The 144,179-nt window shown below is 43.1% G+C and overlaps 3 protein-coding genes and 1 long non-coding RNA gene across 11 annotated transcripts; 1 reads left to right on the forward strand and 3 right to left on the reverse strand.

The window, feature by feature from the left end:
* Positions 1-4,551: 4,551 nt before the first annotated feature.
* On the reverse strand, positions 4,552-90,270 carry dazap1 (DAZ associated protein 1). Of its 8 annotated transcripts, none has more exons than XM_055164540.1 (13): positions 90,114-90,270; positions 89,037-89,077; positions 81,015-81,181; positions 78,749-78,814; positions 72,157-72,261; positions 69,485-69,533; positions 56,354-56,436; positions 46,337-46,484; positions 45,032-45,061; positions 41,638-41,784; positions 38,938-39,105; positions 14,651-14,743; positions 12,733-13,014 (listed from the first exon to the last, which is right to left on the reverse strand). In XM_055164540.1, exons 1-13 carry the CDS (start codon positions 90,143-90,145, stop codon positions 12,839-12,841), a joined length of 1,305 nt encoding a protein of 434 aa, XP_055020515.1. In that variant the 5' UTR covers positions 90,146-90,270; the 3' UTR covers positions 12,733-12,838. The 8 variants fall into 8 exon arrangements, with proteins under 8 accessions (XP_055020519.1, XP_055020515.1, XP_055020514.1 ...); XM_055164539.1 differs by having other exon boundaries at positions 12,734-13,014; positions 38,938-39,102; positions 72,157-72,264; XM_055164538.1 differs by having other exon boundaries at positions 12,737-13,014; positions 72,157-72,264.
* Positions 11,830-12,556, reverse strand: LOC129412014 (uncharacterized). The gene is made up of 2 exons (XR_008633537.1): positions 12,504-12,556; positions 11,830-12,440 (listed from the first exon to the last, which is right to left on the reverse strand). It is a non-coding gene; the product is annotated as an uncharacterized LOC129412014 (long non-coding RNA).
* Positions 90,271-100,017: 9,747 nt separating the features above from the next.
* gamt (guanidinoacetate N-methyltransferase) lies at positions 100,018-117,566 on the forward strand. Its single transcript, XM_020933017.2, has 6 exons — positions 100,018-100,318; positions 108,520-108,665; positions 109,671-109,734; positions 112,340-112,407; positions 113,870-113,980; positions 117,334-117,566. Exons 1-6 carry the CDS (start codon positions 100,141-100,143, stop codon positions 117,472-117,474), a joined length of 708 nt encoding a protein of 235 aa, XP_020788676.1. The 5' UTR covers positions 100,018-100,140; the 3' UTR covers positions 117,475-117,566.
* An 11,107-nt stretch (positions 117,567-128,673) lies between these two features.
* ndufs7 (NADH:ubiquinone oxidoreductase core subunit S7) lies at positions 128,674-141,866 on the reverse strand. Its single transcript, XM_020933018.2, has 8 exons — positions 141,818-141,866; positions 141,388-141,424; positions 139,948-140,019; positions 137,387-137,504; positions 136,020-136,199; positions 133,308-133,354; positions 129,033-129,121; positions 128,674-128,898 (listed from the first exon to the last, which is right to left on the reverse strand). The coding sequence occupies exons 1-8, from the start codon at positions 141,831-141,833 to the stop codon at positions 128,801-128,803; spliced, it is 657 nt and encodes a 218-aa protein (XP_020788677.1). The 5' UTR covers positions 141,834-141,866; the 3' UTR covers positions 128,674-128,800.
* Between the last annotated feature and the right edge of the window lie 2,313 nt (positions 141,867-144,179).

Genomic DNA, 144,179 nt, shown 5'->3' on the forward strand with positions numbered 1-144,179 from the left:
CTGTCATGAAGGCGCTTGGACTCGGTCTTGTCTCAGTTTCGAGGTCTGACACTTGATAAGTGATAAAATGGAGATAGATTTATAAAAACATCAATATATTTGTGCCAAAATATCAGTAAAATACAAATAAATGTTGAAAATGACAAAGATGGTCCTGATTGGTCTCGACGGGCCGTGATCTCGGTCTTGTCTCGGTCTCGGCATTTAAAAGTCTTGTTCTCGAACCTCAGACGTCTTTGTCTTGTCTCGGTCTTGACCTTTAAAGTTCTCGGCATTGTCTCAGTCTCCGCCTTTAAAAGTCTTGGTCTTGACCCTCAGAAGTTTGGTCTTGCCTCGGTCTTGACCTTTAAAAGTCTCGATCTTGTCTCGGTCTTGATCCTCAGAGGTTTTGGTCTTGTCTCTGTTTCGATATTTAAAAGTCTCTGTCTTGTCTTGGTCTCGACTCTCAGAGGTCTCGGTCTCGTCTTGGTCTCGGGACCCTGTGGTCTCGGACTGGTCTTGGTCTCAGTTAGTGCAGTCTTGACTACAACACTATTTTGCAGAGTTCCAGAGTTTTGATAATGAAGCAGCAGCTGGAGAAAAAGTTTGGATGGTGTTTGTGTCCGTGGCGTAACGACAAACTGAGATGATAAAAAAGTCGGTAGCAGGTGAAGTGTGTGTTTTCTTCCGGTCGACATGAAGACGATTTAACGTGTTTTCCATGTAAAACTCAATTCTGAATTATTATTTCCACGTAAACTCGTCGGAGAATATTTTAATTCCGAACAATTAATTCAGAATGAAAAATAAATAAAATCATCAGAAACATGAATGAAAAAGTGTGTCTAAACTTTTAACTGGTTGTGTTTACAGTTCAATCAGTTGTGTTTGTGGTGTGTAAATGTGTGAGTGTGTGGTTAGCATCCTAGTTGTTTTTTGCCGTTACTGTAACTGCAAAAATGAAACAAAACAAAAAAAACAGGCACTGTGGCCTCTTCTTCTGGTTATCGTTGGTGTGTGTGTTTTGACAGATCGGTGCAGGTCACGTGAGTGTGTGGAGCACGTGCAGGGTGCAGCTCCTGTCATGTCAGGTGCACGGCCGGTCTGGTCTGGGCTGGTTTGTCCTGGTCCAGCCTCCGATCTCTGCGGCTCTGACCCCGGTGTGAGTTCAGCTCTGAGCCTCCGGACGCGTCACCTTTCACCTACAAACATCACGACGAGCAGAAACACACACAGACACACACACACACACACACACACGGAGCATCATTCACACACCATGAGCCACGTGAGGCGCATCAGCTGACCACACAACCTATTTCCACGACAAAAGGCTCTTGAACACACACGCGCTCACTTTCCTGGAGCTACACGCCGCTGTGGTTTTGTTTTGTTTTTCTAAGTTCGACGCAGACTGAGCAAGACCGACCTGTGCGCGTCAAAGTGAAAGTAAAAAGAAATAAATGTGACTATGTGTGAGTATTTTTGTACAGAATACGAGTAAATGTGTGTAAAAGCTGAATTACCGTAAATTCTGGACTATTGAGCGCACCTGAACATAGTCCGCAGGTGTGTCCACGTCTTCAAGAACGTTTTCAAGCTCAGGCCGTCTGCTTTTATCGCCTCTGAAAGATTTTGTCGTCTTTTGGCGTTGAGTCAGTTCGTCGCGCTGCCGTCGCCAGAATCTCGCCATCGACTCACTGACGCCGAGCTCACGTGCAGCAGCAGCTCTGTTTCCTTCTTCGCTGTCCTGTCTGTATCGTGTCAGTGTCTTGGAGGATTTCAGCAGATTTCAGACTCAGCGCACACTGCCGCCGTCGCCTTATCGCCGCCGTTTTTGATTTATGGATCTACGTCGAGGTTAATGCGGCGCGAAGTAATTCACCGCTGCAAAGCTAGGAGGCTACGATTTAAAAAAGGTGTTCGTGTTTACAAAATGAGGCGGGACAGCGGAGAACCAGGAGTGTATGTAGAGACGACCAATCACAGCCCTTATTGTCTGCGTCGCTTTCTCTTGTTACCCTATGTTCGATTATTCTTCCAAATTGGTTTTCGAAGGAAGTTGCCTAGTGACACCTTTGTGACACTGCCCTTTTCGTGGGTGGCGGTGGTGAAAAAAGTTGCCCGGGCAGGGATTCCGACTCAGAATCCAAGACGCCCACTGTGACGTGTAAATATTAAGTTAAGCCAATGATGTTCATTATGTCGTCTTATATACTTTAACTTCTTAGGTTCTTTTTAAAGACAATGCAGTAAAGTGTGTTTACCTTGTTGACATGTTTCGGCTGCTGCATCTTCAGAACTGTCCCCGGTGTTGGTGGTGACGTGTCGTATATCAGCTGTTGTTACTTCCTGTAGGCGTGGTCAGACCTGATGGACCTGGCAGGTCGCTCAGACTGACCACGCCTCCCGTCGCCCGGTGTCTCTGGAGGAGGGTGTCCCAGGTGTGTGAAAGGAGGAACGCTCCGTCATCACGGTTAACGCTGTCCGTGCCTCGTTTCCTGATTTCACCGTCCTCCTTGATCCAGCGTTTGAACTTGTTGTTTTCCGATCCAATGACCCGAGCCCCGACCTGATCCATAATGTGGTTGTTCCTTTTACAGTGTCTGATGTGGCGGATTTTAGGTTTTCCTGTTCTGCTTTGTCTTTTTGTGTTCTGGTGAGTCTCCCTGACGTTTCCTTTTCGCATTCCTTTTGGTGTTCCTTTTTTCGGATGTGAAATGCCCGTCAGTCTGAGCGACCTGCCAGGTCCATCAGGTCTGACCACGCCTACAGGAAGTAACAACAGCTGACATACGACACGTCACCACCAACACCGGTGACAGTTCTGAAGATGCAGCAGCTGAAACATGTCAACAAGGTAAACACACTTTACTGCATTGTCTTTAAAAAGAACCTAAGAAGTTAAAGTAAATATGAAGTGTTTTCATTGGACAATTGGACAATTTGGTGGTTTAAATGACAGTTTCAGTCTCTTGTATCTCTGTCTGTGGGTTTGAGTCGTGTTGTGCTGAGGCCAATATTGAACAAATACTTGATTTATCGAGCATTAACGTCCCTAAAGTTGTAACGGAAGAGAAATCATAACATAAAATGAAGTGCAAATTTCAAAAATCAAATTAATGAAAGTGGCAGCATTTTCATAAGATGATGAAATAATTATAATCCAAGTCCTGGTTTGATCCTGGTCCTTCTGAACTCGGGTTAGTCCTGGTTCAGATCCAGCGGCTTCCCGAGCGGCTATAAGGTTGGTCAATAAGCCGCTACACACTGGATGGACGGACAAAACCTGGACTTCAGCGACACAGAAACCATCCTGTCGGGATTCAGAAAGACCCGAATAATTCTAACTGGAACTGACGCTGAGTCTGACGACAGCGACAGAGAAGAGGAAGCGGCGCAACGTTTACCTCCGGAGGTCGAGGAGTTGTTCAGAAGTGACACCGAGGATGAAGAACTGAATGGATTTAGTGATTTGGAGTGAGATGGAGAGTTTGTTAAACTTGTTCTGTTCTGTTGTTTATGTTATAGTTTATCTGAAGAACTGTTCATATGTGACGTTAAAGGTTGTATGGAGGATTTTTTTTTTAGGTTCAACTTGTCATTGAAAGTTTAAAATAACATTACAGAGACGCAGCAGCCTTGGAATTATGATGACCAAAAAAAAAAAAAGAATGAAAATCTATCAACTGTGGACGTAGTGAGTCCAGACAAACATCAGCCAATAGATAACGAGGCTCCCTCTTTATCTATTGGCTGTTAGGTTGTCAATCAAACTCCTTACATTTCTAGTGTAACTGACTCTCGGCGCGCGGGGATGACGTGGTTTATGCGGCGGTTCTTAGAGGCTTTTTTTAAACTGTCGCTTCCTCGCAGTTCGCACAAAGTTTGTCGCGACGGCGGACGAGAATCCACGACCAGTTCGCCGCAAAAGAAAGTCGGTTTTTGAGGTCGCTGAAAGAAGAAGAGAAGGAGAAAAGGAGCGAAGACAAACTGAGGTGATTCTTGGAGATTCCTTCCAGCGACGGTGCGACTGAAGCAGACGAAGGGTCTAAAAACTGACGCGTCGGTTGTTAAATTATTTCAACAGTGATTCTGAACGCGCACTGGCTGTAAACAAGTGTGATTTCTAGAGTAAAGAGGCGGGAGGAGGAGATGTTTCTACTGAGGAGCTGTGGAGGAGGAAGGTGGAGTCACACAAGCACAACATTTGACAAAGGACTGTCGCTGTATTTTTCTTCCCTGAAAAAATCCTCTATACAACCTTTAACAGTCTGTTCTTCTCTCTTCTATTTTTATTACTACAACTTGACTTTACACATGAAGTTCCTGGCCTCTGATTTTATAAAATGAATTTCCCACAAAACATGCGACTTATATGTTATTTTCTTCTTCATTATGCATTTTTTGACTGGTGCAACTTATATTCCAAAGCCTCTTATATTCCCAAAAAATGTAAATATTTTAGTTTAGTTTACATCTAGGCTCATTTTAAATAATTTGTAGATGTAAATCTTTCAAAAACACATCTTATTAAAGTGCGCTGATATTTACCTGCATATTACACAGACGGTGGGGTCATTCGAGGCCTCGTTCAGGAGTTCAGTCGAGGACACAGGATGTCAAACAATAGTCCAGCTCCGAGAACAAACAGCTCCAAAGGTCCTGGCACCGAACCTGATTCACCACAAACGCCAAACCTGATGAGATGTGCAGTATTTGTTAGAAAGAGTGAAGTGTTTAGAGCAAAACGACGACAGACTCAGTCATTTTTGGTGAATATAACACTTTCAGTTGCTCTAAATATGTCCTGGTTTGATCCTGGTTCAGATCCAGTTGGTGCTAGTCTAGTCCTGGTTTAATTCTGGTTTAGTTCTGGGTGGAGTTGAATAGTTCTGGTTTGGGGATTTAAAAACAGCGAGAGGTACAGACTCCATCACTCTGCTGCGTCTCGGTCCGACAGATTTCACAGAGTCTGGAGGAAAAAGTCTTTGTCCTGTGGAAAAGTGGATGATGCTCGAACCAAACACAAACCTGAGGAGATGTTGTGAAGCTGCAGGAGGCTCGGGGTCCTGCTGCTTCTGTGGGGCTTTGATTTTGGATAAACCTCGACAGTGTCTCCAGCAAAACACCTCCTTCATCTCCTCCTTCATCTTCTCCTCTCCTCCTCTTCCTCCTCCAAACTGTAGTTTTCCAGAATCTCAGGTGTGAGTTTGTCGTATTTCACTGTGACTCGACACTTGTCTTATTAATGTTTGTGTGTAAAATGTCCAGTTTCTGATAAAGTAGGATGACCAAACGTCCGTTTTTCCCTGGACATGTCCGTATTTTGCGTCCTGTCCTGGGAGTTCAGGTTTTTGTTTTGTTTTTTAAGTGATGCAAATGTCCGGGTTTTCATTACCGTTCACTGGGGGCATTAAACTGAGCGTCTCTTGTAGTTCTCTGTGACTCAGAAGGAGCGAGACACAAACACGCCGAAGCACAAATGTGCATTTAACAATGACTTGTACAAGAAATTCTCCGTTCCCCATCCCGGTCGGGACAAGTGTGAGTCCATGTGCACAGGTTGAGGTGAGAGGACAGTGTCCCTCGTTTATCGCGGGGGTTACGTCCTAAAAATAACCCACGATAGGTGAAATCCACGAAGTATCAACTTTATATTTTACAATTATTCTATCTGTTTTAAGGCTGTAAAACCTCAACACAAACTTTATACACTTTTCTGACACAGGACACTTAAAGCCTTTTTACATCCTTCTTAAAACTTATTGCTGCTGTCGTCTTTATGTTATTTTCCTCCTTCTTTATGTGACAAACTGAATTAATTTATTCCGTACTGGAGTCTACAGCGCAGAGTCCTGCACGGCTCCATTTCTGGAGACCTGCAGTACAACACCGCACCCGCGCAGGACAGGACCGCACCTGCCCGTTAACCTGAAATTATAGCACATTTTTGCACTGCCTACACCAGACTGAACCAGGACCAGGAACCGAAAGGAGGACTAAACCACGACTGAACCAGAAGTGAAACAGGACTCACTGTCGGGACGGGCTCGGAGGTGACGCAGGAGAAAAGACCGGCTCAGCTCCTCACCTCGTGAAGGTAAACGTGGCAATTGCCTGATCGTATTTGCGGACAAACTGCTCGGCGTTCTCTCTCTTAAAGGTTGTATGGAGGATTTTTTTTTGTTTCAAATTGTCAGTGAAAGTTTTAAATACCATTACAGAGACGCAGCAGTTTTGTAATTATGATGACCAAAAAAAAAAGAAAAATAAAAACGAGGCTCCCTCATTTTCTATTGGCTGTTGAGTTGTCAATCAAACTCCCTAGTATAACTGACTCGTCGGAGCGCGAGGATTACGTGGTTTACGCAGCGGTTCTTAGAGGCTTTTTCGAACTGTCGCTTCCTCGCATTTCACACAAAGTTTGTCGCGACGGCGGACGAGAATCCACGACCGGTTCACCGCAAAAGAAAGTCCGTTTTTGAGGTCGCTGAAAGAAGAAGAGAAGAGGAAAAGGAGCAAAGCCAAACTGAGGTGATTCTTGGAGATCTCGTCCAGCGATGGCGCGACCGAAGCAGACGAAGGGTCTAAAAACTGACGCGTCGGTCGCTGAATTACTTCTAGACAGGAAACTTCAACAGTAATTCTGAATGCGCACAAGGACTGTCGCTGTATTTCTCTTCCCTTAAAAAAATCCTCTATACAACCTTTAAGTCCAAGATTAGTCCTGGTTTAGACCTGGTTTAGTCCTGACAGACCCGTGTGTAAAAAAAAAAATAAATAAATCTAAAAAATCTGTGAAACGGCGAGACCACAAAAGGTGAACCACGATATAGCGAGAGACGACTGTAGCTCAGTGTCGAGGCCCCACCTCCCAGCTCCTGTAAGGTGTTCAGGTTTTCACAAATGGATAAAGACACATTCAGGCCCGAGTTCAGATCCAACATTTCTTCCACGGCTGAAAAAAAACGAGTGAGATCATCCTGTGAGGAAGTACGAGAATTCACACAAACACAGATCCATAGACTGTATCATCACGTTACTGTAGACGGATAGTTAGAACTTTACTGCCCCCTGGTGGAAAGATGTTGTCACACACTGTTAATCAAATAATAACAGAAAAAATCAGAGAGACAGAGCGATACACGACTGATCATAAATAAACTGTGTGATCCTTAAATCGGTTGTTGGAGGACTTGGGTCTGGAGGGAAAAGCCCAAAGTCTCCAAAGACGAGCTCTTCTTCTGCAGATCACAACATTATCCATTCAACCGTTTACCTTCTGTGAGCTACTTTTTGTAAAACGAAAATGCCAGAGAGCTACTCATTTAATTTTTGGGGTCACCAGAAATTGTGTAAATATAAGCACCATGTTGAGCTGCAGATGAAGTACAGGTAGACGTCCAGTTATCGTCCTGTTATCAGTGTACAAAATTAGGCGTAAAAATTATACATTTAATTCATTTCATTTCATTTCTTTTATTTGTTTGAGCCAGGTACAACAAAATTCAAAAACAATAACAAAAATTGTGATATGGACAAAAGGAGGAGGATGAAATTTTAAAAACTTAAGAGTCCTACCCCAACTGTTTTACATAATCACGTGGTTCACTTTTTTCTTTTTTTTCTTTTTTACATCACCTTTGGACGGCTTACCTGTCATTCTGCAGAAATATACAGATCATAAATATCCAATACTCAATATAAATGTTTATAGACACATAAACATAACACACATAAACACACACATGCAGAAACATATTTTCGTTTATGGTCACAAACAAAAAGTTTATCGTTTATGATCGTACAAAATAAACGGTAGTGAGATTGAAAAATGTAAAGATTTTTGTTTTCGTTTATGGTCATACAAACTGATAACAAAGAAGGCACAAAAGCTTATCGTTTATGATTGTACCAAAATAAACAATAATGAGAATTAAAAAATATAATAAAATTTAAAAATGTAAGGATTTTCACTGTTTCTAGTCGGACAACCTGATATTAATGATAAAGAGGGCACGGAATTTACAAAGGAAATAGGAATTTAATCAATCAAATTTGAGTTATTCAGCCCAATATGTATAATTCAGAAATCCCTTGGCGAGCGACTTGGAAGGAGGTGGAGAAATACTGGCAACTCCCGATCTACAGGCTGGAGACTCCTGAGCCACAATGACAGAAGTTGGAGTTCTGCGCCCCCTGGTGGAGGGAGCTGTTGCGTGAACACTGAAGACACTGTTTTTTAAGGCCCGATTTACACGTACACAGTATTTTTAAAAACAGAGACATTTCCCTTCATTTGTTCACATCTTTCACACGAAAATGATGCATTCGCCTCTTGAATCTTTCTATAAAACTCCAGTTAGATTGGAGATTCTGGAAAACTTCGGTTTGGCTTTTTTGTGTAAAGTGAAATACACATGTAACCGCGCTGAACTTGGCCGTGCAAATAACCCGTCTGTTCGTCTTTCGTTCGTCGTATATTTAGTTTGTGTTGTGAATAAATGGCCAGGACACAGTGCTGTCTTTTGCGGTTTTAAAGGTTGTATAGAGGATTGTTGTTGACAGTTATTTTTCAAATGTTGTGCATGCGTGACACCACCTTCCTCCTCCACAGCTCCTCAGTAGAAACACCTCCTCCTCCCGCCTCTTTACTCTAGAAATCACGCTTGTTTACATCCAGTGTCTGTTCAGAATCACTGTTGAAGTTTCCTGTCTAGAAATAATTCAGCGACCGACGCGTCAGTTTTTAGACCCTTCGTCTGCTTCGTTCGCACCATCGCTGGAAGAAATCTCCAAGAATCACCTCAGTTTGTCTTTGCTCTTTTTCTCCTTCTCTTCGTCTTTCAGCGACCTCAAAAACCGACTTTCTTTTGCGGCGAACTGGTCGTGGATTCTCGTCCGCCGTCGCAACAAACTTTGTGTGAACTGCGAGGAAGCGACAGTTTAAAAAAGCCTCTAAGAACCGCCGCATAAACCACGTCATCCCCGCGCGATGACGAGTCAGTTACACTAGAAACGTAGGGAGTTTGATTGACAACCGAACAGCCAGTAGAAAATGAGGCAGCCTCGTTTTCTATTGGCTGATGTTTATCTGGCCTCAACACGTCCACAGTTGATAGATTTTCATTCTTTTTTTTTTGGTCATAATTACAAAGCTGCTGCATCTATGTAATGGTATTTTAAACTTTGACAATTTGAAACTAAAAAAAAAAAAAAATCCTCCATACAACCTTTAATCTGCACGAAACAAAATGTGTACTGGTCAGGAAACCTCGGCTCAACACGGCGAGCAGCTCAAGGAGAGCAAGTCACACTAGCTTCTAAAAGTTATCTTCCGTCACGACATGTGCAAGACTCCTTTACATTGCACAAAATATCAGCTCATAAAAGTTCTGGATGACATAAATTAGTTGTACAATTAGGCTGTGACCATATCATGAGTAATTAAAGAGAAATACACGATTTTTACTGACAAGAGCTAAAATCAGTGACCCACCTCGTGCTCTGGCAACGTGCTCGTCGACGCCAAGGGCACTTATCACCATCGGTCACCACAAGAGGGCGCCACACAACCAAAATCAGTCCAATAAATGTAAGGACAAGTGGAATAAAAATCATGTAATCACCGATAAGCGCGGAGTTTTAGGAGCTGACGTGTCAAAAGTGCGACCAGCGTTTCCCTTTTGCTCAATGATGACGACGATTCTTCTGGTACAAACACTTTTCTTGTGAGAAATGAGACAAATGAGGCTTTAACGGATCTGTGGAGAGGCGAGCCGCTCACGAATGCACGTTTTTCAAGGTACTTTTGAGTTATTCTTACAACTGTAATGAATTAAAGGTTGTATAGAGGATTTTTTTCAGGGAAGAAAAATACAGCGACAGTCCTTTGTCAAATGTTGTGCTTGTGTGACTCCACCTTCCTCCTCCACAGCTCCTCAGTAGAAACATCTCCTCCTCCCGCCTCTTTACTCTAGAAATCACACTTGTTTACAGCCAGTGTCGTTCAGAATCACTGTTGAAATAATTTAACAACAGACGCGTCAGTTTTTAGACCCTTCGTCTGCTTCAGTCGCACCGTCGCTGGAAGGAATCTCCAAGAATCACCTCAGTTTGTCTTCGCTCCTTTTCTCCTTCTCTTCTTCTTTCAGCGACCTCAAAAACCGACTTTCTTTTGCGGCGAACTGGTCGCGGATTCTCGTCCGCCGTCGCGACAAACTTTGTGCGAACTGCGAGGAAGCGACAGTTTAAAAAAAGCCTCTAAGAACCGCCGCATAAACCACGTCATCCCCGCGCGATGACGAGTCAGTTACACTAGAAATGTAAGGAGTTTGATTGACAACCTAACAGCCAATAGATAAAGAGGGAGCCTCGTTATCTATTGGCTGATGTTTGTCTGGACTCACTACGTCCACAGTTGATAGATTTTCATTCTTTTTTTTTTGGTCATCATAATTCCAAGGCTGCTGCGTCTCTGTAATGTTATTTTAAACTTTCAATGACAAGTTGAACCTAAAAAAAAAATCCTCCATACGACCTTTAAATGCTAAAGGTTTGAGTCTTGGTGTAGTTCTGACGGCGCTTGATGGAGGATTTACGGAGGTCGATGTAAACGAAAACATTTTTGAAAACGATGCTGTGTGCACAATTTTATTTAGGAAAACGGAAATACTATGGAAATAATAGTTTCTCAACAAACCCGACTCTGTATAAATGTAACCTAAGAGTAGAGCAGATGAGCTGAGTCCAGACACGTGACTTTCAGCATCAACACGTGTTAAACCAAACCACTCACGCTCTTGAATCTGAGGAGGAAGAGCCGCAGAAAGTCAAAGGAGGATCTGGTAAAAACAGATTTATTGTAGGTCATTGTGCACTTCAGGGTGAAAAATAATACATTATAATTAAATAAAACAATAAAGGGATAATTATAAACCAAATATGAACAGTATACAGTGTTTTTAGACCAAGCTTTGTGAGTTGTAGCGTTTCTAAAATGAATGTTGTGAACTGTTGAGGAAATCAGTGCCCCCTGCTGGACAACACGGGTACTGCACTTCTCACTGTAAACTAAAAACTGAAATGTGTTTGAAGGGAAAATGTAACTGCGGCTTTTTAAAGAGTCATTTATTGTGAAATGTGGTGAATTAAAGGAGACATGTTATACTTAATCAACATGTGTACTACATACTGTGGTGTAGTGATACTGTGCTCCTCTCCTCCTCAGAAGTACTTGGAGTAACTCTGTTTAAAACACTCACTTTGATCTGTGTAAACAAATGGCACTTTTCTGTGTAAAAGGAGTTATTAAAAGAGCTAAAGAGTGTAAGACTGAGATTTGTCTGTGTCCCTGGATAACACAGCATTTACTGAGAAGTATTATAATGCTGATTTTCTGATCCGGCACTTCACTTTCTTACTGGGCGACGTGGGTGAAGTGTCTTCATTTGTCTGTTATTATGTTAATACGTCCATATTTTATTTTATATTCATGGACAAAGGAGTGAAATAAAAAACCCAGGATCATGTTGAGCAGGTCAATATGAACAGTTTTTCCAATAGAAAATGAATTGAAGCCAGAGTTGATGGAGCCGGTAAACACCATGCTCACTTTGTCTGGAACGTGGCAGGTTTGCTCTGTGCATTTATCTAAACATTATGTAAATGTCACATCTGACACATAAACATGATCACAGCTGCACCGCAGAGTTCTGCCTCAAACTGTGAATGTTGTGAACATTCTGTTCATTATGAACATAAATCAGGTCGTGTTAATCGAACATAAATCAGGTCGTGTTAGTCGTGTACGTCACAAACAAACACAAAGACAAACATGAGACAAGGAACTTTGTTAAAACATTTATTTTGTAATAATTTGTCCTTTTTTTCTTTTTGCATAAGTGCAAAATGCACCCGAACAGCCACCTGAGGGAAGTCTACATCTTTAAATAAAAAACAAGCAAAGTGTACATTTATAGTACAAAATTCTCTTTTTAAAAAATTGCACAGTTTGTGTATAATATATATTCATAATCTCCATTTTAAACAAACTTTAAAGGCTCAGAAAGTAAACAAAATTCATCAAATGAAAAATAAAAACATTTTCCCAAGAATTTAAAGCTGAGAAAACTTGAGACCCTGTTTGACTTTTTGTCCACCATAAATATACATACATTTGATCAAGTCTCTTCACATAGATTCTCTGTGCTAGTGTTGAACACACAATCAAAATTATTGCAAAGTAGTTCTACTATAAAACACGGAGGAGGGGAGGGGGAAAAGCTTCTTCTGCTGACTCTTCAGAGCCACTGGAAAGTCCTGGGTCCCTGCGCCACCGCACCTGCGCCACCGCACCTGCATGACTGCACCTGCCCAAACTGTGTGACCACACCTGTGTGACAGGTGTGGTCACACCTGTATATACATCGGTCACACCTGTACGACAGCCGCCACACCTGTGCGGACACACCTGTGCGGACACACCCGTGCGACCATGCCGACACACCTGTGTGACACACCTGTGCGGACACACCTGTGCGGACACACCTGTGCGGACACACCCGTGCGACCACACCGTGCGACGCACACACCATGCGACCGTGTGACCACACCTGTGCGGACACACCTGTGCGACCACACCCGTGCGACAGCAGCCACACCCATGCGACCGTGTGACCACACCTGTGAGGACACACTTGTGCGACAGCAGCTGCTGACACGTGTATGACAGGTGTGTGACAGGTGTATGACAGGTGTGTGACAGGTGTGTGACAGGTGTGTGACACCTGTCGGTCGTGTCTAACACGTGTCCCGCCTCCTGCAGTTGTCCCTGTGGTGCGGGGGGAGCGTGGGGTCAGCGCCTGTACGGGTGGAAGCCCTGTACGTTGTGGTTCTGTCCCCGTCCGAAGGCGCTGGGGGCGGGCTGAGGGGCGGGAGCGGGGGCCTGTGCTGTGGGGGTCCCGTAGGAGGCGGGGGGCTGTGTGGGGTCTGCGAAACTGTGGGTGAACGCTGTCAGCTCCTGGCCATAACCTGCACGGGACGAGACACAAGACAACAGAGGAGCTCTGGATTATCAGGGACACACAGGTGCACAGGGACACGACGTAAAGACGAGGAAAAATCCACCACGTTTCATCAAACTTTGAGTTTTGTGTTGTTGTGAAGTGTCGTTTGAACAGCCTGGTCCGACCGCACAACTTTCTCGTTGTTTTGTCTGTCAATACAAAGTCTGTCATGTCTCCTCATTCAGGTTGTTCTGGAGGAGAAGTGGAGCGTCACAGCTGGGGAGGGTTTACGCTCACAGATGGATCAGGCTTAACAGATAAAACACAACATTTAATGCACACTGTTCTAAAACACAGAACAGGTCTGATTCTTACTCTTCATGGTGGATTTTTCTTACTTTTTCCTAAAAGATAAATGTTTTTTATTCAAACTTTAAATGAATCTATGGAGGAAAGGTAAAGACATTAAATATCACTCTCTATGAACAGTAGATGGCAGTATTTCCCTGAGAGACACAGGAAGGAGCAGTAAGATGGACTGAGGAGCTAACTGAGGTTTTCACTGGAGTGGTATGGCATGGGTCGGGTCGGGTCAGACCAGGGTTTGATGTTGTTGACACGATAAAAGCTGCACAGGGGAGACAAATACGGGAATAAATCATTTTTTTGCAACAAGAAAATGACTTATTTTATGAGCAGAGACACGGCGGCTCTTGCACCACACACTAGTTTTTGTCAAATCTAACGCTTGTATTGTTCTTTAAAGGCCCTGACTCATTAAATAAACATCATATTTCTGTCTATTTATTGTCCAAACACTGTTACATCTCTTTTTTGGAAGCAGAATGATGAGAACTTGAGCCAACATTTTGGATAGAAGCGTCTTTGTTGGGGTAAAATTTTCGCTGTCGGTGTCATAGTTTAATTTTATCTTCAGGAAGTTTTAATGTCATTTCTAAACTCCCAGACGCCGGGCTCGTATCCGTCTGACCCCCTTCCATTCCCATATTACTCCGTGGAAACAGCGGAGAGAAGGCGAAGGCTGCCAAAGAGAGAATGCGCTATGGAGTTTCACAGCAGAACAGAACCGGGAAGGAGAGAAAGAGAAGAGAAGAAACGGTGAAATGGACGTCTTTCTTAATCGTAAGTCCTTCCTTCTTTTTTTTTTTTTTTTTTTTCTTTTTTATTTGGCCAGCCCTCGAGCTCAAATGTGGAGACAGCACGGAGGGGGGGGAGAAGAAGAAGAAGAAGAAGAAGAAGAAGAAGAGAACACAACGGGTGAATGGACGCCTGATGATGCGCTGACAACTCAACCATGAACAAGTGTCTGACAATTAGATCATCCTTTTTTTTTAGTCTGTAAATCAGCAAAAAGCAACGCAAACGTGGAGGAGGAGGAGGAGGACATGTCCGAGTGCAGCCGAGCGCAGGGGCCTTTTTTTTTTTTTTCGAGAGGGCACTTCAGGGCTCCTCGCTCTTTGCTCTTTCACGCCGCGGCCACGGCCCACTGCACCGGGACAATGTCGTCGTCGTCGTCGGGGGGTGGAGGGAAACCGCATGCAGGACATGGACACATGCACGACCACACCAAGCACCCAAGAGTCTAATGCAGCAAGAGTCTAACGCAGAGTGAGAGAGCAGAGTCTAGAGTGGTCACCTACCTGCGCTATAGCCTCCCTGCTCTTCCTGACCATAAGTGTGAGTGGGGCGTGTGGGTCCGTAGGCCGAGGGGTCCTGCGGGTAGTTACCGAGGCCTAGCGGGACAGACGAGCACACCAAGGATGACTGGACCCGACCAAACTACCGTCGCCGACCACAACTGCGCGCGGCTAACTCAGGACTAACCTCGGCTTAACACTTTATGGGTTAAACAGGGTTCCCGCTCGGAGACTATCGGGATTATCGTGTAAATTCTTAACAAATTTAGGTCAATAATGTGTGAAAAAAACAAAAAAAAAAGATGTTACTGGTTTAGTTTTCCAGTTTTTGGTTAAATCTACTTCTACAAAACTTCCACTGAGTCAAATTTATTTATATTTGCCGCCATTTCTACGACCAGAGTTGGGGAGTAACAGATTACATGTATCGGAGTGATGTAATCAGAGTACAAATTATGAGTATTCAGTATTCAGTTACAGTTACTGTTTCAGTGAGTGGTAATTGGATTACAGTTACTTTGTTGAAATAAATGGATTACACGGCAGTGTTTTCCTGTTTTCACATTTTGGGCTGTACTCCCCTTGTTTGTTTGTTTTTGCCGGAAACTAAACCAGGACTAAACCAGGACTAAAACCAGGACTAAACCAGATCTAAACCAGGACTAAACCAGGACTAAACCAGACTAAACCAGGACTAAAACATGCCGCATGGACGTGTTTCCTCTTTTTCTATCAATAATATTTTTAATTTGGTTCAGTAAAGTCTGGACTTTTTATTTTCTTTTATCAGACAAAACATCTTATGTTACAATTTCCTCGTCTTTGTTTCTCTACAGCAAATCAAGTAATCCAAAGTATTCAGATTACATTACTCACTTTAAGTAATTTAATGGATTATGTTACAAACTACATTTTGGTGTATGTAATCTGTAATCTGTAGGGGATTACATTTTAAAAGTCACCTTCCCAACACTGTCTACAACCAAGAGATCTTTTTCACAACGGCCAAAGGTGCCGCGATGTACGGTTAACGTAACGACCGGTTAAAGCAGGAGGGTCAAACTCATTTTGGTCCGGGGGCCGTGTCCAACCGACTTTGATCCCAAAGTGTCCGGATCAGAAAACTCATGTCATATAAACCCCAAAAATAACAATAAGTTCAAATATTTGTGCAGAGAAACACAAATCTATTATAGAAATCTTTTTTAATTGATGAACTCTTTCTTTTACAAAATATTATAATATTATGAACAACCTGAAACTTTAAGAAAAATACAATTTCAACACAAAGTTTTAACAGGAACTTGTATGTAAACAGGAATAAGTCAATTTTTGTTGTAAAATCCTGCACTCGGCTCCACTTTTCTCATGTTGGACATTTTTCTGATGAGGGTGTCACGGTCAACAGTCAAAACGATCGTCCTTTAAGAGCGTTTGGAAAGAGACAAGTCTTCATTTGTGCTGCTCTGGTGGGAGGGGCCACGTACAGAGACGCTGGAGACGCTGCTGTGCTGAGCGGCGCAGAAAATTACAAATATTATAATAGAAAATATAAATAAAATATTTTAGTAGAAAATCAGACGAGGGCCAGATTAAAGGTCTTGGAGAGACCATGAGTTTTCTGATCCGGCCCCTTTGGGATCAAAGTCGGTTGGATACGGCCCCCGGACCAAAATGACTTTGACACGTCTGAATTAACCGGTAGTTTTTGTTTTTGTTCCACGTCTTTCTCAGTTTTGTTTGATGCTGTTCCTTTGGTCCTTTGATTCCAGTTTTCTCATCTGTGCTCCTCGACTTTTTGGTTGCAGTTTTGACACAAATGTGACAGGTGGGCGGGATTTCCATCGGTTCATTCCCACTGGCTGATTCATGTTTGACGGAACAGCTGAGTTTGGAGCTACAGAAGCTGTCGTGGACGTTTCTTGATGAAGTTTTGGTGACTGCAGCACAGACAACAGGTTTGTCCAGGATTTACACTGGAGAATCACGTTGTTCCAGAAGAAACGTCCACCAGAAAACACTGAATATTAGAAAAGCTCTGAGCACCAAAACTTCAACAGGAAACATCCACAACAGCTTCAGGAGCTCCGAGCTTCATTGTCCATCCAACAGAAATTAACCAATGAGAAATCCCACCCACCTGCCACATTTGTGCAAAAACTACAACCAAAAAGTCTGGGAGAATCTGTGTATCGTTCGTTCATTCGTTTTTCAATATAAAACCAAAAATAAGAAACGAAAAAACAACAGTTTTCTTCGTTATTTGTCTCCAAAACCAAAATGAGAAAACGGATAACGATTCGTCCGTATGCGGTGAGACCGGGACCAGACCGGGACCAGAGCGGGACTCAGACCGAAACGACCGAAAACTGAAAAAACAATCGACCAGGACACAAATCTTTTTTATTTTTGGTTTTATATTGAAAAACGAATGAACGAATGACACACGGATTTGGGAGCATAAACGAGGAGACTGGAATCAGAACCAAAGAAAAAAAAACAAAAAAAACACATCAAACAAAACTGGGAAAGACGCAGAACAAAAATACAAGAGGCGATTACACGAATAATTTAATTGCAGTCTTATATTTTTCTTTCTATATTTCTTATTTATTTAATTTTTTTGTTAGTTTTTTTTTTTTTTTTTTGGTATTTTGATTTATAATTTTTTGCTCGATGTTTTAAAAGCGTTCCTTCACTCAAATTGATTCCATAAATAAACGTTTGTCCAGTTGATAAATTGAATTTCTCCTTTTCCTTGGATTCTACCTGGACTGAAGCGATTCTACACACAGGATAGAAACTAAAAAAAAAGTAAAATTTGCATAATATCTCCTCTTTAAGCTTGTTGCTCTAGGCTCTACACTTGTCCGACATCAGGAAGTCGACATGATGCAGTGTGAGGAGAGACAGAGCGGCCGGGGAGGACAGAGGGACTCGTGCGTGACACTGGAGACTCAATCTACCGTGCGTCTTTAAACAAATGTCGGCAAAAGAATGGAACACACGATGACACGATGACACGATGACACGATGACACGATGACACGATGACCAGCACACACAAGCAAAGTGACCGAATGAGACAGAACAGCGCCCCCTAACGGAGACTCGTGAGGACGCACCAGCAGAGCCTTTTCACGGGACGTCACAAAAAAACTCTAAGGCTACGTTCAGACTGCAGGGCTTAACGCTCAATTACGATTTTTTGGTGAAATCCGATGTTTTTGCGAGGTCGTTCACATTTCCAATTAAAGGTTGTATGGAGGATTTTTTTTTGTTTTTTTTTGTTTCAAATTGTCAGTGATAGATTATAGATGCAGTAGCCTTGTAATTATGATGACCAAAATAAAGAGAATAAAAATTCATCAACTCTGGACGTGGTGGGGCTAAACATTTGCCAATAGATAACGACACTGCCTCGTTATCTGTGAGCTGACAGGCTGTCAATCAAACTCCCTACGTTTCTAGTGTAACTGACTTGCCTGCGCCGCCGGTACGTGGTTTACGTACGTCTGTCACGCAGTCCACAGACGCAAGACGCACAGACGCTGTTTACTCCACCAACGCAACAGTTCTTAGTGGCTTTTTTTGACCTATATCTTCCTCGCAGTTCGCACAAAGTTTGTTGCGATGGCGACAAGAATCCAGGAGCAGTTTCGCCGCAAAAGAAAGTCCGTTTTTTGAGGTCGCTGAAAGAAGAGGACAAGGGGAAAAGCAGCGAAGCCAAACTAAGGTGATTCTTGTAGATTCATTCCAGCGATGGCGCGACTGAAGCAGACGCAGGGTCTAAAGACTGACGCACTGGTCCACAAATTACTCCTGGACAGGAAACTTCTGCTTATTATGAAAACGTACTTTATTTCCAAGAGCTACACAAACGTTTTTCAGGACACGAAAGTGATATCCTATGTCTGAAAACGTCATTTTCAAGGCAAAGAAAGAGTCCGCTTGCTGCTGCGTGTTGTAGTAGTAGCTAGTTCATTCGCACGGAATCTCCGCTCCCCCCGCTCCTCACTTCTCCGTCTTGCCTAACCAACACTGTAGTTAGTTGTTTACAAGTCATGTGCAGTTCACCGGTTTCTGGCGTAAGGATGAGGCGGAAGGAGGCGTTTCTACGTAGGAGCTGTAGGGGAGGGGAGGTGGTTTCACGCATGCGCAACATTTTGAAAAAGGACAAACAGTCGCTGGATTTCTCGTTCCTTGGAAAATCCTCTGTACAACCTTTAAATGCGACTTGTTTGTGACTCCAGTGTGAACGGTAAACGGCCCGAAAGTGTCGCGCATGTGACACTGGAGACACGACGACGTCAACCCCACGCGTCAACCGCAGCGATCGTGCTCTGTGTTTACGGAAGTTGTCCAAATACGGTCGCGAGCATTGAGCACCTGGAGATTTTACAGTTCCGGTTTCCGCCTGCTTCAGCGCAGAATAGTGACGTTTGTGTCTTGTTGATGACGTGTAGGTGGATGAATGAACTTTGTCCGTTCAGACTGAAGTCACATGTCAAAAGATCAGATATGTATCAGTTTCAGGAGCACATATCCAAGTGTCCTGGGTCATGTTTGAAAAATTCGGATCTGTGTGGTTCAGACTGACATTAAAAGATCAGATACAGGAACATAGAAGCCAAAAAATCGGATTTGGGTCACTTCAGGCTGCAGTCTGAACGCAGCCTAAAAGACTCTAATCTACACTTTAAACTTGAGCTGGACGTGGTGGAGTTTTCTGTTTGTGTAACGGTTTAACTGCAGATTTGTTGAGCTGTTCTGTGTCTGACATCACAACAATCTACAGACCAATATTATTTAATAACTCGAGTCTAGACACTAATAGAAATGATCAGATTACAAAAACAAATATAAGAAAATGAAAAAAATATTTTCTTCATTATTTGTCTCCAAAACCAAAATTAAAAAAACAGATAATGATTTGTTTTTTTCAGTTTTCGATTTTTTGTTTAAATGAAAAATGGAAAAAACTAAAACTCAACCGTTTACGTGACTTAAAGTACGATGCCGAACTAAAACAAGACTAAAACAGGACTGGTCTGTTTTAGTCTTGTCCCGGTCTCAGTCTCGGTCTCAATCACGGTCTGGTCCCAGCCTCAGTCCTGGCCTCAGTTCTGGTCTGGTCCAGTCTCAGTCCCGGTCTCAATCATGGTTTCAGTCCTGGTTTCAGTCCCGGTCTCAGTCCCGGTCTCAATCAAGGTCTCAATCACGGTCTCAGTCCTGGACTCAGTCCCGATCTCAGTTCTGGTCTGGTCCCGGTCTCAGTCTCAGTCCCAGTCTCAGTCCCAGTCCCAGTCACGGTCTGGTCCTGGTCTAAGACCTGGTTCAGTCCCTTTCTGGTTCTGGTCTGGTCCCGGCCCTGGTTCAGTCCTGGTTCAGTCCGTTATCTGTTTTTTTTTTCCATTTTTCATTTAAACACAAAACCGAAAACTAAAAAAAAGTAAATCATTTTCTGTTTTTTCATTTTGGTTTGGACCAAATTATTTTTTTCTTATTTTTGGTTTTATATTGAAAAACAAATGATAAAGAAATAATATAAAGAACACTTCAAGTCGCTGCACGATAATCCAAAGTCTGTCATTATTTGCCTTTGACACTGGAGCTTGTGTAATGTTCCCGTTTATTTTAAAAATGTGGAGTGACGTCGTCGGCTTCATCTGCACCAGAGAAAAACCTCCTGAGTGATTGACAGAACCAAAACCCCCGTCTACAGTAAACTCTGTGTACGACTGTCGGAGTCCTGGTCTCAGTCCCTCGGTCCCAGTCTGGTCCCAGTCTCGGTCCCGGTCTGGTCCCAGTCTCAGTCCCGTACTCAGTTCTGTTCTCAGACCTGGTCCCAGTCCCGGTCTTGTCCCGTTCTCAGTCCCGGTCCTGTTCTCGGTCTCAGTCCTGCTCTCAATCACGGTCTGGTCCCAGCCTCAGTCCTGGGCCTCAGTTCTGGTCTTAGTCCCGGTCTCACTCCTGGTCTCAGTTCTGGTCCTGTTCCCAGTCGCACTCCTGGTCTCAGTTCTGGTCTGGTCCTAGCCTCAGTCCTGGTCTCATCCTGGTCTCAGTCCCGGTCTCTGTCCCGGTCGCACTCCTGGTCTCAGTTCTGGTCCCAGTCGCACTCCTGGTCTCAATCACGGTCTGGTCCTAGCCTCAGTCCTGGTCTCAGTTCTGGTCTGGTCCGTCTCGGTCCCGGTCTCAATCCTGTCTCAGTCCTGGTCTCAGTCTCAGTCCGGTCTCAGTTCTGGTCTGGTCTGGTCCAGTCTCAGTCCCGGTCTCAGGTCCTGGTTCTCAGTCCTGGTCTCAGTCCCGGTCCTGTTCCCAGTCTCAGTCCTGGTCTCAGTCTGGTCCCGGTCTGGTCCTGGTCTCAATCACGGTCTGCTCCCAGCCTCAGTCCAGGTCTCAATCCTGGTCTCAGTCCAGGTCTCAATCCTGGTCTGATCTCGGTCTGGTCCGGGCCTCAATCACGTTCTGGTCCCAGTCTCAGTCCCGGTCTCAGTTCTGGTCCTGGTCCCGGACCTGTTTTAGTCCTGGCTCAGTCCGTTTTTTTCCCCATTTTTCATTTAAACCCAAAATCAAAAAACTAAAAAAACCAAATCATGATCTGTTTTTTTTTTTTTTTTCATTTTAATTTTAGAGACAAATACTGAAGAAATGATTGACAGCTCTACATTAAACCCCGCGTCGTTCGAGAGTCTTTCCGTTCTTTCTGGAGCTTTTGGAGTCGGCGAGCGGTTTAAATAAAAAAAAAGAAAAAAAAAAAGAAGAAGTGCATTTCCTGGGCTCGTCTCTTTTGGAGCTGATGACGGCAGGAACGAGCTGAATGATGAAAAGGAAGAAGAGGCAGGAAACGGTGAACAAGATGTGCACGTGTGGAGCTGCAGCTGCGACGCCCACGACGTGAATAAAACACGAGCGACGGAGGGAGAAGAAGAGAGGAAGAAGAGGAGGAGGAGAAGAGAGGAAGAGGAGGAGGAGGAAGAGAGAGAGGAAGAGAGGAGAGAGAGGAAGGAGGAGAGAGAGAAGAGAGGAAGAAGAGAAGAGAGAAGAGGAGAGGAGGAAGAGAGGGAGGAGGAGGAGAGAGAGGAAGAGGAGGAGGAGAAGAGAGGAAGAAGAGAGAGAGGAGAAGAGAGGAGAGGAAGAGGAGAGGAGGAGGGAGAGAGAGAGGAGGAGAGAGAGGAAGAGGAGAGGAGAAGAGAGGAGGAGAGGAGGAGGAGAGAGGAGGAGAAGAGAGGAAGAGGAGGAGGAGAAGAGAGGAAGAGGAGGAGGAGGAGAGGAGAGAGAGGAGGAGAGAGAGGAGAAGAGCGAGGAGAAGAGGAGAGAGAAGAGGAGGAGAGAGAGGAGAGAGAAGAGAGGAGAAGAGGAGGAAGAGAGGAGAGGAGAGAGAGGAAGAGGAGAAGAGGAGGAGAAGAGAGCGAAGAGAGAGGAGAGAGAGAGAGAGGAGGAGAGAGAGGAGAGGAGGAGAAGAAGAGGAGAAGAGAGAGAGGAGAAGAGAGGAAAGAGAGGAGAGAGGAGAAGAGAGAGAGAGAGGAGGAGGAAGAGGAGAGAGAGGAGAGGAGAGAGAGGAGAGGAGAGGAGGAGAGGAGAGAGGAGGAGAAGGAGGAAGAGGAGGAGGAAGAGAGGAAGAGAGAGGAGGAGAAGAGAGGAGAAGAGAGAGGAGGGAAGAGAAGAGAGAGAGAGGAGAAGAGAGAGGAGAGAGAGAGAGAGGAGAGGAGAGAGAGAGAAGAGAGAGAGAGAGGAAGAGGAGGAGAGAGAGAGAGAGGAGAGAGAAGAGGAGGAGAGAGAAGAGGAGGAGGAGGAGGAAGAGAGGAAGAGGAAGGAGCGAGAAGAGAGGAGAGAGAGAGAGAGAGAGGAGAGGAGGAGGAGAAGAGAGGAAGAGGAGGAGGAGGAGAGAAGAGGAAGAGGAGAAGAGAGGAAGAGGAGGAGGAGAAGAGGAGGAGAAGAGAGAGGAGAGAGGAGAGGAGGAGAGAGGAGAGAGGAGGAGGAGGAGAAAGAGAGAAGAGGAGGAGGAGGAGAGAGAGGAGAGAGGAGAGAGAGAGGAAGAGAGGAAGAGAAGAGGAGGAGAAGAGGAGAGAGAGGAGGAAAGAGAGGAGAAGAGAGGAGAGAGAGAGAGGAGGAAGAGAGGAGAGGAAGGGAAGAGGAGGAGAGAGAAGAGAGGAAGAGGAGAGAAGAGGAGAAGAGGAGAAGAGATGAGGAGAGAGGGATGAAAAGCGAAAAGAGAGGAGCTGAGGCTAAAAGAGGAAACGAGAGGAAGAAAAGGAGGAGGGAAGACAGGGCTGAGAGACGAGAAGAAAGACGAGAGGGGGAAAGGAGAAAATAGAGGGAATGAGAGAGAAGAACTGAAAGAGGAAGAGAGAGGAGGAATGAGAGAAAAGAAAAAGAGTGTGATGGAAAGAGGAGAAGAGAGAGGGGCTGAGAGAGGAGGAGAGAAAGCAGAAAAGAGAAGGGATGAGAGAAGAACTGAAAGAGGAAGAGAGAAGTGGAGAGAGGAGGAAAAAGGAGAGACAGGAGCAGAAGAGAAGAGAGAACGAGAGAAAAGAAGAAGAGTGGGACTGAAGGAGGAGAGAGAGACACTGAGAGATGAGGAGAGAGGGATGAAAACCAAAAGAGAGGAGCTGAGAGTGAGAGAGGAGAAGAGAGCAAGAAAGAGAGGAGGAAAAAGAGGGGGATGAGAGATGAGAAAGACGAGCAGAGAGGAAGGAGAGAAAGGAGAAAAGAGAGGGGAATGAGAGAGAGAGAGAGAAGAACTGAAAGAAGAAGAAAGAGGAGAAGAGAGAGGAGGAAAAAGAGGAGCGAAAAGAAGAAGAGTGGGACTGAAAGAGGACAAGAGAAGAACTGAGAGGGGTTGAGAGGAGACGAGAGGAAGAAAGAGAGGAGCAGGAGAGGGGTGAGAGACGAAAAAGACGAGAGAGGAGGAGACAGAGGAGCAAGAAAGAGGCGCAAAAAGACGAGGAGTGTGAGCGAGGAGGAGAGGAGGAAACTGGGCTGAGAGGAAGAAAAAAAGAGGAGCAGAGAGAGGAACGAGAGAAAGATCTGAAAGGTGAAGAGACGAGGTGAGAGGAGGCGAAGAGAGACGGTAAAAGAGGAGGTAAAGAAGGAGGTAAAGAGGAGGAGGTAAAAGGAGGTAAAAAGGAGGTAAAAGGAGGTAGAAAAGGAGGTAGAAGAAGGAGGTAGAAGAAGGAGGTAAAAGAGGAGGTAAAAGAGGAGGTAGAAGAAGGAGGTAGAAAGAGGAGTAAAAGAGGAGGTAAAAGAGAGGAGAAGAGGAGGTAGAGAGAAGGAGGAAAAGAGGAGGTAAAAAGAGGAGGGTAAAAGAGGAGGTAAAAGAGGAGGAGAAAAGGAGGTAAAAGAGGGAGGTAAAAGAGGAGGTAGAAGAGGAGGTAGAAAAGGAGGTAAAAGAGGAGGTAGAAGAGGAGTAAAAAAGGAGGTAGAAAAGGAGGTAAAGAGGAGGTAGAAGAAGGAGGTAAAAGAGGAGGTAGAAGAGGAGGTAAAAGAGTAAAAGAGAGTAGAAGAGGTAAAGGAGGTAAAGAGAGTAGAAGAGGAGGTAGGAAGAGGAAGGAAGGAGAAAGGAGGTAGAAGAAGGAGGTAAAAGAGGAGGTAAAAGAGGAGGTAGAAGAAGGAGGTAGAAGAGGAGGTAAAGAGGAGGTAAAAGAGGAGGTAAAAGGAGGAGGTAAAAGAGGAAAAGAGGAGGTAGAAGAAGGAGGTAAAAGGAGGTAAAAAGGAGGTAAAGAGAGGTAAGAGGAAGGAGGTAGAAGAGGATAAAAGGAGGTAAAGAGGGGTAAAGAGGAGGTAGAAGAAGAAGGGTAAAAGAGGAGGTAAAAGAGGAGGAAAAGGAGGTGGTAAAAGGTAGAGAGAAAAGAAGAGGAGAGGAGGAAGAAGGAGGGAGGTAGAAGAAGGAGGTAGAAAGAGTAAAAGAAGGAGGTAAAAGAGGAGAGGAGGAAGAGAAGAGGAGGTAAAGGAGTAGAAGAGGGAGGTAAAAGAGAAAGGAGGTAAAAGAGGAGGTAGAAGGAGGTAAAAGGAGGAAAAGGAGGTAGAAGAGAGGTAGAAGAGGAGGTAGAAGAAGGAGGTAAAAGAGGAGGAAGAAAAGAGGTAAAGAGGGTAAAGAGGAGGTAAAGAGGAGGTAGAAGAGGAGGAGAAGAGGAGGAAAAGAGGAGGTAGAAGAGGAGTAAAAGAGGAGGTAGAAAGGAGGGTAAAAGAGGAGGTAGAGAGGAGAAGAGGGTAGAAGAAGGAGGTAAAAGATGGGAGGGAGAAGAAGGAGGGTAAAAGAGGAGGAAAAGGAGGGAAAGAAGAGGGTAGAGAAGAAGAGGTAAAAAGACAGGAGGTAAAAGAGGAGGTTAGAAGAAAAGGAGGTAAAAGAGGTAAAGAGGAGGTAGAAGAAGAGGTAGAAGAGGAAGTAAAAAAGGAGGTAGAAGAGAGGAGGTAAAAGAGGAGGTAAAGAGGAGTAGAAGGAAGGAGTAAAAGGAGTAAAAGAGTAGAAGAAAGGAAAACGAGGAGGAGGTAGAAGAAGGAGGTAAAAGGAGGTAGAAGAGGAGGTAGAAGAGGAGTGAGCGGGGCCTTTGTGGATCCGGCGGCGGCGGCGGGGCGGCGGCGGCGGCGGCGTTGGGCTCTGTGCTCCGTGCTCCATGTGTGCGCACAGCCTGGTCTCAGACTCTTTAATCCTGCCTGAGTACACAGCACGTCTCTGTCAAATCCACTCTGCGCCGCACAAACATCTGAGCGCCTCATCACAGACGCGACGCCACAGCGGCCTCCTCCACTCCTCCTCCACTCCTCCTCCACTCTCCACTCTCCTGCTCTCCTCACTCCTCCCCTCTCCTCCACTCTCTCCACTCTCACTCCTCCACCACTCCTCCTCCACCACTCTCCTCTGCCTCCTCCTGCCTCACTCCCCTCCTCCTCCTCCACCCTCCTCCACTCCTCCTCCACTCCTCCTCCTCTCACTCCTCCTCCTCCTCTGCACTCCTCCTCCTCCTCCCTCACTCCTCCACTCCTCCACCACTCCTCCACTCCTCCTGCCACTCCTCCCTCCTCCACTCCTCCTCCTGCACTCCTCCTCCTCCTCCTCCTCCCACTCCTCCTCCACTCCTCCTGCCTCTCCTCACTCTCCTGCACTCCTCCACCACTCCTCCTCCACTCCTCCTGCACTCCTCCTGCACCTCCTGCACTCCTCACTCCTCCTCCTCCACTCCTCCTCCTCCACTCCTCCACTCCTCCACTCTCCTCCACTCCTCCTCCACTCCTCCTCCATCCTCCTGCACTCCTCCACTCCTCCCACTCCTCCTCCACTCCCCCACTCCTCCTCCTCCACTCCTCCTCCACTCCTCCTGCACTCCTCCTCCACTCCTCCTGCACTCCTCCTCCACTCCTCCCTCCCCTCCTCCTCCTCCACCTCCTCACCACTCCTCCCTCCACTCCTCCTCCACTCTCCTCCCTCCTCCTCCTCCACTCCTCCTCCCCACTCCTCCCTCCACTCCTCCTCCTGCACTCTCCTCCACTCCTCCTCCTGCACTCCTGCACTCCTCCTCCCACTCCTCCTGCACTCCTTCCTCCACTCCTCCTCCACTCCTCCTCCCACTCCTCCCTCCACTCCTCCTCCACTCCTCCTCCACTCCTCCTGCACTCCTCCTCCACTCCTCCTGCACTCCTCCTCCACTCCTCCTGCACTCCTCCACTCCTCCTCCACTCCTCCTGCACTCCTCCTCCACTCCTCCACCACTCCTCCTCCACTCCTCCTGCATCCTCCTCCTCACTCCTCCTCCACTCCTCCTCCTCCTCCACTCCTCCACTCCTCCTCCCACTCCTCCACTCCTCCTCCACCCTCCTCCTCCACTCCTCCTCCACTCCTCCTGCACTCCTCCTCCACTCCTCCTGCACTCCTCCTGCACTCCTCCTCCACTCCTCCTCCCTCCTCCACTCCTCCTCCACTCCTCCACTCCTCCTCCACTCCTCCACTCCTCCTCCACTCCTCCTCCACTCCTCCTCCACTCCTCCTCCACTCCTCCTCCACTCCTCCTCCTCCTCCTCCACTCCTCCACTCCTCCTGCACTCCTCCTGCACTCCTCCTCCACTCCTCCTGCACTCCTCCTCCACCTCCTCCACTCCTCCTCCACTCCTCCTCCACTCCTCCTGCTCACTCCTCCTCTCCTCCTCCACTCCTCTCCTCCACTCACTCCTCCTGCACTCCTCCTCCTCCACTCCTCCTCACTCCTCCACTCCTCCTGCACTCCTCCTGCACTCCTCCTCCACTCCTCCTCACACTCCTCACTCCTCCTCCACCACTCCTCCTCCACTCCTCCACTCACTCCTCCACTCCTCCACTCCTCCTCCACTCCTCCTCCACTCCTCCTCCACTCCTCCACTCCTCCTGCACTCCTCCTCCTCCTGCACTCCTCCTGCACTCCTCCTCTCACTCCTCCTGCACTCTTCCTCCACTCCTCCTCCCACTCCTCCTGCATCCTCCTCCTCCCACTCCTCCTCCACTCCTCCTCCACTCCTCCTCCACTCCTCCTCCTCCTCCTGCACTCCTCCTCCATCCTCCTCCACTCCTGCACTCCTCCTGCACTCCTCCTGCACTCCTCCTGCACTCCTCCACTCCTCCTCCACCTCCTCCACTCCTCCTGCACTCCTCCTCCACTCCTCCACTCCTCCTCCACTCCTCCACTCCTCCTCCTCCTGCACTCCTCCTCCACTCTCCACTCCTCCTCCACTCCTCCTCCACTCCTCCTCCACTCCTCCCACTCCTCCCCACTCCTCCTCCTCCTCCACTCCTCTGCACTCCTCCTCCACTCCTCCTCCTCCTGCACTCCTCCTCCACTCCTCCTGACTCCTCCTCCACTCCTCCACTCCTCCTCCACTCCTCCTGCACTCCTCCTCCACTCCTCACTCCTCCTCACTCCTCCTCCACTCCTGCACTCCTCCTCACTCCTCCACTCCTCCTCCACTCCTCCACTCCTCCTCCTGCACTCCTCCCTGCACTCCTCCTCCACTCCTCCTCCTCCTGCCACTCCTCCTCCTCACTCCTCCTGCACTCTCCTCCTGCACTCCTCCTGCACTCCTCCTGCACTCCTCCTCCACTCCTCCTCCTCTCCTCCTCCTCCACTCCTCCTGCACTCCTCCTCCACTCCTCCTCCTCCACTCCTCCTCCACTCCTCCTCCCACTCTCCTCCACTCCTCCTGCACTCCTCCTGCACTCCTCCTGCACTCCTCCACTCCTGCACTCACTCCTCCTCACTCCTCCTCCACTCCTCTCCACTCCTCCTCCTCCACTCCTGCACTCCTCCTCCACTCTCCTCCTGCACTCCTCCTGCCACTCCTCCTGCACTCCTCCTCCACTCCTCCACTCCCTCCTCCTCCCACTCCTCCTGCACTCCTCCTCCTCCTCCCCTCTCCTCCTCCCTCCACTCCGCTCCTCCTCCTCCTCCTCCTGCACTCCTCCTCCACTCCTCCCCACTCCTCCTCCACTCCTCTGCACTCCTCCTGCACTCCTCCTCCACTCCTCCACCACTCCTCCTCCACTCCTCCTCCACTCCTCCTCCACGACGAGTCACATCCACCACCGCCGACTCTGCTCCGAAAAGAACCGGGGACGACTCACGCTTTCGTTTCGTTGAGTTTGAAACGGATCGTATTGAAATTGAAACGAGTTAATTGATTTGTGGACTGTACGCAGACGTCAGAACATGTCGCGTGCTCAGAGAAGAGGTTTTATTTACGACAACCGACAACGCAGGAAGTGAGCGAAATCTGTGTATTCTTAATCATTTAACAGTGTAAAGGTTCGTTCACACCAGAGCGTCAAAGCGTCCAGTTTCAATGTAAAGTCCTGCGTTTTTGCGGCGCGTCTTCAGCGTCAGCGCGGCGCGTTTTGAGCGTTTTGGCGTCAGCGGTCAAGACGCGCGTCCAAGGCTTCAGCGTCAAGAAGTTGAAAATGCTGAACTTTTCGCGTCAGACGCGCCGCGGCAACCAATCAGGGACGAGTATCCAGAGACGCAGCGACGTTATTATCAGGAAGAAAAACCCGAGAACCAGAACGAGAAACACAAACATGAACGGAGAATAAATATATACACCACAATCACCGACCAGATCCTGAGGACTACACCAGAACCAGACCAGGACTAAACAAGGACTAGACCGGGACTGATCCAGTGTTATTAGTGGAGTATAAATATAAATACGCCCCAGTCGTCGAGTCGATCTCCTCCACTGATGTTTTATGTCATAAAAACACTAAAGTCTCTCAGTCTGGTCTGTTTCTGGAAAAGAGTGGGACCAGGCTCTTGTTTCCAGGGCAACGGACGCGCGTCAAGTATTTTTGTCCCGTTCGTCCACGGCGTCAGAGATGCGCGTCGGGGGCGTCTAAACTCAAATGCAAAGGCGTCCAAATAGAGACGTCAAGGCGTTTTTTGACGCTTTGGTGTGAACGGCCCTTAAAGGTTGTATGGAGGATTTTTTTTTGTTTCAAACTGTCACTGAAAGATTAAAATACCATTACAGAGACGCAGCAGCTTTGTAATTATGATGACCAAAAAAAAAAAAGAACGAAAATCTATCAACTGTGGACGTGTTGAGGCCAGATAAACATCAGCCAATAGAAAACGAGGCTGCCTCATTTTCTATTGGCTGTTCAGGTTGTCAATCAAACTCCCTAGTATAAACTGACTCGTCGGAGCGCAGGGGATTACATGGTTTACGCAGCGGTTCTTAGAGGCTTTTTCGAACTGTCGCTTCCTCGCATTTCGCACAAAGTTTGTCGCGACGGCGGACGAGAATCCACGACCGGTTCGCCCCAAAAGAAAGTCCGTTTTTGAGGTCGCTGAAAGAAGAAGAGAAGAGGAAAAGGAGCAAAGCCAAACTGAGGTGATTCTTGGAGATCTCGTCCAGCGATGGCGCGACCGAAGCAGAGCGAAGGGTCTAAAAACTGACGCGTCGGTCGCTGAATTACTTCTAGACAGGAAACTTCAACAGTCATTCTGAACGCGCACAAGGACTGTCACTGTATTTCTCTTCCCTTAAAAAAATCCTCTATACAACCTTTAAGTAACATTTGGCTTTGGAACAAGTGCCGCTGCATCTGTCCAGCTCGGGTCAGAGTACTGCACCAGGTCGGGTCAGAGTACTGCACCAGGTCGGGTCAGAGTACTGCACCAGGTCATTTACTCGCGGACTTAGAAGAGAGAAATAACCCGTTAGCACACTGGGTTAGCAGGTTGTCCTGGGTTACAGTTAGGTCCGTTAGTCCTGGGGTCCTAGTCCTGGGTTAGTCCTGGGTCCTGGGTTAGTCCTGGGTTAGTCCTGGGTTAGTCCTGGGTTAGTCCTGGGTTAGTCCTGGGTTAGTCCTGGGTTAGTCCTGGGTTAGTCCTGGGTTAGTCCTGGGTTATCACGGGTTAGTCCTGGGTTAGTCCTGGGTTATCCTGGGTTAGTCCTGGGTTATCACGAGCACGGGGGTAACAGGTGGAGTGTTAACGGGTCCGGGCAGGTGCAGGTCTCTAAAAACTGACCTGTTCAGGACTGTGGGTCGGGTCACGTTGGTCACGTGTGTTGATCACTGTGGACCAACATGCACTGCGGTGGGACATGTGGTTTTAAGTTTCGTTTCTGAAGCCAAAATGCTGCAAATTGCGGAAGCACTAGTATCTTTTTTGGGACCAACTCTCTTGTGGTCGGACTTGTGGTCTTCGTCTCTAATGATCGTCACGTGACAACGGAAAAAAACTAATCGAACGTCGTCTCCTCACGCCGTTAAAAGAAACATTATAGACACTATTAATTTTAAATCGTGACAGATTAAACTGAGAATACAACCACACATTCAATTGTGCTGAGCAAACAAATGTAGGGATCAATAAATTATAATCTGTCCTTATGCAGATTTTTACTTTTTGATACCACAAGATACTGTAATACTGTATTACCGCGCAGCACTAATCATCATGACGATATTCAAGAGGAAGGTGCATTGAATTAGCCTGATTCAGCAGCCGGTTTCACTTTGTGGAAACCGTCTGACCTCACAGCATTAGGATTCGTTCCCTCAACATTAGGCAGGTACTTTTTTTATTTAACCAATCACTGCTATTTGGTGGTGGCTTTAAATCCTCGATCTCAGGAAACATTGACAACACAGAATGTCTGTCTCTTCGCTGATTGGCTGGTGCCCGAACTCACACTTCCGGGATTCTTGAAAACCGTCTGGTGTTTTCTGATTCATGACCTAATCACTGGAGAGAAATGAAACTGAGCGAAGGCACTAGGTGGAACCAGCCTGAAACTGAATTAAACCCTCAGCCAAACCTCGTACAGATATTTACACAGATATTTATATAAACACAAAATACAGAATAACTTAATAATGTAAGTGTTAAAATAGTGAGTGTTCAAGAGCTCAGTTTTCTTTAAAATGTACAAAGTTTGTCTGTATCACCTAAAAGTTTTGCAGGACTGAACCAGAATTGAAACCAGGACTGAAGCCAGAGACTAAACCAGGACTAAACCAGGACTGAAACCAGGACTAAACCAGAACTGAACCAGGACTGAACCAGGACTAAACCAGGATTGAACCGGGACTAAACCAGGAGTGAACCAGGACTAAACCAGGATTGAACCGGGACTAAACCAGGACTCAACTAGGACTGAGCCAGGACTAAACCAGGACTAAACCAGGACTAAACTAGAACTAAACTAGGACTAAACCAGGACTAAACCAGAACTAAACCAGCTCTAAACCAGGACAGAACCAGGACTAAAACTAGGACTAAACCAGGACTAAACCAGGACTGAACCAGGACTAAACTAGGACTAAACTAGGACTGAACCAGGACTAAACCAGAACTAAACCAGCTCTAAACCAGGACAAACCAGGACTGAACCAGGACTAAACCAGGACTAAACCAGGACTGAACCAGAACTAAAAACAAGCCTGATCCAGGACTGAACCAGAACTAAACCAGGACTGAACCAGGACTAAAGCAGAACTAAACCAGGACTAAACTAGGACTAAACCAGGACTGAACCAGGACTAAACTACTAAACTAGGACTGAACCAGGACTAAAACAAGCCTGATCCAGGACTGAACCAGGACTAAAATTAGGACTAAATCAGGACTAAACTAGGACTAAACCAGGACTGAACCAGGACTAAACTAGGAATAAACCAGGACTCGGGACTAAACCAGGACTGAACCAGGACTAAACTAGGAATAAACCAGGACTGAACCAGGACTAAACCAGGACTAAAACAAGGACTGAACCAGGACTGAACAGGACTAAACCAGGACTGAACCAGGTCACCTAAAATTTGATCAAAACAACTTGTGCTGGATTAGATTTATTTATGACTCATCTTTTTTTTTTTACTCGAGTAAGAATTAAACAAAGTAAAGACAGTTTAAGTTCATCACAATTATTCTGTATTTTTTCCACCATTTGCGTTCGAACAAATTGAAAACCTGGGAGTAATAAAGATTCCGATTTTGGTTTTCTAAAGACTCTTTTCATGCACATATTTATAGATCTTAAAAGTTATAAATGACAGGACCCAAGAGGCAAAGCTGCACCTGTCTGCTCCTGTCTGTCCCTGTCTGTCCCTCAGCTCTGCTCTCACTCCAAACACGATGAGGATTAAAAATAAATAAATAAATGAAGAAAAATAAATATGTAAAAAATGAAAAGAATCCGTGTGTCGTTTGTTCGTTTTTTAAAAGTGAAACCAAAAATAAGAAAATGAAGAAACTATTATTTTCTTTGTTATTTGTCTCTAAAATTAAAGGGAAAAAATAGATAATGATTTGTTTTTTCTGTTTTTGATTTTGAACCGAGACTAAACCAGGACTAAACCAGGACTAAACTAGGTCTAAACTAGGACTAAACTAGGACTGAACCAGGACTAAACTAGGACTAAACTAGGACTAAACCAGGACTGAACCAAAACTAAACTAGGACGGAACCAGGACTAAACCAGGACTGAACCAAGACTAAAACAGGACTAAAACAGGACTAAAACAGGACTAAATCCAGGACTAAAACAGGACTAAAACAGGACTAAAACAGGACTAAAACCAGGACTAAAACCAGGACTAAAAGAGGACTAAAACCAGGACTAAAACCAGGACTAAAAAGGACTAAAAACAGGACTAAAACCAGGACTAAAACCAGGACTAAAACAGGACTAAAACCAGGACTAAAACCAGGACTAAAAGGACTAAAACCAGGACTAAAACAGGACTAAAACCAGGACTAAAACAGGACTAAAACCAGGACTAAAACTGGACTAAACCAGGACTGAACCAAGACTGAACCAAGACTGAACCAGGACTAAACCAGGACTAAACCAGGACTAAACCAGGACTAAACCAGGATTAAACCAGGACTAAACCAGGACTGAACCAAGACTAAAACAGGACTAAAACAGGACTAAATCCAGGACTAAAACAGGACTAAAACCAGGACTAAAACAGGACTAAAACCAGGACTAAAACCAGGACTAAAACCAGGACTAAAACTGGACTAAACCAGGACTGAACCAAGAGAGAACCAAGACTGAACCAGGACTGAACTAAGACTGAACCAGGACTAAACCAAGACTGAACCAGGACTAAACAAGGACTAAAACTGGACTAAACCAGGACTGAACCAGGACTGAACCAGGACTAAACTAGGACTGAACCAGGACTAAACCAGGACTAAACCAGGACTAAACCAGGAGTGTCGGGTGATCAGGACTGAGACTGGGACCAGACCAGGACAAGATCAGGACTGAGACCAGGACTGAGCCCAGGACTGAGACTGGTTTAGCTCTGGTTCAGTCCTGGTTTAGACCTGATTTAGACCTGATTTAGTCCTAGTTCAGTCCGTATGCGGAGTAAAAGTCCAAAATCGCAATTTAATTCACAAAAACTGAAAACAACGAATCATTTTTCGTTTTTTTTCATTTTGATTTCGGAGACAAACAATGAAGAAAATCGTAGTTTTGTTTATTCCTTATTTCTGCTTTTATTTTGAAAAACGAACGAACGACACACGGACTGAAAACACACACCACATTTTCGGTCAGTGAAATGTTTTTTTGTTTTTTTTTAAAGTTCAACCGCTGCTCGGGCTGAGTGGGAACCCTGTTTTTATTTGGAGTGAACGGAGAAACGGCTGGTCGGAGCTTTAACGGATAAACAGGCAGAGTTGAGGTTTGAGGGAGAGCGCTCGTGCTGGCAGAGACCGGAGTTAGTCCAGGAAAAGCAAATACCACAAAACAGATTCAAAAACACGGCACAGGATGATCTAATTCAACCCAGAGACGTACGGCAGGGTGAGCGGCCGGCCCAAAAAAACCCAAAACTAAACAAAACAAAAAAAACAGAAACCCCAAAGTCCACCGAGCCTGAGCCAGCGGCGGGGTCACGCTCGCTCCGTCCGCACGCACAGAGAAAAAAAACAAACAAAACACGCTCACGAAAAACACCACGGTCTTCGCCCCCAAAACCTGACCGGACGGAAGTGCGGCTCCACCGGCTCTGGGTCTAATTCGCTTTCTGTTGAAAAAGCGTCGCCTCTCTCCTCGTTTTACGGTCTTAAACTGTAATCTGGAGGTTTTTATTTCACTGTTTTCTGCTTAAATCTGACGCTTTTCGCCAGAGAAACTGAAATTATAATTTATTTATTTAATTTCGTTGAGTTTGATTTGTCTAGAATGTTCCATAGTTGACGTTAAAAACATAGATTTAGTGTTTTTTTATTTATTACAGGTTCTAAATCCGTGTGTCGTTCGTTCATTTGTTTTTCAAAGTAAAACCAAAAATAAGAAAATGAAAAAATAACTATTTTCTTCGTTATTTCTGTCCAAAACCAAAATGAAAAAAACAGATAATGATTCGATTTTTCAGTTTTCAGTTTTGTGTTTAAATGAAAAATGGAAAAAAATAACAGATAACGGGCGTTTACGTGACTTAAACTGTGATGCCGGACTGAACCAGGACTAAACCAGGACTGAACCAGGACTAAACCGTTTTCAGTCCTGGGTTGGTCCCAGTCTCAGTCCTGGTCTGGTCCTGGTTTGACCTGGTCTCAGTGCCGGTCTCAGTGCCGGTCTCAGTCACGGTCTCAGTCACGGTCTCAGTCACGGTCTCAGTCACGTCTCAGTCACGGTCTCAGTCACGGTCTCAGTCACGGTCTCAGTCACGGTCTCAGTCACGGTCTCAATTCTGGTCTGGTCCCAGTCTCAGTCATGGTCTGGTCCTGGTCTGGTTCTGATCTATGTCCCGGTCTCAGTCCTAGTCTGGTCCCGATCTGGTTCCTGTCTCAGTCCCAGTCTCAGTCCTGGTCTGGTCCCAGTCTAAGTCCTGGTTCTCTATCCCAGTCTGGTCCCAGTCTGGTCCCAGTCTCAGTAACAGTCTGGTCCCAATCTCAGTCCCGGTCTCAGTCCCGGTCTCAGTCCCGGTCTCAGTCCCGGTCTCAGTCCCGGTCTCAGTCCCGGTCTCAGTCTTGGTCCTGGTCCCATACACAGTCCTGGTCTGATCCCAGTCTAAGTCCTGGTTCTCAGTCCTGGTCTGGTCTGGTCCTGGACCTGGTTTAGTCCTGGTTCAGTCCTGGTTTAGTCCGGAATCGCAGTTTAAGTCACAAAAATGAGAAACAGTCATCCATTTTTTTCCATTTTTCATTTAAACACAAAAAACGAAAACTGAAAAAAACAAATCACTATCTGTTTTTTTATTTTGGTTTTGGAGACAAATAACGAAGAAAATTGTTGTTTTTTTCATTTTCTTATTTTTAGTTTTATATTGAAAAACAAATGAACGAACGAAACACGGATTATTCTCTTCCATTCTGTTGCTCAAAAATACAACGGGCCTCATTCTTGAAACATTCTTATGAACAAATTTGTAATTCTCACAAACATTCACCAAACTTTTTCTTAACTGAAAATGAAAATCCTACGAACAGTCAGGAGCACTCGTGAGAAAAAAGAATCTACTGTTTTAGAATATTATCACTTATATATTTTCTCAAACATATTCTTTTTTTCAAGAAAAGATTCATGAACGAGGCCCGACGTGAATAGGGCCGCCTCTCCACAGATCTTACTGGTAATGTAGCCTGGAGCTGTCCTCCTTGAGACGGATTAAGGTTTTGGAACATTGTAGACAAAGCAAAAAACATTCTCATGAAAACAAAAAAGCAGGTGGCGGATCCTTGACTGGAAAAGTTACGCGGGAAACTTTTAACTAAATTTTGTAAACATTTATAGGCGAGTTTCATTGTTGACAAAAGCGCGCGTTGCATGCTGGGAATTATTTTGGTCGGCGGCAAGAAACACTAATTCAACATGACGGACGGAGCGAGAAAACACGTAAAGGGCATTGATCCCGGTTATTTATCCACTCTAACGGCAGAGGACCCAAGACCATTTGACCAGAAATCGGAGGGTTTCAGTCACGTGATCACGATGCTGCGCGAATTTCAGGCGGAGGGCAGGAAGTGAAGACAAACACGACAAACAAACACGGCTCTGGAGAACACAGATACGGAGAAGAGTTCTTATTGTCAGGATTTAGAGCCAGGAGCGAGGCAAAAGTACGAGCAGTTAGTCGACAAATATATTGGGACCCTGATCTTATTGAAAATGAGAGAATTTTCAACCGAAGTAAAAGATTTGCCGACAATCGAGGCAGAGGAGATCACGAACTATTTAGCTCTTCGGACGTCGTTCTACACCAGACAACAGATGAAGGCAAAGTACAAAAGTTTGGAGGCATAGAACTTTTTTTGTCAGTGGATGAATCCTCAACCTCGGTGCAAAACGACTAAATGATGATTATCGTTTGGTCTTCGCCGGGGTGAGTGTTTCTCTTATTTTATGTGTATAGACAGTGTTGGGGAGTAACAGATTACATGTACCGGAGTTATGTAATCAGAGTACAAATTATGAGTAACTGTATTCAGTTACAGTTACTGTCTCAGTGAGTGGTAATTGGATTACAGTTACTTTGTTGAAATAAATGGATTACACAGAGGGATTTTACTGTTTTCACTTTTTTTTTTCACGTTTCACTTTTTTTCCTTTTTTTTAGTAATTCCACTCATTGCCGGACACTAAACCCAGGTCTAAACCCAGGTCTAAACTAGGTCTAAACTAGGTCTAAAAAGGTCTAAACAGGTCTAAACCAGGTCTTAAACCAGTCTAAACCAGGTCTAAACCAGGTCTAAACCCAGGTCTAAACCAGGTCTAAACCCAGGTCTAAACCCAGGTCTAAAACCAGCTCTAAACCCAGGTCTAAACCACGTCTAAACCAGGTCTAAACCAGGTCTAAACCCAGGTCTAAACTAGGTCTAAACTAGGTCTAAACCAAGATTAAACCAGGACTAAACCAGGTCTAAACCAGGTCTAAACCCAGGTCTAAACTAGGTCTAAACTAGGTCTAAACTAGGTCTAAACCAAGATTAAACCAGGACTAAACCAGGTCTAAACCCAGGTCTAAACCCAGGTCCAAACCAGGTCCAAACCAGGTCTAAACCAGGTCTAAACCACGTCTAAACCAGGTCTAAACCAGGTCTAAACCAGGTCTAAAACCAGGTCTAAACCCAGGTCTAAACCCAGGTCTAAACCCAGGTCTAAACCAGGTCTAAACCAGGACTAAACCAGGTCTAAACTATGTCCCAAACAGGATTTAACAGGACTAAATCCTGCTGTGTGGACGTGTTTCCTCTTCTTCTATCAATAATATTTTTAATTTGGTTCAGTAAAGTCTGGACTTTTTATTTTCTTTTATCAGACAAAACTTCTTATGTTACAATTTCCTCGTCTTTGCTTCTCTACAGCAAATCAAGTAATCCAAAGTATTCAGATTACATTACTCACTTAATTAATTTAATTTAATGGATTACGTTACAAACTACATTTTGAGGATGTAATCTGTAATCTGTAGGGGATTACATTTTAAAAGTCACCTTCCCAACACTGTGTTTAGACTGACCTCTACCTGAACTATTTAATGTCAACAAACGTCATTAGCCGTTAGTCGTTAATGATTCGTTTATGTTTAGGTAAACCACAAAAAACAATTTATCTTTGTAACAAACCTTTGTCAAACTGGTCACTGCAGACACGAGCATTAGCGAATTCTGCTCCTCCCGACCGCAAACAGGTTTGTGATCCACTTTTCACGGCGTTGTTCTGTCGGCTTTTCCCATTTCTGACCTTTGTGGACGACTATATTCGGTCCTCTAAAAAAAAATCGCTTTTCCTTCTCTCGGTTAGAACGATTGGCACAGACGTAAACTACACAGCACATCGGCATTTTCCTCCAGTCGGTTCACTTCCTGCCCTCCATCTGATTTTGCGCGCTGACAAACGTAGCCCTGTGACGTCACGTGAAACCAAGATATTGGTCATAAACATCGATGGAGCCAAATCACCCTTTTCAACCCCGACAAAAGGTGGACCAAACCAAATTTCTGGTCAGAATCGCCAACTACCTGGACAAATATTCACTTGGGCGACATCCACAATGACTTGGTGGAAACTCCTGGGCCGTTCACAGCAGAAAAGATGAAAACCTCCAAGAGTCTCGATGTGTTGTTGAACTTGTTGGAGTCCACGGTTTGTTAGGATCTTCTACGTTTGCTCTGTGAATGTTTGAAAGTCGTTTAATTCACCGTTAGTGGTTCTTTTCACTCTGAATACGAAAAAGACATTTTCCTTCTTCCGTGCTTCTATTTGTGCATCCGATAATGCAGCAGGAATTTACCATTATCGGGGGATAAATACGCGAGGTTACGCACTGTGTTTGACGCTACCGTGTTTCTTGCCTCCGACCAAAATATTTCCCAGCAGCAACGCGGGCTTTTAATAACAATGACGTCAGCTGAAACTCGCCTATTAGTAAGTACAGAAAAAACATGAAAATATTACAAGGCGTTTTGGGCCAACGTTGTATTTTTACGCCAAAGAAAAGACCAAAATGGACAAAAAACGTCGTGGAAACTTTGTCCAGTCGATGAAAATTGTAAATATCTGCGCCAAAATCCAAAATCGTAAAAGTGCATTTCTAATAAACACGTAGAAAGTATCAGTTTGAGCCGCTGGGGACAGGTTCTGGGGCTTTGGACCGTTGGCGTGAGGTTGTTCGGTGCGCTCACGTTTCTCTGCGGGTGCGAACGCAGCGAGCGAACGTCGGAGCTTCACAGCCGCGGCTCGCTGGCCTCTGGATGCGGGTGGAGATGGCTGCTCGGGGGCTGTGTGCATGGAGCTTCGTGGAACCAAAGAAAAAAAAAAGGGGTCTGAGGGCCGGAGCGGGGGGGCTCTCTTACCGTACTGGCTGTAGGGGAAGTCGGGCTGGCCGGTCGGAGCCTTGCTGAGGTCCTGAGTTGGGGTGGTGGCCGGAGCAAAGCCCAGAGGAGCGGTCCCGGGAGTGGTGGGTGGAGGGGGGACCTGTGCGGCGAACTGCTCGGCCTGAGCTGTGGCAAAACTGTAACCTGCTGAAAACACACGACACGTTTATTTATTCACACGGTCGAGTGGAATGCAGCAACACAAGAAGCAGTTTCCTATTGGGAGAAACGTATTTACTGCAATCATTTTAATGTATTTTAAGTTGCATTTTTGGGGGGGAAATTTATTTTATAAAATCAGAAACCAAGAACAGACATTTCATCAAGTTATAGTAATAACAATAGAACAGAGAACAGGCTACAACATAATATATGACTGATACTCAGGTGCGATTTATATATTAAAATATTTCATGTTTGTTATTTTCAGTGAAAAAAAGAGGTTCTAGTCTTGTGTGTGAGTATCTGCTGCTCCTGTTCCTCCTGTACCACTGTCACTCGGCTCTACTGCGCATGTCTCCTGCAGAAAGAGCCTCTGTCCCGTCTGTATCGTGTCAGTCGATCGCATCGTTACTTCTGCACCACTGAACAAATTAACATTTAATAAACAAACTTATAAAGACAAAGACTGAGAAGACTGAACACAAATGCACCCGAAAACAAAATCAGATTCTGCAGATTACAAACTGCAAGTCGTGAAATCTGCGGCTGAAAATGGAAATCGAGCAGCAGAAAGAAAGTTTGACCACTGGGAGGATGCACCATGAAACTTTCCTGAAGTCACTGGATGGATGGACAAAGCCTGGACTTCAGAAAGACTCGAATAATTCTAACTGGAACTGATGCTGAGTCTGACGACAGCGACACAGAAGAGGAAGCGGCGCTCTGTTTACCTCCGGAGGTCGAGGCCGAGTTGTTCAGAAGTGACACCGAGGATGAAGAATTGAATGGATTTAGTGATTTGGAGTGAGATGGAGAGTTTGTTAAACTTGTTCTGTTCTGTTGTTTATGTTATAGTTTATCTGAAGAACTGTTCATATGTGACGTTAACAGTCTGTTGTTCTCTCTTCTATTGTTTTTACTACAACTTCACTTTACACAGGAAATGTCTGCTCCTGGTCTCTGACCTTATAAGATAAATTTCCCCCAAAAAGAGTGACTTATTTATGTTTTTTTACTTCATTACGCAATTTTTGGCAGGTGCGATTTATACTCCGGAGCAACTTATGGTCTGAGAAATATGGTACACCAGAAATTGTCATTGCGTGTTTCCAGACGTTTTCCTGGTTTGTGACATAAGTGTAAAAAGAGCCTTACTGTATGGCATTTTCAATTCCCCATGCCTTTCCTCTTACACCACAGCAGCTACAGTGACACTGCTGCTTCCTTCATTCAACTTTATATCATCTACATCCATCTCAACACTTTGTTCACTGTTGTGCTGTTCCACAAAAGGGACCCAGACAGACGCACGAGTTTGACGTCATGGTTCCACAGCTCTTCTCTGATTGGTCCATGTGCGCATCTACAACTTCTGAGGTTCTAATGTATTTTGATTCCTGACCTGTTCGCTGGAGAGAAATGAAATTGAGCGGAGATGGCTGTATAAATTCAGGCGTTATATAGCTACTAGAGATGGGCATTCGATGAAATTTTCTTAATCGATCGTCGGAAGAATTAACGATCGATTATCGATTAATCATTAACGTTTTTATATTAAAATGATCATCATTATTATTACTATCTGCACTAATCTGCATAAATAAATTCAACTTTACGACATATAAACCATAACGACTCTAGAGCCACATCAGCCCGTTTGACATTATAATGTGTTTAATTCAGTTTTGTTCAAATCTCACAGAAACAAAACTTAAAACCACATCACTAATTTGCATAAACTAAGCAAAGATAAAACTACAGCTCTTGTGTCGCTGATGTGGTTCAACTTGTGTTGGATTAAAAGACATGACTCAGGTGAATACAGGTCAGTGTGACCAGATTTGCGTTGGTCAAAACCAGGACAGCGTACGGGGGGAGGGGGGCGGGGCCTCGTCATCCACATTGAGCGACTCTCACCTGGTAAAACTTTTTCCCACTGGACACAGAAACATATGTGCTGCTTTATACACTGTGCACATGGACTCACACTTGTCCCAACGCAACGGAAAGTGTGGAATTTCTTGTACAAAATCATCGTTAAATCCACATTTGTGCTTCGGTTCGTTACAGACTGACCCACTGTTTGTGTCTCGCTCCTTCTGATGCAGAGACACATGTACACACCTGTTTGGTCACGACACACAGCAACATACATTCAGTTTGTCGATTAAAATGAACGTAATCGATGAAATTCTTAATGATCAATTATCGATTAATCGACTAATCATGCCCATCCCTAATAGCTACATCCTCGTTCTGTAGCTCATGACTATTCTAAAACCACTTTTGACCTCATGTAAACAGAACGATACTGACTGTAATGAAGCCAGCGTTGAGTGAAAGAGCTCTTCACAATAGTGCGTTGGTCCTGTGACAGAGTGAGTTCTGTCCCTCAGAGATAAGACGGTGGACCCTCCCTGACCACACGTACAGCAGAACACGTTCACACAGATACAACAGTGCAGATGTAATCGTGTACTGACCTCTGAAAAGTACACAGAAGAAAGTATTACTGACCGAACTGTGGTGCTGTGCTGTAGCCCTGCTGAGGATAGCCCTGAGGTGCGAAGCTGGCCGCTGGAGTGGTCACCAGGAAGGCATTGAAAGGCGAAGGGGGCTGCGTGGGGGTCCCTCGGGCGGCCGTCAGCGCCGGAGCGTAGCCACCTGCCGGAAAGCACACGCACTTTAAGCCCGCTGGTGTATAACGATAATGATCCTCTCTGTTAAACACCAACTCTACGACAAATCAATTCTTCAACCTTGAATGAGTAACCACAGCCCCGGCCTCTCGCTTCATTAAGTGTTGGTGCGAAACAGACTCTCGTACAGTCGATGCACGATTATTAGTTCGTGTGGTTTGCGGCTCAGTGCCTCCGTGAAGTTGGCCCCTCATCAAACGCAAACCTGCACAAAAACTGTCAATCGTTTGTGCTTCGTTTGAGCTGCAAAAAGCTTTGTTTGCGCTGCTTTAGTTTTTGACAAGTTAACGATTTTTTACAGGTCAAATTGGAGTCAACCAGCTCCCAGGAAGCTTCAAAACGCTCTAAAACGACCCAAAATTCTGTCATTCGTTTGTGCTTCGTTTGAGCTGCAAAAAGTTTCGTTTGTTCGTTTTAGTTTTTAGATATTAACGACTCTTTTATAGGTCAAACTTGGAGTCAACCAGCCCACTAAGAAGCTCTAAAATGCTTTAAAACGTCCCAAAATTGTGTCATTCATTTGTGCTTCGTTTGAGCTGCAAAAAGTTTCATTTGTGCTGCTTTAGTTTTTGACAAATTAATGATTTTTTACAGGTCAAATTGGAGTCAACCAGCCCACTAAGAAGCTCCAAAATGCTCTAAAACGACCCAAAATGGTGTCAATCATTTGTGCTTTGAGCGGCAAAAAGTTTTGTTTGTGCGATTATGGTTCTTAAAATATTAGCAGTTTTATTTTTGGTCCCATGATGTCATCGAATGGTTTCACTTTGTGGAAACCGTCTGACCTCGCAGCATTAGATTTCGTTCGCTCGACAGTAGGAAGGTACTTTTTTATTTAACCAATCGCTGCTGTTTTTGTCATGACATATGTAACAGGGCTACGGTCTGGTCCCAGTCTCAGTCCAAGTCTCAGTCCTGGTCATGGTCCTGGTCTCAGTCCTGACCACCCAACAGTCTACAGTCTACTCCGGGCCTGTCCCGACAATCCTGGTTCAGTTTTGGTTTAGTCCTGGCCCAGTTCTGGTTATAATCCTGGTTTGGACCTGGATCAGTCCTGGGTTAGTCCTGGGTCAGTCCTGGTTTAGTCCTGGTTCAGTCCTGGTTCAGTCCTGGTTCAGTCCTGGTTTAGACCTGTTATAGTCCTTTTTTAGTCCTGGTTTAGACCTGGTTTAGACCTGTTTTAGTCCTGGGTCAGTCCTGGTTTAGTCCTGCTTCAGCCCTGGTTCAGTCCTGGTTCAGTCCTGGTTTAGACCTGTTTTAGTTTTAGTCCTGGTTTAGACCTGTTTTAGACCTGGTTCAGTCCTGGTTTTAGACCTGTTTAGACCTTTCAGTCCTGGTTTAGACCTGTTTTAGACCTGCTTCAGTCCTGTTCAGTCCTGGTTCAGTCCTGGTTTAGACCTGTTATAGTCCTTTTTTAGTCCTGGTTTAGACCTGGTTTAGACCTGTTTTAGTCCTGGTTCAGTCCAGCATCACAGTTTAAGTCACAGAAACTGAAAAAATGAATCATTATCTGTTTTTTTTTTCATTTTGGGTTTGGAGACAAATAATGAAGAAAATTGTTGATTTTTGTTTCTTATTTTTGGTTTTATTTTGAAAAACGACTAATCGTTTTACAGAACATGTCTTTAGTCGACCGAGAATCTGTAGAAACAGTAGATGTGTGGAGTGAGAGTCCGGGGCAGGAGTGAAGTGCGTCGTGGTGTTTGTGGCTGACGCTGCAGTGTCAGTGCGGCTGCTGCGAGTCGACCTGGAGCTGCTGATAGGATAACAGACTGAACCAGGACTAAACCAGGACTGAAACCAGGACTAAACCAGGACTGAACCAGGACTAAACCAGGACTAACCAGGACTAAACAGTCTCAGGCCCTGTCTCAGTTCTAGTCTCAGTCCTAATCTTGCCCCGGTCTGGTCCCAGTCTCAGGCATAACTCTAGGCCCGTTTCGACACTCCTGGTTCAGTCCTGGTTTAGACCCCGTTCAGTCCTGGTTCAGTCCTGATTTAGTCCTGGTTTAGTCCTGGTTTAGACCTGGTTCAGTCCTGGTTTAGACCTGGTTTAGACCTGGTTTAGTCCTGGTTTACCTGGTTCAGTCCTGGTTTCAGTCCTGGTTTAGTCCTGGTTTAGACCTGGTTTAGTCCTGGTTTAGTCCTGGTTAGTCCTGGTTTAGTCCTGGTTTCCACCTGGTTCAGTCCTGGTTTAGACCTGGTTTAGTCCTGGTTTCAGTCCTGGTTCAGACCTGGTTTAGTCCTGGTTTAGACCTGGTTTAGTCCTGGTTCAGTCCTGGTTCAGACCTGGTTCAGTCCTGGTTTAGTCCTGGTTCAGTCCTGGTTTAGACCTGGTTTAGACCTGGTTTCAGTCCTGGTTTAGTCCTGGTTCAGACCTGGTTTAGTTCTGGTTCAGTCCTGGTTCAGACCTGGTTTAGTCCTGGTTTAGACCTGATTTAGTCCTGGTTCAGTCCTGGTTCAGACCTGGTTTAGTCCTGGTTCAGTCCTGGTTCAGACCTGGTTTAGTCCTGGTTTAGTCCTGGTTTAGTCCTGGTTTAGACCTGGTTCAGTCCTGGTTTAGACCTGGTTCAGTCCTGGTTTAGTCCTGGTTCAGTCCTGGTTCAGTCCTGGTTTAGTCCTGGTTCAGTCCTGGTTCAGACCTGGTTTAGTCCTGGTTCAGTCCTGGTTTAGTCCTGGTTCAGTCCTGGTTTAGTCCTGGTTTAGTTCTGGTTCAGTCCAGCATCACAGTTTAAGTCACAGAAACGGGAAAATTAATCATTTTCAGTTTTTTCATTTTGGTTTTGGAGCCAAATAATGAAGAAAATAGTTTTTATTCTGAAAAACGACTCAAATAAAACCGTAGACGTGTGTGGAGTGAGAGTCCGGGGCAGGAGTGAAGTGCGTCGTGGTGTTTGTGGCTGACGCTGCAGTGTCAGTGCGGCTGCTGCGAGTCGACCTGGAGCTGCTGATAGGAAGCGGAGCCTGACCGGTGGCGGGGGGAGGTTCCATCTGTCTCTGAAGCACATTATCAGCAGCAGCCTCAGCGATAACGGCCTAACGGACCGCGGGCCGCGCCGCGTGAGCCGCTCTGACACGGCCCGGCCCCGATAAACACTCGCACGTCGATACGCGCTTCAGCGAAAGTGCACGCGGACACCGAGTCGGGGATCGTTACACGACTCGAGCCGCAGCAGCGTGGGCCGAGGGGAAAAAAAACAAAAAACACTCACCGATGGGCTGGCCGGTCGATACCCACACTCCTTTAAAGAAAAAACACAAAACAAAAGGAGGGTTAGTGTTTGAGGTGGACAAGAGTCTGTGTGTTGTTTGTTCATTTGTTTTTCTAAATAAAAGTAAAAATGAGAAAATAAAATTATTGTTATTTTGTTTTTTCGGTTTTATGTTTAAATGAATAATGGAAAAAACTGATAATAGGACTAAACCTGGACTAAAACAGGACTAAACCAGGGCTAAAACAGGACTAAAACAGGACTAAAACAGGACTAAAAACAGGACTAAACAGGACTAAAACAGGACTAAACCGTTTTCAGTCCTGGTCTGGTCCCGGTTTCAGTCCTGGTCTCAATCACAGTCTGGTCCTGGTCTGGTCCTAGGTTCAGTCCCAGTCTCAGTCCTGGTCCTGTTCCTGGTCTCAGTCCCGGTCTCAGTCCGGTCTCAGTCCCGGTCTCAGTCCCGGTCTCAGTCCCGGTCTCAGTCCCGGTCCTGTTCCCGGTCTCAATCACGGTCTGGTTGCAGTCTGGTCCAGGTCTCAGTCCTGGTCTCTGTCCCAGACTCAGTCCTGGTCCTGTTCCCGGTCTCAATCACGGCCTGGTTGCAGTCTGGTCCAGGTCTCAGTCCTGGTCCTTTTCCCGGTCTCTGTCCCGGTCTCTGTCCCGGTCTCTGTCCCGGTCTCTGTCCCGGTCTCTGTCCCGGTCTCTGTCCCGGTCTCTGTTCCCGGTCTCTGTCCCGGTCTCTGTCCCGGTCTCTGTCCCGGTCTCTGTTCCCGGTCTCTGTTCCCGGTCTCAATCACGGTCTGGTTCCAGTCTGGTCCAGGTCTCAGTCTTGGTCCTGTTCCCAGTCTTAGTCCTGGCCTCAGTCCCAGTCAGGTTCTGGTCTGGTCCCGGACCTGTTTTAATCCTGGTTCGGTCCAGAATCTCAGTTTAAGTCACGTAAACGAGAAACGGTCTGTTTTTTTTCTTTTTCCATTATTCATTTAAACACAAAATTGAAAATAAAGAAAATTGTTGTTTTTCGTTTTCTTATTTAATACGAATGAACGAATGTTGTTATAATAAATCATCGTGTACTGTTACTGCAGCAGGTCGTTTCTTAAAGGTTGTAGAATAAAAATCAGAAAATAAAACTCATGACCCTGGTCCGTGTGAGTGGACCGCTGGAGTAGTGAGTCCTGGCTCTGTGACAGCGTAAATAACGTCCAGCAGTGATCTTGTACACACAGGAGGCGAGCTGCGACGCCGGCGGCCACCTAAAGTAGGCCGGCCGCGGTGTGAGCGCGCGTCCCTCCGCCCACTCACCCTGCGGGCCGTACGCCTGCGTCCAGCCCTGGGCAGGTTGCGCCGTCCACCCGTTGGCCGCGGTCAGGATGCCCCTGGGAGCCCACTGGCCCGGCCCCAGCTGCCCCGGAGCTTTACTGTCACGAGGTTCGGCTTTTTTCACTTCCACCTGGACAAAGGGACACGGAGCACGTTTGGTAACACCAGCACCACGGCCCGGCGGAAAAAAAAAACAACACACACACACCTGAGCTCCCTTATTTATACTCAACGTTTGGGCCAAAATATCACTTTATCTTTAGATCGTTATGTGGGCCAGGGTCAGGAACGTTTACTTTATTTCTGACTAACTAAGAGAGTCTATAAGTGTGTTTCGCAGGTACTACAAAAATATTCATCTCAAACTTTTAATACTACAAAAATAAGAGATATTTAGGAGTGAGCCGTACCTGAGAAACACAGAATGGGTCTTGGAAAACTACAGTATTTATTTATTTAAAGGCGTCTAAAGAAGGTCCAGACTTACCTTTCTCCAGCTCACACTTTTACAAACGCCACTTTTGAGTTTTAGCAGGGGATGGACAAATAGAGAAGTTTGTATCTCAGATCTGACAGAGTATAAGGTAAACATGCAGATAAAAGAAAAAATGTCTCAGAAAACGGAAAAATTCGACATCTTCATACTGTGTCTTGTTCGGGAAAATGGATTCCAGTTGAGTTTTTATCAGGTTTTTGAGCCGAATTTGTCTCGCCCCAGTGTGGATAAAACGTAAAAAGGGTCACAATGATTTTTTAACCTGGGTTGAAGTGGTGGGTTTTTCGTTTTACTACATACAAATTCGCTAAAATCGCCAGAGACGCGCCAGTGTAGAAACAACGCCCGCAGAACTCCGCTCTCCACGGGACGAACCGCAGCCGACGCCCGATCGCGCCGCGCAGACGCACTGTTCCACAGACTCTGGGTTCTGTCAGGGGTGGAACTAGATTCCAAGTTCTAGTCCAAGATTAGTCCTGGCTTAGACCTGGTTTAGTCCTGGTTCAGTTCTGGTTTAAACCTGTTTAACCCTGGTTTAGTCCTGTTTTAGACCTGGTTTAGACCTGTTTTAGTCCTGTTTTAGTCCTGGTTTAGTCCTGGATTAGACCTGGTTTAGACCTGGTTTAGTCCTGTTTTAGACCAGGTTTAGTCCTGGTTCAGTCCTGGTTTAGTCCTGTTTTAGACCTGATTTAGTTCAGGTTTAGTCCCGTTTTACACCTGGTTTGGTCCTGTTTTAGTCCTGATTCAGTCCTGGTTTAGTCCTGGTTCAGACCTGGTTCAGTCCTGGTTCAGTCCTGGTTCAGACCTGGTTCAGTCCTGGTTCAGTCCTGGTTTAGTCATGATTTAGTCCTGATTTAGTCCTGGTTTAGTCCAGGTTTAGTCCTGTTTTAGACCTGGCTTAGTCCTGGTTTACAACTGTTTTAGACCTGGTTTAGTCATTGTTCAGTCCTGGTTAAGTCTTGTTTTAGTCCTGATTCAGTCCTGGTTCAGTCCTGATTTAGACCTGTTTTAGTCCTGTTTTAGTCCCGTTTTAGTCCTGATTCACAAAACACCTTTAATCCAACAGTTTAACCTTGTAAATCCGCTCGTAAAACTCTCGCTTTTAAATAAACGCCTGAATAAAAAAAAAAAAAACCTCGAGTCTGTAAGTAGGCGAAGCTTCCCGCCGCCAACCGGAGCAGAGACCCGGCGCCTGCGACCGAGGGGAGCGCCAACCCCGAAATAGACCGAGGGCTTGAGCTATTGGGGTCACCTTGCGGGAGGAAAAAACGAATCACAAATTCCTGGGCGCTTTAAGGTGCAGGCTCCCGTCCTCCTTCTCTGTCGACCTAATTACATGCACATGTTTCCGGCAGCTACCTGGGCCCCCTCCCCCGGGCCCCGCGCCTCGCCGTGATGGATACCGTGACTTCTGCGCGGTCCCCGACAACCGAACTGGGATTTGTTGCGCGGTTTGATGTGCTCCAATTTCTAATTTTGTAACGCCGATCTCCCCGGCTCCCTCAAGTCCCGGCGCGTTTCGGTAATGTCAAGTCAAGAACAATGGACGAAGTCGAGCGCGGAGAGAAAAGTCCAGGTGTCGTCCGTTTGTCTGTTTGTTTTTTCACAAATAAAATCAAAAATAAGATGAAAAACGGATAATGATGTATTTTTTCAGTTTTGGGGCTAAACCAGGACTAAATCAGGTCTAAACCAGGACTGAATCAGGTCTAAACCAGGACTAAAACGAGACTAAACCAGGACTAAATTTGGTCTAAACCAGGACTAAATCAGGTCTAAACCAGAACTGAACCAGGACTAAATCAGGTCTAAACCAGGACTAAATCAGGTCTAAACCAGGACTAAAACGAGACTAAACCAGGACTAAATCAGGTCTAAACCAGGACTGAATCAGGTCTAAACCAGGACTGAATCCAGGTCTAAACCAGGACTAAATCAGGTCTAAACCAGGACTGAATCAGGTCTAAACCAGGACTGAACCAGGTCTAAACCAGGACTAAATCAGGTCTAAACCAGGACTAAATCAGGTCTAAACCAGGACTAAATCAGGTCTAAACCAGGACTAAAACGAGACTAAACCAGGACTAAATTTGGTCTAAACCAGGTCTAAACCCGGACTAAAACGAGATTAAACCAGGACTAAATTTGGTCTAAACCAGGTCTAAACCAGGACTGAACCAGGTCTAAACCAGGACTGAATCAGGTCTAAACCAGGACTAAATCAGGTCTAAACCAGGACTAAAATGAGACTAAACCAGGACTAAATTTGGTCTAAACCAGGTCTAAACCAGGACTAAAACGAGACTAAACCAGGACTAAATTTGGTCTAAACCAGGTCTAAACCAGGACTGAACCAGGTCTAAACCAGGACTAAACCAGGTCTAAACCAGGACTGAACCAGGTTTAAACCAGGACTAAACCAGGTCTAAATCAGGTCTAAATCAGAAATGAAGCAGGACTAAACCAGGACTGAACCTGGTCTAAAACAGGACTAAAAAAGAACTGAATCAGGTCTAAACCAGAACTGAACTAGGACTAAATCAAGTCTAAACCAGGACTAAAACGAGACTAAACCAGGTCTAAATCAGGTCAAAACCAGAACTGAACCAGGATTGAACCAGGACTAAACCAGGACTGAACCAGGTCTAAATCACGACTAAACCAGGTCTAAACCAGGACTGAACCAGGTATAAACCAGGTCTAAAACAGGACTAAATCAGGACTAAAACCAGGACTAAAACAGGACTAAAACAGGACAAAAAAATAACTGAACTGAGACTGGTACCAGACCAGGATTGAAACCAGGACAAGACCGGGACTGAAACGGGACTGAGACCGGAACCAGACCGGGACTGAGACTGGTTTAGTCCTTGTTCAGTCCTAGTTCAGTCCTGTTTTAGTCTTGTTTTAGTCCTGATTTAGTCCTGATTTAGTCCTGGTTCAGTCCTGGTTCCAACTAAGCAACAAAACTGTAGCTGTAACAAAATAATTTAGTAAAATAAGCCAAAAAATATTCTTGGTGACATATCGATACAGCAGCCCACGATATCGATACTGCATCACCACATTAAACAATACGATATTTTGATATTTTTGCACACCTCTAGTCTCCATGAAGGTAGAAAGGTTTAATGCCAGACTGTGAAACATTCCAGACAAAGCAATAACATCTCCATGGTGAAACGCGTTTAACAGATCCTTCACCAGAAAAGTGACACAATGATGCTTTAAGATAATAATAAATAATCAGTGAGTTTGTGTTTTTAAAGGTACAGTCTGTGACTCTCTGGAGGAGGCACGTCACCTGCACGATCCCATGGAAACAGAACGTGAAAACCATTCTTCAAATCATTCTCCATGGAGATTTTATGCAATAATGCAAAAGAAGGAACGACATTTCCATATTTGGAGCTGGATCAGTTTTCTGCCACAGCGAGCGATATTACAGCCAAAGACAGAACATTTCTATGGAAACAAGCAGAAAGAAGCCCAAATCTGAGTCAGGTTTGTGGAGACTAGACGTGTGCAAAAATATTGAAATATCGATATATCGTATTGTTTATCGTGATGATACAGTATCGATATTGTGGGCTGATGTATCGATATATCACCAAGAATATTTTTTGGTATCCATCCATTTTCTTCCGCTTATCTGGGGCTGGGTCGCGGGGGCATCAGTCTAAGCAGGGACTCCCAGACTTCCCTCACCCTAGACACTTCCTCCAGCTCCTCCCCGAGGTGTTCCCAGAGACATAGTCCCTCCCTCCAGTGTGTCCTGCATCTTCCCTGGGGCCTCCTCCCGGTGGGACACGTCCAGGAGGCATCAGAACAGATGCCCGAGCCTCAGCTGCTGCTCTTGACTTGGAGGAGCAGCGGCTCTACTCCGAGCTCCTCACCCTGTCTCTAGAGGAGTGTTCACACCAAAACGTCAAAGTGGCCAGTTTCTATGTAAAGTCGATGTGGACGCGCGACTAGAGCGTCCTGCGTTTTTGCGGCGCGTCTTCGGGCGTTAGCGCGGTGCGAATCTGGTGTGACGCGAGCATTTTCACGTCGACGCTCAAGACGCGCGTCCAAGGTGTCAGCGTCAGAAGTTGAAAATGCTGAACTTTTCGCCTCAGACGCGCCGTGTCAACCAATCAGGGGCGAGTATCCAGAGACGTAGCGACGTTATTATCAGGAAGAAAAACCCGAGAACCAGAACGAGAACCATAAACAGGGCAACGGACGCGCGTCAAGTATTTTTGTCCCGTTCGTCCACGGCGTCAAAGACGCGCATCAGGGGCGTCAAAACTCAAATGCAAAGGCGTCCAAATAGAGGCGTCAAGGAGTTTTTTGAGGCTTAGGTGTGAACGGCCCTTAAGGGAGCGCCCAGCGATCCTGTGAAGGAAGCTCACTTCAAGCGCTTGTATCGACGATCTCGTCCTTTCGGTCATTACCCAGAGCTCATGACCATAGATGAGGGGAGGAAACAAAGATTGATGGTAAATCGAGAGCTTTGCCTTCTGGCTCAGCTCTTGCTTCGATACAGCGACCACATCACTGCGCTGCATTTTTTGGTATATTTTACTTAATTATTTTGTAACAGAGCTACAGTTTTGTTGATTGTTCAGAGGAAAGAAACTCATTTATGCGACACATTTGACATTTTGACAGTTTTGTTATTTAAATGTTTGTGTTTCATTTGAAATTTGACTTTTAACATCACAGCCATAATTTAGCCTTTAATTTTATTGAACGTATCGAATTGATTTGAAATATATCGTATCGAATCGTATTGAATCAAAAGTGCACTGTATCGAAAACCGTATCGTATCGGCAACTTCTTAACGATATGACGCAAGGCCATTCAGAAGATGCTTTTCTACCACAACCTGAACAACCTAAACCTAAAACATGCTTTTATTTTAGCCATTTTCATTTATTATTATTATTACTTTTTTTGGCTGAAAAGTTACGTGACTGTGTCTGTAATTCCTCTGTTTTGTTTATGTTGTTTTTATGTTGTTTTTTGTTCTGTAAAGCACTTTGTAATTTTTTTTTTAATCTGTGAAAGATGCTATATAAATAAAGATTTACTTACGTACATACTGTGGCTTTAATGGAGAAGTCTTTACCCTACTCAGTCCTACTGTCAGAAGTAGAGGTGTGCAAAAATATCAAAATATCGATATATCGTATCGCCTAATGTGATGATACAGCATCGATATTGTGGGCTGCTGTATCAATATATCGCTGAGAGTATTTTTTGGTATATTTTACTCAATTATTTTGTTGCAGTGCTACAGTTTTGTTGTTTCTTTAGACCAGAGGTGTCAAACTCATTTTGGTCCGGGGGCCGTATCCAACCGACTTTGATCCCAAAGGGGCCGGATCAGAAAACTCATGTCATATAAACCCCAAAAATAACAATAAGTTCAAATATTTGTGCAGAGAAACACAAATCTATTACAGAAATTTTAATTGATGAACTCTTTCTTTTACAAAATATTATAATATTATGAACAACCTGAAACTTTAAGTAAAATACAATTTCAACACAATGTTTTAACATGAACTTGTTTAACATTAACTATATGTTAAACATATATATAAATAGGAATAAGTCAATTTTTGTTGTAAAATCCTGCACTCGGCTCCACTTTTCTCATGTTGGACATTTTTCTGATGAGGGTGTCACGGTCAACAGTCAAAACGATCGTCCTTTAAGAGCGTTTGGAAAGAGACAAGTCTTCATTTGTGCTGCTCTGGTGGGAGGGGCCACGTACAGAGACGCTGGAGACGCTGCTGTGATAAACACCACAGAAAATTAACAATATTAAAAAAAAAAAAAATAGAATTAAAATATTTTAGCAGAAAATCAGCCGAGGGCCAGATTAAAGGTCTTGGAGGGCCGGATCTGGCCCCCGGGCCGCATGTTTGACACCTGTGGTTTAGAGGAACGAAACTCGTTTATGCGACACATTTGACATTTTCGCTGTTTTGAGGATTAAAATGTGCGTGTTTCATATTAACTTAGTGTAAGAAGTGATTTAACAAAGACTTTTAGTATCACAGACATGATTTAGCGATCATTTTTATTGAACTGTATTGAATCGATTTGAAATATATCGTATTGAATCGTGTCAAATTGAAAATGCACTGTATCGAGGTCTGTATCGTATCGGCAACTTCTTAATGATACCCAGCCCTAGTCAGAAGACATCTAAAGCTTATAACACGGTTTAAAAGGACACAAACTCAGCTTTAATCCAAATGTGAGCTGCTATAACATCGGCTCTGAGCGTCCGTTTCCTTCAGATGGGTTAAATACGGCGCTTATAGGAGTCTGTTCTATATAAAATGCCAGCGGACGAGTCAGATTTCAGAGTGACCTCCACAAAATTCACAGAGTTCTAGAGGGAAGCGACAGTAAAGGACAGAGCGGAAACCAGATCTGTCCTAATATGATCTGTGGACATTTTCTTATACCCACAAATCATTAGAGAGGAGACAGCCCCCGAGAAAAACGGCATTTACGACGGGGGTTTCACGGTTTTCTAAGTCTGACTGGGTTTAGTTTGGGGTATTTCATCGTTCATTCGTTCTTTTGAATTTTAATTTCAACGAAAAACAATAAAACTGGGAAAACAGCGTGTTATTTCATTAGTCCGTTTTAGTGTCAAACAATATTTTATTTGGTGTTATTTGAAATAAACTTTGATCAAAAACCTATTTCAATTTTGACATTTTATTCTCTCCAGTGTGTATTTTTAAGTTTTTGGATGCATCAGTCCGTGTCAGAGGATGTTATAGGCCGTGGTTCCCATCGAGATTCACGCTAAATACATCACAGAGTTGTTAGGAGCCAGAAAGACACATGCAGAAATTTCCGCCACATTGAAGTAAAATGGAACTAAGATGTGCTCAGAAATGAGGATTCGAAAGATTTTGTGGAAAAGCTACAAGTCACAAAAAATGGGACCGATGCAAAGCTGGAAAGAGCTACAATGGGCTCATTTCGTGGACAAACATGTCGTCTTCTTTCACAGCGACACGTTTACTTTCGCGTCTTTTTTAAAAAAATCATTGTTGAACTCCATGACGAGAAACTAGCCTGATTCCTCAGCCGGTTTCACTTACACTGTCTGACCTCGCAGCATTAGGATTCGTTCGCTCAACGGTAGGCGGGTACTTTTTTTTATTTAACCAATCGCTGCTGTTTGGTCGTGAAAACTCAAACCAATCTTTTTTTTATTTTGAAACTCTGTAAAGAAGACAGGGACGATAAGTGGAATTACAGTTTCCCAATCTGGTTTTATGACTGGTAACTACAATGTAAACGTTTTTGCTTATTTTGATACGATCATAAACGATAAACTTCTGTGCCTTTTTTATCAGTATTATTAATTTTTATGACTATAATAGGCTGGCGTCACCAAGTGCCTCCGCTCAATTTAATTTCTGTCCAGCGACTAGGTCAGGAATCAGAAAACACTAGACGGATTACAAGAATCCCGGAAGTGCGAGTTCGGGCACCAGCCAATCAGCTGTGAGCTGTGAAGTCATGACGTCAAACTCATTGCGTCTGTGTCCCTTTTGTGGAACAGCACAACAGTAAACAAAGCGTCAAGATGGATGTAGACGAAGACAGACATTCTGTGTTGGCAACGCTTCCCGCGATCGAGGATTTAAAGCTGGAACAAAGAGAATGTTTGGTGAATTTTATCAAGAGGAAAGACGTTATTGTTCTTCTTCCTACAAGATTTGGGAAAAGTTTAATATACCAGTTAGCCCCATTAGCGGCGCATTACATACGTCACGACCAAATGAAAGCGATTGGTTAAATAAAAAAGTACCCGCCTACCGTCGAGCAAATGAATCCTAATGCTGCGAGGTCAGACAGTAGCCTGATTCATCAGCTGGTTTCACTTTGTGGAAACCGTCTGATCTCGCAGCATTAGGATTCGTTCACTCGACATTTGGCGGGAACATTTTTTATTTAACCAATCACTGCTGTTTGGTCGTGACGTATGTAATGCGCCAAATTCAGTAGGAAGAAGGGCGATAACGTCTTTTCCTTTGATAAAATTTACCAAACATTCTCTTTGTTCCATCTTTATATCTTCAATCTCGGGAATCGTTGCCAACACAGAATGTCTGTCTGGCTCTTCCTTTATTGACTGGTGCCCGGACTCGCACTTCCGGGGTTTTTGCGAACCGTGTAGTGCAGGAGTGTCAAACTCAAATTCACAGAGGCCAAAATTAAAAACTGGGGCTAAGTCGTGGGCCAAACTGTTAAATATTTACTGAAAAATTTCAACGACATGTTTTCTCTTCTTTCGAGATCTGTAATGTTAAACCTTTTCTTACTAAAATAAAAGTTTAATAATAATAGTTTTGCTTAAATATTGAATCAAGTGTAATATAAAATAATAAACTTTTAAATAAATAATGTCTCTATAGTCAGAACCTCCGAGGCAAATAAACCAACGAGAATGAAATATCAAAATTAAAATAGGCACAGTGACTGCTGTAATTTGAAATGTTTGACACAAAAAAATGAACAGTTTTCCCATTTTATTGTTTTTCGTTCTTAATTGAAATTCAAAAGAACGAATGGTTCAGCTCTATCGCATCAGCACAACGCCAAGGTGGATTTTTATGAGTTTATGAAGTCAAAATATCGCCACAGTCAAGTCAAGTCACATGAACTTTACAGAAGAGAATAACCTTTAGACAAACGTATTCTCTCCACCCTTCCCATCCCGCACTGCAAAGCCAAACCTACAGTCAACACAGAAGGAGGGTCATCGAAAAGTGAATCCCGAACGGTTCGCGGCGTGTACTTTGGCGACACTAAACTAAACTTGTTTGCTCGTGTCAGACTCTCACCTGACACTTCCTCAATAGTCTGTGTGCATAAAGCCCGTGCGTCTGGTGCTCGGGCTGTGAGACGACAAACACAGATCTGTCAATATTTTTTCGTGGAGTGGAGGCGCTCGCTTTTTTTTCTCGTCGGCAGCAGCCGCGCCGTAAAGTCACTTTGGATCGTGATCGGGCAGACACAGTATGGAGATTCTCAAAATGAGGTCACTGGTATTTTTTTTTTTTTAAACGTAAAGAAAAAATGTTGACGTGTAAGTGACCTGCCAACTGAACATTAGAAAACACAAAAAAAAGAAAGTGTTTTGACCAGTCCTGTAGGTGATTAAAGTTTGAAAAACATCGCACATTTTCTTGAATTGACTTATTATAGTTACTTCATCGCTCATATTTTTTGGTTTATTTTTATTTTAAAAGCCGAATAACGCCCTAAAGGAGAGGTCAATTCAAACAAAGCCTTGAGCGACTTAAAAAATACACGATATTTCTATACACAAGTGTTACATAAATGCTCTAAAAACACTAAAGCAAGAGCAATACGGCAATTTTATTTTGACAAACAGTGACAGATGGTCGGAAAACTGCTGGTCGCTCAAGCCTTTGTTCATTTCGAAGGGTAAAATAAAACTACAACTACACACTTTTTTGCCCATGATGTCGTGAAAATGCATGTTGACAGCCTGGTCCACTGATTGTTCGGCCTCGAAAGTAATAAATCCAAAACCTAGCCAACGACCAAGAGTGAATCAAGGTAGCAGGGGGTTGTGACAACACAAGATGAGAAACAGTATTGGGCTTCGCAGTGAGGGCAGCCAGGTGACGGTCCACATGACGTCGCACACGTTTTACACACATACACACACGCGTGCACTCGTCACACACAGGAAGTCGAGCTTTAAAGGTAGACGGTTTTATTTTAATTTAGCTTTGAGGAAGTACTGTCAGACACTTTTGTTTATTTATTTGGACGTATTTGCACTTCCAAAACCCAAGCGTGACTGAACACTTAAAGAGCCCATGACAGGTTGGACGACTCATTTTACTCAAATGCATTTACGAGAATAACATGCATCCTGAATTTCGGACTTCCGGTCATCGCACATTGCATACTGGGAAGGATTCTCCGAAAAAGTGAGTTTGATTTCCCAGTGGGATGTGTCTATTGTCAAAGTCGATCTTTTCAAGTCTTTCGAACCACATCACTTTTGTTTCTGGTTCTGATATTGTCATATTTTAGTTTTGGGATTCGGACATCGTAACTGTGTGGTTGTTGAGCTGTTTTCCGCTGTTAGGACATTCGAGAAATGGGCTTTGGAAGTTTACGAACTCCATAAACGCAAAAGTGAATCAGATGTGTGTGACTCAAACTAGAGCCCGACCGATATGGATTTTGTTGTGGCCGATATGAAACTGATATAATGGGAGTTGGAGCTGCCGATAGCCGATATAATCACCGATATATTTAGTGATGTAAAAATTCACTGTAAATCTTGAATTGATTAAAAAAACTTAGGTTTGGCTCTAGTAGATTCTAAATTGGGTTTATTTAGGCAACATTTATTGTTATTTTGACTCTTTACATCATATTTACAGACAGTAAATTGGCCTAATGGCATTTTTGCATCACATTCTAGCTACTAGTGATGGGTATTCCAGTTTTTTTTTTTGTTTTTGTTTTTTTGGAGAACCGGCTCTTTTGGCTCGGCTCACTAAAGCAGCTGGCTCTTTCGGCTCCCAAGCGACTCTTGAGATTGTTTTGTTGCAAGCAGGACTAAACCAGAACTGAACCAGGACTGAGTGTCGGGACTCGGTTTCTATCTCTCTCCTGCACTCGAGCCCAAGATTAGTCCTGATTTATTCATTTTATGCTGAACTGCAGCCAAATATGCACTTTTTTTTATCTTATGCACACGCAGATTTCTGAAAGTTTCGTTTTCAGCCGCTGCTGCTGTCAAACTACGGGTCGACATGCGGCATGAAGAGAAAAAGTGAGAAAAAGAGAAAACACGGCTCCCAATAAGAAACATGCTCCCGCTTGTTCGATCTAAGAGCCGCTTCGATCGCGACCGACCCATAACTCCTAGCTAGTAAACTATCGCTATTAGCCTTTAGCCATAAATGCTGCGCAAAGCGGTAAGTTAATTATATGCATAAATGTGGATCATTCACACGTCTATTCACAGCTCATTTACATATCAATGCTGGTCCAGTAACAAATATACGGCCAATATAGTCACTTTACAATAGACCAATAGAAAACAGCCTGTTTATGTGTGGAGCTACAGCAGCTAACCGCTAACAAAACCTAAACTAGCTTCAAAGTCGATGTATTTCCAACACTCACCGCTCACACAGGCTCCTCCCACATCACAAGTCTGAACTAATAAATGTCCTTTTAATCCAGACTCAAACCGATTGTCCGAAAAAGAAAATAATCTCAGTGTTGCGCACGGCTGCGGGTGTAAACAAAAGCACACGCGAGTGAAGTGACGTGACTCTGTGGTGTGTTCAGGGACAGTACGGACACAGACAAATTACACCGCAGATAAATACTGATGTGGAGCCACATATTAGGACATTTATCTGTCTGTAAATTGGATTAAATGAACATAATGTAGAGAGTCTAAGCTTTATAACGAGGTATAACATGCCCACGTGAAATATCGGCCCATATCAGCAAGCATATCGGCCGATAGCCGATATGTCTCCAGGTGCCCATATTAGCCGATAATATCGGCCAGCCGATATATCGGTCGGGCTCTAACTCAAACCTCCGTTCAAACTGTTTCCCTTCCCTACGGAATTGAAAAATAGTGAAAGGCAAAGGCGATGGGCACGATTGATCCACAGGAAGAACCAAAAAGAAATCATCCCGAGTTTACAGCGAACATTTTGTATGTGGAGCCATCAAAGCAAAATCCCGATCCCTCGCTCAACCTCGGTTACGAATTTAAAAAGTCAACGCCAAAGTGAAAGGCACCAACTGTTCACCAAGAAACACCTTCCACTGCAAAGAGACCAAGACGTGATGTTGCTGTAAAACCACAAGAACAAGAAAGTGCAGCTCAGTCTGTTTGTCTTCTGCACCTCTACATTAACAAACAGGATTTTGCTTTGTTGTCCCTCCACATACAAAATGTTCGCTACAAACTCGGGATGATTTCTTAGGCAGCCAGAAGTTTCCTTTTGGTCCTTCTTGTGGATCAATCCTGCCCATCGCCTTCACCTTTCACTATTTTCAAATTAAATTCCAAAGGGAAACAGTTTGAACGGAGGTTTGAGTCACACACATCTGATTCCCTTTTGCATTTATGGAGTTCGCAAACTTCCGAAGTCCGTTTTCCGCTGTTAGGATCCAACAACCACACAATTACGATGTCCGTATCCCAAAACTAAAACATGACAATATCAGAACCAGAAACAAAAGTGATATGGTTCAAAAGACTTGAAAAGATCGACTTTGATAATAGACGCATCCCACTGGGAAAACAAAACAGGCGGTTTGATACTCACTTTTTCGGAGGATCCTTCTCAGTAAGCATTGCGCGATGACCGGAAGTCCGAAATTCGGGATGCACGTATTAAAGATAAGATTTTACACAACTTTTTTCACAGTTTAGCCATTTCTTTAAGTTTAAATTTGTACTTTGTGATTGGGAATCTTGGCCAAATCTCTATAAATTTACACAGAAATTATGATTTGACAAATAAAAAAAGAAAAAAAAAAAAGAAAACATTGATGGTTTTCAGATTCATACTCTCAGATGTATTGTACTTGGTCATGAAATATCCAAAAAGTTTATTCACAAATCTTTAATATAACATTTTCTACCGGTTACTAAACCCATTAACTCGCTATATTACAACAAAAACCTACATTTTAGCTGTATTTACTTATCGTATCGTTTAATTAGATGACACAGTATCGATATCGTGGGCTGCTGTATCAATTAGGGATGTAACAATAACCAAAATATCGTACCGTGATTTCGTATCGTCAAAGTTCTCACGGTCTGTAAGCGTGAACAGAGTCTATTGCATTTTAACTGGTGTAAAACTATCAATCATTTATATTTACAGCAGTTATTTATTCTGCCACTTCTGCCAGATTAAATAAACACTAGAGAATCCCAAAAACCTGTCATGTGCCCTTTAAATTCCCACTCGCACGCCTCTTTGTTTTGTGTAAATTGGATGAAAACTGACATTTTATGAGACTTGACTTTGACAAATTTGACAATCATTGGAAAAATTTTTGTATTTCTTGCCCCGTTTAAACCTGACCTTATGAAACCAAAGTATTTTTATTTATGAATATGTATTTTTAGTTTTTTTTTATTATTACCAAGCTTTATTTTTTTTCAAGTTGATAATTTTTTTAATTCATGTACAATGACTTTTTTATTTTTGGAAAAGGAGAAAGAGGACTGTAGCTGACGTCTACAATATATTATGCTCCTTTGTTTCCCGTAAACTTTAATGGGGAAAAAATTCAAAACGTGGTGCGACTTCCTGTGCGGATCAGCGTGCAGCGTCGTTTTTAAGCCGTCTCATCTGAGCCGCACCTGGACCTGCCCCTGGGTAAACCGCTGTGGAGCACTCACACTCGACAGCAGCCATCGTTAATGCATCACAACATATGGAAAAACACTAATGTCCCGACTCTTCCTGCGGGCTTTTCCCCCCACACAGTTATGATTAGAGTTACTTTGAGTCAGTCTGGGTAAACAATGGACAATAGAAATATTACTAGTTTAATTATACATACATACGGAACCACAGAGATAAAGGCCACACTTGTCAGACTGTCGGAGTTAGTTTTTGGAGTGTACTTCTGCTCACTGGACAACACTGAGGAAATAATACACATGTTTGTACTTTAAAAAGGCTTATTTAGATCACCCACCATGTTACGTTTGCTTGTTTTGAAAATGCTATATTCCTAAAAACATCGTATTAAGGCGTTTTACAAGTTTCAGTTTCGTTTTTGACACTCCCCCTTCAGAGCACCGTCACAACAACATCCGCGTGAATCCTGCCAACGAAACTAGTGCATCAGGTTTGTCAAGTCGCCGTGCACAGTTTAGTGTCATGTCTTTGTGTATTTATGGAGAATTGTCGCGTGGGAGCGTAGGCGATGTAGGTTTGTGGGCGGAGGCTTGTACCAAGGTTCCCACACTCAAATTTCTAAATTTTTCCATGACATTTTCATGACCTAAAGTGAATTTTCCATGACTTTATGGCACCTACATTTGTAAAATTAATCAGATTTTTAGAGCTAAATATGAGATGTTAACTCTTTCCACTCACCTTATGGTTTGGGATTTATAGTTTTTTAATATTCAAAATCTTGTCAGTGCATTTATTGTCGTCTCTTTTAAACAGAAGGCACCGACGTTTGGAAATAATCATAATTGTCTAATGAGAAAGAAAGAGATACTAAAATTTCATGACTTTTCCAGGCCTGGAACATTGCATTTTTAATTTCCATGATTTTTCCAGGATTTCTACGACCATGGGATAGAGTCCTGCACCGGGTCAGGTACCCGCAAATAGTTGCTGAAACGGGCGGGTTTTAATGTTTATTTTGCGGGCAGGTATGCAGGAGGGTAGTGATTACACGGGTCAGGACTAAACCAGGACTACACCAGGACTAAACCAGGTCTAAACGAGGTCTAAACCAGGACTACACCAGGACTAAACCAGGTCTAAACGAGGTCTAAACGAGGTCTAAACGAGGTCTACACCAGGACTACACCAGGACTACACCAGGACTAGAGAGAGAACCCCAAGCCCACAGAGCAGGGTGTCCGCAAAGCACGATCGAGCAACTGGTTCAGCTCTGGTTTAGTCCTGTTTTAGTCCTTGTTTAGTCCTGTTTTAGTCCTCCTGGTTTAGTCCGGGATCACAACTAGGTTACTCCTGGGTTAGTCCTGGTTTAGTTCCGTTTCAGTCCATGGTGTGCAAAAGTCCGGCATCTCAATCAATGTACCTTCTGCTCAACAAATATGCGCATTCGTAATTCATATTCGTAGTGAAGAAAGCGTAACCGTTTCATTTCGTTTCATGATTATAATTCTTGACGTCGTAACTTTTCAATTCATGTTCTGATGGCTAAAATACACACAATATATTTTATGTACGACTGGACTCATTTGAGCGTTTAGGAATATTTATTTTACGCTCAACTACAGGAAATACGCACGGATTTCTACACTATGTACGCGAATGTTTCTGAAAGCTTTCTTACGCCACACTATTGCCTATTCAAACTGATAGAAAAAAATAAAGTGCTTCAGTTAGAAAGCTTTTATTTTGATTGAATTCGTGCAGAAAACCCTGTTGTACAGATTCTTTCAGCTCACCGTAAGAAGAGCTCAAATTCGTTTCCGGGAGAGGTCACTAAAATACTCAAACCGTGCATAAATGACGTCTAAAAAAAACCTCTTCGGGCGCGTTTTTGATGAGGGAACAAGGTTATAACGTGGTAGAAAGCTAAAAAAAACAGAGAGATTTTGCATAATAGCCCCTCTTGAATCAATCAGAGGACCAAATCAAACGTAGAGTGGCTGAACGTGGCACATGCCTGGGTGCCCTACTCTCCGTGTGATTGGGTGAAGTTTTGCGCTGTGGCAGAACTGGGTTGAGTGCGTCTCTACTCGGGGACCTAACCTGGATCCAATTAAACGTCCTCGGAGATGAGTCCCTTTTCGGAGACCTCTAGTATCGCGCCAGCCTCTCCCGACGCCTTCTGCTCTGACTCTATTAATAACATCTGTCAATGACCCGTCCCATATTCGAATCGAGAACCGAACGGTCGCGCGGGGGGGGGGGGATCTGATACACTCACGCGTCCCCCACAGCAGGGGACCCCAACAACCGGGCCGTGGACCAGGACCAAACCCCCGCCTCACACACGCATCTCTAAACCAGGACTAAACCAGAACTAAACCAGGTCGAAACCAGGACTAAAACCAGGACTAAACCATGTCTAAACCAGGACTAAAACCAGGACTAAATCAGAACTAAACCATGTCTAAAACCAGGACTAAACCATGTCTAAACCATCTTTAAACTAGGACTAAAATCAGGTCTAAACCAGGACTAAACCAGAACTAAACCAGGTCGAAACCAGGACTAAAACCAGGACTAAACCATGTCTAAACCAGGACTAAAACCAGGACTAAATCAGAACTAAACCATGACTAAACCAGGACTAAATCAGAACTAAACCATGTCTAAAACCAGGACTAAACCATGTCTAAACCATCTCTAAACTAGGACTAAAATCAGGTCTAAACCAGGACTAAATCAGAACTAAAACCAGATCTAAACCAGGTCTAAACCAGGACTAAACCAGGTCTAAAACAGGACTAAACAAGGACTAAAACCAAGACTAAAATCAGGTCTAAACCAGGACTAAGACCAGCTCTAAACCAGGTTTAAACCAGGTCTAAACTAGGACTAAAAAGGACTAAACCAGGATTTAACCAGGACTAAACCAGAACTAAAACCAGGTCTAAAACCAGGACTAAACCAGGTCTAAACCAAGACTAAACCAGGACTAAAACCAGGTCTAAACTAGGGCTAAAACCAGGTCTAAACTAGGACTAAACCAGGACTAAAACAGGTCTAAACAGGACTAAAACATGATTTAACCCAGATTAAAACAGGACTAAAACAGGATTTAACCAGGACTAAACCATGTCTAAACCAGGACTAAACCAAGACTAAACCAGAATTTAATCGCGGCGCCGCCACAGCCCCCGGTCCTCGAAATATTGTCAGACATAAAACCGGTTTGTGGAGCTAAAAAGGTTGAGGACCACTGCCTTAAGGCCAATTTATGGTCGTGTCGACGGACGTGCACCTCTGAAATTTTCTAACTACGCATCAAAACGGTTTTCCGCTTTCCCCGTTTCATTTCGTAAACTTGCAGTTTTAAAATCCTAACCTCCTTTTGTTGTGACGGTGAATGACTTTGCGTCGCATAAACCTCGACGCAGATCCATAAATCAAAATCTTTAACGTGCAGGATTTCTGTTAAAAATGAAACTGGGCACGTTTTTAATGAGCACCTAGATCAGAAAATAGCGTTTTATAGGCATTTTAAACTCAGATGACTAAACTTCAGATGACTAAACTTCAAAATACTCAAATTAAATAGATATAGATTTAGGTTTAGATTAAATGTCGCTTCTGAAATTGCGCAGAAGGACCGGTTTGGGTTTGGAGAGCCGATCGTCTCGGCTCTGCACGCTCCCTTTTGTCCAGTGTTCTAGCGAGCGTGACAAATGTGAGGAGCCGTGGCCTGTATCTCCGTGGCCCTGGTCAGTGCAGTGACCTAAAGGAGAAGAGACACATCTTAAAGAGACACGGTTAATCACATCCAAAAGCATTCACGGGGAGGAGGGCAGAGGAGAAAGAAAACAGAAAGGGCTTACTTACACATACTTAACAGTCTACGCGGGAGAACACACACTATACTACATATGCATCGGGTTACAGCTAAAGAAAACTTAGCTACTGGTTTAGTTCGATATATACGATAATGATAATTTTAACGAGTGCAAAGGCCATGTTAAATCCAAATGACAAACTATTCCGATGGATTCTGAGCGCACACGATGGGGGAGTGGACCCGGGCTCAGGTTTTGGAAGTGATTTCTTAAGTTGGAGCGGCTAAACTTTTTGACAGGACAAATGCTTCTTGGTGTGAATCGGGCTCTCGGAGGACTCCCCACCTCCAGATATTCAAAGTGCTCTCAATATGCCAGCGGCTGTACGTGAACTTGTGATGAAGTACGCCGGTTGCTTTACCTACTTTCTCTAACCTGGATACTTCACCGTCGTCATTGACTTTCTGTCAAACTCAAGACTACAACTGCGGAGAATGAATGAAACTTCCTCGGCTCAGACTTAAAGGAAACTGAGTAAATGAGTCCCAAACTTAAGTGTAAGACCCGAAACCAGTCTAATTCTGCCTAGCAACAGCTTCAATGTGCAAAAAAAAACAAACTATGGAGGGTCCTAAAGTGGGTGATTGCATTTTTTTTATATGAGAATTGAGAGCAGATATGTACTCAATATTTTTCGGATTATAAGTCGCACTTTTTTTTCACGGTTTGGGTGTTTCCTTCGACTTATATATTAAAATGTTAAGAGTTGAGAGGTTCTAGTCTTGTGTGTGAGTATCTGCTGCTCCTGTTCCTCCTGTACCACTGTCGCTCGGCTCTACTGCGCATGTCTCCTGCAGAAAGAGCCTCTGTCCTGTCTGCGTCGCGTCGCGTCGATCGCACCGTTACTTCTGCGCCACTGAACATTTTTAATTTAAACAAACGTATAAAGACGACTGCGAAGACTGAACACAAATGCGGCTTGTAATCTGATTTTCTTTTTGGGGGCAAGTTGTCAGCCAGATTCCTCAACCGGTTTCACTTCGTAGAAACCGTCTGACCTCACAGCATTAGGATTCGTTCGCTCGACGGTAGGCGGGAACTTTTTTTTATTTAACCAATCGCTGCTGTTTGGTCGTGACATATGTAATGCGCCACTAACAGTGTTGGGGAGTAACAGATTACATGTACTGGAGTTACGTAATCAGAGTACAAATTATGAGTAACTGTATTCAGTTACAGTTACTGTTTCAATGAGTGGTAATTGGATTACAGTTATTTGGTTGAAATAAATGGATTACACGGCGGTATTTTCCTGTTTTTACATTTCGGGGTATTCCCTTTTTTTTTTTTTTTTTTTTTTTTGGTAATTCCACTCATTGCCGGACACTAAACCAGGTCTAAACCAGTTCTAAACCTGGTCTAAAACCAGGTCTAAACTAGGTCTAAACCAGGACTAAACCAGGACTAAATAAGGACTAAAGCAGGACTAAAACTAGGTCTAAACCAGGTCTAAACCAGGTTTAAACCAAGTCTAAACCAGGTCTAAACTAGGTTTAAACCAGGACTAAACCAGGACTAAACCAAGACTAAACCAGATCTAAAACAGGATTTAACAGGACTAAACCATGCTGCGCGGACTATGTCTCCTCCTCTTCTATTAATAATATTTTTAATACAGTTAAGTAAAGACTGGGCTTTTTTATTGTCTTTTAGCAGACTTATGTGAAGATTTCTTTGTCTTTGTTTCTCTACAGCAAATCAAGTAATCCAAGGTATTCAGATTACATTACTCACTTTAAGTAATTTAATGGATTACGTTACAAACTACATTTTGGGGATATGTAATCTGTAATCTGTAGGGAAATACATTTTAAAAGTCACCTTCCCAACACTGCAACTAACAGGACTAACTGGTATATATAAGTTTTTCCCAAATCTCGTAGGAAGAAGGACAATAACGTCTTTCCCCTTCATAAAATTCACCAAACATTCCCTTTGTTTCGGCTTTAAATCCTTGATCTCGGGAATCGTTGACAACACTGAATATATCACTCTTCGCTGATTGGCTGGTGCCCGAACTCGCATTTCGAGGTTTTGGCGAACCGTCTAGTGTATTCTGACTCCTGACCTAGTCACTGGAGAGAAATTAAACTGAGTGGAGGCACTAAGTGAAATTTGCAGCTGAAATCGAGCAGCAGAAAGAAAGTTTGGAGTGAGCGAGACTGCACCATGCAACTTTCCTGAAGTCACTGGATGGAAGGACAAAACCTGGACTTCAGCGACACCGAAACCATCCTGTCGGGATTCAGAAAGACCTGAATAATTCTAACTGGAGCTGATGCTGAGTCTGACGACAGCGATGCAGAAGAGGAAGCGGCGCTCTGTTTACCTCTGGAGGTCGTGTAGTTGCTCAGAAGTGACACCGAGGATGAAGAATTGAATGGATTTAGTGATTTGGAGTGAGATGGAGAGTTTGTTAAACTTGTTCTGTTGTTTATGTTATAGTTTATCTGAAGAACTGTTCATATGTGACGTTAACAGTCTGTTGTTCTCTCTTCTGTTATTACTTAACAATTAACTTGCCTTTTAAGATGAAATGTCAGTTCCTGGTCTCTAATTTTATTCAATAAATTCCCCCAAAAAGTACGACTTATATATGTTTTTTTCTTCTTCATTACACATTTTTTTGGCTGGTGCGACTTATAATCCGAAAAATACAGTAGTCAGAAGTTCACTTGTTTCATAAACTATAATAAACTTCTATTAAATTGTCACATTGTCCACTAATAAAACAAATAACTTGAATTAATCTGAATAATTGCTGAGCCCAACCTGTCTTCTACTCTTCAGTTACACCTCAGGGCGAATCGTCAGTGGGAAAGTAACGTAACAATCCAGAACGTTGGCAAACTCTTCAATAAAACACACGTGCGGTTGTGTTTCTTTGCCTGTGTAAAAGTGCATCAGACACAGAAGTATGTCCAGAGCGTGGAGAGTGAATAAATAACTATAAAGCACTTTGAGATTTTAGTCCGGCTCGAAAGGCACAATGTGATTAACTATTAAAAAGCACTGTCCTTTCTGAAACAGAGAGGGCCCCGCCGAAAAAGAACCATCTCTCTGCGAATGGCCTGGTTCGTTTCAAAGTACAGATTTAACGCAGAGAGTATTTCACCTGGTCTGCGTAGATGCATCAAGAATTTCGGACTTGGGAAGGATTTTCCGAAAAAGTGAGCATCAACCTCCGTGTTTGTTTTCCAAATGGGACGTGTCTATTGACAAATCCGATCTTTTCTAGTCTTTTGAACCATGTCGCTTTTGTTTCTGGTTCTGATATTGTCATATTTTAGTTTTGGGATTCGGACATTGTAATTGTGTGGTTGTTGGATCCTAACAGCGGAAAGCGGCTCGAGAAATGGGCTTCGGAAGATTGCGAACTCCATAAATGCAAAAGAAAATCAGATGTGTGTGACTGCAAACCTCCGTTCAAACTGTTTTTCTTCCCAACGGAATTGAAAAATAGTGAAAGGTGAAGGCGATGGGCAGGATTGATCCACAGGAAGAACCAAAAAGGAAACCTTTGACTGCCTAAATCATCCCGAGTTTACAGCGAATATTTTGTATGTGGAGCGACATCAGAGCAAAATCCCGATCCCTCGCTCAACCTCGGTTACGAATTTAAAAAGTCAACGCCAAAGTGAAAGGCACCAACTGTTCACCAAGAAACACCTTCCACTGCAAAGAGACCAAGACGTGATGTTGCTGTAAAGCCACAAGAACAAGAAATTGCGAGCTCAGTCTGTTTGTCTTCTGCACCACTCGCTTAAAGGGTCCATCTCATGCAAAATCAACTTTTCAGAGCTTTCTGCCTTCTAAGAGTGACGTGTGGGCCTTGGATTTGTCGCCCAAGTGGTTTTTAGATTGATTCTGTGTTTTTTTTTTTTAACAAATTGCAGCGTATTTCTGACAGACTCCCACGTGACAACGAACTAAAGCTGCTACAACGATGACGCAGCAGATACACCTATGACGCCCCCTTCCCCGCTCCACCGCCTCCACCCCTCCATCGTCTGACAATTCCCACATGAACACCTCAACAAAAGCGACAGCATAAGCTCATTGTTCTACACTGCAGTGAACACGATATAATAAGTTTATCTACTGGTGTTTATTAATACTTTACCAATCAGTAATGTTCAGATGATGTGGACGCGGTGCTTGAGCTTTGTGCACCTGATTTAGACCCGTTTTAAACCTGATTTAGACCTGTTTTAGACCTGAATTAGACCTGTTTTAGACCTGAATTAAACCTGGTTTAGACCTTTAGATCTTTTGACATGTGACTTGAGTCTGAACGGTCAGGTCACATTCATCCCACCTACACGTCAGGCTCGGAGTCTCGTCAACAGTGAGGTTAGTGGTTTAGAGTCGACATGGTGCTTGAGCTTCGTGCTCCTCAAAGTCCTCGTCCGATTCCGGGTCCAACACATGCGGCTGAACGCGCTGTATCTCCATGATGAATAAAAGTTTATTCCTGCCGCTATCAGGGTCACGTCTGTCTCCCCCTCCCTCCCTGAGATGGCGGAGGAAGGGCGGCTCACTCGTCGCCTACGTCACGTTTGGAGGGCGGAGCCTGTGTTTTCTCAGGACGGGCGGGGGGAGGAGCAATAGTCGGACTTTCATAGTTCCTGGTCTGTGACGCCTCCAAGAAATCAGTAAGATTTCAGAACTATTGTGTAATGGATGTTCCAAAACCCAAATTGTGCTTGTTTATGTGCAGAAGATACAATGTGAAAAGAGTTATTTTGCATGAGATGGGCTCTTTAAACAAACGGGATTTTGCTTTGTCGGCGCTCCACATACAAAATGTTCGCCGCAAACTCAGGATGATTTCTTCGGCAGCCAAAAGTTTATCAATCCTGCCCACCGCCTTCACCTTTCACTATTTTTCAATTCCGTTGGGAAGAGAAACAGTTTGAACGGAGGTTTGCAGTCACACGCATCTGATTCCCTTTTGCACTTACGAAGTTCGCAAACAAATTTCTCGAACCGTTTTCCGCTGTCAGAACATCCAACAACCACACAATTACGACGTCCGAATCCAATAACTAAAATATGACAATAGCGGAACCAGAAACAAAAGAGATACGGTTCAAAAGAGTTGAAAAGATCGACGCAACAAACATGGCGCGATGACCGGAAGTCCGAGATTCCTGATGCATGTATTAAGCGGGGGAACCACAGCAGAGGGAATAACCAGGACATTTCGTGTGTGTGTGTGTGTGTGTGTGTGCGTTTGGGCCAGAATAGTTTGTCATGTGATTTAAGATGGAGGGGGGGAGGAAGAGGGGGGAGAGCGGGATCAGCTTTTACCTCGGGGCCTCTGCTTCTCCGCATCATAGATCATTACCACCTCTGTGACCTTGAGACGGGACAAAGGGAACAGTGAGTGTGTGTGCGCAGAGACCGTCCGACATTCCAGATATCCAACATTCGGCATTTAGGAGCGCACACGTCTCGCACAGTCGCACACACACAATCGCACACAGTGTCATCGTGTGTCAAAAAAAAACAAGCCCACACCACTGTTCATTTGACCGAAATACAGAGCGCGTGGATCTGTGTGTCACTCGGTCGTTTGTTTTTCAAAATAAAACTAAAAATAAGAAAAGCGAAAAAGTAGCGGATTTTCTTCATTATTTGTCTCCAAAAACAAAATGAAAAAACAGATAAACAGATTTGAGTGACCGTGATGTCGGACTGAACCAGGACTAAACCAGGACTAATCAGATCCAGGACCAGGTAAGGACCGGGATCAGGACAGAGACCAGACCAGGATTGAGACCGGGATTGAGACTGGGAACAGGAACAGGGCTGAGACCGGGACCAGACCGGGACCAGACCAGGACCAGACCGTGATTGAGACCAGGATTTGAGACCGGGATTGAGACCGGATTGAGACTGGGAACAGGAACAGGGCTGAGACCGGGACCAGACCAGGATCAGACCGTGACTGAGACTGGGACTGAGACCCCGACCAGACTGGGACCAGACCAGGACTGAGGCCAGGATTGAGACTGGAAACAGGAACAGGACCAGGACTGAGACCACGACCAGACCGGGACCAGACCGGGACCAGACCAGGACCAGACCAGGACTGAGACCAGGACGAGACCAGGACTGAGACGGGGACCAGACCGAGACCGCGACCAGGACTGAGGACAGGACAATGCCAGGACCGAGACCGCAACCAGACCAGGACCAGACCAGGACTGAGATCAGGACCAGACCAGGACAAGGCCGGGACTGAGGCCGGGACCAGACCGGGACTGACACCTCCTGACCAGACCAGGACTGATACCAGGACTGAAACCGGGACCAGACCAGGACAAGACCATGATTGAGACCAGGATTGAGACCGGGACTAGACCCTGATTGAGACCGGGACTGAGACCGGGACTAGACCCTGATTGAGACCGGGACTGAGACCGGGACCAGACCAGGATTGAGGCCAGGACCAGACCAGGACCAGGCCGGGACTGAATCCGCGACCAGATTGCGACCAGACCAGGACTGAGACCAGGACCGGGACTAGACCAGGACTGAGACCAGGACTGAGACCAGGACTGAGACCAGGACTGAGACCAGGACTGAAAACAGTTCAGTCCTGGTTCAGTCCTGGTTCAGTCCTGGTTCAGTCCTGGTCTCAGTCCTGGTCTCAGTCCTGGTCTAGTCCCGGGGGGTCTCCAACCTTTTTCCAACCTTTTTCCTACCTTCATGAAACGAAAAAGAAAAAACTGAGACACGACAAATAATTTAAAAAAAACGTTGCTTTTTCATTTTCTTATTTTTGGTTTTATATTGAAAAACAAACGAATGACACACAGATTCACAGGACGGTCTGGTTGGTACTGGAGCGGTGCCCGGGTCAGGATGGCGTTGGCGAGTTTACGTGACCAAACGCCGCGCTGCCGTAGAGCTCCCGTACAAACCAGACCAAAGACAAAGATAAAATAATCAGGACGGTGAATCTGTGTGTCGTCTGTTCATTTTTTTTTTTTTTTTCAAAATAAAACCAAAAATAAGAAAATGAAGAAACAGCTGTTTTCTTCATTATTTGTCTCCAAAACCAAAATGAAAAAACAGATGATGATTCATTTTTCAAGTTTTCAGTTTTGTGTTGAAATGATTAATGGAAAAAACAGATAACGGACTGAACCAGGACTAAAACAGGTCCGGGACCAGACCGGGACAGAGGCTGGGACCAGACCGGGACCAGACCGGGACCAGACCGGGACCAGACCGGGACCAGACCGGGACTGAGGCTGGGACTGAGGCCGGGACTGAGGCCGGGACCAGACCAGAACAGAGACTAGGACTGAGACTGGGACCAGACCAGAACCAGACCGTGATTGAGGCATGGACCAGACAGGGACAGAGGCCGGGACTGAGGCCGGGACTGAGGCCGGGACTGAGGCCGGGACTGAGGCCGGGACTGAGGCCGGGACTGAGGCCGGGACTGAGGCCGGGACTGAGGCCAGGACCAGAACAGAGACCAGGACTGAGACCAAGACCAGACCAGGATAAAACCGGGACTGAGGCCGGGACTGAGGCCGGGACCAGACCAAAACAGAGACCAGGATAGAGACCAGAACCAGGACTGAGACTGGGACTGAGACTGAGACTAGGATCAGGACTGAGACCGGGAGCGAGACTGGGACTGAAACTGGGACCAGACCAGGACTGAAAACGGTTTAGTCCTGGTTTAGTCCCGGTTCAGTCCCGGTTCAGTCCTGGCTCAGTCCGTTATCCGTTTTTTTCCATTCTTCCTTTAAACACAAAATCGAAAACTGAAAAAATGAATCATTATCTGTTTTTTCATTTTGATTTTGGAGACAAATAATGAAGAAAATAGCTGTTTTTTCATTTTCTTATTCTTGTTTTTATATTGAAAATCGAATGAACGGACGACACACAGATTCTGGTGCTTTTGTGCTTTAGTGCTTTTGTGCTTGTGCTTGTGCTTGTGCGTGGCCGATACTCACCACTCCGAATCGATTGAAATAGTCCCTGAGTTCGGGCTCTCCGCAGTTATGGGGGATGCCGCCTACAAATATCTTCTTAGATTTATTGCTATCGGCTTTGCTGCCCTTCTGAAAGAAAACAGGGAGTGGACGGGTTTGGAAGGCGGTTGGTTAAAGGATCACCGAGGGAAGAGGCCAGAGAGCTCACATCTATTCAGACAGAGAAGAGAGCAGAGAGCAGAGCAGAGCAGGGAGCAGGGAGCAGGCTCTTCTCTGGCCCTGGGCTAGAATTCTTAACGTGTCATGTCAATGTCGACGCTGGTCTCCGCACATCACAGGGCGCGCTCCCATTTACTCACTACAGATCCGCCGAGGAGCGCTCCCGAAGCTCACACGCAACATTACACTCCTCTACATCGTTTAGGACACGCTCTCTTATCCCCACCTCGTTCCGTTTGCTTTACTGCGGAACGTTTAGCAGGAAATTGAAATGATTCTTATTCGTGTAGCGCAGGGGTCTCCAACCTTTTTCCTACCTTCATGAAACGAAAAAGAAAAAACTGAGACACGAGAAACTGAGTACCGTATTTTCCGCACTATAGGCGAGTTTCATTGTTGACAAAAGCGCGCGTTGCATGCTGGGAATTATTTTGGTCGGCGGCAAGAAACACTAATTCGACATGACGGACGGAGCGAGAAAGCACGTAAAGGGTATTGATCCTGGTTATTTATCCACTCTAACGGCAGAGGACAGAAGACCATTTGACCAGAAATTGGTCATAAGCATCGACGGACGACAAATCACCCTTTTCAACCCCGACAAAAGGTGGAACAAACCAAATTTCTGGTCAGAATCGCCAACTACCTGGACAAATATTCACTTGGGCGACATCCACAATGACTTGGTGGAAACTCCTGGGCCATTCACAGCAGAAAAGATGAAAACCTCCAAGAGTCTCGATGTGTTGTTGAACTTGTTGGAGTCCACGGTTTGTTAGGATCTTCTACGTTTGCTCTGCGGATGTTTGAAAGTCGTTTAATTCACCGTTAGCGGTTCTTTTCACTCTGAATACGAAAAAGACATTTTCCTTCTTCCGTGCTTCTATTTGTGTGTCTGATAATGCAGCAGGAATTTACCATTATCGGGGATAAATACGCGAGGTTACACACTGTGTTTGACGCTACCGTGTTTCTTGCCTCCGACCAAAATATTTCCCAGCAGCAACGCGGGCTTTTAATAACAATGACGTCAGCTGAAACTCGCCTATTCGTGAAAAAAGTTCGAAAATAGACCATTTAAAGGTTGTATAGAGGATTTTCCAAGGAACGAGAAATCCAGCGACTGTTTGTCCTTTTTTCAAATGTTGTGCATGTGTGAAACCACCTCCCCTCCCCCACAGCTCCTCCCACCTCCTCCTTACACCTTTAAAGGAAACACAACAGTTGGATGGGTCAGTGGGACTTTATTTGGTGCGTTCGCAGTAGGGATGGGCATGATTAGTCGATTAATCGATAATTGATCATTAAGAATTTCATCGATTACGTTCATTTTAATCAACAAACCAAATGTAGGCTGCTGTGCGTAGCATAGGGTGACGAAACGGGAGTCCGGACATGTGTCTCTGCATCAGAAGGAGCGAGACACAAACAGTGGGTCAGTCTGTAACGAACCGAAGCACAAATGTGGATTTAACGATGATTTGTACAAGAAATTCCACACTTTCCGTTGCGTTCGGGACAAGTGTGAGTCCATGTGCACAGTGTATAAAGCAGCACATATGTTTCTGTGTCCAGTGGGAAAAAGTTTTACCAGGTGAGAGTCGCTCAATGTGGATGACGAGGCCCCGCCCCCCTCCCCCCGTACGCTGTCCTGGGTTTGACGCAAATCTGGTCACACTAACCTGTATTCACCTGAGTCATGTCTTTTAACCCGACAGAAGCTGAACCACATCAGTGACACAAGAACGGTTTTGTTTTGTTTTTTTTGCTTAGTTTATGTAAATTAGTGATGTGGTTTTAAGTTTTGTTTCTGTGAGATTTGCACAAATCTGAATTAAACACATTATAATGTCAAACGGGCTGATGTGGCTCTAGAGTCGTTACGGTTTATATGTCGTAAAGTTGAATTTATTTATACAGATTAGTGCAGATAGAAATAATAATGATGATCATTTTAATATAAAAACGTTAATGATTAATCGATAATCAATCGTTAATTCTCCCGACGATCGATTAAGAAAATTTCATCGAATGCCCATCACTAGTTCAAACACTGATAAAACGAGGAGATTTTCTCTAACCTCCTCAAATTTTTGTTGAATACCCCTGATATAATCTGTCTGTGGGCGTCTTTTTTCACATTTGAGAAAATTTCATCGAATGCCCATCCCTAGTTCACGGTGACTCTGGGCTTTGTTCAGTTGTGGCGTGTAGGGAGGGTGTGTCTGGGAGCGCTGGATTGTCGGCGTGTTCGCAGTGACTCAGTTGTTCAGTCGTGTCTAGAAGCGGCACGTCGCACTCGCTTTTTCGGTTCGTTCCTCCGTTCCGTTCCTCGTCGGCGTGGAGTGATGAGTGTGTCTGTGGGTGTTTTTCTCTGTGCGGTCGCTGTCTGCTCCGTGTGTGTTTGTGTGTTCTGCGGGTGTCGTTTTTGATGGGGTTGGAGGCTTATGGTGCGGAAAATACGGTAAATAAAAGAGCTACGGCCTTAATTGTGTACAGTTAGACGGCTATAAAACATAAAACATTTATTAGTGCACAAAGTTAAGAATCAAAATGAAACATGTACAATGGTAAAAAAAAAAATCCGTGTATCATTCGTTCATTCGTTTTTCAAAATAAAAAAAAATAAGAAAACGAAAAAATAAACTATTTTCTTCATTATTTGTCTCCAAAACCAAAATGAAAAAACAGATGATTAGTTTTTTCAGTTTTCGATTTTGTGTTTAAATGAATAATTTCATTACATTTCCCGTTTCCGTAACTTAAACTGTAACATACTGAACAGTAAAACAGCTCTAAACCAGGTTTAAACTGGTCTCAGTCCCAGTCCCGGTCCTGGTCTCAGTCCCAAACCAGGACTAAACCAGGAATAAAACAGAACTGAACCAAGACTAAACCAGGACTAAACCAGGAGTCAGGACTGGCCCGGACATGCACCCGTGTAGACTGTCAGGTGATGAGGAAACTGGGACCAGACTGGGACCAAACCGGGACTGAGACCAGGACTGAGACAGGGACTTAGACCGGAACCAGACTGAGACTCAGACCGGCACTGAGACCTGGTTTAGTTGTGGTTTAGGCCTGTTCAGTCCTGGCTCAGTCCTGATTCAGTCCTGGTTTAGTTCTGTTTTAGGCCTGTTTTAGTCCAGGTTCAGTCCTCGTTCAGTCCTGTTTTAGTCCTGGTTCAGAACTCGTTCAGTCCTGTTTTAGTCCTGGTTCAGACCTCGTTCAGTCCTGGTTCAGTCCTATTTTAGTCCTGGTTCAGACCTCGTTCAGTCCTGGTTCAGTCCTGTTTTAGTCCTTGTTCAGTCCTGTTTCAGTCCTGGTTCAGTCCTGGTTTAGTCCTGGTTTAGTCCTGGTTTAGTCCTGGTTTAGTCCTGGTTTAGTCCTGGTTCAGTCCTGGTTCAGTCCTGGTTCAGTCCTGTTTTAGTCCTGGCTCAGTCCTGGCTCAGTCCTGGCTCAGTCCTGGTTCAGTCCTGGTTCAGTCCTGGTTCAGTCCTGGTTCAGTCCTGGTTCAGTCCTGGTTCAGTCCTGGTTCAGTCCTGGTTTAGTCCTGGTTCAGACCTCGTTTAGTCCTGGTTCAGTCCTGTTTTAGTCCTGGCTCAGTCCTGGTTCAGTCCTGGTTCAGTCCTGGTTCAGTCCTGGTTCAGTCCTGGTTTAGTCCTGGTTCAGACCTCGTTTAGTCCTGGCTCAGTCCTGTTTTAGTCCTGGCTCAGTCCTGGTTCAGTCCTGGTTCAGTCCTGGTTCAGTCCTGGTTCAGTCCTGGTTCAGTCCTGGTTTAGTCCTGGTTTAGTCCTGGTTCAGACCTCGTTTAGTCCTGGCTCAGTCCTGTTTTAGTCCTGGTTCAGACCTGTTTTAGTCCTGGTTCAGACCTCGTTCAGTCCTGGTTCAGTCCTGGTTCAGTCCTGGTTCAGTCCTGTTTCAGTCCTGGTTCAGTCCTGGTCCTCAGTCCTGTTTCAGTCCTGGTTCAGTCCTGGTTCAGTCCTGGTTCAGTCCTGTTTTAGTCCTGGTTCAGACCTCGTGCAGTCCTGGTTCAGTCCTGTTTTAGTCCTTGTTCAGTCCTGTTTCAGTCCTGTTTCAGTCCTGGTTCAGTCCTGTTTTAGTCCTGGCTCAGTCCTGTTTTAGTCCTGGTTTCAGTCCTCGTTCAGTCCTGGTTCAGTCCTGTTTCAGTCCTTGTTTTAGTCCTGGCTCAGTCCAGCATCACAGTTTAAGTCACAGAAACAGGAAACATCAGTTTTTTCCATTTTTCATTTAAACACAAAATCAAAAACTGAAAAAACAAATCGTTATTTTGGTTTTGGAGACAAATAATGAAGAAAACAGTTGTCCTTTCCTTTTCTTAGTTTTGGTTTTATATTGAAAAACAAATGAACGAATGAACGAACGACACACGGATTGTAAAACCCATTTAATTAACCAAAATTGAGTCATTCCGCACAACACGAGTAATTCAAAAATCCCTTGGAAGCGGGTTGGAGAGCAGTTGGAAGCTCCTGAACTACACGTTGGAGACCCCTGACGCTCCTAATGTCGCCCTTACATTTCCAAAATCTACTTAAAAACCTCTCACGGGACCTGGCAGTGGTGTTTTGGCTTCAAATTCACCTAAAAATCTAAAAATTCGTGGTTCAAATCCTGCTGTTGCGTGGACAATTCGTCACTTTTGTCCCACTCCAGCTACTCTAACATGGGCAGGTTTGGACAGGTAGGGCATCTGGCGTAAAAAAATAAATAAATAATTAAAAATCTACCAAAAGACTGTGACATTTTGAGCGGAGATCAGCTGCTCCTCACACACACAGATCTAAACGTGGAGTGTGAGACGGTCGGGGACGGACCACTGCCAGATCTGCACGCTGCTTTGTCTGGTTTGGTTTTCATGACATTTCCACAACAAAAACATTAAATTTTACGTAGGCCTGTCACGATAAAAGGTTATAAAGCCTGATATAACGGTACACGATAATAATAAACTCAGATAATTTAAATAGAGGATCATTACGAGCAGAGGTGGGTGATTTTTTTTTCCGTGAGGCCACATGAGAAACAGAAAATAACTCATTTTTGCGTAATATTATTTGTATTTCTTTATAAAAAAAAAAAGTTGTAAATAATTGTTGTGTTGTGTTGGGCAAGTTACTTTAAAACTGTAATGGTCTAAAACAGGTCTAAACCAGGACTAAACCAGAGACGAACCAAGACTAAATTCAGGACTAAACCAGAGCTGAACCAGGACTAAACCAGGACTAAACCAGGACTAAACCAGGACTAAACCAGGACTAAACCAGGTCTAAACCAGGTCTAAACCAGGACTAAACCAGATCTAAATTCGGTCTAAAACAGGACTAAATCAGGTCTGAACCAGGACTAAACCAGGACTAAAACAGGACTAAACCAGGACTAAAACAGGACTAAACCAAAAATGAACCAGAGCTGAACTGGGACTAAACCGGGACTAAACCAGGACTGAACCAGGACTAAAACAGGACTAAAACAGGACTAAAACAGGACTAAACCAGGACTAAACCACTAAACCAAGACTAAACCAGGTCTAAACCAGGACTAAACCAGGTCTAAACCAGGACTAAAACAGGACATAAACAGGCCCAAACCAGGACTAAACCAGAACTAGACCAGAGCTGAACCAGAACTAAACCAGGTCTAAACCAGCACTAAACCAGGACTAAACTAGGTCTAAACCAGGCCCAAACCAGGACTAAACCAGGTCTAAACCAGGACTAAACCAGGACTAAACCAAGTCTAAACCAGAACTGAACCAGATCTAAAACCAGGACTAAACCAGGACTAAACTAGGTCTAAACCAGGCCCAAACCAGGACTAAACCAGGACTAAACCAGGACTAAAACAAGTCTAAACCAGGTCTAAACCAAAACTGAAACACATCTAAACCAGGACTAAAACTTGGAATCTAGGACTTATTTATCTTAGTTCTTTGGATTAAACCTTGTCAAGGCATTTTAAGACGAAAAAGCAGAATTTTTTATTTATTTTTTTTCACAGCCTCCACAAAATATCGTAATAAATATCGAACTGTGAGATGTTTATCGTGAAAATATCGCACCGAGAGATTTCGATATCGTTACATCCCTAGTATTTCGTCACTTATTGAACCTTTTACGGCTCAAAAATCGAATTATGTTACGACAAACTGTAAGTACACACGAATACTGAGCCCCAAAATACTACAATCGCCAGTATTTAAAAGGTCGAACTGTGTAATTATCGTGACAGGCCTAGTTTTATACTTGCACTACGACAGCTAACTAACACAAAACCTCTCTGAATCCATGTAAAAGTGTGTGTAAACGTGCAGGGGAGTGTGAGAGGAGCAGAGGAGGAGTGACAGAGAGAGAGAGGAGCAGGCTTGTCTTACCCAGCCCTCCTTAGTGCGAGACTTTTCCGGCTGCATTCCTCTGGGAGTGCATGGCTTCGGGTCAATCTGCCGGCAAAGACACAAACGCCCGACATTAGACCGAATCAAAGGCACCTTCAGCGCCGCTCCAGTAAAAAAAAAACAAAAAAAAAAACGGGAGTACGGAGGCGCTAAATGGGACAATTAGGATATGCACATAGATTTGAATCAAGAGGAATCATGTCACACACACACGCAGAAGAGGAACGTCGTGTATTTGTGTAAAGATATCACAGTACACGGATGAGACAGGAGGAGAAATATTGGGGTTTTAAAATAATATCACACAGCGTAAGACCTAAAAATGTTTTGTTTTATCAGCAGCTATGCCCCGTTACAGCAAGGCAAAGTTTTTTATTTCGAAAAGCAAAAAAAAGCAGAAATGAACCCACCTCTGTTCATGACAGTTTCAAAAATTCAAAAATGATGTGGTTGCTTCAGTAAATTAATGACGAAACTTTACAAATATTTAAATACAGCAAAGTAAATTACATACTGTGCAAACTAAATATAGTGTTTCTGCTCAATTTAATTTCTCTCCAGCGACTAGGTCAGGAATCGGAATACACTAGACGTTTTGCAAGAATCCTGGAAGTTGTAGACTGTGCACCGGCCAATCAGAGAAGAGCTGTGAGGTCATGACGTCAAACTCGAGCGTCTGTCTGTGTCCCTTTTGTGGAACAGCACAACAGTAAACAAAGCATCGAGTCAGAATCAGTGTTGTGCATGAACGAGTTCATTGAACACGTTCATTTTTCAGTGAACTTTGAACTGAACACGACACATTTGTAAATCAAGAACTTGAACTTGAATTTGTTCAAATTATGTGACGTACGTCACTGTTGGGTTCAATTAAACGTCGGAATTTGTTTCCACCTGACGAGTGACAAGGTCTGCATTCACTTAACCTCATGAAACCACAGCCGCACGTCAACGCGAAGGCGGCTCCACCGGCAGCTCTAGCGAAACATACTGACTCTGTGTTTGTCAATGGGAAAGACGATCAAGCTTGACTGAGACATTTAGTCGCTTGTATTTACCTTCTGAACAGACTCACCACAGCAAACTCAAGGATTTCAAAAGTACATTTCAAAGCACTAAAACAGTCTTTCTGGACCCGGGCTCTTTCACATGATACAGAACTGCCCCAGGTGCACGATGTGCTAATGTTAAATGCACAAATACAACAAAAGATCCATGCTCTCTGTGTATTTTGACGGGGATACGTGCCTATGTTCGTGTAGAGCATGTTAGGCGTGTTCTATCAGAGAAATAACAACTGGCGTAAAAAAAACAAAACAAGATGGATCCTGTTTTCTGAAATCTACGTGCGCAGGACGTGCTGCTCCAAGTGCATCGAGCTCGTGCAGTGGAGCCGCCCTCATTCACTTTCCATGTATTCTTCAAATTACACGTCTAAAAGTTGCAGTGACGTCCGTCTGTCACAGAAAGAACATACAGTCGTGTCCTTTAGTCCGACAGAAGCTGATGCATCTGTGCACAAGGAAAAGCTGCTTTTTTCCAGCGTTTGCAATGTTATGCAATGAACTGATCTTTGAACTAGTTCCAAATTAAAAAATGTGAATTATGAACGTGAACTGTTCACTTTGAACATGTGTGAACTGAACTTTGAACTAGTTCATGAAAAGTGTGAAGTTGCACAACACTGACGGTATCACAGTATCAAAATTTGGATACTGCCCAAACCTATCGTGGACCATCACAATATATCAAATAACAAGTGTCTTTGCTTAAATTAAGGTTATGATGCAGCAATAACTAAAAAAAAAGACTACATGGGGGAACTACATAGACCATGATCCTTTGCTCCATTTCAGTGCAGACTACAACAAGAAATAACAGTTCTAACACTTTTAAGTCTTAGTTCTTTGGATTAAGTCTTGTCAAGGCATTTTAAGAGAAAAAAAGTAGAATATTAATAGTTTTTTTTCGCAGCCTGCACAAAATATCGCAGACTTGGATATAGTTACACACCAGGTCATGGTGCAAAGGATCCTAGGTTGAAATGACTCTGAATCATCCCTTTAAATGTGGTATAAAAATAAAAATTACTTGAATTAGAGTTTAATTTTGAGAAAATTCAAAAATGAGGGCTGACCCCGTTCCAGATTGATCACGTGTAGAAGTTCAGAGTGTGACAAGTATCATCATCATCATCATCATCAAACATCCATGAACACAGCTAAAGATTAAAAAACACACTTACATTTCTCCCGTCTAGACTGTGGGGCTTGGTCTCCAGCACGCTCCGGACACAATTTGGGTCTTTGAATTTGACAAAGCCGAAGCCTCGGGACTGATTTGTAGTTTTGTCCTTCATGATGACGCAGTCTACTACCTCTCCATACTGCGAGAAGTAGTTTCGGAGGGTTTCTGTCAAAACAAAACAGACACACTAACAAGAGCTCTGCACACGTCCGTGGAGAGAGTTTGAGTTTCGAGGTCGGGGTCGGGGTCGGGTGAGCTCGGGGACTGTGCTCCTGCGGCTCGGGGGGGAAGCTCAGGTCAGGTCAGGGTGTCCCAGGGTGACCTCACACGTGCAGGTTTCAGGTGGAGAGAGAGAACGAGAGCACAAGAAACAAGGAAAACGTTCAACTTCAAGGTCATTCTAGAGCACAAACCTTCAGGACACGCAGACACAGGACAAACATTTTTAACTCTCAAACATGCACCACGGTCGTCGAGTGAGGTGCTCCTGACCAAACCTACATCCAGAGTCGGGACGGGCATTCGATTAAACTTTCTTAATCGATCGTCGGGAGAATTAACCATCAATTATCAATTAATCATTAATGTTTTTATATTAAAGTGATCATCATTATTATTACTATCTGCACTACTAATCTGCATCAATAAATTCAACTTTACCACATATAAACCGTAACGACTCTAGAGCCACATCAGCCTGTTTGACATTATAATGTGTTTAATTCAGTTTTGCACAACTGTCACAGAAACGAAACTTAAAACCACATGACTAATTTACATAAACTAAGCGAACTAAGCTCTTGTGTCACTGATGTGGTTCAACTTCTGTCAGACTAAAGGACATGACTCAGGTGAATACAGGTTAGTGTGACAATATTTGCGTTTGTCAAAACCAGGACACCGTACGGGGGGAGGGGGGCGGGGACTCGTCATCGACATTGCGCGACTCTCACCTGGTAAAACTTTTTCCGAACCATATGTGCTGCTTTGTACACTGTGCACACGGCCTCCCATTTGTCCCAACTAGGGATGGGCATTCGATGAAATTTTCTTAATCGATCGTCGGAAGAATTAACAATAGATTATCGATTAATCATTAACGTTTTTATATTAAAATTATCATCATTATTATTACTATCTGCACTACTAATCTGCATAAATAAATTCAACTTTACGACATATAAACCGTAACGACTCTAGAGCCACATCAGCTGTTTGACATTATAATGTGTTTAATTCAGTTTTGCACAACTGTCACAGAAACAAAACTTAAAACCACATCACTAATTTGCATAAACTAAGCGAAGAAAAAAAAAAAAACTGCTTGTGTCGCTGATGTGGTTCAACTTGTGTTGGATTAAAAGACATGACTCAGGTGAATACAGGTTAGTGTGACCAGATTTGTGTTTGTCAAAACCAGGACAGCGTACGGGGGGAGGGGGGCGGGGCCTCGTCATCCACATTGAGCGACTCTCACCTGGTAAAACTTTTTCCGAACCATATGTGCCTGTTTTGAACACTGTGCATACGGAGTCCCATTTGTCCCAACCGGAACGGAAAGTGTGGAATTTCTTGTACAAATCATCATTAAAAACACATTTGTGCTTTGGTACGTTGCAGACTGACCCACTGTTTGTGTCTCGCTCCTTCTGAGTCACAGAGAGCTACATGTACAGACCCTGTTTGGTCAGGCTACGCACAGCAACCTACATTCGGTTTGTCGATTAAAATTAACGTAATCGATGAAATTCTTAATGATCAATTATCCATTACTCGACTAATCATGCTGATCCCTAGAGGTGACAGGGTTTTCTGACAGTTTCTAATAAAGTTTGAATGACACTTGATCTTACACGCAGCAGCAGTGAAGGATGGGCAGGGGATCCCAAGTTTAACTACCCCAAATTTAAGAGTTTTTTAAGACCACTTAAATGAAAATGAAGACCAACATTGCACCCATTATGCGGACAAAAAACTAAAGATCCAATTCTAATAATGACCAACCAACTACCAATACTATATCCAGAATCTAAGAACCACTTTGAATTAAATCTATCCAGGCTGGTGCCACCTAGTTTCTCCGCTCAATTTCATTTCTTTCCAGTGACTAGATCAGGAATCAGAATACACTAGACCAGACGTGTCAAACTCAGGCCCAGGGGCCAAATTTAGCCCTTAATATAATTATTTTTGGCCCGCAAGATCAAATCAAATCTGTATTAGAGCTGCCCGCCGGCTACAGATCGACTATAGAGACATTATTTATTTAAAAATGTCATTATTATTTTATATTCTGCTTGTTCTCGACGTTCATTCATGTTACGAGATTTCACGTTGTTTTTTTTCCTCGCTCTGTTTAACATCGAAATAACAGGCTAATGAAATTTAAGACCTTTGAGAAAAAAATAAGACTTTGACAACATCCTTTAAGACTTTTTAAGGCCTTAATTTAGGAATCCCTTACACAATAGTTACTACAGTGACAAACCTGGGCCAATGTTAGGGGTGTGCAAAAATATTGGAATATCGATATATCGTATCGTTTAATGTGATGATACAGTATCGATATTGTGGACTACTGTATTGATATTTCACCAAGAATATTTTTAGGTGTGTTTTACTAAATTATTTTGTTACAGAGCTACAGTTTTGTTGCTTGTGGAGTGAAAGGAAACTCATTTATGCGACACATTTGACATTTTTAATGTTTTGATGATTAAAATGTTTGTGTTTCATAAGAACTTTGCACAAGAAGTGATTTAACAAAGACTTGATTTAGCCTTTATTTTTTATTGAACTGTATCGAATCGATTTGAAATATATCATATCGAATCAAAAGTGCACTGTATCGAGATATGCATCGTATCGTGGCCTGTGTATCGAGGTATGTATCGTATCGGCAACTCCTTAATGATACCCGGCCCTAGCCAATGTAATGTCATTCATGTTCACGCACAAATATTCACACGCTCATTTTGACATTTTGACAAAACCACAGAGCCAAAAACAGTTTGCATATGGGTCGAGGAAACAGATGTACACACATGTACATTATAATCTACAGTAACATGAGAGTAACATCGGTGTTGTAAAGGTCCAGCTCCAGAGTATCACACGAGTCCTGAACAAACCCGCAGAGACAGAGCACGTGCCACAACACCAGCTGTGTGTACGTTTGTGTGTATGTTTGTGCGTACGTGCTGTTGTGTACGTGTTTGCTCATAAGTGCTTGCGTGTACATCTTTGTCCGTGTACGTTTGTGTGTATACGTGTTCATGTGTGTGTTCATGTTTATGTGTGTGTGTACATGTTTGCATTTACGTGTTTGTGCATATGGGGTCAGCCATATGTTCCCTCATTTCTAAGATTTTTCTTGTTTCTTGTGATTTTTTCTCAAAATGAAACTCTAAGTCAAATCATTAAAGGGATTATTTAAAGTAATTTCAAAAAACCTATGCATTGCATTTGTAGTCTTCTGCTGCTGGAGAACAGGTCGGGTGTAACTGACGAACAAATTGGGAGAAATGGATAAAATCTGACGCAAATTGCTGAGAAAGGAAATGTGGGGCCTAATTTTGGAAAAAAAAAAAAAACTACGTAGAAATGAGGGAACATAAGGCTGAGGGAAGATAGGCACACTCCTGTACATATAGGTGTTTGTGTGTGCATGTACATGTCTGCGTGTGTATGCGTTTGTGTGTACGTGTGTGTCTGTGTGTGCGTGTACATGTTTGCATTTACATGTTTGTGCGTGTGTGTTTGTGCGTGTTTACATGTTTGTGTGTGTTTGTGCATGAGTGTACATGTTTGTGTGTGTTTGTGCATGAGTGTACATGTTTGCATTTATGTGTTTGTGTGTGTTTGTGTTTGTGTGTGCATGTACATGTTTGGGTGTGCATGTCTGTGTGTATAGCTCTTTATATGTGCGTGTACATGTTTGTGCGTGTACATGTTTGTGCGTGTACATGTTTGTGCGTGTACATGTTTGTGCGTGAGTGTACGTTTGCATTTACATGTTTGTGCGTGTAGATGTTTGTATGTGTAGATGTTTGTATGTGTAGATGTTTGTGCATGTAAGTATGTTCGTGTACATGTGTCTGTGCGTACATGTGTGTGCGTGTACATGTTTGTGCATGTAAGTATGTTCGAGTACATGTGTGTGCGTGTACATGTTTGTGTGTGTTTGTGTGTATAGCTCTTTATATGTATGTGTACATGTTTGTGTGCGTGTACATGTTTGTGCATGTACATTTGTGTGCATGTAAGTGTGTGTGCGTGTACATGTTTGTGCATGTACATTTGTGTGCATGTAAGTGTGTGTGCGTGTACATGTGTTTGTGTGTGTGCGTGTACATGTGTTTGTGTGTCTGTACATGTTGTAATGGCTTTTCTCGTGGAGTGGGTCCACAGGGAGCAGGCTGGACGTGGGCTCACCGCTCCACAGCTCCGGCGCAGTAACGCTCCGGCTCTGGACTAATGTTAAAGCAGCTGTTCACACGGAGCAGGCAGGACTCCACCGCCTCTGGCTCTTTTTACAACAGCAACACAAATCTGATCTCTATCTCCACGCCGGACTTATCAGATTATACAAAAACATCTAAACCATCAAAAAGAGCCGAGAAATAAAGACCAAGTAATGAAGCAAACACAAAGATTAAAGGAAATAAAGACAAAGATTGAACGCATTATTAACAGTGCACATTAGAAGTGTGCAAAAATACTGAAATTTCGGCATATCGTATCATTTAATGTGATGATACAGTATCGATATCGTGGGCTGCTGTTTCGATATATCACAAAGAGTATTTTAACTTTTGTTTCTGGCCTTTTTTGGTTTATTTTACTCAATTATTTTGTTACAGAGCTACAGTTTTGTTGCTTGTTTAGAGGAAGGAAATTCGTTTATGCAACACATTTGACATTTTCACTGTTTTGATGTGTTTCATTTTAACTTTACACAAGAAGCGGTTTAACAAAGACTTTTACTATCACAGCCATCATTTAGCCTTATTTTTTTTCTTTTAATTGAAATGTATCGAATCCATTTGAAATATATCGTATCGAGTCGAAAGCTTCAACAACTTCAATATTGTCATGGAGTGTGCAAAAATATTGAAATATCAATGCATCGTATCGTTTAATGTGAGGATACAATATTGATATTGTGGGCTTCTGTACGATATATTGCCAAGAGTATTTTTTGGTATGATTTACTAAATTATTTTGTTACAGAGCTACAGTTTTGTTGCTTGTTTAGAGGAAAGAAACTAGTTTATGCGACACATTTGACATTTTCACAGTTTTGATGTGTTTCATTTTAACTTTACACAAGATGCGGTTTAACAAAGACTTTTAGTATCACAGCCATCATTTAGCCTTTTTTTTTTTTTTTTTGTTCTTAAATGAAATATATCGTATCGAGTCGAAAGCTTCAACAATTTCAATATTGTCATGGAGTGTGCAAAAATATTGAAATATCAATGTATCGTATCGTTTAATGTGATGATACAATATTGATATGGTGGGCTTCTGTACGATGTATCGCCAAGAGTATTTTTGGTATGATTTACTAAATTATTTTGTTACAGCTACAGTTTTGGTGTTTGTTTAGTGGAAGGAAACTTGTTATGCGACACATTTGACATTTTCACTTTTTTTAGGATTAAAGTTAATGTGTTTTACATGAACTTTGCACAAGAAGTGGTTTAACAAAGACTTTTAGTATCAGAGACATGATTTAGCCTTTATTTTTTATTGAACCATATTGAATCGATTTGAAATATATCGTATCGAATCAAAAGTGCACTGTATCGAGGTGTGTATCGTATTAGCAACTTCTTAATGATACCCAGCCCTAATCGCCAAGTGTATTTTTTTGGTATTTTAATTTTTTTTGGGTATATTTTACTCAATTATTTTGTTACAGCTACAGTTTTGTTGTTTGTTTAGTGGAAGGAAACTCGTTTATGCAACACATTTGACATTTTCACTGTTTTGAGGATTAAAATGGGCGTGTTTCATTTTAACTTTACACAAGAAGCGGTTTAACAAAGACTTTTAACATCAGAGCCAAGATTTAGCCTTTATCTTTTATTGAAACGTATCGAATCGATTTGAAATATATTGTATCAAATCAAAAGTTCACTGTATCGAGATATGCATCTTATCGTGGCCTATGTATCGAAGTATGTATCGTATCGGCAACTTCTGAACGATACACCGCCCTGCTGCACATGTAACTCTCCTGACATTACATTTATTCAACTACAGGGGTTTTGTTTTTGACCCAGTTTTTTTTTTTTTTTTTTTTTGACCCATTTGTCCCAACCTCTCAAAAACGCTGGGGCAATCTGTGTCACTGTAAACAGGGTCGCCTCTCCACAGATCTGACCTGTAACTTGGCCTGCTTTTCTCTGTGGAGATATAAGTGCAGTTCTAGTTTCCATGTTCTAGTTCCACGTGCAACGGGAACACTCAGTGTTTTCAGCATCGCCCTCTGGCCGTCATCTGGGATTCATAGAACCGCAGTTACATACGTATCGTTCATTTTAATGCCATACCGTGGAACATTCCAGACAAAGAAAGAACACTGGAATAATCCTGCTTTAGAGTCGCTATTTCAGTGGCAAAAATTTGACTCTGTAATGTCACTTATCGTTTTTTTTCCTTCTCATTTTGTGAAGCTACAAAACAGCAACTTTGATATTGTCTAGGACTGTGCAAAGATATTGAAAATCTATATATCAATATAGTTTAATGTGACGATACTGTATCGATATCGTGGGCTGCTGTATCAATATATTACCAAGAGTACCACCAGAGTATTTCTTTGGTATATTTTATTAAATCATTTTGTTACAGCTTCGTAACAGTTTCGTTGCTTGTTCAAAGGAAGGAAACTCGTTTATAAAACACATTTGACATTTTTACTGTTTTGGTGATTAAAATGGGTGTGTTTTATTTTAACTTTACACATGAGGTGGTTTAACAAAGACTTTTAGTATCACAGCCAAGATTTAACCATTATTTTTTATTCAACCGCATCGAATCAATTTGAAATATATCGTATTGAACCAAAAGTGCACTGTATCGAGATATGTATCGTATCGTGGCCTGTGTATAGAGCTGTGTATCGTATCGGCAACGTCTTAATGTTACCCAGTGTATAATAATATTGTCTGTCAGAGAACTCAAAATCAACTCAAAATACCCAATCACATTTGTAAAAAAAATAAAAATAAATAATAATAATAACATTTATATTATTACACTTAAAAAAAAAAAATAAATTATTATGATTAATAAAAAAAAAAAATAATAATAATAATAATAATACATTTATATTATTACACTTAAAATTATTTAGTTTAAAAAAAAAAAAAAAAAAGGCTGAGTTTTGTTTCTCCTGTAATATTTTGCTGAATTCATGAAAAGTCCACCTCAGAAACCACGACTTTAACAAAAAAATTAGTAACACAAACGTTCCAACACGTGCAGGAGCTCATTGTTCTTTAAGAGGAAGTATTACGTCAAATCAACTTTTATGATCCTTTATCTGAAAACAGTTTTCCCTCATTCTTAGTTTATTCAAAGTTATATTTCAGATGTTACAACGCATGTTTGACTAATCCTGTGTCCTTGTATCCGAAGCCTGAGCTAACTGCAATAAAAAAATTATAAAAAATAATAAAATTCAACGAGCCCGGTCTGACATGTGGCATCAAAAATCCTAAAAACGTGCAAACAATAATCCACTGCTACTTCACTGAAACACCACTGTGAACAGGAGGGATCTCTGCAGGTCTGCCTCTCCACAGATCTGACCTGTAAAGCCTGTGCCTCTATGGAGAAGGATAAGTTCAATGTCATACTAAAACATTCTAAGCAAAAGCAATAACACGGAGCTGAGCGGGTGCAGACTCTCCAACAGAAAAGTTCCTTACTGCAGCTTTTTCTAAACTCGTTCTCAGTGAGGCGTTTGTAGAACAGAGTAAATCCAGATGAGTGCAGAGGAGCTCACCTTGTGTTGTACTCCAGTCCAAGCCTCCAACGAAAAGTTTCCTGCAAAGAGAGAGAGCGATGAGAGACACTGCGGCCGCGTTATCAGCGTCAGACACGCGGGGGTGACACGGTGCTTTAGTGTTACACGTGTTTCACAGTTCACCTCCTCCAAAACACCCGCTGTGACCAACATCCCGCCGCGCAGCACACGCACGAGCCACACGGACACGGACACGGACACAGAGCAGCAGCAGCAGCATCCCTCCCGCCCGCACAGAGCTCCTGACCCCGAACATCTGTGAGCTCATGTGCCGCTCTGTGCTCCACTCTCACTCCAGGACGTCCCGATGTATAAACCCCGACCCCGGTCGCGGTGTACGAAACCCGTCCCGGTACACAACCCCCACCCCGGTGTACGACCCCGTCCCAGTCCCGGTGTACGACCTCCACCCCGGTGTCCGAGCCCCGTCCCGGCCGGAGCAGAGCGGCTGCTCGCTGCTCTGCGGCGGCGGAGGGAGCGCGGAGGCTGGGATCCGGACGAGGACGTTCTCGGTTGTATAAACGGTCGTTTTCTTTCTTCCGCTCGGTGGTTCCGTGTCCGGTGCGGCGTCATGCGGGGGCCGGTGCGGTCGGTGCGGGGGGAACGGTGCGGGAGGAGCGCGGTGTGAGGCTGCGTGCGGCGGGACGCAGCATCCTTCAGTGCCCGCTAAATGTCCTCGCTCCGGGAAGTCAAGAGGAGACTTTGGCTGCAGACCGAGGCTAGGCTAACCCGCGGAGCTAACGAAAACACCGCTCAAAGCTCAAAGTGCACTTGTCCCCGGCTCCGGGGGAAGCGCGGGGCATTCTGGACTCCAGGACCGTGTGTCCCCGAGAAAAACACGCACTGTCACCGCCAACTCCACTACTTCACACAAGTTTACAGAGCTGAGCACCCATGGGTGCACCGGGCTAACGCACTCACTCTCCGGGCTAGCGCGGCTAGGCTAGCTGTAGCGCTAGCTGTCAGATGACAGATCCACACGAGTGCGCAAACTTTCAATTAGCGCGTAATTCCAGCGCGTGTCTCCGCGGACCGCGGGGAAATAAAAGCTCTTACCCGACTTCATCTCCCACTAAGTTGTTATTCATGTCTGAGGCTGGAGCGCGAGTGTCGGTGGGACCGGTGGAGACTCGGACTGAAGCCGAGAAGGTCACTCCGCTCCGGGTTTCAAGTGGCTCCGTGTGCGCAGTGACGCCGGTGCCACGGTGCGGAGGAGCTGCGGGCTTTAAAGGCGCACGGGCTCTACCTCAGCGGACACTCCGGCTCCCATTGGCTGGACACGGACTGCTCCGCTCACTTTGCTCAGAAACACGCTCAACCAACTAGAAAGGAGCGTTATTGGACAAATTGGTCTTCTTTGCCTAAACACACACCCAGGCTTAAATTAGGCTACACGGCTAAAAGTGACTATATAAGACATTATTTTTACAACTGGGAAAAGTTGTCTCTGGGCAAATCTCTAAGATTTCGAGATAATTATTATTTACCATCTGTGCAGTGCGCAACTGCACAGTGAGTCCGAACAGAGGAATTCTAGAGGAAACTCTTTATGGAGCAAGGATCAAGGACAAGAGGATAAAATAACATTTCAAAGCTCTACTGCTGTTTACACACGTTATAGTTTATTACATTTATTCTACAGTCTGCCGCTAGGTTGTGCAAATGATCCGTGTGAGGTTAAAGAACCACGTGCTGCTCACTTAAACTGAACTTGTGTTGCCTTGTTCAATATTGTTTAGATACAGTATACTGCTTAAACATGTCAGTTATTATTACTACTTTTCACAATCACAAAGAACAAAGTCATGTTGTGCTCTGCAGAGCTCGTGTCAGGTTTTTGATAAAAAGAGAATATTATTTTTTTTCTTATGTTCTTGATTTATATGAAGAAAAACAAACTTATATGACTTTTCCAGGTCTCAGGAAACTAAAAAAAACACTGTTTACATATTTATATATAAAGGACTATGCATGAGTATATACAACACTGTACACTGTACATGTATACAACACTGTACATTTATATAACACTGTACATGTATACAACACTGTACATGTATATAACACTGTACATGTATATAACACTGTACATGTATATAACACTGTACATGTATATAACACTGTACATGTATGTAACTCTGTACATGTATACAACACTGTACATGTATACAACACTGTACATGTATATAACACTGTACATGTATATAACTCTGTTCATGTATATAACACTGTACATGTATATAACTCTGTACATGTATACAACACTGTACATTTATATAACTCTGTACATGTATACAACACTGTACATGTATACAACACTGTACATGTATATAACACTGTACATGTATATAACACTGTTCATGTATATAACACTGTACATGTATGTAACTCTGTACATGTATACAACACTGTACATGTATATAACACTGTACATGTATACAACACTGTACATGTATATAACACTGTACATGTATACAACACTGTACATGTATATAACACTGTACATGTATACAACACTGTACATGTATATAACACTGTACTGTATACAACACTGTACATTTATATAACACTGTACATGTATACAACACTGTACATGTATACAACACTGTACATGTATATAACACTGTACATGTATATAACACTGTACATGTATATAACTCTGTACATGTATACAACACTGTACATTTATATAACTCTGTACATGTATACAACACTGTACATGTATACAACATGTACTGTATATAACTGTACATGTATATAACACTGTACATGTATATAACACTGTACATGTATATAACACTGTACATGTATACAACACTGTACATTTATATAACACTGTACATGTATACAACACTGTACATGTATATAACACTGTACATGTATACAACACTGTACATGTATATAACACTGTACATGTATATAACACTGTACATGTAATATACACACTGTACATGTATATAAACACTGTACATGTATATAACACTGTACATGTATACAACACTGTACATGTATACATGTACTGTACATGTATAACACTGTACATGTATATAACTACTGTACATGTATATAACACTGTACATGTATACACTGTACATGTATACAACACTGTACATGTATATAACACTGTACATGTATATACATGTAACACTGTACATGTATACAACACTGTAACATGTACATGTATATAACACTGTACATGTATATAACTCTGTTCATGTATATAACACTGTGCATGTATACAACACTGTACATTTATATAACTCTGTACATGTATACAACACTGTACATGTATACAACACTGTACATGTATGTAACTCTGTACATGTATATAACACTGTACATTTATATAACTCTGTACATGTATACAACACTGTACATGTATATAACACTGTACATGTATGTAACTCTGTACATGTATATAACACTGTACATTTATATAACTCTGTACATGTATATAACACTGTACATGTATACAACACTGTACATGTATACAACACTGTACATGTATGTAACTCTGTACATGTATATAACACTGTACATTTATATAACTCTGTACATGTATATAACTCTGTACATGTATATAACACTGTACATGTATACAACACTGTACATGTATATAACACTGTACATGTATATAACTCTGTACATGTATATAACACTGTACATGTATATAACACTGTACATGTATATAACACTGTACATGTATATAACACTGTACATGTATATAACTCTGTACATGTATATAACTCTGTACATGTATATAACTCTGTGTGTGCGTATATACAGTAGAACACTGTGTGTATATAGAATAGTTTACGTACATATATAGAATGCAGGACATGTATATAAAAAACACTGTTTATATAGAAGACTATACCCTCCTGGTTTAGTTCTGCTGCAGACCTGGTTTTGTCCTGGTTCAGTCCTAGTTTAGTCCTGGTTTAGTCCTGGTTTAGTCCTGGTTTAGTCCTGGTTTAGTCCTGCTTCAGACCTGGTTTTGTCCTGGTTCAGTCCTGGTTCAGACCTGGTTCAGACCTGGTTCAGTCCTGGTTCAGACCTGGTTTAGTCCTGGTTTAGTCCTGGTTAAGACCTGGTTTAGACCTGGTTTAGTCTTGCTTCAGACCTGGTTCAGTCCTGGTTCAGACCTGGTTCAGTCCTGGTTCAGACCTGGTTCAGACCTGGTTCAAACCTGGTTCAGTCCTGGTTCAGACCTGGTTTAGTCCTGGTTCAGTCCTGGTTTAGACCTGGTTTAGTCCTGGTTCAGTCCTGGTTCAGACCTGGTTCAGTCCTGGTTCAGACCTGGTTCAGACCTGGTTCAGACCTGGTTTAGTCCTGGTTCAGTCCTGGTTCAGACCTGGTTTAGTCCTTGTTCAGACCTGGTTCAGACCTGGTTCAGTCCTGGTTCAGACCTGGTTTAGTCCTGGTTCAGTCCTGGTTCAGACCTGGTTTAGTCCTGGTTCAGTCCTGGTTCAGACCTGTTTAGTCCTGGTTCAGTCCTGGTTCAGACCTGGTTCAGTCCTGGTTCAGACCTGGTTCAGACCTGGTTCAGACCTGGTTTAGTCCTGGTTCAGACCTGGTTCAGACCTGGTTCAGACCTGGTTTAGTCCTGGTTCAGACCTGGTTCAGTTAAGGATTCCTCATCCTGGGTAATGAGTAACATCATTTTGTGAACTTTGAGCTGATATTGAAGAGATGCTTTATCTACTTGACCTTATGAAACGTCCCTGACCAGACCCCGGACCTCTGACCTCTGACCCCAAAGTGAGCCGTATAAAGTCGCACAGACGCATCTCTAATACAGAAGAGATAAAACAGACGCACAAACACATGAACAGTTTAATGAACTGAACAGGGAACATTCAGGAAGAGACCAAGAGGCAGATTTTTTAAACTTTTTATCTCAGGTTTTTCACACAGACTGATATTGACCACAGGTTCTATCCACCAAACCAGGTCAGAATTAGAAAAACATGAGATATTTCACGTTCAATTCAAACAGAGCTTTTACTGAAAACTATTGTGAAACTGATTTATGATTAAACACAAAAACACTGGGCATGATGGACTAGTTGTTTATGTTAGAATTTGGTGTTTTGGTTCTTATCCAATCAGAAAGCAGAACGAGTCTCACATTTGCCAGGTTCAGCGCTGAAATCCAGTGAGTTAAAACGCATCTCTCTGATCTGAACAGTCACACAGTGCTAGTGCGGCCTTTGCAGCTCAGGGAGGGAATTCTGGAGGTTCTGAGCTTCACATGAGTACGGAAGCCGAGAGGGGTCACAACAAATGCAAACGCCGCAACAAATACAAACGCACGACACAACAAAAAGCCACAACAAATCAAAAAAAGTCAAAAAAAACAAAAAAGCCACAACACACCAAAAAAAAGCCCAAACACACCCAAACAACAAAAAAAAGCCACAAAAAAAAACACACACACACACCAAAAAAAACACACCAAAAAAAAGCCACAACACACCAAAAAAAAGCACACAAAAAAAACACAACACACAAAAAAAGCCACAACACACAAAAAAAAAGCCACAACACACCCAAAAAAAAAGCCACAACACACCAAAAAAAAGCCACAACAAACCAAAAAAAGCCACAATGGAAATGACTGCGGGACTCTATTTTAATGCAAACGGCGCAACAAATACAAACGCAAATGCTGCAACACATTAAAAAGCCACAACACATTAAAAAGCCACAACGGAAGTGACTGCGGGACTCTATTTTCCGACGGACCGATCAAGCGGCAAGTGAAAATGGATATTTTTCTAAGGCGATGGTCGCATGTACCATCTTTAGTTTACTGATTTTTAAAAATTTTTTTTTTTATTTGTATGCCTCACCTACGGAAGCCGAGAGGGGTCACAACAACCGCAAATGCCGCAACAAATACAAATGCGACAACACAACAAAAAGCCACAACGGTAGTGACCGCAGGACTCTATTTTAATGCAAACGCCGCAACACATTAAAAAGCCGCAACACACAAAAAGCCACAACGGAAGTGAAAGCGGGACTCTATTTTCCGACTGACCGATCAAGCGGCAAGTGAAGAAGAAGAACTACAACGTGAAAAGTAAAGGAACGGAGAAGTTGGAAACGTAAGTAAAAGTAATTTATTGTTTTATCATTATTCATTTCACGTTGTAGTTCTTCTTCTTCACTTGCCGCTTGATCGGGCCGTCGGAAAATAGAGTCCTGCGGTCACTTCCGTTGTGGCTTTTTAATGTGTTGCGGCTTTTTAATGTGTTGCGGCTTTTTAATGTGTTGTGGCGCTTGCATTAAAATAGAGTCCCGCGGTCATTTCCGTTTTGGCTCTTTTTTGGTGTGTTGTTGCTTTTTGTTGTGTTGTGGCGTTTGTGTTGTGGCGTCTGTATTTGTTGCGGCCTTTGCATTAATATAGAGTCTCGCTGTCATTTCCATTGTGGCTTTTTTTTGGTGTGTTGTTGCTTTTTGTTGTGTTGTCGCATTTGTATTTGTTGCGGCGTTTGCGTTTGTTGTGACCCCTCTCGGCTTCCGTACATGAGGCCTGAACATAAACTTAGAATGAGACAAACTTGGATGCGTCTCCGTCTGCAGGTGACAGTATTGTAATATTAAAACTGTAAGAGAGCAGACTACATACAGTTCCATGAAACGTTGGAGGAATAAACTGGATATAAACTAAAACTTTTCTTTTCTGTTCAACTGTTATGAGCCCAATTTATGGTAACTACTTAATATGTGGCGCCTCTGGTAAGAAAATCTAAACCAGCACCACAAGACGTTAGACAGTGTTTAATTAGGGTGACCAGACGTTTTTTTCTACCCGGGACAGTCCCAGTTTTGAGTCTTGTGTCCTCCGGTCGCTGTATCGGACCGTTGTGGTGAAGAGGGAGCTGAGTCGAATGAAAAAGATGTCGAATTATCCTCAATCTACGTTCCTTCCCTCACCTCTGGTCATGAGCTCTGGGTAATGAACGAAAGGACGAGATCGCGGATACAAGCGGCACAAATTTGTTTCCTCTGCAGGGGGCTGGGCGCTCCCTTAGAGATAAAGTGAGGAACTTGGAGTAGAGACGCTGCTCCTCCACGTCAAGAAGAACCAGTTGATTTATGGTTTTGTTTTGGGGTTTTTTAGAACTCTATTGCCAAAAGTACAAAATAACAGGCAATTTACATTGGAACAAACAATAACAAGTGTCGAGATTGGACTCTTAACCCCAATTATATGTAAATAAAAACAGTAGTCAGGTGAGTACAGGAAGCCGAGAGGGGTCACAACAAACGCAAACGCCGCAACAAATACAAATGTGACAACACAACAAAAAGCCATAACACACCAAAAAAAGCCACAACGGAAATGACAGCGAGACTCTATATTACGCCACAACACAAACGCAAATGCCACAACACATTAAAAAGCCGCAACACATTAAAAAGCCACAACAAATCAAAAAGCCACAACGGAAGTGACCGCAGGACTCTATTTTCCGACGGACCGATCGAGCGGCAAGTGAAGAAGAAGAGCTACAACGTGAGATCGTGGATACAAGCGACGAAAATGAGTTTTCTCCACCAGGTGGCTGGGCGCTCTTAAGAGATAGAGTCAGGAGCTTGGAGTAGAGACGATGCTCCTCCATGTCGAGAGGAGCAGCTGATTTATGTGATTAGGTTCTTTTTTCAGACCAAGAGTTTGTTTTCAGACCTGACAGTTTCAGGTTTTCCTCAGAGTCACGAGATGTTGCTGTGAATGATAAACCGGGACGAGGGGCTTTTTTACTCTCACACACCTGGGATACTGTCCTGAGGAAGTGGGACTGCAGGTGGCGCTGTCGTCCTGCCTCCACTGGTAGGAAAACAGCGCCAAAACTTAGTTGAACGAAAAATTAGTTGAACGACACGTCACAGCAACATCACGTGACTCTGAGGAAGACCGCAGGGAGCAGTCAAAACTGTCAGGTATGAAAACAAACACTTGGTCTGAAAAAAAGAACCTAAGAACATAAAATATCCATCCATCCATTTTCTTCCGCTTATCTCCCAGACTTCCTTCACCCAAGACACGTCCTCCAGCTCCTCCACCATATAACATAAAATATCAGAAGACCAAATGAAACTCATTGGACCAGGAGCCAGCTGAGGTGGCTTCAGCTCCCTCTGGAGGTGTTCTGGGCATGTGGAGGAGGCCTCAGGGAAGACTCAGGACACGCTGGAGGGACTATGTCTCTGGGCTGGCCTGGGAACACCTCGGAGTCCCCACAGAGGAGCTGGAGGACGTGTCCGGAGTGAAGAAAGTCTTGGAGTCCCTGCTTAAACCGGATAATCAGAAGAAAATGGATGGTCCTAGTCAGGCTGGTGTCACCTAGTGCCTCCGCTCAATTTTATTTCCCTCCAGTGACTAGGTCAGGAATCAGAAAACACTACACAGTTTGCAAGAACCCCAGAAGTGCGAGTTCGAGCACCAGTGAATCAGCGAAGAACCAGACATTTTGTGTTGGCAACGATTCCCCAGATCGAGGATTTAAATCCAGAACAAAGAGAATGTTTGGTGAATTTTATCAAGGGGAAAGACGTTATTGCCCTTCTTTGTACGAGATTTGGGAAAAGCTTAATATACCAGTTTGTCCCGTTAGCAGCGCCTTACATACGTCATGACCAAACAGCAGCGATTGGTTAAATAAAAAAAGTACCCGTCTACCGTCAAGTGAACAAATCCCAATGCTGCGAGGTCAGACGGTTTCCACAAAGTGAAACCGGCTGATGAATCAGGTTAGGATGGTCCCCTGTCCCAGATTTATACAGAACCATTAATTTGTCCCAGTTTTGTACAAGAAATGTCCCATGTGTCCTTATTTTTGTCATTTAAAAACAAAAACGTGGCTGTTTGCTGCAGGTGTTCCAGTCAGCGGGAGCAGGTAAAGGGTGCTCTTGGAAAAAGGATAAAAACTTTTCCTCGTGCGATTTTTACTTCTTTGGAGTGCCTGGAGTCCGTTGTGTTTTATACATTGTCATTTGTTTAGGTAAAATACAGAAAAGCTGCTTAAAAATGACCAAAACACAAAGAAAATCTGACTATAGTGACTCACAATTTTCCTTAATTACGCACTCAGTCACTTTTATCATTACCAACCAACACAAACCAGTTGTTTTATTTTGAAAATCTGGTCACCCTGTGTGTAATAGACAGAAAAATACTTCATTGATCCCGAAGGAAAACTCAATCAATCACGTCTTTTACCTGTGACACCTGCGTTTGTGTCCGATTCAACATTTCTCTTTCACATTACGTAAGAGCGAAGAACCTCAAACATGTGTCACCCGCTCGACGCTTTATCGACCCGCGTGCGCGCTCCTGCTCGTGCTCGTGCCATGGGTGACTCCAGCTGTCCCCGGAGAGCGGACACGAGCACCCAGCACCCACCCAGCACCCACCCAGCACCCACGGAATGCGCTCGGACTTTAGAAATGTTTGATTATCGATACGGATCATGCGGCGCGTCATCAAACTTTACGCTTTTGTGTTGCGGCTGATTTCGTGATTATTTGGCAGATTGGTTGATCTAATGGCACACAGATGTTTATTCACGAATCATTTTGAGATTTATTTAGTTTTGAGACCAGAATTTCATAATAAAAAACTGGGACACCCCCGTTTTTTTTGGCGATCTGTAATAACAAAATTGTGAAACGAGTGCGTAATTAAGGAAAAATGTTGTCCAGAGAGTTAAGTTAGTCACATTTTCTTTGTGTTTTGGTCAGCTTTTCTGCATTTTACCTAAAGAAATTACAATTTAAGCCTCTCTTTACTGTCAAATTGGTCAAAAAAAAGTGACACTTGGGACATTTCTTTGTGTTTTGGTCGTTTTTAAGCAGCTTTTTTCTGTATTTTACCTACAGAAATTACAGTTTATGCCTTTCTTTATTGTTTACAGGCATCAAATTGGTCAAAAATAGGGACATTTGTGACATTTCTTTGGGTTTTGACCGTTTTTAAGCAGCTTTTCTGTATTTTACCCAAACAACAGGACAATTTATGCTTCTTTTTACTGTTTGCAGGTGTCAAATTTGTCAAAAAAAAGTGGCACTTGGGACATTTCTTTGTGTTTTGGTCATTTTTAATCAACTTTTTTCTGTATTTTACTTAAACATATGATGATTTATGCTTCTTTTTACAGTTTGCAGGTGTCAGCTTGGTCAAAAAAGTGACACTTGGGACATTTCTTTGTGTTTTGGTAATTTTTAAGCAACTTTTCTCTATTGTACGTAAATATTAAACAGTTTATGTCTTTCTTTCTTGTTTGCAAGTGTCATAATGGTCAAAAATCAGGACACTTGGAACATTTTGGGGGGTTTTGGTCATTTTAAGCAGCTTTTTCTGTATTTTACCTAAATATATGACAATTTAAGCCCATTTTTGTTGTTTGCAGATGTCAAATTGGTAAAAAAAAAAAAAAAAAAAAAAAGTTACACTTGGGACATTTCTTTGTGTTTTGGTCGTTTTTAAGCAGCTTTTCTGTATTTTACATAAATAATAAACAGTTTATGCTTCTCTTTATTGTTTGCAGGCATTAAATTGTTTAAAAATAGTGATACTTGGGACATTTCTGTGGGTTTTGGTTATTTTTAATCAGTTTTTTTCTATATTTTACTTAAACATATGACAATTTAAGCCTCTCTTTACTGTTTGGAGGTGTCAAAATTGTCCAGTAAGTGACACTTGGGACATTTCTTGAATAAAAACTGGGACAAATCAGTGGCTTTGGGTAAATCTGCTGGGACAGGGGACACCGAGCTCAAAACTGGGACTATCCCGGTTCAACAGAGACGTATTTCAATATTTCCAAAGTGATTACTCTTCCTTGTCCCCATTTCTCAAACGGGACTAGTGAGTCGTCGTTGTTGTCCCGAGATGATCTTCGGCTCTGTGCGTGATCGGCGCTGCGTGCGTGCGTGCGTGCGCGTGTGCTTTTGACCCGTAGTTAAATTCTTGTCCCGTCAGCACTTTGGAGTCGATAAAACTCTCGTGCGGCCCTGGGTCTGCCTCTTGCGCGCGCCCAGACTCCTCTCGAGCTCCGTCCAAGCCTCCGCCATGACCACCGCCGCACAGCCCATCTTCTCCAAGGGGGAGGACTGCAAGGCCGCCTGGCACGATGCGAGCGCCGGCTACAACGAGGCCGACACGCACCTGGAGATCATGGGCAAACCCGTGATGGAGCGCTGGGAGACTCCGTACATGCACTCGCTGGCCACCGTCGCCGCGTCCAAAGGTAACTCCAAGCAAGCGCGGGTTCCATTATCGGACACTGGACCGCTTTTTCACGAGCTGTCCGATAATGGAATCATGTCTTTACGGATTACGCATGGAGTTTTTGCGTAATATTTGGGTTTTTTGAGAGTTTAAATAGCAAGTTAAGCTCTTTTTCTTAATTTATTCAAACAAAAAGCTCAGTGCAGATATTAGATCAGAATATAAACATAATTCTTCTTCGTAAATCTGCTCCTGTTGTATGAGCACAGTTGTCAAAAGCTTGGATTATGAGATCATTTATGCAATCACTGGCGTTCAAAACAAAATAAACAGTGCATATTTTTGGGATAGTCACGTTTAAGAACTGGTGAAGAAATTGCTCGAATATGTTGTGAAGAAATTGCTGTAATATGTTAATAAGAAGTTGAATAAATTTTATGCATTGGTTTATTTTCATTCATTCTACAGTTGTGTCCTACAAAGAAAACATATGCTCTGTTTCCCAGCATGTTTCACTCTTTTTAGTCGCTTATTTATGTTCTGTTCAAACTCTGTGCAGTAGTTTTTCAGGTTGAACTGCTCCTTCTTGGGTTTGTGGTTTTAAATAGAACAAATCAAAAGTAGATTAGTGGAGTTTCCCGAGCACGTGCTGTTATCAGAGTTGTAGTAGGCGACGTGTAGTAGGAGACACGTGCACGCTCCTCTCTCTCGGTGTGTGTGTGTGTGTGTGTGTGTGTGTGTGTACGTGTGAGGCTGTGGTGTGACTCTCTGCAGCTGTCGGCTCCACTCACCACACCGAGCCAAAATCCTGCAGAGAAACAGCTCGTCTGCCGCTTTGAAAACAGACACGGACACACCCCAGAGACAAGTGTGTACGAACATGCACCCTAAGAAGACTAGAGTGTACGAACATGCACCCTAGAGACAAATGTGTGACAACATGCACTCCAGGAAGGCAAGAGTGTATGAACATGCATCCTAAGAGACAAGTGTGTATGTAGATGCACCCTAGGAGACAAGTGTGTGAGGCAAGAGTGTACAAACATGCACCATAAGAGAAAAAATTGTACAAACATGCACCTAGGAGGCTAGAGTGTAGAAATATGCACCTTAAGAAGAAAAGAGTGTACAAACATGCACCCTAGGAAGACAAGAGTGTACGAACATGCACACTAAGAGACAAAAGTGTAGAAACATGCACCCTAGGAAGACTACTGTGTATGAACATGCACCCTAGGAAGACAGGAGTGTACAAATATGCACCCTAGGAAGACAAGAGTGTACAACATGCACCCTAGGAAGACAAGAGTGTACAAATATGCACCCTAGGAAGACAAGAGTGTATGAATTGCACCCTAGGAAGACAAGAGTGTACAAACATGCACCCTAGGAAGACTAGTGTGTACAAACATGCACCCTAGGAGACACTAGTGTGTACGAACATGCACCCTAGGAAGACTAGTGTGTACGAACATGCACCCTAGGAAGTGAGAAAATACAAACATGCACCCTAGGAGACAAGTGTGTGTACAAACATGCACCCTAGGAAGACTAGTGTAGGAAGACTAGTGTGTACGAACATGCACCCTTAGGAAGACTAGTGTGTACGAACATGCACCCTAGGAAGACTAGTGTGTACAAACATGCACCCTAGGAGGATAAGTGTGTACAAATATGCACCCAAAAAGACAAGTGTGTGAGACAAGAGTGTACGAACATGCGCCCTAAGAGACAAGAGTGTATGAGCATGCATCCTAGAAGACAAATGTGTGACAACATACACTCTAGGAAGGCAAGTGTGTATGAAAATGTACCTCAGAGACAAGTGTGTGTACGAACATGCAACCTAGGAAGACTAGTGTGTACAAACATGCACACTAAGAAGACTACTGTTTACAAACATGCACTCTAGGAGATGAGAAAGTACGAACATGCACCCTAGGAAGACAAGTGTGTGTACGACCATGCACCCTAGGAAGACTAGTGTGTACGAACATGCACCCTTGGAAGACTAGTGTGTACCAACATGCACCCTAGGAAGACTAATGTGTATGAACCTGCAGCCTTGCATCAATAATAGACCACAGTTCAGGAGGAAGGTTTAGGATCTTAAACTTAAAAGGCGCCATCACCCTCCTCCTCCACCTGGGACCACCGCAGAGGTGTGGTCAGAGCGCAGGGTCCTGATTGGACGGTGGGGCGATGGGCATGTGTAGATGTACTGGAGATGGAGCTGCCAAAGTCTTGGGCAGAGGGGCTGGTTCAGTCCAGTTCAGAGTGAAGTAAAATAATCCATCCTGGAGCTGTGTGGGAGGAGAGCACCCTTATAAGAACATGTACTCTACAGGACACAGTGGGAGACCTCGGGCACCCTTAAAGGTTCACACGAGGCAAGTGTGTAAGAACAACGCCTACATGCACCTACAACACCAGCACCCACAACACCAGCACCCACAACACCAGCACCTACAACACCAGCACCAGACACCACACACACACACACACCACAGACACCAGCACCCACACAAGCACCCACACCAGCACCCAGACACCACAGCACACACCACACCACACACCACGACACCAGCACCACACCAGACACCAGCACCTCAGCACACGACACCAGCACCACGACACCAGACACCACACCACGACACCAGCACCCACGACACCAGCACAACACCAGCACAACACCAGCACCTACAACACCAGCACCTACAGACACCAGCACCTACAACACCAGCACCCACGACACCAGCACCTACGACACCAGCACCCACGACACCAGCACCAGCACCAGACACCAGCACCCACGACACCAGCACCCACGACACCAGCACCCACGACACCAGCACCCACGACACCAGCACCACAGACACCAGCACCCACGACACCAGCACCTACAACACCAGCACCTACGACACCAGCACCTACGACACCAGCACCCACAACACCAGCACCCACGACACCAGCACCCACGACACCAGCACCAACACCAGCACCCACAACCAGTGTTGGGGAGTAACAGATTACATGTACCGGAGTTATGTAATCAGAGTACAAATGATGAGTAACTGTATTCAGTTACAGTTACTGTTTCAGTGAGTGGTAATTGGATTACAGTTACTTTGTTGAAATAAATGGATTACACAGAGGGATTTTACTGTTTTCACACTTTAGGCTATATCCCCCCTTTTTTTTTCTCTCAGTAATTCCACTCATTGCCGGAAAATAAACCAGGTCTAAACCAGGACTAAACTAAACCAGGACTAAACTCTAAACAGGACTAAAAGACTAAACCAGGTCTAAACAGGACTAAAACAGGAAACTAGGACTAAAACCAGGTCTAAACTAGATCTAAATCAGGACTAAAACCAGGACTAAAACCAGGACTAAACCAGGACTAAAACAAGACTAAAACAGGACTAAAACAGGTTTAAACCAGGACTAAACTAGGACTAAACCAGATCTAAACCAGGTCTGAAACAGGTCTAAAACCAAGTCTAAACCAGGACTAAAACCAGGACTAACCAGGACTAAATCAGGTTTTAACAGGATTTAACAGGATTTAACAGGACTAAACTATCAATAATATTTTTAATTTGGTTCAGTAAAGTCTGGGCTTTTTATTTTCTTTTAGCAACAAAACTTCTTATGTTACGATTTCCTCGTCTTTGTTTCTCTACAGCAAATCAAGTAATCCAAAGTAATCAGATTACATTACTCACTTTAAGTAATTTACTGGATTACGTTACAAACTACATTTTGGGGTATGTAATCTGTAATCTGTAGGGGATTACATTTTAAAAGTCACCTTCCCAACACATGCACCTACAACACTGGTCGTACGTACATAGCAGCAGTGTGGAGAGGGAACATGCACCTTCAGACCGAGTGCAAATCAACAGGCTCCACACAAACGGCTGCAGGACACTTTACATCCTGGGCCTTATACACTGACAGTTTTCTCTTTACTGACAGAGCTTTAGTTTTCTGCATAATTTTCATAATTTCTCACACGCGGAGCTGTGTGCAGAACATTTACTCGGCTTTATGCTGTTATATAGTACAGCTGGAGCTGAAATGCCAAGTCTATTTATAAGCTTCTCAAGAAAATAAATGCAACTGACCTTTTCTAGTGCTGTGGCCGTCCAGCAGGGCCGCTCCCGGGGCCCTGTGTTCTATGTTCTCAGGGGCCCGTAGTTTTCACGATACAGTCCTAAAGATATAAACTATCTTCTGACAAGAATAAGCAAACGACAGGCATTGTTCTGTTCTTCTCTCACAACAAAAGTCAATTTACCTCTGACACTTTCATTGAGAGGATATACACAATAGGGACGGGCATTCGATGAAATTTTCTTAATCGATCGTCGGAAGAATTAACGATCGATTATCGATTAATCATTAACGTTTTTATATTAAAATGATCATCATTATTATTACTATCTGCACTACTAATCTGCATAAATAAATTCAACTTTACGACATATAAACCGTAACGACTCTAGAGCCACATCAGCTGTTTGACATTATAATGTGTTTAATTCAGTTTTGTTCAAATCTCACAGAAACAAAACTTAAAACCACATCGATAATTTGCAAAAACTAAGTGAAGATAAAACTCCAGCTCTTGTGTCGCTGATGTGGTTCAATTTCTGTTGGATTAAAAGACATGACTCAGGTGAATACAGGTTAGTGTGACCAGATTTGTGTTTGTCAAAACCAGGACAGCGTACGGGGGGAGGGGGGCGGGGCCTCGTCATCCACATTGAGCGACTCTCACCTGGTAAAACTTTTTCCCACTGGACACAGAAACATATGTGCTGCTTTATACACTGTGCACATGGACTCACACTTGTCCCAACGCAACGGAAAGTGTGGAATTTCTTGTACAAATCATCGTTAAATCCACATTTGTGCTTCGGTTCGTTACAGACTGACCCACTGTTTGTGTCTCGCTCCTTCTGATGCAGAGACACATGTACACACCTGTTTGGTCACGATACACACAGCAAACTACATTCGGTTTGTCGATTAAAATTAACGTAATCGATGAAATTCTTAATGATCAATTATCGATTAATCATGCCCATCCCTAATACACAACCAGTCCCTTATGTAGAACATGTCCGTTTAAAGTTGAAAGCGGATCTATTCTGAAAGTAAAAGTACATGCCATTTGTTCTGTACTTTCTTTGCTCTTCAATTTTATTTCCTTAATCGGTGATAAACGAAGGATTCTTACAGCATCACGTAATTTAGTCCAAACGTTTTAATGCTCTGCTCTAGTGCGACGTCGTGAAGTCTTTTTAGATGAATACTGTGATTTAAAATGTTGAAATTATAACAGAATGATGCAGGAGTGTCATAGATTATAACTACAGAGCACAAGCTCAGTATGTGTTCTTTAAAGGTTGTATGGAGGATTTTTTTTAGTTTCAAACTGTCAGTGAAAGTTTAAAATACCATTACAGAGACGCAGCAGCTTTGTAATTATGATGACCAAAAAAAAAAAGAACGAAAATCTATCAACTGTGGACGTGTTGAGGCCAGATAAACATCAGCCAATAGAAAACGAGGCTCCCTCATTTTCTATTGGCTGTTGGTTGTCAATCAAACTCCCTAGTGTAACTGACTCGTCGGAGCGCGGGATTACGTGGTTTACGCAGCGGTTCTTAGAGGCATTTTCGAACTGTCGCTTCCTCGCATTTCGCACAAAGTTTGTCGCGACGGCGGACGAGAATCCACGACCGGTTCGCCGCAAAAGAAAGTCCGTTTTTGAGGTCGCTGAAAGAAGAAGAGAAGAGGAAAAGGAGCAAAGCCAAACTGAGGTGATTCTTGGAGATCTCGTCCAGCGATGGCGCGACCGAAGCAGGACGAAGGGTCTAAAAACTGACGCGTCGGTCGCTGAATTACTTCTACACAGGAAACTTCAACAGTAATTCTGAACGCGCACAAGGACTGTCGCTGTATTTCTCTTCCCTTAAAAAAATCCTCTATACAACCTTTAAGTGATACTTTGTGAGAATCGTAGGCTTGGTCGATACTGCTTTGCCTCGAGGTGGAGAGTTCGATTATATGAGGCTTGCAACTACTAGGGCCGGGTATCGTTAAGAAGTTACCGATACAATACATATCTCGATACATAGGCCACGATACGATACGCTTTTCTATACAGTGAGCTTTCCATTTAATACGATTCGATACAATATATTTCACATCAATCCGATACGGTACAGTGTAAAAGAGGCTAAACGATGCCTCTAATACTAAAAGTCCACTAAGTTTGTGAAAAACATCCATTTTACTCAATAAGATAAGATTTGCCTTTATTAGTCCCACAGTGGGGAAATTCCAGTGTTGCAACGCACAATTTCAGAACAGCAGGAAAAGGCAACACAGATAATAAATAATAGCTTAAAATAATTTAAAAATAGACTTAAAAATAATTGGCAATACAGTGAAAATGTCAACACAACTGCAGCTCTTACACAAACTAATTTAGTGAAAATATACCTAAAATACTCTTGACGATATATCGATACAGCAGCCCACAAAATCGATACTGTATCAGCACATTAAACGATACGATATATTGATATTTTTGCACACCCCTAGCAACTACCGATTGCATTAAAGATTTTTTTTTCTTTTACTCTGTTGTTCAGTTAAAACGAAGACGGCAGATTGTTATTGTCAGTCTATTCTAAACATGTGACTCGTGAAAGGGTCTAATCCGATTAAAAGGTCGTTCTAGCTTCACTTCTGTTGTGAAATTTGCTGTGGTAACTTGGAGGTTGCAGATTTGCGGACCTGGTTTATACTTAACTCATGCCGTCTGTCAGTGTAACTCGACAAAAGTGACATTATTCATTGACAATAGTCTCAGAAAGCGGGAGAACTTTAAGCCACAAGGGGCAGTTTTCTGGGAGAGTTTAGAGTTTTCTATGAGAAGGTTCAACGTTTGTGGATCAGAAGTTTGGAGATTTCGTTCAAAAACAGTGAATCTTCCATAGAGGTGAAGAGGCGCCTGCTCAACATCTTAAAAATCCACGTATCCAGGGTCGGGTCTTGGGGTCATGACCCAGAGCTCATGACCAGAGGTGAGGGGAGGAACAGACTGACGGTAAATCGAGACTCAGCTCCTCTTCACCACAACCGTCCGATACAGCCAGTGTTGGGGAGTAACAGATTACATGTACCAGAGTTATGTAATCAGAGTACAAATGATGAGTAACTGTATTCAGTTACAGTTACTGTTTCAGTGAGTGGGAATTGGATTACAGTTACTTTGTTGAAATAAATGGATTACACGGCGGGATTTTCCTGTTTTCACATTTTGGGCTGTATCCCCCTTTTGTTATTTTATTTTTTTCGGTAATTCCACTCGTTGCTGGAAACTAAACCAGGTCTAAACTAGATTTTAACTAGAGCTAAACTAGAGATAAACTAGGTCTAAAACCAGGACAAAACCAGGACTAAAACCAGGAGGCTAGTTTAGACTGGTTTAGACCTGGTTTAGTTTACCTGGTTTAGACCTGGTTTAGACCTGGTTTAGACCTAGACCTGGTTTAGTTTCTCTAGTTTAGATCTAGTTTAAGACCTGGTTTAGATCTGGTTTAGTTTAGACCTTGGGTTTAGTCTAGTTTAGACCTGGTTTAGACCTGGTTTAGAGTTTCTGGTTTTTTAGTTTAGACCTTGGTTTAGACCTGGTTTAGACCTGGTTTAGACCTGGTTTAGACCTGGGTTTTAGTCTTGGTTTAGACCTGGTTTAGATCTGGTTTTAGTCTTGGTTTAGATCTAGTGTAGACTTGAGCTATATCCCCCCCAAAAAAAAGGTAGGGATATGGCTCAAAATGTGAAAACAGTAAAATCCTGTCTGTGTAATCCATTTATTTCAACAAAGTAACTGTAATCCAATTACCACTCACTGAAACTGTAACTGTAACTGAATACAGTTACTCATCAATTGTACTCTGATTACGTAATCCCAGTTACATGTAATCCATTACTCCCCAGCACTGTTGATATATGTTTTAATTGTTTATTTTTACATTTTATTTATTACTTTTCCTGTACATTAAGCTTTCATGTCTTGTTACTATGTGTGTGTTTTTGTTTCTGTGAGTAAAAAAGATTGAGATATTGTTTTCACATTGAGACACAGACAGAACCTGCAGACTGGACTGGTTGTGATGCTCGTCGGTGTGTGTGCAGGTGGGCGTGTCCTGGAGATCGGCTTCGGCATGGCCATCGCCGCCACCAAAGTGGAGTCGTTCCCCATCGAGGAGCACTGGATCATCGAGTGTAACGACGGAGTGTTCGCCCGCCTGGAGAACTGGGCCAAGTCACAGCCGCACAAGGTACGAGGCTCCGGGGTCCGACACGCCGGTCCAGAGACGTGTTTGTTTGATTGAGATGGGCCAGATTTACGCAGATGAGAACTTGTGAATGTACTAAAAGAACGATGGAGCACAGGAGAGCGTCAGAGGAGAGGGTCAGAGGAGAGGGTCAGAGGAGAGGGTCAGAGGAGAGGGTCAGAGGAGAGGTCAGAGGAGAGGGTCAGAGGAGAGGGTCAGAGGAGAGGGTCAGGAGGAGAGCGTCAGAGGAGAGGTCAGAGGAGAGGGTCAGAGGAGAGCGTCAGAGAAGCGTAGGGGAGGTCAAATGGAGCAGAGGAACAGGGGAGAAGGTCAGAGGAACAGAAGCGAGAGTCAGAGGAACAGAGGAGCAGAGGAGAAGGTCAGATGGAGCAGAGGACCAAAGGAGGTCAAATGGAGCAAAGGACAAGAGGAGAAGGTCAGAGGAACAGAGAAGAGGGTCAGATGGAACAGACGAGCTCATCAGAGGAGCAGAGGGTCAGATGGAGCAGAGGAACAGAGGAGAAGGTCAGAGAAGTCGTAGAGAAGGTCAGATGGAGCAAAAGAGAGGTTCAGATGGAGCACAGGAGATGGTCAGACTGAGCAGATGCAGAGGAGAGGTCAGATGGAGCAGAGGAGCAGAGGAGAAGGTCAGAGGAACAGAGAAGAGCATCAAAGGAGCAGAGGAGAAGCGGAGAGGGTCAGAGGAGCAAAGGAATGGAGGAGCAGAGGAGCGGGTTAGAGGAGAGGAAAAGGTCAGGAACAGAGGAGAACATCAGAAGAACAGAGGAACAGAGGAGCAGAGGAGAAGCTCAGAGGAACAGAGAAGAGCATCAGACCGAACAGGGGTAAAAAAGAAACAACCAAAACAAAAAAAGTCACATTTTGTTCATTTTTTTTCCCATTGTCCACTTACATCTAAATTCCATCCGCACAAAGACGAGATGATCCACATTTTGGTCTCTCAGTGATCTTCTTCTTCTTCTTCTTCTTCTTCTTCTTCTGCCGCAGGTGGTCCCTCTTAAAGGTCTCTGGGAGGAGGTCGTCCCCACGCTGCCAGACAACCACTTCGACGGTACGAACCAGATCTCCACACGCACCGATTCTTCTCCACAAAACATCAGAACAGAGGAGGAAGTACAGATAAGGAAAAACATCACATTAAAAATCTGCTTCCACTTAGAGCTGAGTATCGTTAAGAACTCGCCGATACGATACGATACAGATCTCGATACAGATACGTGCACTTTCGATTCAGTAAGATTCGATATATTTCAGGCAAGGAAAGTTTATTTGTACCGCACAGTTCGTACACAAAGTCATTCAAAGTGCTTTACGGAATAAGAAATACATTAAAATCACAATAAAAACAAATCAAAACATAAATAATCGTCGTAAAATTAAAATTGGAGAGAAGAGTGAGGAATGAAAAATGAAAAACCTTTTAGTCAAACGCAGATAAATGCAAGATTGAACCGTTTTGACTCTGGATTTAAACAGTCAGAGTAAAATCTGTCTCGTATCTAAAGAAAAAACTGTTCCAGGTTGTAGCTGCAAGAATCTGAAAAACGCTGAAATCGTAAATGATTCGATACGATTCTGTGAAAAACAAAGGCAAAATCGTGGCTGTGATATTAAAACTCTGCTACGTCCACTAAGTTTGTGCGAAGTTAAAATGAAAAACACAAATTTTACTCGTCAAAACAGTGAAAATGTCAACACAACTGCAGCTTTTACACGAAATAATTTAGTAAAATACACTTAAAAATACTCTTGCCGATATATCGAACCAGCAGTCCATGATATATCGATATTTAAATATTTTTGCACAAACCCGCTTCCAGTACAGATGATTCAACGACTGATGTCAGAAATAAGAAATTAATCAGGTCTAAACCAGGACTAAACCGGGACTAAACCAGGTCTAAACCAGGTCTAAACCAGGTCTAAACCAGGACTAAACTGGGACTGAACCAGTTTTTAAAACAAGACTAAACCAGGACTAAACCAGGACTAACCAGGACTGAACCAGTTTTTAAACAAGACTAAACCAGGACTAAACCAGTTTTTAAACAAGACTAAACCAGGACTAAACCAGGACTAAACCAGTTTTTAAACAAGACTAAACCAGGACTAAACCAGTATTTTAACAAGACTAAACCAGGACTAAACCGGGACTAAACCAGGACTGAACCAGGACTAAACCAGGACTAAACCGGGACTAAACCGGGACTGAACCAGTTTTTAAACAAGACTAAACCAGGACTAAACCAGGACTAAACCAGGACTAAACCAGGACTTAACCAGGACTGAACCAGTTTTTAAACAAGACTAAACCAGGACTAAACCGGGACTAAACCAGGACTAAACCAGGACTGAACCAGGACTTAACCAGGACTGAACCAGTTTTTAAACAAGACTAAACCGGGACTAAACCGGGACTAAACCGGGACTAAACGGGACTAAACCAGGACTAAACCAGGACTAAAGGACTAAACAAGGACTGAACCAGGACTGAACCAGGACTGAACCAGTTTTTAAACAAGACTAAACCAGGACTAAACCAGTTTTTAAACAAGACTAAACCAGGACTAAACCAGTTTTTAAACAAGACTAAACCAGGACTAAACCGGGACTAAACCGGGACTAAACCAGGACTGAACCAGACTAAACCAGGACTAAACCAGGACTAAACCGGGACTAAACCAGGACTGAACCAGTTTTTAAACAAGACTAAACCAGGACTAAACCAGGACTAAACCAGGACTTAACCAGGACTGAACCAGTTTTTAAACAAGTCTAAACCAGGACTAAACCAGGACTAAACCGGGACTAAACCAGGACTAAAACAGGACTAAAAACCAGGACTGAACCAGGACTGAACCATTTTTTAAACAAGACTAAACCGGGACTAAACCGGGACTAAACGGGACTTAAACCGGGACTAAACCAGGACTAAACCAGGACTAAACAAGGACTAAACAAGGACTAAACCAAGGACTGAACCAGGACTGAACCAGGACTGAACCAGTTTTTAAACCAGGACTAAACCAGGAAACTAAACCAGTTTTAAACCAGTACTGAACCAGGACTAAACTAGGAATAAATCAGGACTGAATCAGGACTAAACCAGTTCTAAACCAGGACTGATCCAGGTCTGAACCATCTGCGCCCGTGACCTTTTTCATCTTTGTCTCTTGATTAAACTGTTAATCATTGGTGACATTGTCAGTGTCTGATAACTGTGAACAATGGATAAAGTCATAAATATTTACAACTTTAATCAAATACTTTTACTTGTAGTATATGGTAAAATACACCAAAAAATAAAAGTCCACTAAGTCTGTGCAAAGTGAATATGAAAAACATTAATTTTACTCGTCAAAACAGTGAAAATGTCAACACAATTGTCACTGTTACACAAAATAATTTAATAAAATAAACCAATAAATCCTCTTGGTGATATATCGATACAGCAGCCCACGATATCGATACTGTATCATCACATTAAACGATACGATATATTTATATTTTGACTTGCCACCTTTACATACTGTTGTCATTCCTTGGGCCACTACTTGTACTTGAATATTTTGAAGTAATGATTCTACTATTGTATATGTATAGTGTAAATGTTTTCCAGTACGAGTTGTGAAAACTAAAACGTCCATTTGTTGCAGGAATCCTGTACGACACCTACCCCCTGTCAGAAGACAAGTGGCACACGCATCAGTTTGACTTCATCAAGGTAACAGTCCCAAGATGGCCGCCTCATCTGGAGCAGTCAGTGTAGTGTGTCTGTGCGTCTGATTCTGTGTGAAAGCTGCAGTCCCTGTAGTTTAGATCTCATCACCGGCGCTGTTTAAGTTTGACATCTTTTCTTGACACTTTTTCTGTGTTTCCGTCATCTTTTTCTCTCTTTTTCTCTCTATTTCTCGCTCTCTGTTTGCTTCCGGGGCAAAGTAAAAGGTCACATGACTCATAAAAGTAAATTGTAGGGAAGCTGGCCAAAGTGGTCAAAGTAGGAGGCAGATGTCACAAAAAAAGGTGTCTTTACGCAGACAAAATTTATTTTAAATACAGACGTCTGGGGTTCGCCAACAAAAGTACAAATAGACAAAAAAATAAGTAACTCAAAGCAAAAACACCAAACACAGAAGAAGTCTCTCTCCAATTGGTGACACCTGCTTGTCTTTTTCACCTCCCCCCAGGTGAGTATCAGGTAACTCCCAAAGCAAAGCAAGTCCCCTTTCAAAATAAAAATGTTTAACATAAACTAACGTGAATTTAAAATGAGACAAAGGCCCACGTTGTCACTTAAATATTTCTGCAAACAAAATCTGTAAAAATGAATAACAGTGGTGTCTGACACATCTTAAAGGTTGTATGGAGGATTTTTTTTTTTAGGTTCAACTTGTCATTGAAAGTTTAAAATAACATTACAGAGACGCAGCAGCCTTGGAATTATGATGACCAAAAAAAAAAAGAATGAAAATCTATCAACTGTGGACGTAGTGAGTCCAGACAAACATCAGCCAATAGAAAACGAGGCTCCCTCTTTATCTATTGGCTGTTAGGTTGTCAATCAAACTCCTTACATTTCTAGTGTAACTGACTCTCGGCGCGCGGGGATGACGTGGTTTATGCGGCGGTTCTTAGAGGCTTTTTTTAAACTGTCGCTTCCTCGCAGTTCGCACAAAGTTTGTCGCGACGGCGGACGAGAATCCACGACCGGTTCGCCGCAAAAGAAAGTCGGTTTTTGAGGTCGCTGAAAGAAGAAGAGAAGGAGAAAAGGAGCGAAGACAAACTGAGGTGATTCTTGGAGATTCCTTCCAGCGACGGTGCGACTGAAGCAGACGAAGGGTCTAAAAACTGACGCGTCGGTTGTTAAATTATTTCAACAGTGATTCTGAACAGTCACTGGCTGTAAACAAGTGTGATTTCTAGAGTAAAGAGGCGGGAGGAGGAGATGTTTCTACTGAGGAGCTGTGGAGGAGGAAGGTGGAGTCACACAAGCACAACATTTGACAAAGGACTGTCGCTGTATTTCCTCTATACAACCTTTAATGTTTATTACCATGAAACAGCCATTATAACATCACCAAATTCTGGAAATGACTTACTACTTCCTGTGTTTGTACTTGTAGTTGTGCGTGAGTGTTGTTGTGTGTTAAAGTGAAGTTGTGTTGTTGTTGTTGTTGTTGTTGCAGGGTCACGCACACAGGCTGCTGAAGCCCGGGGGAGTCCTCACCTACTGTAACCTGACGTCCTGGGGAGAGCTGCTCAAGACCAAATACGACAACATCGAGAAGATGTTTGAGGTCAGTTTCCTCGTCAGGCGTCTTTTCGTTTTTCCGTTGGTTTAATTGCGTCGATATATCGGCGTTTCCACACCGATATCTTTTGTTTAGAATCTAGAGCAGGGGTCCCCAACCGCGCCTCGAAACCAGATCTAAAACCAAGAAGTAAACCAGGACTAAATCAGAACTAAACCAGGTCTAAACCAGGACTAAATCAGAACTAAACCAGGTCTAAACCAGGTCTTCTAAAACCAGGTCTAAAACCAGGTCTAAACCAGGTCTAAACCAGAAGTAAACCAGGACTAAAACAGGAACTAAACTAGGTCTAAACCAGAACTAAAACCAGGACTAAAACCAGGATTAAACCAGGTCTAAACTAGGTCTAAAACCAGAACTAAAACCAGGACTAAAACAGGACTAAAACCAGGACTAAAACAGGACTAAACTAGGTCTAAAACCAGAACTAAACCAGGACTAAAATGGAACTAAACTAGGTTTAAAACCAGGACTAAAACAGGACTAAACTAGGTCTAAACCAGGACTAAACTAGGTCTAAAACCAGAACTAAAACCAGGACTAAAACCAGGACTAAAACCAGGACTAAAACCAGGACTAAAACCAGGACTAAAACAGGACTAAACTAGGTTTAAAACCAGGACTAAAACCAGGACTAAACCAGGACTAAACTAGGTCTAAACCAGGACTAAACTAGGTCTAAACCAGGACTAAACTAGGTCTAAAACCAGAACTAAAACCAGGACTAAACCAGGACAAAAACCATTACTAAACCAGGACTAAAATGGAACTAAACTAGGTTTAAAACCAGGACTAAACCAGGATTTAACCAGTACTAAACCAGGACTAAACCAGGTCTAAAACCAGTACTAAACCAGGACTAAACCAGGTCTAAACCAGGTCTAATACCAAGTCTAATTTTATGTGTAAAACCAGGTCTAAACCGGGGCTAAACAGAACTAAAACCAGAACTAAACCACTGCCCGCCTCCTCCACAACATATTGTCGGCCATAAAACCAGCCCCTGGCTCAGATGTGGAGCCTCTACACAGAGACTCTCCACAGAGACACACTCACCCACAAACCTTTTACCTCAAACTCACAAGACGGCGGTGGAGTCACGTTTTCAGCCTTTATCTCTTGGCACAAAAGTGATCAAATAAAGCTTTTATTCAAATTCTTTACAAACAAAAAACAGATTTCGACCTCTATTTCCAATATTTAATTTAAAGTTTATTTCAAATAGCACCAATCAAAAAACAGTCATCGTGCCTATTTTAATTTTGATATTTTATTCCCTCTGGTTTGTTCTCCCTGGAAGTTCTGCTGTTAGAAGGACTTACCTGAAAAATCGTTACAATTTTGTGGACAAACATGTCACTTTTACTTTCGTGTCTTATGCCGGACGTACACAGTGCGATATTTTCGATGGTTTCACTCATCCCCAGCTCAAACTGTACGACCAAATCACAGCTCGTGGAACGATTTCAACAGTGTGAAATCCTCATGAGAGGCGACGACGACGATCAAACAGGTTTAATATTCGTGAGGTATTAATCGGTTCTCGTTTCCCCATGTTTACTACACGAAGAACGACACACGATTAAGTGAAAAGTCACGCTGATCCCAAAAACACGAGCCGCACGAGTGAAAAATCTGATCCAAAAAATGCCAAAAAACGCAGTGTACGACCGACTTTAGAAAATCTTTATTGAACTCTGTGAATTCAGTTGACATTGAATTCACAGACTGAATTCACTCGCGGCACCGAGCAGCAGAACGTCCGGGGCAAATAAACCTGAGAGAATAAAATATCAGAATTAAAAAAGACACTGAAACTGTTTTTTGATTGGTGTTATTTGAAATAAACTTTAAATTAAATATTGAAAAAGGAGGATAAAATCTGTTTTTTGTTTGACACTAAAACAGAAAAATTAAATAACTATAATGCGTGTATGAATCATTAATTTGTTTTTCAAAATAAAACCAAAAATAAGAAAACGAAAAAAACAACTATTTTATTCATTATTTGTCTCCAAAACCAAAATGAAAAAAAAAACAATAATGATTAATTTTTTCAGTTTTTGATTTTGTGTTTAAATGAAAAATGGAAAAAATGGTTCAGTCCTGGTTCAGTACCAGTCTGGTCCTGGTCTCAGTCCCGGTCTCAGTCCTAATCTGGTCCTGGTCTTAGACCTGATCACCTCACAGTCTACGCGGGAGCACGTCTGGGCCCATCCCAACACTTAATCCTGTTTTAGTCCCATTTCAGTCCCGTTTTAGTCCTGGTTTAGTCCTGGTTCAGTCCTGGTTCAGTCCTGTTTTAGTCCCGTTTTAGTCCCAGTTTAGTCCCATTTTAGTCCCGGTTTAGTCCCGTGTTAGTCCTGGTTCAGTCCTGGTTCAGTCCTGGTTCAGTCCCGTTTCAGTCCTGGTTTAGTCCTCGTTCAGTCCCGTTTTAGTCCCGGTTTAGTCCCAGTTTAGTCCCATTTTAGTCCCATTTTAGTCCCGGTTTAGTCCCATTTTAGTCCTGGTTTAGTCCTGTTTTAGTCCCCGTTTAGTCCTGTTTTAGTCCCGGTTTAGTCCTGTTTTAGTCTCATTTTAGTCCCGTTTTAATCCCGTTTTAGTCCCAGTTTAGTCCCATTTTAGTCCCGGTTTAATCCCATTTTAGTCCCGGTTTAGTCCCATTTTAGTCCCGGTTTAGTCCCGGTTTAGTCCCGGTTTAGTCCTGGTTTAGTCCCGGTTTAGTCCTGTTTTAGTCCTGTTTTAGTCTCGTTTTAGTCTCGTTTTAGTCCCGTTTTAGTCCCGTTTTAGTCCCGGTTTAGTCCCATTTTAGTCCCGGTTTAGTCCCATTTTAGTCCCGGTTTAGTCCTGTTTTAGTCTCGTTTTAGTCTCATTTTAGTCCCGTTTTAGTCCCGTTTAATCCTGGTTTAGTTCTTTATCCGTTTTTTTTTTTTTTTTTTTTTCATTTAAACACAAAATCTGAAAATTGAAAAAAAAACTGAAAAAAAAAATCATTATCTGTTTTTTCATTTTGGTTTTGGAGACAAATAATGAAGAAAATAGTTGTTTTTTTTTGGTTTTATTTTGAAAAACGAATGATACATGGATTAACAGTTTTCCCATTTCATTATTTTTCGTTCTTGACTGAAATTCAAAAGAACGACTGGTACGTTTTATACTCTTTATCAGCTTTAGTAATACTCTCCTTTTGATAATAATCGTCTCCATCATTTATGAAACGGTTATCAAATCAGTTTACAGAGTTCACGCGCACACACACTCTTCACACTCCTCTGGTTAATCTTCAAACGCGTCCGATAAAAACTTCCGACCCCCCGACCTTCTGTCAATGATTCCAGGAGACGCAGGTGCCCCACCTGATCGAGGCCGGCTTCAAGAAGGAGAACATGTCCACCGGCACCATGGACATCGTGCCCCCGACCGAGTGCAAGTACTACGCCTTCAACAAGATGATCACGCCCACCGTCGTCAAGCAGTGAGAGGACGAAGACATTTTGTACAGCGCACACACTCCCCCCGCCCCCGGCCCCGCACGTCTGTTAACAATAAAACCCGTCCAAATCCATACAAACGTGTCTTTTTATTTATTTTTCTTATGTTGTAGTAGTACCTTTTTAGAAGTAATATTGGAACAAGCTCAATCAGAAATAGAAACCTGGTCCCCATGAGGCATCGGTGGGTCAGTTCATCACCACAGAAGCAGTTTGAGGAGTCCAGCCCGTTTTACATGATCGTTATATCCACAATGTAATGTGTCTCGCCGAAAATGTCATTTTTCATGAGTTGCGTACATGTTAGTTCTGTGACTGTAGATCAGTGTGTTGTTATAATTACTGATTATCTGGAAAACTATTCATATTTGACAACACAAACGCATAGAATTATAAATGGATCATAATTTTTCTGAGATTTTGAGACACTCCCGTCGCTCGAGCTCGATCCTTCGCGGAGTTATGACCAAAAATGTATATTTGACCTTCAAGTGACCTTGACCGGTTTCAACCTGTAACATCCAGTGGACCCCGGTTATGTGTGCGCCAACTTGTGTGACGATTGGGTGAATATTTTAGGCCGCAGATGGTTCAGAAATTGCCGAAATTGCCAAAATCCTGTATAATGGCGTGACCTTTCAATTGACCCGTGTGACCTCAAATGACCTTGGATCGTCACCAAAAAAATTTTGCGGCATCGGGCACGAGGGCTTGACCCACGTACCAAATTTGGTGACAATCAGTTCATAAATGCCAGAATTATCGCGGGTGGACCAACACAGACACACACAGGGTGAATACAAAACCTTCGGGGACCAGGTGATTTGTGGTTGTAGTAGGAGTAATGTTCCAGTGACCTTTAGATTTAGATTTTATTTGCACTTATACTCTGGAGCGATTGAAATGATTTTACTATAAGTCGCACCAGCCAAAAAAATGCATAATGAAAAAGAAAAAAACATATAAGTCACTCTTTTTGGGGGAAATATATTTTATAAATTCAGAGACCAGGAGCCGACATTTCCTGTGTAAAGTCAAGTTGTAGTAAAAACAATAGAAGAGAGAAGAACAGACTGTTAACGTCACATATGAACAGTTCTTCAGATAAACTATAACATAAACAACAGAACAGAACAAGTTTAACAAACTCTCCATCTCACTCCAAATCACTAAATCCATTCAATTCTTCATCCTCGGTGTCACTTCTGAACAACTCCTCGACCTCCGGAGGTAAACAGAGCGACGCTTCCTCTTCTGCGTCGCTGTCGTCAGACTCAGCATCAGTTCCAGTTAGAATTATTCGGGTCTTTCTGAATCCCGACAGGATGGTTTCGGTGTCGCTGAAGTCCAGGCTTTGTCCATCCATCCAGTGTCTTCAGGAAAGTTTCATGCTGCTTCCTCCTGGTCCCCGTGAAGCTGTGTTCTCCATCCTCGCTTTCCGTCAGTCCCTCACAAGTTCCTCGCTCACTCCTTATTTCTTATTTTATTTATTTGTAAAGGGACAGCAGCACATATTAACCCATTGACGCCGGATGCTGCCCAGCGCAGCGCTGAGTCCCCTGTCGGTGTCCGGATTGTCGTGGCGTAACAAAAATCCAAACACATGTACCATGACTGTGTAAAGTGCAACAGTTTGTGGCTGCAGACACACACACTGTGACATGCAGACATTTGACATACAGACGGACATTCAATGGGCCACGATAAAGAAGGTTTTTCTGGCAGTTTTGCGTCTCTCTATGGGAGTGAATGGAAGCGAGAGGAGGACACGCCCCCCATGCTTCCAGATGTGGCTCCGCCTTTACCAGTTACGTTGATCGCCAGACAATCCGGACACCGACAGGGGACTCAGCGCTGCGCAGCATCCGGCGTCAATGGGTTAATGAACATTTAAAAAATGTAAATATGTAAAGTTTATAGCCAACGTGGCTCATTTCCATCTTCAGTCCCTCAACAGGTTGATGTAAAATCATCTACAGGACAAAGGAAAAGTACAACAACAATCACACAAACGTACACAACACCACCAGCACACTCACTGTACACACAATTCATTTCAAACAGTTCACTCCAAACTTCCTTTCTGCTGCTCGATTTATGTTTTCAGCTGAATATTTCACGACTTGCAGCAGGACAGAGGCTCTTTCTGCAGGAGACATGCGCAGTAGAGCCAAGTGACAGTGGTACAGGAGGAACAGGAGCAGCAGATACTCACACACAAGACTAGAACCTCCACGCTTCACTCAAACATTTTAATATAGAAGTCGCAAGAAACACCCAAACCATGAAAAAAGTGTGACATATAGTCCAAAAAATACGGTAATTAAACCAAACAAACATGTATAGTGTTATAAGGGTCAGATTCTACAGAGCCCGATTCTTTAAATGCAGAATGTAAGGGTGTGCAAAAAATATTGAAATACAGATATATAGTATCGTTTAATGTGATGATACAGTATCGATATCGTGGGCTGCTGTATCGATATATATCGCCAAGAGTATTTGGATTATTTTACTAAACTATTTTGGTATAGCTACAGTTTTGTTGTTTGTTCAGAGGAAGGAAACTCATTTAACACATTTGACATTTTCACTGTTTTGATGATTAACCCTCTCCAGGCAGGCGTTGCAGATTTGCAACAGCTAAATTCCAAGTACCTACTTACTCCACATCCATATTTATGAGCTTTTTTACTCAGGAGACTTTTCTCCCATCCATGCTGATAAACGTGGACAATGCAGACTGTGCACGAATGACTACACGCAAACGGCCTGCCAGAAGTGCAAAACACTTTTTTTATTTACAAAGGATAAAAAAGTCGGGATTGTATATTACTACCCCATATTATAATTTTCCTCAAATATCAGATTTTTCCTGATACTAAAAATTTATTTGAGCCTGAGAGGGTTAAAATGGGCGTATTTCATTTAAACTTTGCACAAGAAGTGGTTTAACAAAGACTTTTAGTATCACAGCCACGATTTACACTTAATTTTTTATTGAACTGTATCGAATTTATTTGAAATATATCGTATCGAACCGAAAGCTCGCTGTATCGAGGTTTGTATTATATCTGCAACTTCTTAATGATACCCAGCCCCAGTAGAATTTGTCATGTGATTTTAGCCTCTGGAATACAGTTTTGTGCAGTTTCCTCTTGTAAATAAAGTCTATTTATTAAAAAAAAATAAAATAAAAATTTTACCTACCTGTTTATTTTCTGTTGTGTATGAGGCAGGTTCACACAGGTTAAGAGTTTTACTGAAAAATTGGTTCAAACGAGCAACATTTCTCTAATATTTATCTCATATAAATCTTTGGAAATCATTATAATGTGTTTGTATGTTGTGTGTGTGTGTGTGTGTGTGTGTGTGTGTGTGTGTGTGTGTGTGTGTGTGTGTGTGTGTGTGTGTGTGTGTGTCGCTGAGTGTGTGTGTTCTGTGTGTCCTGGTGGAGTAAGTCACAGCTGGAGCCGAGCCATTCATCATCTCAAGTCAGAAGAAAACAGCAGCTCTGGGCCCGAGCGCTACACAACTACTACTACACAACTACTACACAACTACTACACAACTACTACACAACTACTACTACACAACTACTACACACAACTACTACACAACTACTACACAACTACTACACAACTACTACTACTACACAACTACTACACACTACTACTACACAACTACTACACAACTACTACACAACTACTACACAACTACACAACTACTACACAACTACTACACAACTACTACACACAACTACTACACACTACAACTACTACTACTACACAAACTACTACTACTACACAACTACTACACAACTACTACACAACTACTACACAACTACTACTACTACACAACTACTACTACACAACTACTACTACACAACTACTACTACTACACAACTACTACACAACTACTACTACACAACTACTACACAACTACTACTACACAACTACTACACAACTACTACACAACACTACACAACTACTACACAACTACTACACAACTACTACACAACTACTACTACACAACTACTACACAACTACTACACAACTACTACACAAACTACACAACTACTACACAACAATACTACACAAACTACTACACACAACTACTACACAACTACTACACAACTACTACTACACTACACACTACTACACACAACTACTACACAACTACACAACTACTACACAACTACTACAAACTACTACACACTACTACTACTACACAACTACTACACAACTACTACACAACTACTACACAACTACTACACAACTACTACTACACAACTACTACACAACTACTACACAACAACTACTACACAACTACTACTACACAACTACTACACAACTACTACACAACTACACACAACTACTACACACACTACTACTACTACACAACTACTACTACTACACACAACTACTACACACAACTACTACACAACTACTACACAACTACTACACAACTACTACACACAACTACTACACAACTACTACACACAACTACTACACAACTACTACACAACTACTACACACAACTACTACACAACTACTACACAACTACTACACACAACTACTACACAACTACTACACACAACTACTACACACAACTACTACACAACTACTACACACAACTACTACACACAACTACTACACAACTACTACACACAACTACTACACAACTACTACACACAACTACTACACAACTACTACACAACTACTACACACAACTACTACACAACTACTACACAACTACTACACAAACTACACACAACTACTACACAACTACTACTACTACACAACTACTACACAACTACTACTACTACACAACTAACTACTACACACAACTACTACACAACTACACAACTACTACACAAACTACTACACAACTACTACACACTACTACTACTACTACAACACTAACTACTACACAAACTACTACACAACTACTACACAAACTACACAACTACACACAACTACTACACAACTACTACACACTACTACACAACTACTACACAACTACTACACAACTACTACACAACTACTACACAACTACTACACAACAACTACTACACAACTACTACACAACTACTACACAACTACTACACACAACTACTACACACAACTACACAACTACACAACTACTACACAACTACTACTACACACAACAACTACTACACACTACTACAACTACTACACAACTACTACACACAACTACTACACAACTACTACTACACACAACTACTACACAAACTACTACACAACTACTACACAACTACTACACACTACTACAACACTAACTACACAACTACTACACACAACTACTACAACTACTACACAACTACTACACAACTACTACACACAACTACTACACACACTACTACACACTACTACTACACAAACTACTACACAACTACTACACACAACTACTACACACAACTACTACTACACACAACTACTACACACAACTACTACACAATTACTACACAACTACTACTACTACACAACTACTACACACAACTACTACACAACTACTACACAACTACTACACACAACTACTACACAACTACTACACACAACTACTACACAACTACTACACACAACTACTACACAACTACTACACAACTACTACACACTACTACACAACTACTACACAACTACTACACAACTACACACAACTACTACAACTACTACACAACTACTACACAAACTACTACACAACTACTACTACACAACTACTACACACAACTACTACACAACTACTACACACAACTACTACACAACTACTACACACAACTACTACACACAACTACTACACAACTACTACACACAACTACACAACTACTACACAACTACTACACAACTACTACACAAACTACACAACTACACAACTACTACACAACTACTACACAACTACACAACTACTACACAACTACTACACAACTACTACACACAACTACTACACAACTACTACACAACTACTACACAAACTACTACACAACTACTACACAACTACTACACAACTACTACACAACTACTACGACACAACTACTACACAACTACACAACTACTATACACAACTACTACACAACTACTACACAACTACACAACTACTACACAACTACTACACAACTACACAACTACACAACTACTACACAACTACTACACACACTACTGCACAACTACTACACAACTACTACACACAACTACTACACAACTACTACACACAACTACACAACTACTACACACAACTACTACACAACTACTACACAACTACTACACAACTACTACACAACTACTACACAACTACTACACAACTACTACACAACTACTACTACACACAACTACTACACAACTACTACACACAACTACTACTACTACACAACTACTACACACAACTACTACACAACTACTACACAACTACTACTACACAACTACTACACACAACTACTACACAACTACTACACAACTACTACACAACTACTACACAACTACTACTACTACACAACTACTACACAACTACTACACAACTACTACTACTACACAACTACTACACAACTCACAACTACTACACAACTACTACACACTAACAACTACTACTACACAACTACTACACACTACTACTACTACACACAACTACTACACAAACTACTACACAAACTACTACACAACTACACACAAACTACACTACAACAACTACTACACACAACTACTACACACAACTACTACACAACTACTACACACAACTACTACACAACTACTACACAACTACTACTACACAACTACTACACAAACTACTACACAACTACTACACACTACTACTACACAAACTACTACTACACAACTACTACAACTACTACACAACTACTACACAACTACTACACAACTACTACACAACACTAACACAACTACTACACAACTACTACTACACAACTACTACACAACTACTACACAACACTACACAACTACTACACACAACTACTACACAACTACTACACACAACTACTACACAACACTACTACACAACTACTACACACAACTACTACACAACTACTACACAACTACTACACAACAACTACACAACTACTACACACTACTACACAACTACTACACAAACTACTACTACACTAACAACTACTACACAACAACTACACAACAACTACACAACTACTACACAACTACTACACAACTACTACACAACATCTACACACAATTGCTACATACAACTTCTACACACAACTTAAAATATGTAAAAATAATAACTTGCCGACTCAAGACTCGACTTGGACTTGACTTGGACTTATAGGCCAGAGAGTCAACTGGGACTTGACGGGGACTAACGGGCCAAAGAATAGAGACTTGAGACTGGACTTGGACTTATAGGCCAGTGACTCGACTTGGACTTGACTTGGACTTATGGGCCAGTGACTCGAGACTCGGACTTGGACTTATGGGCCAGTGACTTGAGACTGGACTTGGACTTGACTTGGACTTATGGGCCAGTGACTTGACTTGGACTTATGGGCCAGTGACTTGAGACTGGACTTGGACTTGCCTGTATTTGACGTGGGACTTGACTTGGACTTGAGGTGAAAAACTTGAGACTCAGAAAACGAGGACTTGGTCCGACCTCTGAACTGAAGAGTTTCTCAGACACTTGTGAATGAAACAAAACAGAACTTCAGGTCATTTTTTGAGGACATGACATCGTTCTAACTTGGCTTAAAGCTCAAGAGTCAGATTTGTGTCTTATAAAACATTTAAATATTAGTTTTAGTTCTGATTTTTGATATTTTGACCACCTTTTGGACATCCGTACGCGTCTTAAACTCGTGTACAGTAAAATGAACGTCACAGCTTCAGTTCTACAGTAGAGTTTTTTTTTTTTTGAGTGCACATTAACTGAAGTCCGTCCGTGACTCGTGTTTGTTTTGCGATAACCTCAGAGTTAAATTATTGCTTCGTACAGTGTTGTTTATCTGCGCTTCAGTGCGACGGGTCAGAGTGCACAGTCATACGGCCCCGGAGACGACAGAACTGACCCCAGAACAGAAACTTTTTTACATATTCAAGTGTAAAACGACAAATCAGACGTACGAGAGGAAAATATTGACAAAAATGTAAATGAATGATTCTATTTTCAATCAATAACACCAACTAGAAAAGCAGTCAGAGAGCGCAGACCTCCGCCAAGGACTACAGTCCCCCTCATATTAACTGTGTTTTCCATAAATATTTGTCTCGTATCTTTCAATTTGGAATATGAAAGAGGATCGATCCCATTGTCCATCCCTGAGTCAAATTTCATGTTGTTTGGTCAATAATTAACCCAGATATTGAGAAACAACATTTTTGGCCCCATTTACCACAATGTTAACTAAAATTTCAAAGTGATCCAGAATCCAGGATTTCTTCCGGATCAGCCCCAAAATGAAATCACTTCTTCCTTTTCACATTTCCAACAAATCCTGAAAATTTCATCAAAATCGGTCCATAACTTTTTGAGTTATGTTGCTAACAGACAAACAAACAAACAAACAAACAAACGCCGGCAAAAACATAACCTCCTTGGCGGAGGTAATTAGATGACAGTTTATCAGATGGTTACGTATTAAGAATTGTCCAAATTAAACACAAATTAACATGTTCTGGTAATAAAAAAATAATTCCTTTTTGATAATTTTCTTTATAGGCTCAGTAAATTTTCTTTTAGGGTCCATTTTTATCACAGGGACTTTTCCGTTGCCTTTTTTAAAATAAGATTGAGAAGCTGTTCGTTTTGTCTATTTATTTATTGCAGCTCATAATTTTGAACAATATGATATTTTTAGAAGTCTTTTGTGGGATTAAATATAATAATTTATTGTCTATTTACTTCAGCAATATATCACACTTCAAACTGTGTTATGGTGACAGGTCTGTATAGAGTACAGTACTTTTGATATTACACACTGCTCAGAAAATTTAAAAGGACCATTTGAAAACACATCAGATCTCAAAGTGAAAAAAAATCTATACAAATATGGACAGGGCGATGTCTCAGGAACAAAACGACGCTCCTCTTTTAATGGAAACAGCAGGTACAACAAGACGCCCTCTAAAACAGGACTCATTATTTCATATTTCTCCCTTTTGGTGTTTTTTAGAAGATTTTCCACTCGTGCTGCTTTGATTATCACGACTGGGAGTATGAGGCCATTCCTTAACCCTACAGAGCAGATTGTCCAACTTCTTCAGGATGACACATTCAGAGATGGCAGATCAGTGGCAGATTGAATGCGTCTCCAGCACAATCTCCTGAACATGGAGGAGATTCCAGGAGACGGACAGTTGCTCTAGGAGAGATGGATAGTCAGTCTGGCGCCACCTAGTGCCTCCACTCAATTTCATTTCTCTTCAGCAACTAGGTTAGGAATCTGAATAGAAAAACCCCACAAGTGCGAGTTCGGGCACCAGCCAATCAGAGAAGAGTCAGACATTCTGTGTTGGTAAAGATTCCCGAGATCAAGGATTTAAAGCCGAAACAAAGAGAATTTTTGGTGAATCTGATCAAGGAGAAAGACGTTATTGCCCTTCTTGCAGGATTTGGGAAAAGCTTAAAGGTTGTATAGAGGATTTTCCAAGGAACGAGAAATCAGCGACTGTTTGTCCTTTTTCAAATGTTGAAAAATGTTGTGAAACCACCTCCCCTCCCCCACAGCTCCCTACGTAGAAACGCCTCCTCCCTCCTCCTCCTTACGCCACAGGTTTGTTTCTAGAAAACAAGTGCTCACCGGTGCACATGACTTGTAAACAACTAACTACAGTGTTGGTTAGGCAAGACGGAGAAGTGAGGAGCGGGGGGAGCGGGGGGGCGTGGACATTTCATGCGCCGAAAAGAAGTGAGGAGCAGGAAGAAGAGCGGAACGGGGAGTGAGGAGAGGAGAGAGGAGCGGTGCAGTGAGGGGTGCGCGGAGATTCCGTGCGAATGAAGCTACTACTACAACACGCAGCAGCAAGCGGACTCTTTCTTTGCATTGAAAATGACGTTTTCAGACATAGGATATCACATTCGTGTCCTGAAAAACGTTTGTCTAACTCTTGGAAATAAAGTATGTTTTCATAATAAGCAGACGTTTCCTGTCCAGGAGTAATTTGTGGACCAGTGCGTCAGTCTTTAGACCCTTCGTCTGCTTCAGTCGCACCATCGCTGGAATGAATCTCCAAGAATCACCTTAGTTTGGCTTCGCTGCTTTTCCCCTTGTCTTCTTCTTTCAGCGACCTCAAAAAACGGACTTTCTTTTGCGCGCGAACTGCTCCTGGATTCTTGTCGCCATTGCAACAAACTTTGTGCGAACTGCGAGGAAGATATAGGTCAAAAAAAGCCGCTAAGAACCGTTGTGTTGGTGGAGTAAACAGCGTCTGTGCGTCTTGCGTCTGTGGACTGTGTGACAGCCGTACGTAAACCACGTACTGGCGGCGCAGGCAAGTCAGTTACGCTAGAAACGTAGGGAGTTTGATTGACAGCCTGTCAGCTCACAGATAACGAGGCAGTTCGTTATCTATTGGCAAATGTTTAGCCCCACCACGTCCAGAGTTGATGAATTTTTATTCTCTTTTTTTTGGTCATCATAATTACAAGGCTACTGCACCTTTATAATCTATCACTGACAATTTGAAACAAAAAAAATCCTCCATACAACCTTTAATATATCAGTTAGCCCCGTTAGCGGCACATTATTACATCACAATCAAAAAGTACCCGCCTACCGTCGAGCAAATGAATTCTAACACTTCGAGGTCAAACGGTCTGAACAAAGTGAAACCAGCTGATGAATCAGGATAAGACAGGGCTGTAGAAGGTCCTCAACCCATCAGAAGGACCCACATCTGCTCCTCTGTGCAAAAGGAACTGAACTCTGTCCAGCTCTTCCAAAACGACGTTCAGCAGGACACTGGTGTGAACGTCTCTGTCCAAACGGTCACAAACAGCCTTCAGGATGATGGCTTGAGGGTCACGTCCTGTCAAACTGTGTTTTTTTATTGTTTTACTACTAAATAAATTTCACCCAAAAAGTGCGACTTATGTTTGTTTTTTTTATTCTTCATTATGCATTTTTTGGCTGGTGCGACTTAGACTCCACAACGACTTATAGTCCCAGAAATACGGTAAATGTCTCTACAACTTAAACCACAGGACAGTGAGTAAATGACAGTCGAGGCTTTATTGAAGTTTGTTGTTGTCGCTCTGAACATGAAGAGGAGCCATGAAAGCCCAAAATAAATCAGAACACATTTACACATCATGTACATACACACATTTACAAACACGATCACTTCCGATACCAGATCCGCATCTTCTTCTCTCGCTTGATTTTCTTCTGCAGCTGTAGCGTCCCGTAGAGAAGCGCCTCGGCTGTGGGGGGACACCCTGAGGACGGAGGGGGAATTACACCTTTAGTGTTACGGACGTTTTAAAGAGTCTCGAGCTTTCACACTGAACCAGAACTGGCCCCGCTAAGATTAGATAAGCAGCCTCCAAAAGCATGACCCCGTCCACTTTACCTGGAACATAAATGTCGACAGGTACGATCCTGTCACAGCCCCTGACCACAGAATACGAGTAGTGGTAATAACCTCCTCCATTGGCGCAGCTGCGAACATAAAAACAAACACAAATTACTTCAGATTTGGATGTAATATTGACAAAAATTGACAGTTTTTCAGATTGTTCCGTCTTAAGAATTGTCCAAATGTGAATAGTTTGTACATTTAAACACAAATGACATGTTCTGGTAATAAAAAATAAATACCTTTTTGATCATTTTCTTTACAGGCCCAATAAAAACTTTCTTTTAGGGTCAGTTTTTATCATGGGGACTTTTCCTTTGCCTTTTTTAAATAAGATTAAGAAGCTGCAGAGAGTTTAATAAATCACTTCTATGACTCATTATAAACACACAACAGCTACATAAGTGTTCATTTTGTCAATTTATTTATTGCAGCTCATAATTTTAAACAATATAGGTAAGGTAAGGTTCTTTATTTGTCATTCAAGCATGCGAGAGAACGAAATGTGCCCATAACAGGCCGGACTACACACTTTAATAACACACACTTAAAATCATTATGTATAAGACTGTACTAAACATTTTACATTTTTTAGCCCGTCTGGACTGTTACCTAGCAACTATGATGTATATTAGGACAAAACTGCTCTAATGTGCACACGGATTATTATTTGACAAATAAAATACGGTAAGAAAACTCCTGTATCTTGTTGAAATCATGTTGAAAGTATCAGGAAAATGTGTTTCTCGTGGAAATTGGGCCAAACTTTCGGACATGATTCTCCCAGTGTGACGTCATAAAACATGACAAATTGCTTCTTGATTGGTCTAAAACTAAATTTTGTGGGCTAATACCTGTACAAATATTAAAAACCTGTACCTGTAAAAATTAAAAGTCAATATTATAAAATCATGGAAACCTGTTATACACACTCTGTATGTATAAATCACACTCACACGGAAGATGGTGGATGGGAGTCCAGGCCGAGGGATTATTTTGTATGTAAACATTAAAGGATAAAGTTAAAATATGCGATAAACCCGCACAGACCTGCACCTAACTCTTACTGGGAGTCAACACTCTCTCTGAGCATTATGTGTTTGAAGACTTTATTGCGTGACTCCTGGGGCTCAATCTTGCCCCAGTCTTAGCACTATGCACAAGCGTTGAGGAGGGGGCGTGTCCAGGTGGGGCTGCACTTCGCTGCGGGAGGCTGCAGTGGAACGGTACAAGTACAAATATAGTGACGGCATCTGAATCAGTCTGTGAGCGCTGTGGCATTTAAAAGCTCTTCCCGTGTGGGTAAAGTCTGTAATCTCTGCCTCGTTATCAGGCGGCAAAGCAGAGTGCGGGGAAAAGTTCTATAAGGCTGCGTTCAGACTGCAGCCTGAAGTGACCAAATCCGATTTTTTGGCCCCTATGTGACCTGTATCTGATCTTTTAATGACAGTCTGAACGACACAGATCTGATTTTTTCAAATGCGACACAGGACACTTCGAAATGTGGTCCTGAAACTGATACATATCTGATCTTTTGACATGTGACTTCAGTGTGAACGGTCAAAGCGCATGAATCCGACCTACACGTTATCAACAAGCCACAAACGTCACTATTCTGCGCTGAAGTAGGTGAAAATTGTTAATGAACTCTGTGTCACTGAAGTGAAGCACATCTCCACTCACGGCTCCGTCTCCACATCCACACGTTCCTTTCAACGGACTGAACCACAAAACACCACGACCAAAAACCTCGTCCTTCTCCTTCTCAATCTCCTCCTTAAAACAAGTAAGTTGTTCATGTTCTGGCTCCGGTACGAGAGGAACTTTAAAATCTCCAGGTGCTCAATGCTGCGTCCATGTTTGGACAACTTCTGTAAACACAGAGACGCTCGCTGCGGTTGACGTCGTCGTGCACATGCGGGACACTTTTGAATCCGTGTATCATTCGTTCATTCGTTTTTCAATATAAACCAAAAATAAGAAAACGAAAAAATTTTGTTTAAATGAAGAATGGAAAAAACGGATAACGGCCCGTTTACGTGACTTCCGTGACTGCGATGCCGAACTTTTGCACCGCATACGGACTGAACCGGGACTGATCCAGGTCCGAGACCAGAGTGAGACCAGAGCGGGACTGAGACCGGGACCAGACCGGACCAGAGCGGGACCAGGGCGGACTCCGAGCTTTGACTCCGAGCTCCACGGGGTCCGAGCCTCAGCTTCGAGCTCCGGTCCTGCCGTGGGCTCTGAGCCTCCGGTCTGGTCCCGGTCTGGTCCTGGTCTTGTCTCGATCTCGGTCTCAGGCCCGGTCTGGTCCCGGTCTGGTCCAGTCTCACCACATACGGACTGAATCAGGACGGATCCAGGTCCGAGACCAGACCGAGCTGCTCTGGTCCTCCGCGCTCAAGAACCGAGGCTGGTTCCGAGGTGGTGCAAAGCATCCGACTGACGAATTCACCCAACGAAAACGAACCGAACTAAGAGCTTTTGGTTCAGATGGACCAGGTCCGGGACCAGACCGGGACCAGAGCGCTACTGAGACTCAGTCCCGCTCTGGTCCCGGTCTGGTCCCGGTCTCAGTCCCGCTCTGGTCCCGGTCTGGTCCCGGTCTGGTCCTGGTCTCAGTCCCGCTCTAGTCTCGGTCTGGTGCAAAAGTTCGGCATCGCAGTCACGGAAGTCACGAATGATACACGGATTCTTTTGGGCCGTTTAATGTTCACACTGGAGTCACATACAAGTCACATTTAATTGGAAATGTGAACAACCTCGCAAAAACATTGGATTTCACAAAAAAATCAGAACTGAGCGTTAAACCCTGCAGTCTGAACATAGCCTTTGTGACAAGAAAACAGCTCTGGAGCCCCACGATGGAAGTACACACCAGCAGAAGCGCAAGGAATATAGAATTTTGTATGGGCCGTCACAGAACTGACTGGGTTTGTGTTCTGAACCCTCCATGAGTATGTGCACCGCTGTAAACCCGTGCACCGAGCACACGTCAACCTTTTATAGTTTCCGCTGCGTTCGTTTTCCTCCCGTTACAGATAAATGTGTCTGATGCATCTGCTCCACGGTCACAGCCCCGAGCTGTCAGTGAATGTGCATGCAGGGTTTGGCCGTGAGAAAGTGAGGAAATTGACATCGCAATGTGAATGAGCAGCTTTTGTACAGATCCAGATTAAACCAAACTCTAGAGCAGAGCTGAGTCGATACAGAGCGCGAGCGAGGGGCTGTGCTCTGCTGCGGGAGGGCATCCGCACGACTCCCGCACAGCACACGAACATGTTATAAATGTGAAGCATTTATCATCCTAATATTTTTCCAAATAAAAGAAGTCTTGAGCAGGTTACATGTTGTTTTTCAGTGAACTCGTTTGATATTTATTTTTTATGATTCTGGTAATTCACTGAATGTGCCACACCTGCCCTCAGTCTGCTCCACTCCACCTGATGCTCAGACACGACACACCGACTGTTTAAAACTCCCTAACCCAGGGGTGGGCAAACTTTCAGGCCACATAGGGTCTAAAGTTTGACTGAAGGGCCGGACAGAAAACAGGACATAACGTGTTAAGAGCTCAGATTCATTACATTCTTATTCACATTTATCTAGGACTTCAGACGCTACACGTTTCATCACTGCTGTGAAAGACTCAGAACATAAAACTGTTGAGACCTGTTCCACTGCACATCACGAGTCAATGTATATAGTGAGTTCACCGTTTTCACATATGACTGGATCAGCTCCAAAACAAAGCTCACGCCAAACAACCACACATACACACCTGTGAATGTGGTACAACCTGACTCCAAAATGTTGTACACATTAACTATTACAACTGAGAGACTATAGGTTTCCTTGATTGATTTTTTCCAGCTCAAAATGGAAGCAGTGCAGTCTTATATCTTAAGGACCAACTACTTCACTCATGATCCGAATAACTCCTGTAACACTTTCCCATAAAGCATTGCGGCCAACATAATACGCCGCAACTCAATGTATATATAGTGCGCCATCTACTGGGAAACGCTGGAAATGCATGACAAATAAAACATCAACAAGGTTTATTATTGTAATTTATTCCAGTTCGGCGGGCCGGATTAAAAGGTTTAAAGGGCCACATACGGCCCCCGGGCCGTAGTTTGCCCACCCCTGCCCTAACCCCACACCTGCGCCAAGTGCTAAGACTGGGGGCAAGATCGGGCCACCGGTGTTTAATGCTTCATACACTTTTCATACACACAGTTTGAAGTGTGTGGTCAGACGTACCTGCCCATGGAGATGACGTAGCGTGGCTCAGGCATCTGGTCATACACCTGTGAGAGGAGTAAAATTTGAGTTGAACTGTACAGAATTTGACACTATTTGACAGTATTTGACAGTATTTGACAGTATTTGACACTATTTGAGAGTATCAGAGTACAGCCGTGTGACTCAGAGGTGAGGCTGCTGCACGCGGCCCCACAGCGGCTGTGCCAATCCTGCGCCGGCTGCAGTTAATCCCAGTGCGTTTACACAGATCTACTGTTCAGTCTGCACACGGCACCGACCAACTGTGAGCTCCAGTCTGAACGAGCACAGCCAGGAATCTACATACTCCTCAGGCTCACGCAGGTCTCAATACACATGCACTTGAATATACTTCTCTGACATATTTTAAGGGTCATAAAATGGGAGCTGGCACTGTACAGATTTGATTTAACACTTTCTGAGTCTAAATAAATCATTATTAGCCAACACTAATGTCTAACTTAGTAGAAAACTATGCTCCAAAACGTATAGACCTGTACAGAAAAGTGTTTCATATTGTCCACGTTTACATGACTCTATACTATTATATACTTCAAGTTTACATGGAAATAATAATTCTGAATTGAGGTTTACATGGAAAACTTGTTAAATTGTCTTTATTTAATGTGTCTCAGCGTCTGGGGAAGGTTCTGATTGGACAGAGACACCAACGTATTCACACCGACCAGAAGAAAACACACACTTCAGCTGCTCCCGGCTTTTCTGTCAACTCAGTTTGTCGTTACTCCACGGACACAAACACGATCCAAACTTTTTCCGTAAGTGGTTCTGATGATAATTGCGCAGCAGCTGGAGAATTGTCTCATCACGCTTTACGTCTGTCGGCTGAGGAGGAGAAGGGAAGAGTGTCGGAGAAGGGAGGAAAAAGACAAACTGAATGTGAGGCTGCTCTACCTCAGCCCACTCCCGCATCCCGCTCACAAATCCAAAGAGACTTGGATGAAAGTCCGAAGACAGGACTGGTGGAGCCGGATCGAAGGGCGACACAACGAGCATGAACTGGACGCCCGGGATTATTTTTAAGAAGAATAAACGTGCACGAAAGGACGAGATCGCGGATACAAGCGGTCAAAATGAGTTTCCTCCGCTGGGTGTCTGGGCGCTCCCTTAGAGATGAGGAGGGTGAGGAGCTCAGTCACACGGGAGGAGCTCGGAGTAGAGCTGCTGCTTCTCCACGTCGAGAGGAGCCAGATGAGGTGGCTCGAGCATCTGTTTTGGATTCCTCCTGGGCGTCTCCCTCAGGAGGTGTTCCGGGCATGTCCCACCGGGAGGAGGCCCCGGGGAAGACCCAGGACACGCTGGAGGGACTATGTCTCTGGACTGGCCTGGGAACACCTCGGGGTCCCCCTGGAGGAGCTGGAGGACGTGTCTGGGGTGAAGGAAGTCTGAGATTCCCTGCTTAGACTGATGCCTCCGAGACACGGCCGCAGATAAGCAGAAGAAAATGGATGGATAGAATAAACTCTAATAATAATCAATTCGGCTTTACAATCGGGATAAAACCACCCACTCACTTCGGAATTAAGTTTAATTCTGAATAATAATAATTATATAGTGTTTTTAAATAATTTTTTATTGAGAATTCAATTATTTTAATCAGAATTAGAGCTCTCATGTAAACGTGGCAAATGATGGATTTAGAACTCTCAAACTTAAAGTGGAGACCTTTTAAAGTGATGATAGACTGAACTGTTTCCAGACTTTTCCCTCTTCTCCTCTAATGAATCCTTTTCTGTAATTCTCAAACCATAGACTCCACATGAGCAGGTAAAGAACATTGAAATATAAGAAGTAGAGCCCGACCGATATGGATTTTGCTGTGGCTGATATGATAACGATATAATGTGAGTTGGCTCTGCCGATAGCCGATATAATCACCGATATATTTAGTGATGTAAAAATTCACTGTAAATGTTGAATTGTTTAAAAAACTTAGGTTTGGCTCTGGTGGATTTTAAATTGTGTTTATTTAGGCAACATTTATTGTTATTCTGCCTCTTTACATCATATTTACAGACAGTAGGTTGACTTAATGGCATTTTTGCATCACATTCTAGACACTAGTGATGGGTATTCCAGTTCTTTTTAGAGAACCGGCTCTTTTGGCTCGGCTCACTAAAAGCTGCTGGCTCTTTTGGCTCCCAAGTGGCTCTTCAGATTGTTTTGTTGCAAGCAGGACTGAAGCAGGACTAAACCAGGACTGAAAAAGGACTAAACCGGGACTTATTTATTTTATGCTAAACTACAGTCAAATATGCTCTTTTTTTTATATTTTTTATCCTATATACACGCAAATTTCTCAAAGTTTCGTTTTTAGCCGCTGCCGCTGTCAAACCACGAATCTGCACGCGGCGTGAAGAGAAAAAAAGTGAGAGAAAGAGAAAACACGGGTCCCAATAAGGATCAGGCTCCCGTCGTTCCCTTCAAAGAGCCGGATCTAAGAGTCATTTCGTTCGCGACCGACCCATAACTAGTAAAGAAAGTAGCACTATTATAGATAGCCGATATGCCTAAAGTTGCCCATATCAGCCGATAATATCGGCCAACCGATATATCAGTCGGGCTCTAATAAGAAGATCTGAAGTATGAACTAAAGATGATGTTGTGTCGTTTTCAAAGCTGCAGATGCTCCAGTTTCATCACAGATCGTCGGTTCAGAGTGATACTGACCTTGCGTAGCGCGGGGGCCATCTTGTTTGTGAGCGTCCCTGCTACGATCATGACGTCGGCCTGTCTCGGACTCGCTCTGAACACCACCCCGAAACGATCCATGTCGTATCGAGGAGCCGCCATGTGCATCATCTCCACCGCACAGCACGCCAGACCGAACGTCATGGGCCACAGCGAACTCTGCAGGAAGCACAGGAGGGAGAGGGTTCACTGTTTACACTAAATATAAAGGTTTGGACCTGGACTTTGTATTATTCATGTACCGCATTTTTCAGACTATAAGTCGCACATTTTTCATGGTTCGGGTGTTTCCTAGAACTTATACTTAGGTGCATCTTATATATTAACCCTCACGCTCTCCTCGGGGTCACATAGACCCAAAGACAATTTTTTTCTCCTTCCCACTCTCTAGGGGCGGGTCAATCAGACCCAAAAATGTATTTTCAAATAAATTCTCACCAGGTGAGAAAATAAAGAGCGTGAGGGTTAAGAGAACGAACGTCCCCATCTTGAGGGATTAACCATCATTAACCAACCACCATAAACCATCCTGTCGGGATTCAGAAAGACCAGAATAATTCTAACTGGAACTGATGCTGAGTCTGACGACAGCGACACAGAAGAGGAAGCGGCGCTTTGTTTACATCCGGAGGTCGAGGAGTTGTTCAGAAGTGACACCGAGGATGAAGAATTGAATGGATTTAGTGATTTGGAGTGAGATGGAGAGTTTGTTAAACTTGTTCTGTTCTGTTGTTTATGTTATAGTTTATCTGAAGAACTGTTCATATGTGACGTTAACAGTCTGTTCTTCTCTCTTCTATTGTTTTTACTACAACTTCACTTTACACAGGAAATGTCAGTTCCTGGTCTCTGATTTTATCAAATAAATTTCCCCCCAAAAATGTGAGTTACATATGTTTTTTTCTTCATTACACGTTTTTTGGCTGGTGTGACTTATACTCCGGAGCGACTTTTATAGTTTGAAACAATGGAATGTACTGAATGTCTTTGTAGTCACTTAAAACACGTGAAGCGCAAGATGTTCACTTCTGTTTCAAGAATGCCGCAGATAAGACGAGCGCAGATCCAATGTGAACCAAGGTCACACAGACGCTATACTGAAAAGCAAGATTCAGCTGAACGCAATCGCCTTCTTTATTTTCACTGCGTTCAATCTCCAGCAGCTTTGAGCCTCTTCATGTATGAACTGTCTCCTCTGATCAAAGTGTCATTCTACTTTTAAACTTTTCACTGGACGTCTGGATGTTTTAGAATTTTCTTTTTACTGAATGTTTCGCTGAACCTGTTCAAACTAAAACAGACCTGACGTCACACAGTGGGGGTAAAGAGCAGAGAGCGACACTCACCCTGCGCGCCCAGTTCACCAGGTCGTCCAGTTTGGTGATGACATACTCTCCTTTGCTGCTGACCGCCGAGGGTTTGGCTGCAGCCACCGCCGTGCTCTTCTCTCGCACCGGGACCACACTGCCAAACAAACTCACATTTATACACGACTCACTTATGAAATCTGTGGATTTTTCTGCAAACAAATCTGTTGTCAATTATTATTACTAGAGTTGTTCTTGTTTTAATGATATTCATGTCCAAAATCCTCTAAAACATTATGAAGTAGGGATGGGCATTCGATGAAATTTTCTTAATCGATCGTCGGAAGAATTAACGATCAATTATCGATTAATTATTGACGTTTTTATATTAAAATGATCATCATTATTATTACTATCTGCACTAATCTGCATAAATAAATTCAACTTTACGACATATAAACCGTAACGACTCTAGAGCCACATCAGCTGTTTGACATTATAATGTGTTTAATTCAGTTTTGTTCAAATCTCACAGAAACAAAACTTAAAACTGCATCACTAATTTGCATAAACTAAGCGAAGATAAAACTCCAGCTCTTGTGTCGCTGATGTGGTTCAGTTTCTGTCGGATTAAAAGACATGACTCAGGTGAATACAGGTCAGTGTGACCAGATTTGTGTTTGTCAAAACCAGGACAGCGTACGGGGGGAGGGGGGCGGGGCCTCGTCATCCACATTGAGCGACTCTCACCTGGTAAAACTTTTTCCCACTGGACACAGAAACATATGTGCTGCTTTATACACTGTGCACATGGACTCACACTTGTCCCAACGCAACGGAAAGTGTGGAATTTCTTGTACAAATCATCGTTAAATCCACATTTGTGCTTCGGTTCGTTACAGACTGACCCACTGTTTGTGTCTCGCTCCTTCTGATGCAGAGACACATGTACACACCTGTTTGGTCACGACACACACAGCAACATACATTCTGTTTGTCGATTAAAATTAATGTAATCGATGAAATTCTTAACGATCAATTATCGATTAATCGATTAATCATGCCCATCCCTATTATGAAGTATGAAATATGGTGTACTATCATTTCAAACTCCATTTCACTATTAAGGAATTAGTGCTGCTCGACAATGGAAAAATCAATATCCTGATTATTTTGGTCATAATTGAAATCACAGTTATTCAAACTTCACTATGCATTTATTCAGCATTTCTCTTGAGAGGTACGTTCAGATCGGGGCATCAAAAAACGCCCTAGACGCCTCTATTTGGACGCCTTTGCATTGGAGTTCAGACGCCCCCGACATGCATCTTGGACGCCGTGGACCAACGGGTGAAAAATACTTAACGCGCATCAGTTACCCTGGAAACAAGTGCCCGGTCTTTTCCTGAGACGATTATACATCGCAAAACTGCTCTAAGGTACATATTTGTAGCCGATATTAGGGCTGTCGCGATAACCGCAAAAATTAATCACCGCGGTATTGAGAGGCCCACCGCGATCACCGCACATGACCCGACCCAGAGTCCTGCACTGGTCCATTTTTGGAGACCTGCACCCGCCTGTTAACACGTGATTATATCAAAGTTAAACTCGCACCCGTCTGGACCTGTTAACATTCCGCCCGAGATAAATCACACACAAATTAAAATCATTTTAACTGAAGCATCCATCACAATACGAATTGAAAAGTTATGACTTCAAGAATCACAATCACGAAATGAAACGGTTTCACTTTCTTCAGCACGAACACAAATTCACAGACGCGACTCGACTTTCATCACTTCACTGGTTTTATTTACTGAGCAGAAGAAACACTGATTGAGATGTTGGACTTTTGCGCAGCACACGCCACGGACTGAACCAGGACTAACCTAGGACTGACTCCAGAACTGAACTAGGAGGACTAAACCAGGACTAAACCAGAATTGAACCAGGACTCACTGTCGGGACTGGCCCAGAGGTGCACCCGTGTAGACTGTAAGATAACTACAGGCAAAACGAAAGGCACAAAGCTCAGCCCTCAACGGAGGTAAACACAGCCGTCGCCCGATCGCGCTTTGCAGACTCCCTGCTCCGTGGGCTCGGGTTTGTGCCATCACCACATACCGAGCTGTTGAGCCGCTATGACGCACCGCAGGAGAAATTCCCTAACCGCAACAGCCCTATCCTGTATTTATTTTCAATTTGAAAGTTTTGCATAAATTATCAATAACGAAGTGTTAGAGAAATGCTGAATAAATGCATCATGTAACTATAAAATAATCGTTTGAATAATTGTGATTTCAATATTGACCAAAATAATCGTGATAATGATTTTTTTTCCATAATCGAGCAGCTTTACCTACACTGGTGTTGGTTAATATCAGGTACAGGCAAATACATAAAGTCAAAGTATCGATATGGGAACTAAAAAGGCTGAATCGGTGCATCTCTAACCGTGACCAAACTGTGATCCTTTATTCACTTTCATTCATTCCTCTGTGAGCAGTTTTACCAAATCTAACAAAGTCAAGTTAATGTGACACAAACGTGATGGGGAATGGGAGAATAGATCAACAGAATAATGTTTCCGTCCTCACCTCGTGGCTGTGCTGTCACTCTTGGCATGACTGTGCAGACTCTTCTGATGGACTGTGAGCGCACACAGGGGCCTGAGGAAACACCACAGACAGATGAGACGTTTGAGGGGAAAAGGAAACGATGGGAACTGTGCAATATTTTATTGTATACTGAAAAAGTCACTCTAAGTGCAGTTATTTGTCAAATTAAATGGAAAATTGCACATCTTGGTCTGCGTAATTGAGCATCCCTTGCTATTTTTATATGAAAGGTTTATTTCAGTCTAAATGTCCAAATCCAAATGTAATAAACCTCATGGAAATGCAGGAAGTGATGTGTCTCTGTGCTCTGAACCTGACACCAGCTGTTTCCATGACACCAGGAAAATCATGGGGCCATTGCACTTTTTTAGTTTGTTTTGAGGCAATAATGATATTTTTAGTTTATTTACATACTTGATATTTTGCACTTTTGTAGTGAAGGCCCTAAATTAAGCATTTTTTATGTCATATTCGCTTTGTGTTTTCGTATGAAAGAGTGTGAATTCTGGTTTCTGGTCCTGTAGTTTTTATTACATCCATATGACACGACTACAGCAACAGATGTGAAATAACAGGTTGTACTGAAAAAAAAAAAAGTATAATAGCAAAATTAAAAAAAAAAATTTAGGCAAGGACAGAAATACTAAATACTAAAAACGCCCTTAAGTCTGGAAGTGTAAATAAAAAATATGTGTGTGGACTCCTATAAATATCTTGGAACACAAAAATGAGTTTTAACGATAATTGTTCTGTTGTGTGTAAAAGAGGCACCAGCGCCTTCACTGTCTGAGAAAGTTGTCCTTTTACCATGTAGAGAGAACCACGATGACACTGTTTTATAAAACATTTATGGAATCAATTTTAATGTTTTCATTGGTCTCATGGTTTGGGAGCGTCTCTGCCAAAAACAAGAACTCCCTGAATCAGTCGGTTAAATGGGCAAGTGAAGTTATTGTTCATCCTCAGAGCCGCCTGGACTCTCTGTACTCGAGACACTTACAGAGAATGTATTTTTAAAAAACGAGCAACATCCACTAAACTCAGAGTTTCAGCTGCTTCCCTCTGCCCAGAGGCTTTTAGTCCCAAGATCTAGAACAAATCGTTTTAAAAGGAGCTTCGTTCCGGCCGCGATCGTACTTATGAATAAATTGTAATCTATTAATCTAAGATTGTGTGTTTTTATCATATTTAATATTTATTGTGATTTTAGCCGAGCGTGATGGATGAATTTAATTAATTGTTTATGAAACAAACCATTCTGCCCTGGGGCTCTGTAACGCTTTATTTTGTAATTGTGTTTTTATACGTGTTTTGTGGATGAATAAAATGTGAAATGTGGAACCTGCCTCTCAAATCTGCAAACCAAATTTACCTACGGGTAAATAAAGCAACATAACCTAACATAACCTAAAAACTTACCTTGTGGAAAAGGAGCCGAACTTGGCCAAACGGGGCGCTGCAAAAACAACATTACACAAGTGAAAACAGGCCTGTTATAAGTGCACAGATCAGGACTAAACAACTATTATTTATACAAAAAAAAGCATCTCCTGAACAGTGATTAAAGCGCCACTCCGCACAGATAAAACAGTAAAATAATAAAATAATAATAATAATAATAAAACCAGTGCGGGTCAGGAGGAGACTGTGCTCCGGCTTTAGCAGCGCGGCTAACACAAGGTCAGTGCGCACAGCGGGGCAAAAGCTGCACAATTGACGCACAGTTGGCGCAGACACACGGGCCGAGGCGCGGTCTAAGTGTCCGCTTCGAGAAAACATGACGAGTCCCGCTGTAAAATCACGAAAAAACACAGAAAAGCACAAGAAACGGAGCCAAAACATCACTCACCGACCAACGCCGCCATCTTTAAGCCGAAGCGATGACGTCAGAGCGCTTCCGGTGCGTGTAATGAGCGTGAGGCACGTCACAATAACTGAATAAAATAAAATAAAATTAAAATAAAATAAATTAAAATAAATAAATAAATAAAATAAATAGTAAAATAAATAATAAAATATAATAAAAAATAATATGCCAAAATTCAAAAACGAATTAATTTATTTATTCTTCTTGGCAAATACCACGTACATTTACACAAAATTCTCAAAAACGGAACCTTATTTTCCATTGCTATTAATACAAATAAATCATTATTTTCAATCGATTCAACATTTATTCTGCAAAAAGGCTACTTCAATAACCAACCTTTACAAAGGCGAGCAGCAGAGGGCGCCAAAGGAGAGCGCACGAGGCGACATTACGAGGGGCACGTTGGAGAATGTAGTTTTTTGATAAAAGAATGAAACGTGAGGTGAGAAAGTTTAGGCAAAAAAATCCTAGTTTAGTAGTACCTTTCTAGTATCTCTGTTTGAGATACTAAAAAGTTTTTGTTTAAAGAAATAGTAAGATTTTGATTTTAAATTAATTCAACATGACGTAACTGTGTCTAGCCTTATTCATCAGCCCGCTTCACTTTGTGGAAACTGTCTGACCTCGCAGCATCATGATTCGTTCGCTCGACACTTCTTCTTCTTCGCGCTCGACAGGAAGAAGGGCAATAAAGTCTTACCCCTTGACTGGGGCTTAAAAATGCAAAAATCTGAAACCACTGTCCAGAGTGGAAAAGTTGAATACTCTCCGCCGTAGTGTTTCCGTCTACACTGCCCAAGACGCAAAACTCTGGTCAGATGTCTGGTCAGATGTCATGGCAAAACATGCTACACAGGTCTCCAAGAACAGTTGATAGTCGAGGTCAGTTAAAATACAATCAATCAGTGAATCTGCCCAGGGACGACCGGTGGAAATTAGCACTGATGCTACAACCTGATGTACAATGCAACTCTCCTGTAAAAGAAATTGATGTAAAAATTGTGCACTGTCCCTGTCTCAAATAAAAATAAATAAATAAATAAATAAGCTCAGGTTGTTTACGCGTTTACGTCACATACATCACCACCGAGCCGCCTGACATGCAAACCCAATTGAATTCCACACACTTTTGCGTCACTGTATGAATGCAGATTTCCTCCCGAAAATGCTCATCTAAACGTGGAATAAAAAGTGAAGACGTGACGCCTCTTTTGCGTCTTCTGTTCAGACCCTCATCATATAAATGTAGCCTTAGACTTAGACAAACTTTATTGATCCTCAAGGGAAATTATTTGGACACAGACGGATCTCATTCTTAAAAGACCTTGTGAGTGTCAGGTGAGAGTGAAACAGCGCTGACCTGTTTTGTCTCCAAATCTGAGCGCAGGATCTCAGATATGATCAGAGCTGCGCTGCGGCCGTCGCAAGAACCTGTCCGACAGAAAACAGGACAAGGTGGAGTTTATCTGATGTACTGTCGCGGCTCTGTGCTGGTTTGAGGACGTGTCCCCGGGGTCCAGCAGAGCCCCGCAGGTGTCCCGTGTCCTCCTCTTATGTCCCTCTAGTAGAACGTGTCTCTGCGGTAGGATGACGTGTCCCTGTTGTACAGAAGTGGAGTTATTATTATTATTATCATGAGATTATTATTATGAGATTCAGGAGCTGGACCGCGCCTCAACTTCCTCCTCAGCGAACCACAGATTATCTCAACCACGACTTCAATTACCCACAGGCCCTATTTATACGAAGCCTGATTCATCACTTCATAGAAACCGTTTGACCTAGAAGTGTTGACAGTAGGCAGGTACTTTTTTTAATTTAACCAATCACTGCTATTTGGTCGTGGCGTATGTAATGCTCCAAATCCCGTAAAAAGAAGGACAAACAAGAAAGTCAGTTTGTTCACTGGTCAAAAGTTTATTTGGTTGAAGACGTTTCTCAGTTCATCCAAGCTGCTTCTTCAGTTCTGGTTAGAATGTTGGTGTTTCTGGAAAAAACTACAGAGGAATTTCAGACAACATGAAATCTTGGTCTATTTCAAACCTATAAACACTTTAAGACAGAAACTGGTCCAACCCAAAGGACAAAACACCGAGCCACAAACAAAGCAATGTGGTCTACTCCATCCAGTGTAGTGAAAACTGCAGAGAAACAAACAGACGCTTCACAAGAGGATGAACCAACACAGACGAGAGAGCAACACAGGACCTGAGTCTGCTGTACATCTCTGTCTAAAAGGACTTGAGTCTCTGTACATCTGTCTAAAAGGACTTGAGTCTGCCGTACATCTCCACCTAAAAGGACTTGAGTCTGCCGTACATCTCTATCTAAAAGGACTTGA

Source organism: Boleophthalmus pectinirostris, unplaced genomic scaffold (genome assembly GCF_026225935.1).
Source record: "Boleophthalmus pectinirostris isolate CB_2022bp ecotype Guang Dong unplaced genomic scaffold, ASM2622593v1 HiC_scaffold_7, whole genome shotgun sequence".
NCBI lineage: Eukaryota > Metazoa > Chordata > Actinopteri > Gobiiformes > Gobiidae > Boleophthalmus > Boleophthalmus pectinirostris.

What these genes read in the sequence shown, in the direction of transcription:
- dazap1 (XM_055164538.1), bottom strand. Translation starts at nt 90,145, where the DNA reads ATGAATAACAACTTAGTGGGAGATGAAGTCGG. An exon ending in ACGACATCATGGGCAAAAAA is followed by an intron (nt 46,485 to 56,353) that starts GTGTGTAGTTGT and finishes CCCTTTGTCCAG; the next exon opens with GTGGAAGTGAAAAAAGCCGA. An exon ending in CAGCACAGCACCACAGTTCG is followed by an intron (nt 39,106 to 41,637) that starts GTCAGTAATACT and finishes GTGTGTTTTCAG; the next exon opens with CAGGTTACAGTTTTGCCACA.
- gamt (XM_020933017.2), top strand. Translation starts at nt 100,141, where the DNA reads ATGACCACCGCCGCACAGCCCATCTTCTCCAAGGGGGAGGACTGCAAG. An exon ending in GCCAGACAACCACTTCGACG is followed by an intron (nt 109,735 to 112,339) that starts GTACGAACCAGA and finishes CATTTGTTGCAG; the next exon opens with GAATCCTGTACGACACCTAC. An exon ending in ATCAGTTTGACTTCATCAAG is followed by an intron (nt 112,408 to 113,869) that starts GTAACAGTCCCA and finishes TTGTTGTTGCAG; the next exon opens with GGTCACGCACACAGGCTGCT.
- ndufs7 (XM_020933018.2), bottom strand. An exon ending in AGTGACAGCACAGCCACGAG is followed by an intron (nt 137,505 to 139,947) that starts GTGAGGACGGAA and finishes TTTGTTTGGCAG; the next exon opens with TGTGGTCCCGGTGCGAGAGA. An exon ending in TGGCCCCCGCGCTACGCAAG is followed by an intron (nt 133,355 to 136,019) that starts GTCAGTATCACT and finishes CTCCTCTCACAG; the next exon opens with GTGTATGACCAGATGCCTGA.